General features: G+C 36.9%; 2 protein-coding genes across 7 annotated transcripts; both read left to right on the plus strand.

Annotated features, from left to right (window-relative positions):
* The first annotated feature begins 489 nt into the window (after positions 1–489).
* LOC131684324 (septin-4) lies at positions 490–41,754 on the plus strand. 6 transcript variants are annotated; one of them, XM_058967139.1, is made up of 6 exons: positions 490–630; positions 24,032–24,368; positions 38,133–38,571; positions 38,635–38,951; positions 39,015–39,259; positions 40,360–41,754. In XM_058967139.1, exons 2-6 carry the CDS (start codon positions 24,362–24,364, stop codon positions 40,441–40,443), a joined length of 1,092 nt encoding a protein of 363 aa, XP_058823122.1. In that variant the 5' UTR covers positions 490–630; positions 24,032–24,361; the 3' UTR covers positions 40,444–41,754. The 6 variants fall into 6 exon arrangements, with proteins under 6 accessions (XP_058823122.1, XP_058823095.1, XP_058823087.1 ...); XM_058967112.1 differs by having other exon boundaries at positions 495–630; positions 23,920–24,368; XM_058967104.1 differs by having other exon boundaries at positions 505–676; positions 23,920–24,368.
* A 12,513-nt stretch (positions 41,755–54,267) lies between these two features.
* LOC131684322 (STAM-binding protein) lies at positions 54,268–56,257 on the plus strand. The gene is made up of 3 exons (XM_058967089.1): positions 54,268–55,468; positions 55,527–55,629; positions 55,698–56,257. The coding sequence occupies exons 1-3, from the start codon at positions 54,447–54,449 to the stop codon at positions 55,755–55,757; spliced, it is 1,185 nt and encodes a 394-aa protein (XP_058823072.1). The 5' UTR covers positions 54,268–54,446; the 3' UTR covers positions 55,758–56,257.
* The last annotated feature ends 61,940 nt before the right edge of the window (positions 56,258–118,197 follow it).

Raw genomic sequence — 118,197 nt, forward strand, 5'->3', positions numbered from 1 at the left:
AAAAATTCCGAACAGCGCTGTACGGCGAGATTATTTTGGTTCGCGTAAACCATTTTGGGAAATTTAACCGTACGTCGAACGGGAAAGTGCTTTCCCGTCACAATAGCGCAAAAATGCTTCCCGCGCGCGCACTCTCTCTCTCTCTCTCTCGTACGATACGGAACCCGCTTGCTGTGATGCATGTACCTACGCCCGCAAAGCGGCGCAACTTGAAGTGCTGTCAATACTTTAGGTTGAAGAAGCCCCATCGAATGCAGGTCTCTCTCTGTCTCACCGTCTCTCACTGCTCTCGCGGGAACGTTCATCCTATTCACCTCGGCATGAACTTCCCGGCCACACACCGCTAAGCTAACCGCACATCATAATATCGGAATCAAATTACAACCGGCCCCCGCCTCCCGGTGCGCTGACTGTGCGGTGCGGACTGACTGAGTAGGTTGAAGCCGATCGAGTGTAGGATTAGTCGTATTTCTCTCATCGACGCGCGCGCACGCCTAGCCGAATACGCGCAATTTACCGCGCGCAAGCAGAGTGTGTATTGTTGTTCAAACGGAAACACGCGTATTTTTTCGTCAACTGCTTGTCACCGCGTTTGTTTGCTCGCGGGGCAACGAAACCGTTGTTCAACAGGTTGTGTTTCGTCATAGGATCGCGTTCGTCAGCCGTTAGTAGTGCGGTAATTAGTGCGATGTTTCAGACGAGTGAATCTTTGATGGAAGACAATTACCTGAAATTACATTTCGGTGACACTCTCTGCTGACTGTGACGGAAAGATCGTTGTCTCTGTGGGTTTTTATCTGTCGGCGTATTGTGTTCGTTTTATACTACGAAATAATCAGTGAATCTGCTGGTGTCGTGAGAGCTGTCGCATGGAATAAATTGCCATTAATTTCCTGAATGGATTGTGCAAGAGAGCTGCGAGAGATATGGACACGGTCGAAACGGTCAATTTGCGGTAGTGGTGTTGCGGTTTGTGCGTGAATGTGATGACAGTTTTCTATGAAGGGTGAGGAGCGTTTTTTGATGCTACTGAGCAAGAAGTGTCAGTTGTTTTCTTTCAATTGAACCAATGGGCTGAGGGCAGGTAATATGTACGCACAATGCATCCGCTTTCCAATGAATATCAAAATCTTTGCAATAAAACTGGGCAGGCGTTTGTTTAAAAGTGAGATCGAATGCAATTATAAATGTCACCTAATGGAGAAATCAGATGCTAACTTTGATATATTCGTAAAGATTGACTGAAGCTGTCGTTTGATGGCATTTGCATTACAATGGCTTTAATACTATTTGGGCAACACATTTTGTTGCATTTTCCCAAAAATACGACTGTGGATTGGAACAGCTATGTTTTTACTTTACGAATATAAAACCATGAACAAAAATCGTATGTGTTGTAATTGTGTTTAAGTTTTGTTCTTATACGCAGCTCACCTGCGTTTGATTCTTTACCCTGCACAAGGGTTTAGAGATTTTTCTAAAGATATTGCTCTAACCCGAGAAAGAGACGAATGACCCTAAGGTTAACACATCCATAATCGAACAAAAAAAATAGGAAACAACGCTAACTAAACACATTTATTTATCAAGACTTCCTGGCTCTCAACCAGCTGTTTTCTCGTCAGAGTTTATAGTCATCCCAGCTCACTTTTAAAAGACACAAACACCTCTTCCACTGCTCGGCGATCGACGTTAATAATGACACCCGCGAAGCCAAGAAGCATGTGAGGTCTCGTGATGATAGTTTCATTCCTTGACACACCAGATCTTTGTATCGCACCTTCGATTTTTTTTCTAATTTTGTCCTATCATTGACTAACAAATTGAAAAGAGCTACCCTTTGCTTTCATCCTTTTAATGTCAAACGATTATGATGAGACTCCGGTTATTCCGATGTTCGATGTGGACCCATTAAGCGTCAAACGAATCAGTTTAGCCGATTTTGTCCAGATTCCATGCTCAAGCTTCATCTTCCGCAGTTCGTCTTGTTTCACTGAATCGTACGCTATCTGGAAATTCATAAAGAGATGATCAGTCCGTATGGTATATTCCCAAAATTTATTCAGGATTTGCAGCCAGGTAATATTTCCTCTTTTGTTGATCATCCTTTTTGAACCCCACCCCGCCGACAAAAGGTTCAGCGGGATAGAGGATTGTTTTGCCTCGATAAGTAATTATACTCGAGTCCATGGTTCATCTAGTTAATAGGACATAGGATGTAAAGCTTTCAACCCGGGAATGTATTTCTCGAAGGCATCGGAAATTTATCTCCCGGAATTTACGCCAGGATGTCTTTAAAACGAACATGGATTGGTCTTCCTCGGACTTGTAAAGAATCTACTAATTGTGATCTGGCATCACCATATTGAGTGCAGGACCAAACAACATGCTCAATGTCGTGGTAACCCTCTTCACAAGCACAATGATTACCCTCTGCGAGCCCAATACGACGGAGATGCGCATCTAAAGTATAATGATTGGACATGAGCCTACACATCACACGGATGAAGTCCCGACTTACATCCAATCCTTTGATCCATGCCTTAGGGATAATTGAGTGTAGCCATCGTAGCAGATCTCCATTGTCCCAAGATGTTTGCCAACTAGCAAGCGTTCTCTGACGAGAAACGCTATAAAATTCATTGTAAGCGATCAGTCTTTCATATATTTCTCCACCTAGTGCACAAATTTTGGCTAAAATGTCAGCTTTCTCATTGCCCGCAATAAAGCAATGGGCGGGGACCCACACTAACAATTCTATTTTACCAATTATGCATTCTCGAGACTCCGAGATTTCTCAGGAAATGATTTTTATATTTCCCAAATCCTGGAAAACTAAAAACTATCGGGAAAGAGAAGCTTGAAATTATGGGGCCATCTAACCAGGCCATTATGAGGCCATTCTAAACATCTGATCGTCCTTCTCGAAACCCACTAAGGTATTCGTCCATAAAGGATTTTTCCAACGGACGCAGTCTGATAAGCAGAACAACAAAGCATACCTTGAAGGCGGTATTGAGGATCGTTATACCGCTGTAATAAATTACATTCGGCCCTCCTTGATGATAGAGTTTATGAGCCCATCCAACCAATCCGCTTCTTGCTTCTTTCGCTGAAATTCTGATCTCACGGTGCCATGTACAACACAGCACTCAAAAAACCTTTCGTACTTCGTCTAGCCTGGGTGGATCAACAGCTTGTACATAATTCCCTATTCTCATTCTGTTTGTGCATTCTATATTCGTTTGTTCGTATTTTGGCGGCTCTCGCGATTTTGGCGGCTCTCAGGTGTAACGTCTCTCCGCGAAAAACGTCGTCAAGTGAATGCCGAACGACGCTCAGTTTTTTTGCTCGACGATCTGTACACCAGAGTTACCGCATTCACGGATTTTTCTCTAGTAGCACAATTTTTTTATAGTTTTCGGTCCGATATTCATTTCAACAGATGACAGGTTTTTGGAATATTGATGAAAATTTCACATGTTTCCATGGATTTTTGAAAATATTACGATTTGCAGATTTAATCAAAACAGATGGTAAAAAGATTTTTTTGACTAAAAACAAAGATTTCATTGTGGCTTTCTTGATGCCGATCGGAGAATAGAAAACTAAGCGTGGGTAATGTCCGGGACATAACCGCGTTGTTGACGTAGGACTATTCGTTGGCATATTATATTATTACACATCGGTTTGTATCTCTTTCCAACATCTACGTATAAAACATATATAAACATCTGTCAATAAGAGTACATAGTTTTTGGTAAATTTCTGCTGATGAAAATTAGGAAATGTTGACTAGTTCAGTAATTCGAAATTTAAATTTGGGGACTGACCAGCAAAACTAGCATGTTTAGTCAGAATTTTTTAACGTTACTTTTACACAAAATAATTATCCTACGTCAACACCCCGGTAATGTTCTGGACATTATCTACCCCTAGCTTCTGGAAAATAACAACAAATTTACGTTTTCGAATGGATATGCATGAGGTTAACTATGACCAATTAATCAGACGTAAGAAAATGCCTATAATAATTGGGATCAGAAAAGTGACTAATGTGGAAAAATGCTACCTTTTCCAAATGTTTAACAGCTGAATTTTCTGAGTTGTTTTTCAACGTCAATTATTACCGCTGTACTAAACAGGTTAAATAGATTTTTGCGCGATCTGTTAGGGAATATTCTAAACAACTGTGTAGCAGATTACGTAGAGGATACGATTACCAAATACAGCCATTAGCTGTGATTGGATGGGTGGTCACATTTAAAACAGGTAACACCATTTCTCTATAGGAAAAAAGTTGCGTTTGTGTTCCATCGTCGTAGAAGCCACAAGCATTTTTTCGTAGATGACCCGCTTCGTTATTAGTTAGAAGGTACGCTCCCCGCTAACAATATTCAAAGAAAAGCGCTCTCGAAATTGTCTCCACCGTAAACGTGCAAAAGTGCAGCTTCTTACTGTATATAGCGAGAATTTTCCAGTCACTAGTGTGTGTTTGAACGTCGTAGAAGCTACACGCATTACACTGCCGGTGATCCACTTTGTTAGTTCCTTGTAGGACTTAAAACTAGCTTTTGAACTATTTAAATAAGTTTTACATAGCAAACAAGGTATCGGTACCAAGCATTGAACGTTTTCTTTTCGTTTTCTGAAACAAAGATTAACAATTTGTTCAGTGTGAAGAAGGTTATTCAAGGTTCAAAGAGTACGCTTCCGTTTTGAAAATATTGAAATGACGCTCAGTATAGTAAATAATAACATAAGTCCTACGTCAAAACCATAACAACGATGTTAGCTTCGGACACTTTCAACGTATGGGTGTATGTTTATTTATCCACACGTAGAACTCAGTGGTAGTACATAAACACAGAAAAAAATGTTGGTAAAAATAAGAGTTTTTCACTCTTAGCAAAAAAACAACCAACGCATACTTTTATTTTGATTATTATTATTAATTTAAAAGTTTTACTTTCAACCTAATAGTAGGCGTTGATTGTTTTTTGCTAAGAGCAGAACACTCTTGCTTTTATCAATATTTTTTCTGTGTGTAATCACAGACGAGAATGTGAAGACAAATACTATTTCTTCTCCACTACGGAGAAAAAAATTTAAAACCACATTTACGGTTAAGGGCACAAAAATTATAACTGACTGTGTTAAAGAATTTGCGTTTCGAGATCGTCTCATCAGAATCTGACACTAACTTAGTGACACGACTAAGCTAGTACCGGATTGGCGACATATTGCATTAGTTTGCTAAGCGAAGCCATGTTTCGACTTCATTCATTTTCATCTGCTTAATCAGAACTGCTTTTCTTGCGGGACATCACGCAGAACTAGGGGTTTGCTCAAAAACACAGATAGTGTTTTCTTTTTTGGAGCTAGCGTCAATTCAGTGCTAGCTCAGACCTGTCACTAAGTTAGTGTCGGATTCTGATGAGACGAACTCGAAACGTAAATTCCATAACTAATTTACATGTAAAACCGATATTCACAAAGCTTAAATTGAACTAAAATATACCACCTTTTTAAAAAATTTAATTGATCGATTGTAGCAATCAACGACGGCGCACGCAAATAATTTTTGCTCCATCAAAAAAATTAATTTTTACGTGCTTGAAACAATTAACCCCATGCTTCAGTATATCCACGCAAGACAAACTCGAATCGGTAACCACACTGCCGATCTCAACTTTGTGAGCTGGCACGTAGACTTTGCAGTTCCTCATAAAGTGATTGTCGACAGTAACGTAATTTGCTTAATTTACACCGAATATCACAAGTCTGAGCTTACCAGGGCAAACTTTCGAGATATCTGTTACGGCTGAATATTTTTGGGTCAGTTTTTTTCGAAAGCTTTAAGATACTTAGCGGATTATCTCTGATACGAAGCGGAACAGATATGGTCCGACCAAGTTCAATGTGTATAATTTTAAACGGAAAGTTGAAGTCTTTGATGACGAATCGCCATCAATTTTACTAAACCTTTGTCAGCAACAGATCAGAAAAGCCGCTTAGTTTTACTTGCATGTGCAAAAGGATGGGTTGATATGTCTGGGACACAACTGGAATGTCGTGATGACACTTGATCTAGTGATTCAAATGTAATGATATGCACTGTATTCAACAATCCACAAACCACAAACAAACAACTTTATTGACCAAAATAAAGACTGTTAACATGTTACGTCAGCATTTTGGAACGCAAAAAACTGGATAAGAATAAGATTATAACCGGAGTTCCTTAACTTTGTTTTGGATTTCCACATTAGTGAAAAAGATTTTTTTCAATTTTTTTTTCCAATTTATTGTTTTGACACAGATCGATGCCTGAGCTGAATGGAGCCGTGGGTCTTTTATAAATTTACGATAAAATTGCTGATAAAAATAACATTTTAATGTGTTTCCATTGAATCCTTCGAACACAATTTACCATTGCGAGCGGAAATTATTTTGCTAGGCTGTGGAGCATTTTCGGCGCGGCTTGGTAACGTCTGAGGGCTATTCAGTTTGCAACGTTGATCGTCGTTTTCGTCCATACTTGCTGTTGTCTTAAAAGTCACGGACAATTGTTTTGGTATCCTCGTATTGCTGATTACGATTGTGAAGCCTTCCTCCTATAAAAACTATAGAAAGACATCTGCGAAGAGAAAAACAGCATTTTTGGCAACGTATGCCCCAGCGTTGTATGGCATTACGTCCAATGTTATAACTATAGGCAGTGTTCGATTGGATTCATTTTTTGACAGCAAAACCCTAATCCAATCGGTTCAAAATGGAGTCTTCGTAGTTCTCTTTATAGAGTTTTTCTACTTCCTGCTTGTTGTCTGCATCGTGTTTGGCGGTGCTGTTTGTTGCTAAATCACAGAGGAAGAAATAGGGCGTTTTAGCCGATTTCTTATCACGCGAGCACGGTTGGATATCTCGTGGAAGAAGTGCTTCCTGGCGTTATCTTTAATGGAGATTACTTCGCCGTATTGCGACATGTGTACCAGACCAATCACGTAGTCCTTTGTCGACTGCATTGTACTCCGTACAGACGGGAATCTTGACCTTATCGTTACCATGTTTTACGATGCGTGCCATATTGTTGCTGCAGATAAATTGATCTAGCGACCAGTACCACATTTCAAACATGATGCAGTTGAATAACATTAACACCATTTCTGGCTATACAGATTTTCTCTTCTTACAAGCGTTCCACTTTCCGCACAGACGGGTCAGTTCTATACGTCCTCACACTTCACCATACAATGCAAATCAATTGAAGAAATTAAATATAATCAGACAACGCTGGTCACGCACGCAGTGTAGATCCCTCTATGTCCCATATAGACAATCAGACGCAGTACCTCCAAACCAACAACCAGAACTATCTGTTGAGAAATGGACGCCGAAAAGCGATTAACGCGAGAGAAGCTAGACTGATTGACCTCAAAGTTGCAGTAAACTACGTAGCTATTACTTTACAGGTTAGAGAAAGGATTACAACACACAGCCGGAAATTTGTGTTATTCATATTGAAACAACATCTACGACATATTTTGAACCAGAATTTGTTCTGTGAACTGGCTCCACCTGGATTTCCACTAAAACAAGCGATTCTAATTGGAATCCTTTGTGTCACTGGAATCGGAATTTTGGCAGAAGCAGAGGCAGAAGGTCGTAAATTCCGATAGTTGTTATATTCATATAGTCAGGCGGGGACACTGACGAGAGTCAATTGAACATGTTAAAATGTCTTCTTCGGCTCCGGATCATAGTTACACATATCTAGACAGAAAATAATTACGAAAACGATCAACCAGAGGATTTCGACTGATATCAAAAATTTTGGCCTGACAGTAGCACAGCCTCTAACCGTAACTCGATTGAAATTCACCGTAGTGTCTGGATTCAGCTTGTATTCAGAAGCAACTGGTTTATGGCGAAGTTCATCCGGAATCAATTGGTGCATTTGAACTGGAATTCCGGCTGAAAACGGCAGGCTCTAATACAAATGTTTTGCATCGATAACTGACACCCAATTCGTTTTTAAATGACATCTGCAAGTATCACGGCGCCAAGTCGTTCCAAACTCAAAACAAGTTTTTGTTGGCTTTCAACGACGATTTCGTGCTTAGGTGTCATCGGCATAGTTTCATGGGAATTACCAGCACACAAGAGGGGGAACAGAAATCCGATGATTCGTCATCAACGTCGCTAGGGAGGGTTCGACAAAGGAGCCACGCTCATTTCCATAGCTAGATAGTCAAGGACCGCTGCCAGAGCATCGAAGAAAAGGTCCCAGTTCCGGCCGTTCAGAAGAGACCATCGAAAATCTGAAATCCTGGTAGAAGCGTCCAGGCCGCCCTGCCATCTAGGGTCTCAGAGTGAGCGTGTGAATGTTCTCAACCGTCTGATAAAAATTTAAAATTATGTATGGCTTATTATGATCGAACTGAAAAAAATAACTTTTCGTACTGAAGAAATAGAAAGTTGGTGTCTTCGACAAAGTTTAAGATAAGCTCGTAATGAAGAAATTTGAAAAAAACTTGAATTTTTTGGACTAAAGTTTAACGATTTATAAAGCGTGTTCTGTGGCAACCCCTTTAGCTTTTTTACAACTTTTTTAATTTTATCTTTTTGTGCAAACAACGTTCGAGACAAATGTGGAAATAGTAAAACCACACAATCTTGTTGAAGACTATGTGATCATACTCACTCCTTTCAAAGTTGTTACTTTTTTTTTGCTTTTTTACACCAACTTCAACAACGTATAAGAAAGAAAGTTCAGGCACTTTTTGCAATGTCTGGACTTAGTCCTTTGTAGTCAGATAATGGCTAAGTTTGCAGCCGGATACTGATGAGACGAAGTCGAAACATTAATTCATGATTAGTTATAGCTATACTACCCAGCATGGTTCCAATGCATCTCTTAAGGGGAAATATTGCCCAATTCGGAGAACAGGCCTTGCCTGGTTTTGACGTGAAAATTCTGCTCATGGAAAAATTGTGGTAAATTATTGTTTCGATCTGTCAATATTTACAGAAAAATGATTGCAGCGAATAGAGTGTACGATAGCTAGTATTCGAGAAACATGCTAGTTAGTTTCGCCAGCGACGGACGCTACTCGTGTTCATATATTGTTTGTGCTTCCGAAATAAGGCAAATAACTTTTTGTACTGAACAGATAGAACGTTGGCGTCTTGGACAAATTTTACGATGTGCTCGTAATAAACAAATTTGACGAAAAACTTTAATTTAGGGAACTAAAGGTTGTCGAGGTTTTTGGAGCAATGGGCACAGCCTTTCTATCGGACGAAGGCACAAAAAATTAAATTCAGACTAAGCTGATTACAATCCTCGGCACGAATGTCTGCAGTCTTAACGAGACTAGTGGATTAAAGATTTCATATCAGGTCAATAAGACCTACTATGACTTTCCACCGACAGGCAGTCGTGAGTTATTTTCAGCAAGTTTTAAATCTTTGGCATTTTGCTCGTAGAATTGTGACCACCGAATCGATCAAATGGAAGTTTTGTTCCGTATAAATCTCCGGAAAAGATGCAATCATTTCAGTTTTATTTCAACAAGAATATGGACATTTATTTATTTTACGGCTGTACGGAAAAATGTACTCGGTTTGGATACCGTTCTGGCAAGAGCAGTAGTGATGCGTCACTGTAACTGTAAAAAATGTAGTTTACCGGTACCGTTCGCATCTCTGGTTGTCTACAACATTGCAAAAGCTTTTTCGCAAAAACAATCAAGCTTAGGAGTTTTTCTTAATGGTGACAACGGGTCTTTCGAACCCATTTTAGAGGCAGCACGAGGTCATGGAGTACCTTCATATATCATGCACTGGATACACGCAATGCTTAGCAACAGACATCTGTGCTTATCATTAAGACATGTAGAGATAAGGAAACCGTGCGTTGCCGCAAATAGCCAACAAAATCGATACAACAAATGGATGTTGTTACAATGCGGTAGCGAAATGACTCCCTATGAACGGTGGGTTTCATAATCGTCCAATGAAGAGTGAACGTTGGGCGACGTGCAAATAACAGTTCAATAGACATTCATCTTTGAACCCGGGTTGAGTGATTTTGAAGCATATTTTGGGCTTGGAATGATTTGTAGTTAATGTATTCGATGATTTTGAGCTACTTCCAGACTTTTTAGGGCAAAATTAGTCTAAACAGATGCATGAAGTTCGAATAAATTTTTAACCCTTTAATGCGCAATGTTGTTTTAAAACACCATTGCGAAAATCATCTCAAAATTAAGTTAGAGTTAAACTTTTGTTGTCATTTGCGCTTTGCTCTTTTTGCCTGATATTTAAAAAAAGAACCAGCTGTTCTCAAAAAAAAAATGACCGTTTAGTAGAAAGCCGTCGATTTGCCACCTTCATAACAAGTGTTGACTAGAGCTTCGTTAATCATCAGCTGTTAGTACTATTACTAACAGCTGACGATTGACGAAGCTCTAGTCTATGTTTGTTCCACTTCTTGTTCTCAGTTGCTCCAGAGCAACTGGAGGCAAAAAACGTGGCCTTTTGACAACTTACCGCCGTCCTTTGTAATCAGATAATGACGAAGTTTGTAGCCAGATACTGATGAGACGAATCGAAACGTTAATTCATAATTTTTATTCTACCCAGCATGGTTTTAATGCAATTTAAGGGGAAATATTGCCAGGCGAAATGCTTTGGCTGGATTATGTTTCGTTTTCGCCATGATTCCATGAGCAGTAAGAACCATGTGTTTGCAGTACATTATCCATGGACAGTCGTTTGCTTGTGAGTCCAAGTTGTACAACAAGATAAACTCATATGTCCAAGTCAGGTGCCAGATATTGATGGGGCGAAATCGATATGGTTATCCATGACTTGTTTTTAGCTATTGTTTTATCTGGATAAATCTGGACAAAAAATCTAAAATGTGGATGAAACAAAAATTAATCCGTATATCAGGAATTCCATGGACCATTTAATCGATTCATGCTTCAATTGCTTATAGCTTAATTAAGTGACAGTTTAACTACCAAAGGTCCAGTAAAAACAACCCAGTTACAGAACGCCTCCGCGAACGAGTTCTATTATATCAGAATGCAGTTTTATCGTCCTTGAAACCTACGGACATGATTTAACGAAACAAAATAGCATCAGGTAACGATTGACTGAGTTTCAATTTTATGAAACCATTTAGGTTTTTACTACGATATTTTCATTCAAATTAGAAAGAAGTGTCTTTCCAGTAAGTCTAGTCGGAAAATGAGTTAGAACTTTGGCTGACTCTAGTTATTATCTGGCTCCAGTGACACAACCGGTTCTAATTAGAATCGGTTATGTCACTGAAGCCGGATACTAACTAGAACCAACCAGAATTCCGGTCTAGCTGGATTTATTAGGTTAGAGTGAAAATCTCCTATTACTGATTTGCAGTTTCTGTTTTTAGGAGATCGATGACCGCATAGCATTACAAAAAGCAGACTTTATCTGATTGTCAACAGACTCGTCCAAAAAAGCAGCAACTCTCCGGAATATAGATTATGATTAAGACTGAACACGGAAACAGCTGCTGTCCCGGCGGGGTCTTGTGTGTTGTTTCGTCTATACTCCCGTTTCGTCGTAAAATGCTAATTATGTCAGTTAGAAAGCAGAAAACGCGGGTATTATGCAACAACCACTTAGCACATCCACAACTCTTCAGTCGTGTCGCCATACACACACACACCCCGCACACCGGTGAAGCTCTGGGGCTGCATTCCCGTTCCTCCAAGTTGCATCTGTGCGCTGCTGCTGCTGGGGAGTTTTGCGGTCTAATTTTATCCGAAGGCGGTCGGCGGTAGCAGTTGATGAACATGAAACTAGTTTGCACTAACATATTATACGGCTGCTGTGGAAAAACTCAGCATACTCAAATTTCCTCTGGCTTGGCTGGCTGCGCTGCGAGCGTGGTGTGTCGATCACGTAAACGCAACGGAAAGTGGCGTTAAACTGAACAAACATTTATATTAGCCGGGTGTCCCAGCCCGGGCACAATCCACGCCCGACGCGACACTGTCACCAAAACAATCGGATGACCTTTGTGTATATATCTATATATGTGGTGAACGCGCGTTTTTATCTATCTCTCTAATTTGTATAACTTGCCCGACAGATACGGTGTTGGCTACAAAGGCGGCACAGCCACTGACTATATTTATTGTTGCGGGGGGTTGGCAATAATAATTGTCAGAAAACATGTACGCTTGCGTTGGAGCATCCGTTGGACGAGTTTGAGCGGCGCGTGGAGATTACTTCACGTATTTAGCTGTCGGAGCACTTTCCAAAGATGTAGCTAATTCTACAGTTGATGTTTTAGGTAGCAATTAATTCACTAGTTTGTGTGAACCATTGTCATTCCTAAATTGAGGAATCCCTGAGGTGACCACCCAGTCAAACCATTCGGAAATCGTTTCGGAATCCTGCTCAGTTGCAACAATTGACTCCGATTTTTTTAAAATTTGTTGTATATATTACATACATCAGACTAATAACGACATTAAAATAAGTTTTTCCTGAAGATGGTGCCAAACAGCACCGAAACGTCGGACAAACATTAAAATACGTTCTGCTTACTATTTAAAGAATGACAAAGTCGTCAAAACAAATCAAAAGTTATAGTAAACCGGCACTGTCAAATTCTACCTAAAAAGATGTATACAAATTTAGAAATAGATTTTTTTATGAAATTGAATTAGGGCAACCTTCCATTCAACCACCTTAATTCCTATCCGTTGGTTGGGTAACTGTCAAAGCTAACCCAAGTGGTTAAAACCATTGCCAACTTAGATCGATAGTGTCGAGCAAGCACCTGTTTACAATTTCGTAATACAAACCAATAAAATGGGTTTGAAGCTTGGGTTGGAAAAATATATATTATTACATTAAGAATTAATAAAGACGAATTGTGAAATTTGTTAAATCAGAAGGTAAACATTTCGCCATGGAATTCCAGTGCCAACATTTTACAAAACCATTCGGGTACTACTTCTACTAGTCTTGCTTTCCGTGGTTTCCTCATAACTTTTTCGGATGTAAAACGAATATTTCACCGCTAACGGTTATGCGTTCGTGAGGCTAAAATTTACTGCTATTTTTGCTTATATCCATAGTTGAATCAGCCACCTAGACGGAGCTCTCGCCATTGGTGCGCGGCGCGAGATGAGAAAATAAGCTATCAAAATATGGGATGAATACATTTGATTCATGTTTCACTTTCTTCAAATGCGGATTTCGCTACCACCAGCAGTGCCCTCTCGTCGCGGGTAACACGCTGCTAGCTACCACTGCACTGGTGCTGATGCGGATGGTGTGCTTAAGTAATTATTATTCGAGAGCGCCCGAAAAAAGAAGGTCAACGAAATTTCGTCTCTTGTACTATACGAGCGATCGATCGGTGCGAACATCGACGCGCGAGTAACAATATATCGCCCAATTTAGTTCGCTGGAGCAGCTAATTTCTTAACGCTTCCTATGCGTGCGCCATAGTAGGCGCAGCGGTTTTCTCATTGATAGAGCAAACATTGCAATAACAACAACAACAACAGAAAAAAGTTGATAGAGGAATAAATTATTGGAGTAGTGCCGAAAACCATCTGTTGTTGTGGACCTGGACGCGGTTCGGCGGCGGTGAAGAGAGAGAGAGAGAGTAATTTTTTTATTGGTGTTTCACAACTTTGATTTCCTCAATGATAATGATAATGTATTGTAATGGCCTTTATTTATGGGGGGAGAGGATTGTTGCGAAAGGTACAAGTGCGAGTGGAAACTCTTTTCGGGTCGAATAACGCATGTTATATATTATACCACACTATTGGCGGCAGACAGGGTTTGTGTAGGGGGCGAGACAGGTGCATTGTTTCTTCCATAATTATGGTCTATTTTTTTCTACACTTTTTCTGCGAAGGCCGTATCTTAGCAAATTATAATTGCGTAGCATCCAAATGCACATGTTTCCGCGTTGGTGTAGGTTGGTGTTATTTTTTCGATTTTCGCTCACCGCCGTAGGATAATTTTCCCAATGATTCCGGTACGGTTTTGTGCAAAACTTCTATTCCTTTTCTAGGTTATATACGATACAGTTCTACCTGAAAGCAAGATTCCACAGAGATAAACCAGAAACCGTTTTTAGCTGTCTAGCAATAATTAATATAAATTCAACTTCTAATCTTATTTAAACCGAAGTGCACCTGAGTTCATCTGTGGGTATTGGATTCTGTTGCGGAATACTCGCAGTTAAACCAGCCGGACTGGCTGTGGTCCCCTAGGAGGTTGATAACAGTCTACTATATTTCTCCGGACAAAACCAGCCTAAAGGCCACGTGGCACCCGACGGGTTGAGGTAACTCAGCCAAGAATCAGTCCACTGGGTTCCTGCTCCTATGTCATAAGAGGCATCCAAAACCAGGAATTCCTAAGTCAAGTTGTATCTTCGTGACGAAGACTCAATAATTGGCGGGATCACAATATGCCAGTCGTACACAGAGTATCATGGGGCTTACCCTGGCTATGTCAAGCGAATCTCTGTCACAGTGGACGTTTGTTTCTTCACCAATAGTGGGATTCAAATGGCGGTCATGCCCCTAAGACCCATTTCGTTGTATTTAGTTGCTGTACAATAAGTGCTGGTGATGAAATGTGCAATGCTCTGATCAGCTTTGATTAAAATAGCACAAATTTATCTTCAACTTGAACTACAAATAAGAATATTTTCCGCATTATGATTCATAATCTTTTGAGGATTTCAAAAGGGTAATATCATACTGTGGCAGTGATGCATATGCTCACCATAAAATTTGAGGTAGCTAAGATATCAGTGTGAAAGAAATGATGGAATACTTTGGCACTACAAATGTGCATATCCTCGATTGAGGAAATCACCCAACATTTGCGTGGTTTGGTAGGGAAAGGGTGTTAGATGTAACTCTGGGCTCTGACAGCATAGCGCATGAGTTGGCTCGTTATTTGATCATGAAATACTTCACCTTTAATCATTTAAACGTCTCCCTAGATATCGTTACATATCGTAATCCCAAATATACGAACTAGGACCTCTTCGAAGAGGACTTGTCGATTATAGATATTTCCAACTATCGAAGTTCCAAGCGACTAGGGTGTGGTCATGGAAAGAACAAACTCACTCATAGTAGCAGAACTTCTTGCTGACTTTTCGAAATTGGTAGACTCAAAAATTTATGCAGAAGAGCTTGGAATCGTAGAAGCAGAGACGGGTCGGAGGCATTCAAGTTGGCTCACAAAGCTTAGCCTTTGCACAAATGTCCCGAATCTCAACGAAGCTAGTTGATTAAATAAGTTACTTTCGAAATTGAAAGACTACCAAGTCAGTTCGGAACTCGTCTAACGAAGATGAAGTACTCAATAATCTTTTTGACACACACTTTCCAGACTGTACAAACTGTCGCCGATGACGATGCCCCCGAGTTCTTTGTAAGTAGTTGTAATTTTTGAGCGTTTTCTCGTGAGTGTTATCATAGACTAACAGACATAGCACTCGAAAACAATGCTTCGTCTGCTTTAACGGTCATTTTAAATATATTTGTAGTTGGGACTGTGATTGCATTTGCGATAATGGTGCTACTGAGATATGAACAAGCATGCGTGGATAGACTACTAGTGAAAAATTGGCTTGGGTACTGAGTGGTAACACTCTAGCAAATGAGTGTTTTTAGTATTTTTTACAAAAAATTCCTCATAGTGTTATGTCCGTTAGTCTGTGGTGTAATGACAACCGAATCGATCAAATGGGCGCTTGAAAGTTTTGCTTCATATAACTCTCCGGTATATATGGAAAAAGAGCAAGATTCGCTCTTGGGCTGTATCTAAAGTTGTCAATCATTGGTGTAGATTCATCCAAGCACAATTCTCGATAAACATGATTACGGCTTAAAAGCCAACTGTCAAAATTCTCTTTGAAAGGAAATTTCGGACAAACCGTCATTCGCCAATCACAGATCTTGGTAGTAAACGAAAGAGAAAAGTTTTCACTTTCATTAACTGTTATGAACAATTTTTAGCCAGTAACGGTTTGTCCGAAATTTCCTTTCAAAGAGAATTTTGACAGTTGGCTTTTAAGCCGTAATCATATGTTTGTCGAGAATTGAAGTATTCTAGTCCAGGTACTGACTGGACATTGCAAATACTATTTTCACAAGGCTACCACTCAGCGTGCTGAGTATTATTCGTGTGATCTTTGTAAATCCGATTACGGAACCTTATATCATTAGTTATGAAACTGCCCTGCAGTAATTCAACTGTGTAACTGGATTTTTGGTTCTTCACATATATAGACCTATATACAGGAGCTAAAACTCAAGTATGTGTTATAGCTGCAAACCCAGCGTGGTATAGAGCTATAGGCTTTATCAGTAGGGTTCATTTTTCATTCAAGAGTGAGGAATCCAGGCCGTTTGTGTTGTTATTATATTGTGTTGTTATTTTCCATTTCTCTACCTTTTTCTTGCGTCCCTTCTTTCCTTTCCATTCGGAAAGCGATGAGATGACATAGTAAAGCACAAAACTCCAAAAACGTAAAAACGTGGACTGTGGCGATCGAGCCAATATATTCTGATTCCTGAAAATGGATAAGCATCAAAGGAAACCAGTCAGAATTCGACTGAAATTCCAAATAGGTTTGACTTGATTATCGAAGTAATATCCCAATCCCTTTTTACTTCTGAGAGCAGAATTTTTGAAAAATCTAGAGCTCTTATTCAAAACGACATATCTACTATTTTTATAGCCTCGCTATAACACTTTTCACTTATTTTACAGTACAGATCGAAGGACGGTGGTTTCCACTAGCATATTATGCAAAGGGTTGAGGGATAAATGTTAAAGCGACCGAATTATTAACAGAAGAGTAAGCAAATAATGAGAGTCACTCATTGTAGATAGGTCTTTAAAAAAAAAAAACGCTCAAAAATACGTTTTCAACTTAGAGATTAATTATTATTTTCGAAAGAAAAAAAACCGTATATTAAATGACGTAAACTTTGATTTCTTGAGTTTCCAGAATGCAATAACCGATTGCATCGGAATTGGTTGTTGTTTTTGCGCTGGAATCCATACTAAATTTATTCAAGATTCCGAACCGGTGGTAGAAATTCCAATAATAACCGTTAAGGGGGGCATCTGGTGTAGTGGACAAAAAACATCGTCTGCTTTTTGAAGTAGAATACTTGTAACGTTTCAATATAGGGGCCCCGTTTCAAAAATTTTGGCCGAAATTTTACCCGAATTTTGTAACGTGAATATCTGCCGTTGTACCGATTGAAAAAAAATTGATTAGCACTGGTTAGTGATGGGCATTTCGAAAAATTAAATCGATTTTACTACATTCCTAGGTGGTTACGTTGCACGAAGGAGATGATGTTGGCTTTTTGGATGCTGATGTTATAAGTTTCTGTTGACGAAATGTTATGAATTACTTAACGTATCGTCGTATATGCTGCTATAAACACAGTTTTCTAATGATCCGTAGAACCAGATTAATTGTATAACAGGTGCATGTATGACGGGTTTTGTACATCCACATTAAGACGGGTTTATTTTATGTTCGACTTAATGACTCAATGTTCTTTTATTTATTTTGTTTGTGAATTTCACGGCTCAAAGTTAGATGCTTTATTAAAAGTAATGTCCTGGTACTACATTCGCTGTCGGTTATTATCATATATGACAATTGCAGAGTTAGTGCGAGAATTCCACATTCAGTTACTGCGATGGGTAATGTGGGTAGTATAACCAGTACTACCCACTCGAAACTAACCTAGCGGTTTGAAACTTTGGAGCAAGCCTATCATTTGAAATTTGCCACGCATCGCAAGTGATTTACGTGAATGTAATGCAAATATGCGATATATTCCCAACAATAATGTACGGGTACCATTATATTTGGATTTCTACTAGAAATACCGAAATAACTGATTTTAATGCAACCATGCAGAAAATAGTAAAAATTGCAGCATTCGAATTAACAATCTAAGTGTATTCTACTTCACTTCGGTTATGTCCCAGACATTACCCACCCATCTTTTTTATACGCTTAATTGTTTTAAACAGCCATGCATTCCTGGCGCGTATTTGCTATAACACAAGCAGATTTCAATCTATCCGCATCATTTTCAAAAAACTGACAGCGATAAAAATACAGTGTAAACAATACACTCTAAACTACTTTTACCCAAATTTTCTAGAGAAAATACCCAATGGGTTATTTTTTACAGCGTTTTTTCGTAATGCAATTTGATGTGGGACACCCTTCCATAGCGTTTTTCTGGAAACCGCGTTTTTCAAATTGGCGAACACGATAACTCAAAAACTAATCAACAAATTGACTTGTTTTTTTTATGAGAATGCACGATATGTGTAGCCTGTCGGTGAACCACAGAAATTTTTTCTCCCCATTATTTTGAAGAAAAGTGAACGAATTTTACAGTAAAATATGAAATTTTTCGGTTTTCTGACGCCATTTTCCGAAACTCGAACTTTTTTCTATTTTTTTTTGGTTCATCGAAGAACTACAAGTCTAAGCCTTACAAATCCTATTGAATTTCCTGTGTCAATATTAGTTACCGTGTTCGCCGCGGCGCTACTCGACGTGGAAATGGTTGGACGTCTACTCATGGAACGCTTGTATGTGTGGTTCTGCGTAACTGAAAATATTTTTTTTGTGTGCAATGAATGTATAAATAGATCGTAACATTACATAAAATATCCATTGCCATCCTTGCCTTCAAAATCGTAAAACAAAATTACTGTCGGTTTGAGAACTTTACACCACACGCTCCCCTTAGTAACCGAAAGGGGAAGTTTTCTGCCAGAAACGGTTGAGCATTTCACCCGACATTCAACCAGAGTTCTATCAGCCATAACCCGAGTAGTTCTGCCATATGCCATTCCGGGCATAAACTAGAGCGGAATGGTTTACGCTCGTACTTCCTGGCCAAACATTGATAGAAACTGTGAAAACTGTGGCATAATTCGAGAAGGAACCGTACAATGACCCGGGCACCTACCTTTCCGGTAGAATTGTAGCAAGAATCGAGCAAAAAACCTGACGAAAGTCTTGCAGAAATTGAGCAAAAATCCTTGCCGTATATTCCTGGTATAATTCTGGGCAGAAGCGATCGGTACCGGTTAGTTTTACCACTTTTGCCAGAAACGGTTGTTGAATTTCAGCTCATTATCTGCCAGAATTCTGGTAAGACGCTCATAGAATGCCGGTAGGATTCTGCCAGAACAAATTTCGTCTTTCTCAACTTCTGCTAAATTATTCCAGGATATGGTGGCTGAGCGGAAACCTGATGAGAATTCGCATGTTCGAGCGGGTGTCAGCCGAAATTGTAGCTTCTAAAATGTCGGAATTCTGGTGCTAAAATGCTTCTGGAATTCTGTGCAGGTTTGTGATGTTGATGAAGTTTACCCAAGTAACCATTAAGCACTAAAGCAAGCATTATATTCACCTTATAACAGCTTTTCGATGCTTATAGGGTCTATACAAGCTTTGCAAATGTCTATAAGCTTTATACAAGCTTTGCTAATGCTTATAAGCACTACGAATTTTAAGCATTAAAACAGGTTGTATATGGGTATATGAGGCTCTATTGTAGAGCTTATAAACCCTGTAGCTATAAGCCGGATACGGTAGTCACCGATGCCATTTTAATGCCTGTTATAGTTGACATTTCCATTACTCTAAACAATAAATTCTAAATCAAAACAAATATGATATGAGACACATTTTAAGCATAAGAAAACCTTATCAGCTTCCGAGGTTTGGGCATGTCGTCGTAAACAAATTAAAGGGCACAAAACCTTCGAGCCATAAAATGATATGGTACATTGCGATGATTTGTTTCAATTTAGTATACATCTAATGATAGTTTTAAAAAATATGATCACAACCTTGCGCCCAATTATAAGTATAATCACAACAAATCTCTCAATTTAAGAACGGCAAATATCAGCTAGATTAACCAACTCCCAAATGGATCAAACGGCAAACGCGCTGGAGCAAAGTAACTTCCAAATCTTCTAAAAGCAGAAGTTCGAGCCTGGAACGTAAGCCGTACTGCAAAAAAAAACAAATGGCGCATGCGACAGAAAGACCATGAAAAAAGAACGAGAAAAAAACTTTTTATTCCCTGTTTTTTTGTTTTTACTTTCAACCAGTAGGTTCTACCCACCACATATTGTTTTGACATATCTCCATAGGCGCGGTGGAAAAAGTAGGAGTAGGCAGTATATCAGCCGAATATTTCGCCAAAAGTGGCCTTTAAGAAGCACTAAAGTACGATATTAAACCTATAAGCTCTGCTACCCTTGATCTATAAGCGACTATAGAACCAAATTGATGCCATTTTAACGGCTTAGTGGTTACTTGGGTATTTTATAGTATCCATTGTATTCAATATATAATTCACAAACAATTATTTTCATTAAGGCTGGTACTTAGTCTTGCTCTTTAATTTTACTCAAGGAATTCATTTAAGGCATCTAATCTTTGGTTTATTTATCAATGATCTATTGTTAAAGCATAATATCTGGAAAATCGCTTCCTGGAGATGGCCTGATTTATTTATTTTGAAGAACATTGCAAATAATATGGGGAACGTGCCAATTATTGCAATATACTTTGATACGCCGTTAATTTCATAACGTATCAGAAATAAGTTAGTATAGTACCAACAAAATCATCTAAAACTGGTAGTTTTTCATAAGTCCTAATAAATATAACTAAATATAATAAATATAGTCATCTTTAAAAAAAGACTTGTACCGTTTGTTATAGTTTTGTTTGATATAGCAACTTAATTGTGATTAGCTCTAATTTTTTTTGTTGGAGACGAACCACTGCGACCACTATTTAGATCTATTGTGGTAATTAACTCTAACTATTGTCGTGTCTAGTCATCTGTTCATAAAGTGCGGCATTTATTGCTGGCAAATGAAACTCGTTTGCAGGTATAGTCAAGAAGGCAGGGCTGGATCCAGAAAAATTTTAGGAGGGGGTCTGAAATTTCGATTTTGAAATAAGCATTGTACAATGTGTACTAATCTCATTTAATGAAAATCCGTGAAAAATTGGGTTTGAAATGATTTTCAGTTTGAAATTGAATAAAAATTGCAACTTCTTTAAAATTTCGCAACAAGATGAAAATTTTCAGGGAGTTCGAACCCGCAGGACCCTTTCATACAAGAGGATTTACCATGTGCATCCTGGTCGCGTCAATTAATGTGACGATGTTTGAATCGAAATCCCCAGATGCATCTACGATGACAAAATCGAGTTATGACGACCCGATCTGACACAAGCAGGGCCGGCGGATAGCGTGGGTGGTATGGGTAGTACTACCCACTCGAAAATAATCGAGTGGATAATTACCCACTCGAAATTTTGAACCATTTCAAAAAATTTAGATGTGCAACGCATGTATCTCGCATTACAAACATTTGAAAACATCAATGTACCACAATTCCATTCCATAAACGAACGTGATTTAATGTAAATGTGATGTAAGCGTGTGTATTGCGAAACGGTAAAAAAATCCTTACTAATGGACCCTATGCTTTCTACCACTCGGGTGTAAAGTATTTCGCCGCCTCTGGACACAAGATACTGAAGCGGAACCAGCTGAACATTACGTGTCACGATAACTTGTTTTCGACGATGTTCTTGTATTGTGGAAGCACATAGACGCGACCAAACGCATCTTAACTGGCTTAACGAACTGCAATGCAAGCCATTATCCTTGGTCAGATCACGCTGTGTATGCATCAAAACCAAAACACCACGTGGCAGTACTGATAACATTCGGTACATCACAGAAATACTAGTGCAGATACTTTTGATCTTCGAAAAAGGAGGAGGGCTCAGAAACCGGGCGAGTTATAATTCTCATGTGCTGAAACCCAGTAAATGAAAGGGCGGCTAGGCGGGTTAAACTAGGTGCTGGCGATCGGTAAGCTATTGAAACTTTTTTCTAGGCTACACACCGTAACTTGCCGTTTACTGTAAAAGTAAATTTTTTTCAGCGCGCCAGAACTTTAAAATATTGGATAAAATAGAAAAAAGAATCAATGCAAAATGGGCTAAAAAGGGACAGTTGAAATTGTTTTGATTTTAGGTTTAAAATACCCTACTGCAGAATACTCTTTTCTACACAATATTAAAGCGGACTCATTTGAGTACTGATAATTGTCAATAGATATAACTATCTGATTCAATATGTCTACCGAGCAATAAAGTGCCCATTGAGCGATATGGTCTGCGCCTAGTACCTCTAAACTAATAGCCAGCACCACCAGCGTAGAACACAGGGACGCTCTATTGACCAAATGGATCCCAAATTATGTGTACCGATGCTAACAATGATTCCCCGTCGATCAAATGGATCACAACACAATGAACAAAGGTAAACTGCCTACACACATTTAATTTTCCTTAATTTTTTATATATTTTTTATACTATAATATATATTGTATAATATATACTATATACTAACGGCTCAGTTCAATTAACACCTAGAGTCAGTTACGTGAAATCCATACAAAACAAACAAAAAAAAATATTAAAGGAGCACTTTTCAATTTTACCAATAATATTTTTGTGTTAATAGCGGCACAGTCGTCTCATTTCATCTTGAAAGGTTTGTGCGTGGTACTCGTTGATGACCAAGTGCACCTACGCACCAGTGCTGTTACAGATGGTGCATATGTAATGAAGAAATCTCAGTTCTTGTTGCAGGGAGAAATGACGCTGGTGTACCCCCTTGCTCAACCACTACCTGGAGCCGAGAGTAAAGTCAAGCGGGGTCAACTCAGTTTGTAATTCATATCGTTGAAGTAAAGTTAGAAGATGAGTGGGCCAATATGGTTTCCTTGCGAGGTACCAGACGTAATTGCCAACGTTTGAAAGTAGTCGTTGTCTTTATTCTCAGTAAGCACAATTTTTTAATTTGGATCAGTAGATTTAAGATTTCAGAATGACACGTAGCCCTAGTTAGGGCAGTAAAAGATCATGGGGAAATTTGAATCTCAATTGTTCGAAATTATGAAACTAAAACGCTTTGCTGTGGGTACAAACACGTCCATCTTCGTTTCATTCGATTCCCCTGGTGTATACCAAAACCATTTTTGGAGACTCAAAGACTAGAATTGTCATAGTCGTCGCTGTTCGGAACATATTGCATATAATTGTCAAACTAATGGGCCCTCAACGAGACTGAAAGAGATAGATCAAACTGTACCACTAGCAACAATCCTAGTCTTGTCCTGTATCTACGGTTTTAGCGTTTCCTTCCGGGATTCTGGCTGGCTCTCGTCAGTATTCCTGCTATAATGACAGACCCGATTCTAATTAGAACCGGTTGTGTCACTGGAGCCGGAATACTGACTAGAACGAGCCAGAATTCCGCCTGAACTTTACTGGGTTCTAAAACGTATGTGTTTCCTCTGTCATATAACAGATGGCGTTCACCCAGCCAGGATAATCCGCGAGATGCCACTAGAGCAAACACTCCCTGTAATTCCCTGTAATATCTAATTCGGCATCAATGAATGAAATTTTCACCCCTCCCAACGGAACAACCCAGCGCCAGCTAACAACAAACGCCTACCGAAAAAATCGGGTCCCCTTTCGACTATTTTCCCTCTCTGTCACACTTCCATCTGCACAGATACGCGCAACACACAATCGCACTACCCCGCGCGCGGATAACACCGCGTACAGTGAGGTATAACACAACGGCAGAGGGGTCGCGCGAATATCCCATTCAAGCGCGCGCAGTCGCGTGCCATAGAAAAGAAGAAGCAAAATCGCCGAATGTGATATCAAAACAGACAAACATATATTTTTTTTCCAGGCTGCCTAACACAGCAGGCCACACCGACCGTCGTCAGAGAGCAGCCAAGTGTTGATGGTTATGGTTCAGAGATAACGAAATTTCTCCTTTCATTTTTATTTGACGATCAAAGGCAGGTGGTGGTGCAAACTTTGTGAACAATTCCGAGGTGCTCTCGCGACGGGGCAGTTGCTGTAAGTAGTGAAAATGTCTTGAAAGTGAAGATAAACTGCATCCAGATGAAAATCGAAACGTGAAAAAGGATTACTTCTGGCAGCGGCAGCGACGACGCATAGGAAAGCAGCGCCAGGAATCCAATCAGGCGGGCGACGACGTTCTGTCTATCCTGCAAATCGAATCAAGGGAGGAAGCATTTTCCCCTGCCCACTCGTCTGCATTGGACAGAGGCAGAGGACGACGGGCAGCGAAAACTAGCGACGAAACGATTCAGCAAAAACAAAACATGGCTGGTGAGTACGGAAAAAATTATTTAGAATAATTTTTAACACTGACAGGGGGTGTTTCAAACGGTAAATGAATTGAACCATGGAAGTGACACAATTATGTAAGTCGGAAGCTAATCACAAATAGTAAACGCTCAATCACATTTTTTTCGAAAGAATGGCAAAGAAAGCAGAAGGAAATACTATATTCAGCCAGGAAACTAATCCGTTCCGCTTTGACCATACCCTCTAAACTATGCATACGGCAGTGTTGCGTTGTCTGATATTTGCATTCCAGCTAGGCGAGGCACACTGAGAGTGTGGGTCGCCTTGGCAATTCACCTGATAGGCACTGAACCAGCGCGCGCGATATGAATGGTGTGTATAGGTCTGTAGGACGCGTATGTACCTATAGGAACGACGACTCGGGTTGCGATGTGCATACGGAAAAGTGGGTAGAGTTGAGTAATAAATTCATATATATGTTTCTGGTCTATTGATTCTGTCCAGGCAGACACTTGCTTGATGGGTGTGTAATAACAATATGGTCAGCCAGCGGGCCAAATTGGATTGATGATTGAAAAATCAATGCTAGGTATGTGGGACACAAACGAAGGCAGTGTTTGGGGAAACATAAACTGATGGATCGAACATTTTTTCTGCTTGTAGAGTGAATAGTGAATCGATTCACGGTTCGCTTATAGTGATAAATTTTAAATTGTATTGTAACTGTCAAAGCCAAGTCTCAATTGTTTTCATTCCCTAGTTGTTGTTGGAGACTAAAACAATGGTTTCTGGTTGTGCATTTATCAAAATGTATGGGCCGAAACATGGCAGAACACCGCAAAATAACAACAGTGGCAAAGAAAAACAAGTTGAATTTAGCCCCGGGATCTCAAAACAAAGCATTGACTATGTTTGTGTAATGTCTGCCTGCATTTATAGCATCTGTAAATGTCTAACAATTAGATGGATGATACGCACACAGCGTTATGAGTAAATTTTTGATATACCTTTTGCATTATATCAAAGTATATTTTTAAAATCAAATTTGGAAAATTGTGTTTCAGTAAACCGCGTTGAAAAAAAAATTCTTTTATATCTTTTTGTGTCTTCTCTCGTACTCAAATTTTATCTCAAATTATTCGATTTCGATCACATCTCAAACTACTCAAAATTACTTCAGTAACAGACGAGCTCGACTTAGTTGAATTTCCCATTCTATTTTTGAAAGGGAGAGATATGCGGAGATGAATGCAGGCAAAATGGCAACCTTTAATTTTATTGTTACAATCCAGCAGTGCTCCCAAAAAGAGGTAGATTGGTTCGGCTGCTGGCTCAAGAATTTGACAGTTTCGCTGGCTCAGGATGGTGTCTCCACATATCTCTCCCTGGAGGATAACTACTGCCTATGTGGTTTTTGATTTTAACGAAACTGAATCAGGTTATAACCGTAACTGTCAATGTGGTATCTATTGGTAGTTAGGGTTAGAACCTCAATCCGTTTCCAGTGGCGTAGTAAGAAAATTTTTCGGGGGGAGATATGAATTTTTTTTGTATATATATGAAAAAATGTTCAAAAACATTCTGAGAAGGAAAAAATGTTCAAAACCAACAACTCAGGGAACCGGTTTGGATAGTCAAGGTAGGAAAGCTAGCTGTTGGTATAGAATTAATGCTCTTCCCCTACGAGGACAATCTGGGCGGCAAACTTCAGACTATCTAATTTATTGAGCCCTTCAGTTCCCTTGTGCAATTCAGTACCACTTCCTCGTTGAGCTTCCGACTGGTTCGCGAACTACTCGGTCTAGTCCCCGACGATAGATCTAGCCTACTCCGACGAAGCGTTCCCCGGCGAGAGAAGTTCGAAAGCTAGCCAACCAGCCGGGTGCTGCGGTCAGTTCGGCGGTTCCGGTAGAGTAGGGCATCCGGTTTGCTGGAGCCCCGGCGCGGCTGGTGGTGTATCGTCGCGATCTACGCGGTCTCGTTCCCAGGCAGTGAATCTGACTGTCGCTGACGGAGAGGTCCCAGACGAAAGAAGTTCTCCCGATACCGATTCTTATTTGGTTTCAGTACTACAACTTCTTGTGCCCTTTGGCTCCGTGACCGGTGCCATTTAGCACCGCAACTGCTTTAAGCCCTTTAGTTCTCTTCTTGGGCCATTTAGCACTACTTCCTTGATGATCCATTCAGCTCCTCGACTTGTTCGCGAACAACTCGGTCTATTCCCCGACGATGGACCTGACCTACTCCGACAGAGAATTCCCCGGCGAGAGTCCCATGTAGATAGAGATTGGAGATGATCTCCAAACATTCCCGCGCCTACTGACTGCATTGTGGTCTTTCGATGCGTCGGTGTACACGAATGTTGAGCGGCTGACACGAATGTTCAGGAGCTCCTGAACGATTGGGTGAACTACTTCCGAGGGATCTCCAGCATTCACGCATTTTTTGATATCCCACACGACGTGGTGCCTGAGAGCTCATTCCACTTTCGGTCAGCTAATCGCGTTCGATTACAGATATTTAGTGGAGGCATTCCCACCGAGTCTGTCAGTCCTTGGGAAACTCGATGTACTAGGGGTAAATCCACATTTTTTCCATCATGCGAATAGACAGTCGAGTTATGGTTTGGAGCACGCGGAATTCAAACGGTAAAGTGCCTGCTTCGGCCATAATGGCTAAGATAGGACTTATAAAGAATGCTTCGGATGCAAATCTTACCATCCTATTGTAGGTAGCCGCGAGAGTTTTGATGACGACATCTCCGCCCCTATTAACGAGTCCCAGGCCATACAATAGTCGCCAGGTAACAATGGCAGAACCGAATTGTAGCAAGGAAGCTCGTTGACCATGAAGCTACCAGCCTCCGATCGCTTTTAGAATACGCTGCCTAGATTCACATGCATTCGTTGTCAGCTTGCAATGCGCTTTGAAGTTCAGCCATCGATCGAGAGTGATATCAAGGGTTTTAAGATGTCTTTGTGTCGGTATAGCTTCTTGTCTATCCTGATGTGTGGGTTCACGATGGGCATTTGGGCTACAGTAGAAGATGCTGGATTTTGTTGCTGATGTTGTGTGACTTTTCGCACATCTACCAACGGCTTTCACTGCTGACTGTACTGCCTATAATCGCAGGTCAGTCCCATGTAGATAGGGTATCCCATAGAACACTTGCGATTATGGCCAGTGTAGTTTTCGATAGAGTTGTTTTTTTTTTCTTGCCTCGCACTACAAGGAGAATGTCGTCGCTGTACAATAGGACTGTTACGGCAATCGGAATCACCCGCAAGATTTGCTGAATTGCTACGAGGAATAGGGTAACTGAGAGCACAGAACCCTATGGTACACCATTTTCCATCTATAGCGTGCGCAGTAAATGTCCACGGACGTTTACCTAGTGAGAATGTCTATCATATTTCCACGAATCTGGCACATTCGTAATGTTCGTAGAATGCCGTATCTCCAGGTGGTGTCGTATGCCTTGGACAAGTCAAGCGATGCTATAGGACAATGTTGGTCCCGATTGGGAAGTGATCTCTCGAGTTCCGTAAAATAAGTATCAGCACCCTGGCCTGATCTGAAAACATGTTGTCAGTTGTCAAGCCGTCCGTTTGCTTCTAGCTCGACCGTCGATTTACCATTCGCTCCGACTGAATCCGGAATTACTTTGTCCTCTATCGAGTGCTCACAGAAACTCATTCAGAGTGAAGTTGGAGCTGTAGATTTCGTCAGACTCATGCGAAAAGTCAATACGATTTCGTTCAGCCTTTTCCTTCTAAATTTGAAACAACGGAGGGTAGCTGGATGTTGCCGATATCGTTCTGTATTGCTCTGCCTAATCTGATACTGGGAGGAATGTAAATCGATAACGCTGTCATTTGTTGTGGTAGTTGAACCCGAACCAAGGATGCCAACCTTCCAGATTTCTCTGGATTCCTCCAGATTTTTAAGCGACGTCCAGACATACAGATTTATTTTTGTCTGATCCATATTTCAGAGATTTTGTCCAGATTTATCCAGACAATATGAAAAATAACTAAATCAAATACAAGAAGGCTTCGTTGATTCTTGAACCACTATTTGAAAATATTTGGGAGCACCACATATCAATGTTTTTTCGCTGAAAGTCACCTAAATTTTCCGAATTTTCGTCAGCTGGAAGTTCCGGCAATCCAAAATGCTGAATCCCTAAAAACTCAAATTTAATCTATTTCACGGATTCTCTATGCTGAAAATTAAGCATTTGAAATATAAAAGGGAGCGCAACTATAGAATTTTCAGTATGTCGAGACATATTTGTTTGACAACCAAGCATATTTCAGCAATAAAATGTGCAAATACAGCTTATAGATGGAGCTTCCTAAAAATAGCCCATCCAGACAATTCCAGACTTTTTCAAAAAATATTACAGATTTTCTGGAAAAACACTTGGCATCCCTGACCCGAACTGCGATCGCTTGGATACTGCTATCGGCATCAGTCCACTGTACTGCAATGGCAAGACCAACTCCGTGTTGCCAGTGTTGACGACTACCAGTCTGAAGCAACAGAGTATAGTTCTTGCCCATGAAATCGGCTGGGATCACTCGATTATCCACTTTGGTTCCTGTAGTGCTATCAGGCTTGGTTCGTATTCCGTGATGAGCTGTTCAAGCTCGCTGACGTTGGTTCTCAGACCCTGAATGTTCCACTGAAGTGCGAAGCATCTATTATATCGTCCAGCGAAAGTCGCTGACGAAGATGATGCTGATGACGAATGTGGTCTGCGGTTTCCTGAAGGTGCATTGCGTGCAGTGATATCAACGGGGTGGTAGTCCTGTTCGTGATGTTGCGATGTGTCTTAACCGGTGGAAAGCCAGAAGGAGAATTGCAAGAACCGTTTATCCGGGAGGTAGGGACAGTACTCTTCCTCTGGTCGATCCCTTCAATATGAAGTGAGGAAGCTACTCTCTTCTCTTCTTCCCCAAACCGGTTACTCGTTGGACTCGAGCTGGTTACATCTGCAACAGAAGAAGCCGCAGCAGTATGTGCTCGTAGATGAGGTGATATTGGGCTGACCTGGGGGATGTCTAGTTCCAGTGGCGTAGCCAGGGGGGGGGGGGGGGGTTTGGGGGTTAAAACCCCCCCCCCCAAACCAAAATTAATTGGATTGAAAAAAAATTGATGCTGACGAATTTAATTTAATATTCCACAAAATATTTTTGGAAAAATATTCTCTGATCACTACATTGATAACTGTGTTTAGAGCGTCATGAGAACTTTTGGAAAATTATGGGAAGGGGATCTTGTAACTTATCTCTTAGCCAAAATCCCATAGTTGTCAAATTACTTCAATGTAAAATAAAATAACTGTCTGAATTATTATGAGCTCATTTTTGGAAAGATGCTTCAAAATATGGATTAGAGACAATTTTTCGAATGGGAATCTAAATTTGAATAGGTTGATTGCATATAAAACATAAGCTTGTTTACCGAAAACTTACATACATTTCAACATTTGCTGAAAATGTATTTTTTTAGATTGTGTAGAGTTTAGACAAGAATTCAATATGGGTTACAACAAGAATAACATTTCAGAAACTAGTTGAAAGCTGATGTAATTTTGTCTCTAGCAGGTCTGGATCGGTTTTATGAGCATTGGATTTTTGTTGTATTATCAACTATATGAATAGCCTCTTAGCAGGATGCAATGAATGGCGTACTAAAATTTTGTGTGCTACGTACTAGTACTGCAAGTTGTGAGGTTGACTAATGAAGAAAAGTAAAATTAATGCTCGATAAATTTTTAACGGCCACGATCACATTCATTCGAAACTGCCAAATTTCGATGTTAAGTAACATTGAAGAATTTCAAAACGTAAAACTGTTCATCTGCTGATAGAAAAATTTTGACGGTTAATCCTCCTAGAAGTAATTATAGACAAGAATTACTCTTCAACCAAGTTTGGGTCGAGACTTAATGTCTCCAGCAAAGTTTTCGAAAGTGCTATTTCAAACAACTTTGTCAAAGACATAAATATCCCACATATTCAGAGTATCGAAATATAGTAGTAGAAAACCTTTACAACAAGCTATTCTGAAATTACTGTATTTGATAAATCTCTTCTGCGGTAATTAAATAATAAATTCACATTGCGTTCAAGGTGCCTTTGAAGCTTACAAAAAAAATAAGGGAATTGGATATAAAACAAATAATTCCCAGATATTAAAAGGACTCAAAAAAACAAAGAGTGATTCCATTTTCAGGAGCTAGCATCAATTCGGCGCAAGCTTAGTCCGCCCACCAAGTTAGTGTCGGATTCTGATGAGATGAAGTCGAAACGCAAGTTTCAGTTCCATCCATCCATAATTTAGTTATAGGTTTTGTGTTCTCAACTCGCAATGATTGTTTCAAACAATTTTATCCGTAGCGCAGAAAAAAATAGTTTTCACCTAAATTTTTATTCACTAAGAAGAAATATAGCAGGCCCAGTCCATTTAAATCCCTATATGTTGAATTCATGTAGCCTTCATATTTTCAACAAAATTGTTTGAAATGACATTATCAAAAACTTTGCTGAAGGCACCATGTCTCTTAATATTTTTGAAAAATTAATTCACCATGATTACCTCTATGAGAGTTAATCACTAAAATTTCTATATCAAAGCAGGCGCTGTTTTATGTTGATAACTTCCCGAAGTTGTCAAACCTTCAAAGTCAAGGATTATTATATTAGGTGATCTTGAACGTTGAAAATTTTTTAGATCATTTATCCCACTTTAAAAGATCGCAATTTTTGACTTCATTGACATATTATACAAGAAAATAATCTATAGAGGTTTGAAAACTGTTCCATGTTGATCCTTCTTGTTTTTAGACTGGAATGACATCTGTTAGACTACCTTTGTTTTAGAGTTTTCAATAATTTATCAAATTCATATTAAATTTTAGCATTTTTTCAAAAAAATTGCGATTTTCATCAAAACCCCCTCCAAACCAAATTTCTGGCTACGCCACTGTCTAGTTCCACAGTGTCAACTGCCGGCGAAACAACTACACGATTACTTCCAGAACTCATGACGTTTTTCAAGCCAACCCAATGCAAGAGTAGGCGGCATGGGCCTAGATGCGGTTAGGCCCATCATATGTTGACTACTGTGACCCAGTTAATCCCATTCCGCAACTGGTTCGGAATTCTGAATGGAGTCAGTATGGATTCCAACTCAAATGCAACGACCGATTCCGACTCAATTAATTTCGGAATCTTTCTGGTAGTGTTTGAAAGTTGTGATTCAATTGAAATAATCGATTCCAAGTCGGAATCGGGTGTATAACTGAGCTCGAATTGTAGCTGAGGATATGATGAATCTGCCCAGTAAAGTTTAGCCGGAAATGAACCGGAATTGTGGCTGGTTCCAGTTCGTATTCCGGCTCCAGTGACACAACCGATTCTAGTTAGAATCGGTTGTGTCACTGGAGCCCGTGGACGAACTGGAACCAGCCAGAGTTCCAGTTCATTTCCGGCTGAACTTTACTGGGTGACTGTTCACACTGGGGAATAACCGCGAAACCCAGTCACCGTGGCAAGCAGAAAGTTAGCAAAAGTTGAGAAAACCAAATTCATTCTGGCAGAGTTTTTGCCAGCATTTTGCGCGATTAGTGGGGGAGTTCTGGCAAAGAATTTGCTCAAATGCAACAACCGTTTCTGACAGAAGCGGGTTAAACTAACCGATGCTGCCAAATTTTTGGCCAGAATCCAGCAATTTGAGTTGTACGGCAAGAATTTCTGTATACTTCCTGCCACAACTTTGTCAGATGTTTTGCTTGATTCCTGCTAAAATTCTACCAGATAGAAATTGCTAATTCTTTACAATTCTTTACACGGTTTCCCAGTAAAGTTCAGCCGGAAATGAACCGGAATTCTGGCTGGTTCCAGTTCGTATTCCGGCTCCAGTGACACAACCGATTCTAACTAGAATCGGTTGTGTCACTGGAGCCGGAATACGAACTGGAACCAGCCAGAATTCCGGTTCATTTCCGGCTGAGCTTTACTGGGTTATTTCCGAGTTGTGTCAGGGTTTTGCTCGGTTCCTGTCAGAATTTGCCAGAAAACGAAAACGAAACCTAATTCGCCCTAGTTCAGCTAACCCGATAGGATGCGCGCAGAAATCTGACAGGGCTGCTAAACCAAGGCTGACAAAAATCTGTCAGAAAATTTAAATTTGGTGACTGGGAGTGAGCTAACTGATTGGGATACATTTTCCTAATTTTGGGCCTACTTCGATGGTAGCGTGTAATGTTTGTTGTAGCACGTGAAATATTTCACTATCAAAATGCATACGCGAGTGTCATCCGGAATCGTGCACGTAACCGAAAAACTACCGAAATCCAAAGAGAATAGGGAAAGAGACGAATAGTGTGAAGCCAAAAATACCTTATTGAGCAGACCAATCGTGCAATGTAAATAAACATTACTCATGCCTGAGTTGGAGGAGATAAGTATTCTACTTCTATCAAAAAAGAAATTTGAATTTTCATCAGAATTTAGTTCAATCGTGATTGTAAGGTGCATTCTAGAGTATATGTATGAGTAAAAATAAGCTTTAGAATTATTTCATCTCTTTGTTTCGAAATGCACATCGTTTGATAAAAAAATCCATCGATCGACATACGGTTTGTTTTCAAAATATAATAGGAGTCATTTAAAGTGCTGCCTATAGAAGCGGTTGCCAAAATTCTAGTGTTGAAATCATCATCAGGCGTGTTGCCGCCCACTGAGACGTCCAAAAAATTGTTTCAAAATCGTTCAACACGGGTCCAACGATGGACGTTCGTTGAACGGTTATTTGGACGTTGTCCAAATTGGTCCAACGAACGCCCTTCATTGGACGATTTTGAAACCAACCGTTCTTAGAGGGCGTTTTGACTGATTTTCACTCTTCGTCTCTTTCCCTATTCTCTTTGCCTAAACCCAGTTAAACTCATTCCGGAACCGGTTCGGATTTCTGAATGGAGCATTATGGATTCCAAATGAAATGCAACAACCGAATCCGACTCAGAATCGGTTGTTGCATTTGATTTGGAATCCATAATGACTCCATTCAGGATTCCGAATCAAATTCCGAATGGTTTGACCGGGAAATTGAGTACTTTCGACTCAATCTCGTGGTATCGTGCAGGAAGGTAAAATTAGGTAAACCGTGTTGAAGGTAGTTTCCATTTAACTACGGCAAAAATCATAACTCAACCTTGAGTTTAATTTACTTAAATTTAAGTTGAATTTACCTAATTTTAAGTATACTCCAAACAACTCAAAAGTACCTTACTGCACGGAAGACCTCGACTGAGTCGAATCTCTCGTTTTGTTTTTGACAACACTAATAGACTTATCCAGCTGCGTTAGTATTGTGCCGTTTTGACGTTTAAATTGGGAGGAAAACAAATCATTTGCACTACGAATTGGGAGGAAAACAAACCGCTTGTAGGCTGAAGGGGAGGGCGGTAGTATAAAAATGCGAGATCTCGGTGTGCGTATTTTAAACGTCAGATATCTCAATAGGTTCGAAGGCGACGCACAACTCAAACCCAGTGAGAAAATGTTCTGGCAGAGACCGCTCTGCTAGATTTCTGTAAGTCTTGGTTTGGCAGCCCTGTCAGATTTCTGCGCGTATCCTGTCGGGTTAGTTGAGCTAGGGCAAACTCGGTTTCGCTCGCGTTTTCTGGCAAATTTTGACAGGAATCGAGCTAAACCCTGGCATAACTCGGACATAAACTGTACAAAGATCCTGGCAATTCCTACCTGGTAGAATTTAGCACGAATCGAGCAAAATATCTGACAAAGATGTGGCAGGAAGCGTGCAGAGATCTTGGTCGTACATGTCTGGCTCGATTCTGGATAAAAGTGAGCAGCATCGGTTGGTGTAACCGCTTCTGTCAGAAACAGTTGTTGCATTTGAGCGAATTCGTTGTCAGAATTCTCGCACAAATCGCGCAAAATGCTCGCAGAAACTCTGCCAGCATCAATTTCGCTTTGCTAAACTTTTGCTAACTTTCTGCTTGCCACGCTGACCGGGAAAGGGCTGGATGTTGTTGGCTCGAATCAAAACTTGTCGAAAGTAAACAAAGTTCATTTCATATCGTCAACCTGACGCCCAGGTGGTGAAATTGTTAGAAATCAACGGGGTGCTGGAGCGTTTCCAGAAAATTTTTATTTCTAGGTTAAATTTTACTAAACTTCCCAGTTAAGCTCAGCCGGAATGCTGGCTAGTTCTAATTCGTATTCCGGCTCCGGTGACACAATTGATTGTAATTAGAATGTTTAGGGGTACCATTTCGATGCGGCTTAGCCGCATAACCGTGGCCTAGGAACCGAAGCGGTGCAAAGCCACTGAGGATCCGCCGCGCGAGGTGGCCACCGACCCGCCGTCGGAAGCAAGCGAACCTGTGATATACTCGTTTGCCCGGCTTATTCAAACATAGGGGCTATCCCTAGTTTAAGTCCGACTGAGCGGTAACGAGGTCGGACAGTACGCTCAAAAGCGATATGGCGTAGCCACATTGGGTGGTGGACACAAAAATAAATTGGCAACGCTAGCAAAATGTAAACACAAATGAACACTCCGGATGAACCTATCGTCAATTGACATTTCGACGAGTTTTGATTCGAGCCAATAATATGGGCCCACTCAAAAGTACCGAAATTTAAGTTAAAAAAACTTATTCTGTGGGTTGTTTTATTTTTGCGTGTATAGTAATTTTTATTATGTTTTAGAGTGCTCGTAAGTTTAAGCGATAAGTACGACGTCAACATTTCATAAGGCATTATATACAATATGCTCATGTTGAGAAAATGGTGTCTGAAAGATTGCATCGTACATTATATTCACTAGGGTTGCCACTCCCTGGAGACTCCGGTTTTTGGAGACGATCTCCGGACCTCCGATATTTACACCATTTTCTCCGGTTCTAGTGAGACGATGAATAATTTTAACTGAACTGAAACGAGTTCTTCTGGCGTTAACATTGGTGGCACCTGCAGCGACCACTAATTGTTGACCAGAGAGAAAAGCTTCGTTCGTTTGTTGCAACCTCCCTAGCGATTGTGATGATGAAGAATCGAATTTGTGTCCAGCAACAATTCCGGAAGACATCGCAGTGTGCTTCCCAGACGTTGCCGCTTTCCTGTCTCACTCACTCTACTTCTCCTGTCAGCTGTGGCAGAGGGCAAACCTTGTCCGGCTTATCCTCCACAGCGAGAGTGGTCGGTGCTTTTGGATTTTTCGTCATTAGCCGGGGAGTTAAAATTTCTCATCCATATACATGTTTAGAAACGCGAAAAATTTACAGCTTAATGAGAAAAGCTCAGAACACTGGTGTGCATTATGTTTTGCTAAATCAAAGCTCTGAACGGTCATTTAAACTCAGCAGGTAGGTCAGGTCCCAGGTCAGTAAAAATCTCCTAGTGAAAGCCTCACCGGAGCCTAAATTATTCCCATTTATGAACGGGAGCTTGTTTTAAGGACCAAACAACTCAATACCGTGTTAAATTAACCCTTTTTCCAAATAATATACAAGATTTATTAAAAAAATGTATTTTGAACGATTTTTGCAGATAAATGTTTTGATCCTTTTTGAAACATCGCACTGGTTTTGTGCCCTCTCCCATGATTCCTTTTCGGCGAGACGCTAGCTTATAGTTCATGCGGGTGAATCCTTTTGTTTACAGTAAATGATTATGTGTCGTTTATTTTGATCCCTTTCTCGGTGGTGGGATGTTTTTGTACCCTTTTCAAGTATAGTCTTTTTCATTAGGAAAAGGGCCCATAAACATTTTTTTTTCGTTTTGTTGTTTGGTGTATATGAACCGTTAATTTTTGTACATGTTTATTTACAAAAAATGCAATAAAAACTGTCCAACCTAGCAAAAGCTTGAGGTAAACGTTCATGTATATAAATTCAAACAAAAAATCACGAAATTTATGAACTAGCATAGTGGACAGTGGTGAGTCATCTTACCCAAACATTACACTCTACGGAGAGTGTACCACAAATTTGGGTATTTGGTTGTGCTACATTGTGACCTTGAAGATTTACAAAACCTTGTCATCTTGAAGGTTTACTAAAAATGATGGTGAATTACTTGGACTGTATGCTACACATCCATTTTTTTTTCGCCGAATATCAGCAAAAGTTTACAGAATTTTCATCAGCTGAAAGTTTCAGCAATACAAGATGCCTAAAAATTGGCAATTTGAATTGACCCTGTTTGCCAGATTCGCTTTGCTGAAAATTCAGTTATTAAAATTGTCAAATTGACAGCGCAATTGCCGAATTCTCAGTATTCCGGGCTGGATTGCTGTAAAGCAAAGCAAATCTGGCAAACAGGTTCAATTCAAATTGCCGATTTTTCTGCAACATGTACTGCTGAAAGTTTCAGCTGATGAAAATTCAGCAAAATTTTGCTGAAATCGACAACCAAATTTTGGTGTGTATGCTGTGGAGGCTGGGTTACATATAGCAAACGATGATGTGGACGGAGCGGTGTTTGATGACACTGTTCCGTTCTTCAATGGTGTATAATTGACTTACCCGAGGGTAGCTTGTAGGGTCATCGGCATTTTTCGAGACGTCTCCGGATAGGACCAGTGCAGAGTAACGAAATTTTCTCTACCCATACTGTTTCGAAATTCTGGCTAACCGCCTTTGCTCGGTTGGGAAGGTTGTTGTCGTATGGTTGGTGTTGGACTGGTGGACTGCTCTTCTAGTGATTGTATAGAGTATAAAGAGCTTCGATTTAGGGTAATTCGCTGTGATCGTTGTATTCTGCCCTGTCTTGAATACTGGTAGTTTGTTGTTAGTGACTGAGCTGTAAGAAGGATTTTTGGGCAGTTATCTGGTCGATGTAAGTAATTTTGAACATCGCCAGCAGCCGTCCCTGCCTTTCCATTATGCAATCCATGAGACGTTTCTGATCAGCTGAATATTTCTTGTTTACTTATTCTGACGTTACTCCGAGGGGTGCGACGCCCGACAATATCGTTGATTCGATCCAACATCAAACGAATCGTACTAAAGAAAGTTTTTTGTCGGACGAGTTTTTCTGTTTGCGGGAGTAGACTTGTTGACAGAACCCACCGCTGAATTGTCAAACAAACGTCTAACGGAGTGCATAATTTCCAAACTGCTACGGACAAAACATAGGACAAATTCCTACTGGAAATTCAGACAGAAATCATTCAGAGCTGTTCGAGTCCAATCCCGGATGGTTTCATCGGTCGGAAATGTGCGATGTGCTCTGTGATTAGTAGTTCATCCATGATGCGTCCCCGTCAAGGTACAAAGACTCCTCATCTCTCATTCAACTGTCTCAATTCATGTAGACCGATGTCCTTCTCTTCGAATATATTGGGTATGTTTCAAAATAAATTATCAACGGTTTAATCGACATTCGGACGACATGTTCGGATCACACAGCGGCCCAATTTTTTGCTGTTGGGGCCATAAAATGTTTTCCAGGTGACTGTTGTAATTTGAAGATCGTACGTCGTATCGTTGCCTTCCTTCTGTAGTTCACCGTAGATGGTTCGTAGCACTTAGATATTTTGATAATACTTCGTAAGCATAGTCCAGATCTCGTAACCGTGAAGAATGACCCCCTGTGTTCTGGTCTAGGTTCAGTTTCAAAAGTTACCTGCAACAAACAAATAAAATTTTGCAAATCAAACAATCGGTTATACTACATCGCAAAAAAAACCTGTGAAAACAAGACTAAATATAATACTAATGAAAGTCCACCCTTTCTCTTTCAGCCGAACGCGACTACATCGGTTTCGCAACCCTCGCCGACCAGGTACACCGCAAATCGGTCAAGCGTGGTTTCGAGTTCACGCTGATGGTATGCGGCGAAAGTGGTCTCGGCAAATCTACCCTCGTAAATAGCCTCTTCCTGACGGATCTGTATCAGCACCGGGCGGTCCCGGGTTCCGAGGAACGGATAGAGAAGACTACGAAAATCGATAAGAAAACGCTGGACATCGAAGAGAAGGGTGTCAAGCTACGGTTGACGATCGTTGACACACCCGGATTCGGTGACTCGATTAACTGCGAAGACAGCTGGCGAGTCTGTACGCAGTACATCGATGAACAGTTTCGACAGTTTTTCACAGACGAAAGCGGCTTGAATAGGCGAAACATTCAGGATAATCGTGTTCATTGTTTGTTGTACTTTTTACCGCCATGGGGACATGGGTACGTAGATATTATGTGGATAAATTTAGTTGGTATGGGTAATAACGTAAATTTTTTTCTTAGTCTTCGACAGATGGACGTCGACTTGATGCGACGGATGCACAAAAAAGTTAACATCGTAGTGGTTATCGGAAAAGCTGACACACTGACGACGACCGAAGTGCAAAAACTTAAAACTCGTATCCTGGAGGATATCGAAACGAACGGTATTCAAATCTACCAGTTTCCCGATTGCGATTCGGACGAAGACGAAGAGTTCAAACAGCAGGATCGGGAGCTGAAAGCCAGTATACCGTTTGCCGTGGTGGGGAGTAATATTGTGCTGGAAGTGGCCGGTAAAAAGATTCGCGGACGTCAGTACCCTTGGGGAATAGTGGATGGTGAGAGTGGTATTGCACCGTTTACAATGGTTTATTGTTACTTTTTTTTTTGAATAATTTCAGCTGAAAATCCCCAGCACAGTGATCTCATCAAACTGCGCACGATGCTAATCTCCACGCACATGCAAGATCTGAAGGACACCACCCGCGACGTACACTACGAGAACTTCCGGGCGCAGTGCATATCGCAGATCTCGCAGCATGCACTGCGCGAACGTAACAAACTGAAACGGGAATCTATCGCTTCCAGCCACGAATCGGCTAGCTTTAACGATACGGACCGGTTGCTGCAGCAGAAGGAGGAAGAGGTGAGCTTTGGTTCATGGGATTGTTATGTTTTACTGTTTTTTCTTTCGCAAGTCTTTGAAATCAAACTCCTTGGAAGTCGATGTTCATTGCTGGACTCTTGCTGGACGATTTTAAAACAATTTTTTTGGGATTTTCAGTAATTTAAAAATGTTTCGAACAAGGTTCGAGTAAAGGCGACCCAAAACTCGGAAAACGAACTGACTTAATGAAATAAAAATATATTTAAGCTAGACACTGACCCAGTCAGTTCATTTTCCGGCTTGCGGACTACTCTTACTCAAAACTAGATCGAAAACGATCAGCCGGAAGCTTCCGACTGCCCACTGAGAAGTCCAAAATATTGTTTCAAAATCGTTCTACAAAGGTCCAACGATGGACGTCTGTTCAACGGTTATTTGAACGTCGTCCAATGTTGGTCCAACGGACGTCCTACATTTGACGATTTCAAAACCAACCGTTCTTAGGGGGTGCCCCATAAGAACGGTTGGTTTCAAAATCGTCCAATGAATGACGTTTGTTGGATCAACGTTGGACGACGTCCAAATAACCGTTCAACAGACGTCATTCGTTGGACCCATGTTGAACGATTTTGAAACATTTTTTTCGACGTCTCAGTGGGTTGAATCAAAATAAATATCGATTGTATACTAGCACCACTTGGGGAATAGTTAGAATAGTTTTCGCCAAGCCCATTCTTGAACCGGTTCGTGTATGGATTCCAGCTCAAATGCAACAACCGATTCCGAAACTGATTGAACGTGAATCGGTTGTGGTTTTTGAGTTGGAATCCATACTGACTCCATTCAAAAATCCGAACCGATTCCGGAATGGATTCAACTTGTTGCACTTGAGTTCGAACCCCCTAAGAACGGTTGGTGTCAAAATCGTCCAATGAAGTGCATTCGTTGGACCAACGTTGGACGACGTCCAAATAATCGTTCAACAGACGTCTATCGTTGGACTCGTGTTGAACGATTTTCATACATTTGTTTTGGCTTCTCAGTGAGAATCTGTTCAAAATTTCGAACCGGCACTTCAGGTTGTTCATAAAGAACGGAAATACTAATTATTATTACTCATGAACATTTCTTCCTTCCAGATCCGACGAATGCAGGACATGCTGACGCAGATGCAGGAGAAGCTGAAATCGACCCAGATGAGCGACGCTGTTATTGATGTTTAGATGCAGGATCCGCCAAGTAGACAAGCACCTCGTCAAAAGCATACATCATACATCACGCGCAATATTTAGGTGGAAATTTTCGTTGTAGATTAAGGCATTTCATGAGTAATCATAACCACGTACACACACTACAAATTACCCACTATCAGAAGGCAACCCCTAACATTGTGCAAGTGGTACATATTGAAAAAATTAAATTCTTGCCGCACATTGCTTGAAGCTTCGTTTTTGGGGATCCTGAAATCGAATCAAATTAAATTTAGTCTTGAGCAGGGGTCTGAGATCTTTACGAAGAAGTTTGTCTTTTCAAAAATGGGCTTAAATAAGTTAAGGAGATGTAAGTTGTGTAAATGCATCTGCTCACATCTCTTAGCGTTGTCAGCTTGTTTGCTAAAGTAAATTCGATACGAGATTTTGCACTACCGACTAACATACATCACGATTCTCAGAGACCCTATCAAGATTAAAACAAAGTGCTGGCAGAATTTCCAATTTTTCCCCTGACTCCACTCCTATTTACGTGGGCTACGCAAAATAATTTAAATTCCCTATTCGTCATCAATAATTCGTACATCCTATAGCATAATGTAACCAAATAGATGTCTATAGAAATATGTAGAACCTTCCCAATCTGTATCCGAATAGTAGCAAATCACCCGCTAAGACGACCAAAGAGCACTCTCATCAACCAATAAATTAGTTCAGCCACACACCAACAAACAAACAAAAGAACAAACCACCACTACAAAGCAAGCAGGAAATAATTCAATCGTGCAATATAAATATGAACAAGCGACACACACACACACATACAAGACTAATCGACTAACTATTATAGTAGAAAGCGGGCAAGTGCCGTTAAACCAGTAGAGAAAAAAAGAAAAAGGTGGGGTATTGTTTCATCGAGGGCGCAGTGTTTTTATTGTTATTTTTCGAGCATCTCAGTATAAGTAATTACGTTATACGAACGGATATATCTAGAGTGCAAAACGAGAGAGAAAAAAAACGGGAAATCTAGAAGCTATATTTATAACTTGTTTGCTTTTTTCAAAGTGTTTATTTTTCACCACCTATCATGGATGTAAGTTTCTACCTTAAAATATTTATTTCGCAGAAGATTGTTCTCTGATCTATTTATTTATGCTGTATCTACTAACTGTATTACGATTTTTGTACATTCTAGCAGCATTCGGTAATGAGTAATGAGTTGATTCAAATCTAGAGAGACGCAAAGAGAACCCAACCAATCGCAGTGCAACCATTACAAATATTGGTAGTGTTTAGATATTTCAATAAAATGTAAACGGCGTATGTTTTGTTTGTTTTACACTGTTTTTTTTCCTTAAAGCCCAAGCTGATGGACATCTGCCCAACGAACGTCCTTCTTTAAACGATTTTGAAGCCAACCGTTCTTAGGGTGATTCCAGTACTAATGCAACAACCGATTCCGACTACAAACTTGCGGAGAGAAAAACAGTAAAACTAGCAACCATGAATGTAAACTGGCAACGTATAAGCTTTGCATGGGCTTCCTCTTGTACTTTCTCTCACAAAACCATCATGCCCGTTTGCAAGATGGAGAGAAAGGTGGGAACATTTGACACTTTTGAGTGTACACTCAGGTTTTTTTTTACGCGGGGATACGAGCCGCGTAAATGAAAACCGCGTAAATGAAAACCGCGTAAATTTCAAAATCCGCGTAAATGAAAACCGCGTAAATTTCAAAATCCGCGTAAATGAAAACCGCGTAAATTTCAAAATCCGCGTAAATGAAAACTGCGTAAATTTCAAAATCCGCGTAAATGAAGACCACTTAAATTTAAGAATCCGCGATAAAGGGAACCTCATTGATGGATACCGCGTAAATTTCAAAATCCGCCTAAATGAAAACCGCGTAAATTTCAAAAACCGCGTAAATGAAAACCGCGTAAATTTCAAAATCCGCGTAAATGAAAACCGCGTAAATTTCAAAATCCGCGTAAAAAAAACCGCGTAAAAAAATACCGCGCAAAAAAAACCGCGTAAAAAAAACTTGAGTGTATTAGTATTATACTTGCAAAATTAAGCATGGCGGCCGGGGCCCTTGAAGTAAACATCAAACATTGGCGCACGATGAAAAGTGAGAAAAGGCCGAGCTTCACTTCGGATCTATCGATTAGAACATTTATAGACACTTTTTACCTCGAAAAAAACCGATTAAATTAACTATGACCGAACCGAAACAAAACTTATTGCAACAGAAGGGCCCGCTACGTCAACTGTTTGTGCTTTTCTTCTTCATATCCTCTTGTTTTTTCGGCTTCATCAAAGAAAAATGACAACCGCACTCACACACAGAAAAAAATGTGCACACCTGTATCGTCTTGGTTTGTCTGCGCTTTTTGACAGTCCGTTTGGCTGCAATTTTTGACACTTGGCTAGTCCGCACGCTCGTAAAAAGTAACTCAAAATTGAGTTTAATCCCACCCATTTCCAGATAAAGTGGAACAACCCTTAAATTGAGTAATTCCGGAGTTACTCAAATTTGAGCAAGCCTGCCTGAACCAAAAACTGAGTAATTATTACTCGGTTTTTGAGTACAATATTATCCACACTAAACCTAAAAGTTCGTCACTATTACTCAGACTTTGAGTTGAACATTACTCAAATTTTGGGTTCAGTAGAACTTTAACAAAACCAAAAATTGAGCGATTATTACTCATATTATGAGCAGAAGCTTACCCAATTATTGAGTAGACAAGAAAGCCAAAAATTGAGTTGAAATTTGTAGTTAGAATAGGTTGTGTCACTGGAGCCGGAATACTAACTGGAGCCAGCCGGAATCCGGCTCATTTCCGGCTGAACTTTACTGGGAAACATCCGGATCATGACTTGGAATTCTAAATCATTTCTTTCAGGAGTTCAACTGAAGTGCAACAACCGATTCCTATTTAAACTGGTTCACGATCGATTGTTGCATCTGAACTGTAACTAAACCGGTTTTCATCCAGTGAAGAAATTGGCCATCAAAATTTTGTTTTGGATGCAATACAATCCAGGCTTTCTTTTCTCTTGGAATATTTTTACAATAATAATTAAAGAAACTTCAGTTTATTAAATTTTATGTTTTTTGTAAGTATAGCGTAAATATTACCTCGTAACTTCATTACCGTTTCAGTATCCACCACTTCTGAAATGTTCTGTATGCTGGTTGCTCAAATACACTCTTTAAATTTAAATGTATTTTACCACAAACACTACAACTCTAGCTCCAACTATTATAAATATTTGAACAAATTATTTTTAAAAAGCTGATGAACGATAACTAAACGAGCCTGTACCTACTAATGGAAAATGGCAGATGACGCTTGGAATTGTTAACTTGGCGAAAAACGGCTTTTCCATTTGGTAACTCTAAAACGGTTTCTTGTGTAATACCCAAAAAGAGAGAGTTACTCAGAGATATTATACCTGTCAACTCAATTTTTGACGTTCACGAACATCATTCAAAACTGAGTTAAAAACTACTCAGAGTCTGAGTAACTTTTTACGAGTGTGCGTGTATAAAGTGTCTGTAATTCCGACTCAATCCCAATTAAACCCATTCCCGAACCGGTTCGGAATTGTGGATGGAGCCAGTATGAAACTCAACTCAGTATTCCAACTCAAATGCAACCACCAATTCCGACTCAATCGGTTGATGCATTGGAGCTGGAATCCATGCTGAATCCACTCAGTATTTTGAACCGGTTCCGGAATGGTTCGGCTGAGTAGAAGTATAATATTGTGAAATGTCTATGTGAGTCGTTGTCAATTCAGTCGAACTGAGCCACCAAACAAAATGACGGCAGTAGCGCACCTGGCTATGATATCCCAACTACATTCGAAAATGTCTTCGATTTTTACACAACTTTATAGCTGGAGTTGGACGACTGTTCTCTGTGCTGAATCCATTCAGGATTCCGAACCGACTCCGGAATGACTTTGACTGGGGTTTGGTTGTTCCGGCCCACCGAGAAGCCCAAAAAAATATTTGAAAATCGTTCAACACGGGTCCAACGATGGACGTCTGTTGAACGATTATTTGACGTCGACTAACGTTGGGTCCAACGAGCGTCCTTCATTAGACGACTTTCAAAATAAGCTTTTCTTCTTGGACAACTTTGAAACCAGCTTTCCAAATACAGCTTCAGCTACGCATCAATAGGTGACGCCAGTATGCAATGGTGGCTTTACTCCGTTTGAAGAACCGAGGAGAAAGCACTTCAAGACCTTAAACGCTGGAGCCTGCAGGGTGACCTTGGCAAGATTCAGTACTAGTCGTGACGCTATTCCTTGCTTTTTGCTGCGCTACCAACAGGCGTCTACATATTAGTCTACGCAGACATCATCCTGGCGGCCCTGGGGAAAATGAACCCACGCACCCGGATATCACTCCAGGCGGCCGTTAACGCTGTCGGCCGATGGGCAGTAGGCACCGCCTTCACCATCTCTGCCAAAAAATACGCCATCACCCACCGCTTCGGTATCTACCACCTAGCAAACTTCCGACCAATCCGTTTCGACGTCTTCGCTATCCCTTTCCGGAAGGAATAAGTCGTCACCTTCGACAGAAAGCTAACGAAGACGCCCCACTTTCAAAACCGCAGAACAGCGCTGAATGTCGGACGATCCCCAATACACAGTAAAATCTTCAACGGGAGCGAGCTGATGTGCCGAAAACCTAAAAGGGCTCTCCACTATCCTCGGGACATTATACCACGGAGCGTTGCGGATAGCCTCAGAGCTACTGCCGAGCACCCCTTCCGAATCATCCTGCGTCGAGTCCGGAATATTACCTGCCGCTGAGAAGCAGCCATACTAGCTTTCAAACGGGAAGTGAACCTCCTTAAGAAGAATTGGGGTGAAGAAGACCAACATACATCACTCTAGTAACAATTTAGGTTTTATGACAGTTTCCTAGTCACTCATAAAACTAAGATTGCACTTGTAGTGTGCTACACAACTTCAATTGTTACTTGGACAGGAATTCATCAACAAGCCCCACTGAACCATCGCCCGCCTGCACCGTGGGAGACCATGGGCCTGGCGGAACTTCGGACTAAATATCGACGGTAGTCGGCGAAGATCCTCCCCAGCAGTATGGTGGCAAAGTACAGGGAACTTGTCAACCGTAGATACCAACGACACACCAAGATTTACACCGATGGCTCCAACTCAGATGACGGCGTCGGAGTGGGAATCAGTGGACTGGGCAGCGGGCTCTTCTTCCGCCTACGACTCTCTTATTCAATCTTCACGGCGGAAGCGGCTGCCATTGTAGTGACAATGGCAAAAAACACCGACGCACCAACGGTCATCTTTACTGACTCCCTACCACTTTTGAGACACATCGCTTCCGGAACATCTGCACATCCCTTCGAACATGCTATCGAAGGTCACCGAGACCTACTGGTCACACTGTGCTGGGTCTCTGGCTACAGCGGTATCAAAGGAAACACGACCGTTTAACCCTACACGGCAGACAAGACTCGAACCACTGATATCTAGATATCTACATGGACTTCAACACAAATCTGCACCACGAATTCACCCACTACTGACGAAGATCCCAAGGCCACGCACAAAAAATAAAGGGATCAACAAACAGTTGGACAGACAGGGACAACCAGAAGGAGCAAAAGATAATCTCCCGATTCCGACTGGGGCACACCAAGATGACCCACGCACACACCTTCTTCAGCGTCCCAACAACAAAATGCGAATCCTGTAATACCACCCCTCCGTCGTACACCTCCTTTGCTACTGCTAGAAGCTCGAGGACCATTGATGGCAAAACGTTTTGGTGGGTTCTATACGGAACGTACTAACCAACGACCCGGTTCGGGAAGAGGTAATCCTACTATTTCTGAAAGACGCCGGCCAAAAAACAAATGAACACGGGTCCTCCGCCAAACTTCCCAGAGCTGTGGGGAGGCTCCCAGCAACCCTACTAGAGCACCCAACTACCACTAAAGTTCCCAGAACAACACCCCAACGGCCATCATCAAGCACCACCCATGGATGGCAAACTCTGGCAAAACCGCCCCGCAGTGGGAGCTGTCGCCCATGATTCACCCTTCACTGCCGGAGATCCCAAAGCCACACACAAAAAATCAAGGGATCAATCAGCAGTTGAACAAATAAGAACAACCAGAAGCCGCGAAAGGTACTCTTCCGACCCCGGGTGAGGCACACCAGGGACACCCACGTGCATACCATCTCCAGCGTCCCAACACCAGAATGTGAATCCTGCAACATCCGCCTCTCCGTTGAGCTCCTCCTCTGCAACTGCCAGGAGCTCGAGGACCTTCAGTGGCAATACAGTTTGAAGATATCTATACTGGACGTACTAGTCATGTCCATGAGGTACCCAACTGATGGACACAGGCTACCGCTACACTCCCGTAGTCGAGGAGACGCTCCCTGCGACCCTACGCGACCTACCATCGATGCTCCCAGACCAACGATCCAATGGCGTTGGAGAGGTCGCCCATGGCTCTACTCCGAAGAACCTACACTGCTCGAGAGGTAAGGTGAGCCCCTAGTGTCATTCCGCCTCGGCGCTGGAAAGGGGCCGCTCAAGGCCCGACACCACGGAGAACGTTTCGTGGATACCAGAACCGGGAAGCACCCGCAATGACCATCTCCACCACCCAAGAGCATGCTCCACAACCAACGTGGCACGATTTCCATAGCTAACTCAACCAACCGTGAGACCTCAGACGCACTCCTAGAAGTGCTGCAGAGGTTTCCCGCCGCCAAAACCAAGACAGCATCAGAAGATTCCAACGACAGGAACACCCAAAACCGATCGTTCCAATTTAACGGCTGAATGGTCGGTCAGGTTAAACCCGAATTAAACAAACAACAAAGTGAGTCAAAGTGAAAGCCGCTTCAGACTTATCGTCAATCGGACGACAGTTTATAACGCACTCAATTTCGGTTTGAAGGCTGTGGAGTACTTCATATCTAGGTTTTTTTTCTCTTGGACGGATGAAAAGGAGGTTCTGTTAATCACCCGTTCCCAACTACCACCAGTACGTGATGAAGCCGGTTGAACAACCACTTTGTTTCGTAACTATCGAACTGTTCCATTTTCGACTGCTGATTGATGACGGTTTCAGCATTCAGGAGTCGCTGTAGATCTTCTGGGGCATAACGCTGAGTCGTTAAGTTGGGAAGGTCCATAACGCACGAGTCAGTCCGTACTAAGTGAATGTATCAGCTCAATGTGGATTGCACGCATTCCCCGCATTCGTTTCTCTACTCTTCTGCCGAAAACGAACTCCATGGGCCCACAGTCTTCGATTCCCACGTGCGTGAATGGACGTGAAAATGTGGCGAGGTGCTCCGATGGGAGAGTGGCAACCAATTGAACTGCCATTCTTACATCTCTGACGACAATCTGTCATTTCCGTAACAAACTAGAAGTCGCGAGATTTCGTATTTCTGAAGAAGATCATTTATGATGGAGACGGCTCCGGTGGTTGAGTGGTAAGCGTGACCGCCACTCATTCCAGTTGGCCCTGAGTTCAATTCCAGCCGAGGTCGTTGAGATTTTTTTGAGGTGAAAAAATCTGTGGTCATGTCTTCCTTCGGAAGGCAAGTAAAGCCGTTGGTCCCCGGTCCATGAGTTTTGGTGGATCGATATCTAGTCCAGATGGTGGAGTCACCTCTCTGGCGTCGGTAAAGAAGAAGTAGATTCAACTTCTATACTCTTACGAACAAAAATATCCTCCTCCCGTGATACTTGGGGAGTGCGCAGTAGTATATACGGCCTCTATCAAAAGCAAGTATCGGACTAACTATTCCTTCCCTTTTCTTCCGCAATCTACGTTCGGGCCTGGCCGGTGCCGATATTGATCAATAAATACTCTTAAGATTACCAGGAGTTGCACACTGAAAGATGTTTCGCTACTCGCAAGCATAATTATCTACTGATTCCCTGTGCAACTTCAGCTAGGCCAGATCGATAACGGAGTAGCACCCAGGGGTGGTCGTTCAGCCGTTGGATTGGCATGGTTCTAAAGTCACGCCTGACGATGGAGGTAACCGCCTGAAGCTCCTCTGTCCGAAAACGATCACCTTCCCTTGCAGTCTGCGATGGGAATTGGCAGGAAAGGGATGCACACGGGCGTAGACGCTGAAGAGTTGTTTCCAGGTGAAAGACCTATTAAGTCGATAACTGCTTCAGCAATCGTGCAGTGAAACAGTAAACTGGGATGAGCGAGATTTGGTTGATGATCGTGGTCTCCGTATCCGGACCCCAAAGAAAGTCTGGTTTTTTTAATCATCTGTTCTCGGGAGTCATATCCGGCTATACAGCCTATTCTGTAGCGTCCTCGGCTACGTTCAACTTAGTAGGCTCCTAACACTATGCGTTTATCTCGGCGATTTCGAGAATCTTGTGAACTCGGAATGCCACAAATTAGAAGCCCGGTTTTATCCAGCACATCACATCCCAAGAATGAGTCCATAAACTAGGATTGGATATTCAAACAAAGAGGGATTGTTCAAAGGATCGTATCAATATTGCACCTACCAAGACTGCTTGTAGTTCAAGGCACGGAATGGAAGTGAATTTGAGTGGTTCAACCAGCGTCAAGACCCAGACTAGAATACGCTGAACAATCCATGGATATACGGCATCGACGAATGTATGCCGAGGGACCGAAACTTGTTCAACGCAAGGTAAAACCAAGGAACCATCATTGACCGGATCATCCTACTGAACACCGGTTTGCCTAACTTCTTGCAACAGAATTTTCAATAGAAACATCGCGAAATTAGCAATCAGTCCAAGTGTGTCGAAGCTCGTCATGAGCACCCGGAGTAGTTCCGTTTTTGGGGGATAACGTTCGGCTTACAGCTTACACGTTCGATCCTGCAGCTTTCAGCCGATTTTATAGGAGAAAGTTGTAAGTAGCGGTTTGGCTGCTACTCGGGTTCTTGTTTAGCCGGCGGAACCTTCTTGTCAGGGCGGCCTAGGTGTTTCTATCAGAATTTCGAAATTTCCTAACACAACAAAAGTGTAAACAAACAAATCTAAATTTATCGACTTTCCTCTAGTTTCGCTGTGTACTCTACGCTTACTTGTCGATCTGCTGCTGTTGGCGGGAAGACAACTGTTTCGTCCGACCAGCCGAGACTACAACGGCCGAGTTCTACCGGAATGTCGTTGGCTGCTCCGGCAGCGGTCCTTTGCGTTTAGCGTTTAGGAGGTGAGGTTGGCTCCTTTGTTGGAGCCTCCCTAGCGACGAATCGCCGGATCGTCTACCCGCCGTAAACGATCCCGGAAGTCACAACAGTGCAGCTCCCAGGAGTAACCTTTGTCCGCCCTGCTTCGTTAACCTTGTCAATTAGCTATAGAAGGAGAGCTTGGCTCATTCGACTTATCCTCTATAGCGAAAACGGCCGATGTTTCCGTTTTGTTTAGCCGGCGAAGCGAAAGCACTCCTTTACACTTAGCTTACCCCGATTGGCGAACCGGTACCGTACACTTCACTAGTGCCCGAAACACGGGCCGGCACTTTTGACGGTTTAAGCTTGTCATCGCACGCGAGCACTGATATATTTTCCTAGTGGCGGGAAACTGTCCCGAAAAAACTTGTTCACGGACGTCTATTGATCGTCGTGCTTCGTCACTATCTCGATGAACTACGATGGTCGCCTTCCACCTCAACCGATAACATACCCAAACCGTCTCTTCGCATAGCTGTCATATCCGATGCGCAACATAGTCAGCACACTTATCGCAACAAGAGTAGAGCGGTGGGCTTCCTAAGCCCTAAGTTATTTATGCACAAATGTCAAACAAAAAATACTACACCTATCTCCCAGTGAAGTTCAGCCGGAAATGGACCGGAATTCTGACTGGTCCCAGTTCGTATTCCGGCTCCAGTGACACAATCGATTCTAGTTAGAATTCCGGCTGAATTTTACTGGGCTAGACCAACAAAATCGTCCTCAAAAACTAAAAAACAAAATTTACCAGAAAAAGTGAACAATCATAAGGAGCTGCTGGTGAGCATTATTTTACGTAAACAATACACTCTACGGAGTGTATACCCAAAAATGGCATATTTCTACCCAGTGCTAAATTGTTACCCTCACTGTTTACAAAGTTACCACAAATCATGACGTGCCTCTAACACCCTTCTGGGTGGACATCTCAAAGGTCATAATCAGGTTCTCTTCGTTGGTTTCCTCTTCTAGAACTTCCAGTAAATACACAACCTGAGTTACTGATCCAGTTGCGTGTTTCGAATGCGTGTACGAACATAAATACCAGCGCCAACAAAAACTCGATCGTTTGTTTTTCCACGATCACCAGCATGTGCAAGGCGCTTGGTGTTGACATCTTTAACGTATTGAACACAGTTACAGGTTAGATCCTGCTGTTGATGCCATGGTTGTCTTCTCAGATACCCACTACGAGCGGTTCGAAATCGTCCAATGAAGGACGTTCATTGAACCAACGTTGGACGACGTCCGTTCAACAGACTCCATCGTTGGACCCATGTTGAACGAATTTGAAACCATTTTTTGGGCTTCTCAGTGGGTACCTGGTGAAACATTTCCTGAATCTCTTCTGTCAGTCCAATTCGGTGATCACTGTGCTGAAGTAGGAGGGAGATTAGTGAACAAAGTTGACCAACGCTCGTTAAACGCACATTGGACTAACCTTGTCTTAGCTGCGATCGACAGATCTATTTGGCCAACACCGACTTGCGTGTGTTTCTGTTAAATTGGCAAGACTCGGAACTGTGAGTACAATTGCAATAACTCCACTATGTCCAAAGTTTTGCGGTAGCAGTAGTCCTCCATTCAAATATTCCACAGATTAAACACCTTGGAGTTGCCTTCGTCGACGATTCGAGAATTGTGATCGCTATTTACCTCTACACAGCGAACTGACTTCACCATCTAGATGAAGCTCTTCAGTCGAGTTGTTGTCGAGAAAGTTAAGTTCTGAACTATCGCCGAAGAAAGCAGAGGTGGTTTCTTGTAGACCTACAGGTAACTATCGAAACCTACAGGGTAGGCGGGCGATGAATTCACGGCATTCGTTGTAAGGCGTTCAGTTTTCTAACGCTCGTGGTGTCTGACGTCCACTTTATCGCAGAGTATTACTTTGCAGGTTCTCATTGTGACGACGTATGTTCGACATAAAACGAATTCCCGTTCGGTGGCCCAGCTCGTAAATCAAGAGTACTGCTCGCATTTGTCTGTCACCTTACGTGAACCTTTGCCCGTTGGCAACGGTATTTTATTTGATCTCTAGGTCGAAGTTGTTTGCTTTAGACATCTTATCTGCGCGGATAAGGTGATTCAATCTTTGTGCTCACGACCACGACGTTAATGGAGATTTATGATTCAGTACTCGTAGGGTACCAAGTTGACTCTGAGTAGAGCTCGACGATGGCATACTCAGTCCAATTTTAACGTAGCCGGCAGAGGCTATGTACAGATGAACCGCGTCGTTGCACGGACTCAATTCTCTCAACTCCGTTTTTATAGTTATGGCTCCAAACTTTACAGCAATACTCCAGAATTGTCTGCGACAGGGAGCAGTACAGCGATTAAAGACAATAAATATCCGTAATTTTTTTGGCTATCCTGAAGATACAACTCAGCATTCGGGATGCTCACGGCTGGAACTGGACTAACAGCGAGTTCAATTTCATCAACTGTTAAGGTCTCATCTGTAAACATATTCGCGAAATTCTCCGAAAATAGTCTGCACATATCTTGGGATGTGGTAGCTGTGTGGCCATTTAAAGTCATAGACAGTTCACATATTTCCAGAAACGTTTAGGGTGTGTCTTGAGATTGCGCTGAATGTTACGATGATATCGAAAGAAACAAAATCTTGACTGGCTCTTTCATAAGCATGGTTGAGACTGGCGCAATAGTGGGATTGTGCTATACTTAGTAAACCTCCGCAGAGCAGCTCTCTTAATAGACTTCAGCCGTCGAATCGTGCTCGTTTGCCAAGGAGGCCAAGTTGAAGGCCGGTTTGTTGAGTATGAATGGGACGCGCCTGTCAATTACAAGCGTTGGAAAATATTTGAACTGCGCTATCAACATCTTCTGTGTCCAGGATATTTAGCCAACCGAGGCTGAAGAAAAAGTTAGCGATACTGCGATGATCAGCTCTTATCGGAGACTGCAAGGCAATATTCCTCAACGGTTGACTGGATACCTCCATCGTTCTGGTAGTATAATAGCAACTTTTCCCGTCGTTGACCAAGGCTCGAAAGCGAAGGGCTTTGAGGCAACAGCTCACAGATGCATAATACTTGCCTGCTGCAGGTTTGCGGAAGACCTCTCGTCCCAACTCTACCACAGGACCGGGACGGCTGCTGGTCGATGGTCTCGATTGTGATGGGGGGACTAAGGGCTTCTCGACTGGTGGCAAATATGCGTCCCGGTGACCAAAGGGACGAGATTTCGTGAGATGAATGCAATGCAGCTGGACTAGGCATCTCTCGTAGCTGTAGGTTGCAGGCAGGAAAGGCGGAATCTGGTGCTGATACGAAGCAACTAACGGTGAACTGGAATCGGGGATCATTTCGGCGCTCAAACTATTCGAAATGGATATATACTTGCCGCGGTAGGAAGTTTGGAAGACCCTTTCTCCACTCAGCTAACGGAAGCTAATCAGAATTCCAGCTGGCTTTACTGGATCATTTTCAATAATTAATTGTGGAATTGACGTGTCGACTTTGTCTCATCAGAATCCGACACTAGCTTAGTGACAGGACAAAGCTAGCGCCGGTTTGAGACTGGCTCTAAAAAGAGTTTGTGTCGAATTCTGATGAGACGAAGTCCAAACGCAAAATCCATAACTAATTTAGTGATAGCCCGGATAGAATTTTACAATAGCATTTACCCTACAAACAATCATAAAATAATAAATATTATAGTTATTACTGTTTCAACATTGTTCGATGCCAAGTTCTCACAGTAGATTTACAATAAAATTTCATGTAACAATAAATTTCACTGTTCAGCAAAAAACTGACACAGTGCATTCATATTAAATTTTACTGTTTTCGAGAAAAAAATGAATGGAGAAAAACTGATTTTTTAATGTTAACATACATAACCACCCCCCTTTTTCACTGTAAAAGTCTATTCTACATTGAAATTTACTATAAAAACGTTAAAGTTTATTGTTTTTGTATTGTAGCATAACACTAAAACTTATGTGATTATTGTAAAAATACTATACTGTCACAGTGAAAATCAAGGTTTTTTTTACTGTACATTTCTATTCGGGAGGTTTTCTTCCAAACTGGTTTTAAACAAATTTCTCCTTAGTGGAGAAAAATTCCACATTAGCTTTTGCCTTTGACCGTGTTCGTTTCGAACCACTTTTCGAGTCCTCCTTTCACCGACCTTACATTGTTCTTATGAATTTTTTCTTATCTTATTTACGTCCGCATTATGCAAATTTTAAAAATTACCTTCCGACTCTTTTGAAAAAAATCAAATTAAAAATAATAACCAATATGCCAAATATGAATTTACAACCAAACATGAATATCATTCGGCTGAATGTTTTCAAAATGCATTCCGTAACACAGGTGTTATTTGAGCGAGAATTTTGTCTGATTTTTTTATTCTTTTGAAACAATCAATTCCAATTCGGAATCGAGTGTATAATTTAGCTCGACTTGTATCCGACGACATGCTAATTTCCTATTCTAACTGGGACGCACGAAGTGTACTGATTGATATATTTTACTAATTTTACGACTGCTTCGATGCTAGCATGTAATGTTTGTTGTCGCACGTGAAATATTTCACTGTCAAAATACGAGTGTCACCAAAAATCGCATTAGCTTTTATTGAGTTTTGCAGAGCGCTCGTAAGTTTGAGCAATTAAACTGATAGATGTTGTGAGTCAGTACGATAGAAAGTTTCGAAGGTGTTTTTCATCGTACTGTGTTCGGGTGGTTCACAACCATAAAACAATGTCCTTCAAGTTGGAGCAATTCGCTGCCGAATCAGCTCAGATGGGCACCGTAGAACCGAAGGAACGGTTACGTCAACTGGCCGCCTTCAGCGATAGTGTTGAAGTGGACGGAAATATCCCCATCAAACGATACTACCGATCGGGACTGGAGATGGTTCGAATGGCCAATGTTTACATGCAGGAAGGAAACGCCGATAAAGCTTACATTCTGTATATGAGATTTATGACACTGTTTTTGGAAAAGATTCGAAGCCATCCGGAAATCAAATCCGTTCCGGCTGATCTTAAACAGCAAAACCAAGAAAAGCTGAAGGAAGTCATGCCTGTGGCGGAGAAACTGAAAGTGAAACTAATGGAAAAATACACGAGAGAGTACAAGCAGTTTCTCGAAGAGAAAGGTCACGAGGAAAAGAAACGTCGAGAGGAAAAACCAAAACCTAAAGTATCGTCCCCTCCGAATCAACCCGTACCCAGCGCTCCATCATCCATTCTAGTTGACGCGGACATTCTCGATCGAGTTCTCTATCCAAACGATTTTCCAACCGATCCAAACCGTTCTTCCGGTGCCGGGTTGCTACTGCCGGACACAAAACCCCCGGCCAAGCCAGCCTACGATCGTACGCTCAAACCGTCGCCAACCTCGGTACTGGCTGGCGGCAGTCTGCGACCTGTGATAGTTCCAACAAATACCATGGCCAAATTTCTTCAACTTGCGTCGAAAAACACGCTGAGCAACGTGGAAACTTGCGGTATCCTTGCCGGGAAACTGACTCATAATCAGCTGCTGGTGACTCACATTATCGTTCCCAAGCAGAAGGGAACATCGGACAGTTGTACGACAATGAACGAAGAGGAGATCTTCAATTTTCAGGACCAGAAGAATCTCATCACCCTCGGTTGGATTCATACTCATCCCAGCCAGACGGCGTTTCTTTCTTCGGTAGATTTACACACGCACTGTTCCTATCAGATCATGCTGGAGGAAGCGATCGCGATCGTTTGCTCGCCTAAATACGATGAGTAGGTAATTTTGTTTAGTATAATGAATTGTTGAAACAAATGATTTTTTTTATTGAAGGACCGGCTTCTTCTGCCTAACACCCAGCTACGGGTTGGACTACATCTCCCAGTGCCGGCAGTCAGGATTTCACCCACATCCGAAAGATCCCCCTCTGTTTATGGTGAGTCATCAATCAGTTGCGTATTATTGGTCTTTCATGTTTTTTTTCTCTTTTTTGACTTGAAACAGGAAGCACTACACATAACGCTTGAGGATAAGGTTCCTATCGAGGTGGTAGACTTGCGATAATTGTTGTTTAGGCAGAAAAAAATATGCTTACGAAATTGCAGAAGTGTACTAGTTTATTGTTGATAATAGTATTTTCAAACATAGCTGGAAATACGATCCGGCTGATTTATTAGACGATATTAAGATTTGTTGTATATTTATTAGAAAAAAAAATCGGAAACAGTAGTGCGCAAAAAGTAGTTAGACTATACGAATAGTTTGTGTGAATTGTGATTTTTCAAATACTTCAACCTGTGAAAATGTTTACGTTCGGGATGAATGGAAGGTGGCAAAGTTTATTTATATTATATTTACGCAATTGCATTTTGTTCAGCTTTTTGCTTGATATTCCAAAGATCCATAAAACAGTTTGAAGCAAGCATTTTCTCGTTGCGCAAAGATGCAGTTCTCTGTGATTTGACTTCAACAGATTAGTATACGTGCGGGCGCTTACTAGTAGGATGAGCTTATCATCTGTTAAAACTAGGTTAAAATGTATCAATAAACACATCGATCCTCTATTTTGTTCGGTATTTGTATCAACTGTGAATTGGTTGGATTTTGGTTTTGATGACAGTGTCTTTATGAAATATAACGGCGACTCTAATATATTACTGTTTTGAATAAATACGTTTTTTTGGCAATTATTTTGATTTATCAACGAATGCGTCGATTCAATTTGTTGCCCAAAAATGCTTAAAAGGCGCGTTCTTATAAAAAAAAAGGATAGACTCAAAGTTACTTGCAAAATCATAAAATTCTTCGCATCAAGGATTTCTTCGAAATCAGCCTAGATTCCTCTTCTCCCTAATTTGACATTGATCTTTCAATGTGTTCTGGTCTAATGCACGGCGCAAGATCGTGTAGGCGTACGTCAATTTTATCGTCATCCATATATGACATTGGCATATTCTACGCCGTGACGCATATTGTTCTTCTACCAGGGCTAACCGTAAAAAAGTTATCTCAACACGGTTTCTCACCTGGTGTAACAGTATACACTCAGGTTTTTTTTACGCGGGGGATACGAGCCGCGTAAATGAAAACCGCGTAAATTTCAAAAACCGCGTAAATGAAAACCGCGTAAATTTCAAAAACCGCGTAAATGAAAACCGCGTAAATTTCAAAATCCGCGTAAACAAAACCGCGTAAAGAAATATCGCGCAAAAAAAACCGCGTAAAAAAACTTGAGTGTATGTAAGTCTCTTCCTTAAGTCTAAGATCCATTTCTTCATCATCAAGAAACTAGTAGTCTAGAAAAAAAATTTGACGAAGATTGCCTTTTAATGCATAAAGGTCAAAATTTGATGTAATCTCGAGAAATTTTTTTTTACAAAAATTGACTTTTTTTGACCGAAAATTTCAAAATCGACTTTGTAATTTTGATGACTTTAAACTGCATGAAACGTCGAGATTTGATGTAAAATCGAAAAAAAATTTTGACGAAAATCGACTTTTTTGGACTTTTTTTGTTCAAAAGGGGGGAAATATCCAAATCGAGCAGGTATTATTGATGTCAAATGACTTTAAAATGCATAAAGCGTCAAAATTTGATGTAATCTCAAGAAATTTTTTTTTACAAAAATTGACTTTTTTTGATGATTTTTGTTCAAAGGGGGGAGAGTAAAGGAAAATTTCAAAATCGACTTTGTAATTTTGATGCCAAATGACTTTAAACTGCATGAAACGTCGAGATTGGATGCAAACTCAAAAATTTTTTTTTGACGAAAATCGACTTTTTTGGACTTTTTTTGTTCAAAGGGGAGGAAATATCCAAATCGAGCAGGTATTATTGATGTCAAATGACTTTAAAATGCATAAAGCGTCAAAATTTGATGTAATCTCGAGAAATTTTTTTTTACAAAAATTGACTTTTTTTGAGGATTTTTGTTCAAAGGGGGGAGTAAAGGAAAATTTCAAAATCGACTTTGTAATTTTGATGCCAAATGACTTTAAACTGCATGAAACGTCGAGATTTGATGTAAACTCGAAAAAATTTTTTTGACGGAAATCGACTTTTTTGTTCAAAGGGGAGGAAATATCCAAATCGAGCAGGTATTATTGATGTCAAATGACTTTAAAATGCATAAAGCGTCAAAATTTGATGTAATCTCGAGAAATTTTTTTTTACAAAAATTGACTTTTTTTGAGGATTTTTGTTCAAAGGGGGGAAAATTTCAAAATCGACTTTGTAATTTTGATGCCAAATGACTTTAAACTGCATAAAACGTCGAGATTTGATGTAAACTCGAAAAAAAATTTTTTACGGAAATCGACTTTTTTGGACTTTTTTTGTTCAAAGGGGAGGAAATATCCAAATCGAGCAGGTATTATTGATGTCAAATGACTTTAAAATGCAGAAAGCGTCAAAATTTGATGTAATCTCGAGAATTTTTTTTTACAAAAATTGACTTTTTTTGAGGATTTTTGTTCAGGAAAATTTCAAAATCGACTTTGTAATTTTGATGCCAAATGACTTTAAACTGCATGAAACGTCGAGATTTGATGTAAAATCGAAAAAAAAATTTTTGAAGAATATCGACTTTTTTGGACTTTTTTTGTTCAAAAGGGGGGAAATATCCAAATCGAGCAGGTATTATTGATGTCAAATGACTTTAAAATGCATAAAGCGTCAAAATTTGATGTAATCTCGAGAAATTTTTTTTTTACAAAAATTGACTTTTTTGAGGATTTTTGTTCAAAGGGGGGAGTAAAGGAAAATTTCAAAATCGACTTTGTAATTTTGATGCCAAATGACTTTAAACTGCATGAAACGTCGAGATTTGATGTAAACTCGAAAAAAATTTTTTGACGGAAATCGACTTTTTTGGACTTTTTTTGTTCAAAGGGGAGGAAATATCCAAATCGAGCAGGTATTATTGATGTCAAATGACTTTAAAATGCAGAAAGCGTCAAAATTTGATGTAATCTCGAGAATTTTTTTTTACAAAAATTGACTTTTTTTGAGGATTTTTGTTCAGGAAAATTTCAAAATCGACTTTGTAATTTTGATGCCAAATGACTTTAAACTGCATGAAACGTCGAGATTTGATGTAAAATCGAAAAAAAATTTTTGAAGAATATCGACTTTTTTGGACTTTTTTTGTTCAAAAGGTGGGAAATATCCAAATCGAGCAGGTATTATTGATGTCAAATGACTTTAAAATGCATAAAGCGTCAAAATTTGATGTAATCTCGAGAAATTTTTTTTTTACAAAAATTGACTTTTTTGAGGATTTTTGTTCAAAGGGGGGAGTAAAGGAAAATTTCAAAATCGACTTTGTAATTTTGATGCCAAATGACTTTAAACTGCATGAAACGTCGAGATTTGATGTAAACTCGAAAAATTTTTTTTGACGAAAATCGACTTTTTTGGACATTTTTTGTTCAAAGGGGAGGAAATATCCAAATCGAGCAGGTATTATTGATGTCAAATGACTTTAAAATGCATAAAGCGTCAAAATTTGATGTAATCTCGAGAAATTTTTTTTTACAAAAATTGACTTTTTTTGAGGATTTTTGTTCAAAGGGGGGAGTAAAGGAAAATTTCAAAATCGACTTTGTAATTTTGATGCCAAATGACTTTAAACTGCATGAAACGTCGAGATTGGATGCAAACTCAAAAATTGACTTTTTTTGAGGATTTTTGTTCAAAGGGGGGAGTAAAGGAAAATTTCAAAATCGACTTTGTAATTTTGATGCCAAATGACTTTAAACTGCATGAAACGTCGAGATTTGATGTAAACTCGAAAAATTTTTTTTGACGGAAATCGACTTTTTTGTTCAAAGGGGAGGAAATATCCAAATCGAGCAGGTATTATTGATGTCAAATGACTTTAAAATGCATAAAGCGTCAAAATTTGATGTAATCTCGAGAAATTTTTTTTTACAAAAATTGACTTTTTTTGAGGATTTTTGTTCAAAGGGGGGGAGTAAAGGAAAATTTCAAAATCGACTTTGTAATTTTGATGCCAAATGACTTTAAACTGCATGAAACGTCGAGATTTGATGTAAACTCGAAAAAAAATTTTTGACGGAAATCGACTTTTTTGGACTTTTTTTGTTCAAAGGGGAGGAAATATCCAAATCGAGCAGGTATTATTGATGTCAAATGACTTTAAAATGCATAAAGCGTCAAAATTTGATGTAATCTCGAGAAATTTTTTTTTTACAAAAATTGACTTTTTTGAGGATTTTTGTTCAAAGGGGGGAGTAAAGGAAAATTTCAAAATCGACTTTGTAATTTTGATGCCAAATGACTTTAAACTGCATGAAACGTCGAGATTTGATGTAAACTCGAAAAAAAATTTTTGACGGAAATCGACTTTTTTGGACTTTTTTTTGTTCAAAAGGGGGGAAATATCCAAATCGAGCAGGTATTATTGATGTCAAATGACTTTAAAATGCATAAAGCGTCAAAATTTGATGTAATCTCAAGAAATTTTTTTTTACAAAAATTGACTTTTTTTGAGGATTTTTGTTCAAAGGGGGGGAGTAAAGGAAAATTTCAAAATCGACTTTGTAATTTTGATGCCAAATGACTTTAAACTGCATGAAACGTCGAGATTTGATGTAAACTCGAAAAAAATTTTTTGACGGAAATCGACTTTTTTGGACTTTTTTTGTTCAAAGGGGAGGAAATATCCAAATCGAGCAGGTATTATTGATGTCAAATGACTTTAAAATGCATAAAGCGTCAAAATTTGATGTAATCTCGAGAAATTTTTTTTTTACAAAAATTGACTTTTTTGAGGATTTTTGTTCAAAGGGGGGAGTAAAGGAAAATTTCAAAATCGACTTTGTAATTTTGATGCCAAATGACTTTAAACTGCATGAAACGTCGAGATTTGATGTAAACTCGAAAAAAAATTTTTGACGGAAATCGACTTTTTTGGACTTTTTTTTGTTCAAAAGGGGGGAAATATCCAAATCGAGCAGGTATTATTGATGTCAAATGACTTTAAAATGCATAAAGCGTCAAAATTTGATGTAATCTCAAGAAATTTTTTTTTACAAAAATTGACTTTTTTTGATGATTTTTGTTCAAAGGGGGGAGTAAAGGAAAATTTCAAAATCGACTTTGTAATTTTGATGCCAAATGACTTTAAACTGCATGAAACGTCGAGATTGGATGCAAACTCAAAAATTTTTTTTTGACGAAAATCGACTTTTTTGGACTTTTTTTGTTCAAAGGGGAGGAAATATCCAAATCGAGCAGGTATTATTGATGTCAAATGACTTTAAAATGCATAAAGCGTCAAAATTTGATGTAATCTCGAGAAATTTTTTTTTACAAAAATTGACTTTTTTTGAGGATTTTTGTTCAAAGGGGGGAGTAAAGGAAAATTTCAAAATCGACTTTGTAATTTTGATGCCAAATGACTTTAAACTGCATGAAACGTCGAGATTTGATGTAAACTCGAAAAATTTTTTTTGACGGAAATCGACTTTTTTGTTCAAAGGGGAGGAAATATCCAAATCGAGCAGGTATTATTGATGTCAAATGACTTTAAAATGCATAAAGCGTCAAAATTTGATGTAATCACGAGAAATTTTTTTTTACAAAAATTGACTTTTTTTGAGGATTTTTGTTCAAAGGGGGGAAAATTTCAAAATCGACTTTGTAATTTTGATGCCAAATGACTTTAAACTGCATAAAACGTCGAGATTTGATGTAAACTCGAAAAAATTTTTTTGACGGAAATCGACTTTTTTGGACTTTTTTTGTTCAAAGGGGAGGAAATATCCAAATCGAGCAGGTATTATTGATGTCAAATGACTTTAAAATGCAGAAAGCGTCAAAATTTGATGTAATCTCGAGAATTTTTTTTTACAAAAATTGACTTTTTTTGAGGATTTTTGTTCAGGAAAATTTCAAAATCGACTTTGTAATTTTGATGCCAAATGACTTTAAACTGCATGAAACGTCGAGATTTGATGTAAAATCGAAAAAAAAATTTTTGAAGAATATCGACTTTTTTGGACTTTTTTTGTTCAAAAGGGGGGAAATATCCAAATCGAGCAGGTATTATTGATGTCAAATGACTTTAAAATGCATAAAGCGTCAAAATTTGATGTAATCTCGAGAAATTTTTTTTTTACAAAAATTGACTTTTTTGAGGATTTTTGTTCAAAGGGGGGAGTAAAGGAAAATTTCAAAATCGACTTTGTAATTTTGATGCCAAATGACTTTAAACTGCATGAAACGTCGAGATTTGATGTAAACTCGAAAAAAAATTTTTGACGGAAATCGACTTTTTTGGACTTTTTTTGTTCAAAGGGGAGGAAATATCCAAATCGAGCAGGTATTATTGATGTCAAATGACTTTAAAATGCAGAAAGCGTCAAAATTTGATGTAATCTCGAGAATTTTTTTTTACAAAAATTGACTTTTTTTGAGGATTTTTGTTCAAAGGGGGGAGTAAAGGAAAATTTCAAAATCGACTTTGTAATTTTGATGCCAAATGACTTTAAACTGCATGAAACGTCGAGATTTGATGTAAACTCGAAAAAATTTTTTTGACGGAAATCGACTTTTTTGTTCAAAGGGGAGGAAATATCCAAATCGAGCAGGTATTATTGATGTCAAATGACTTTAAAATGCATAAAGCGTCAAAATTTGATGTAATCTCGAGAAATTTTTTTTTACAAAAATTGACTTTTTTTGAGGATTTTTGTTCAAAGGGGGGGAGTAAAGGAAAATTTCAAAATCGACTTTGTAATTTTGATGCCAAATGACTTTAAACTGCATGAAACGTCGAGATTTGATGTAAACTCGAAAAAAAAATTTTGACGGAAATCGACTTTTTTGGACTTTTTTTGTTCAAAGGGGAGGAAATATCCAAATCGAGCAGGTATTATTGATGTCAAATGACTTTAAAATGCAGAAAGCGTCAAAATTTGATGTAATCTCGAGAATTTTTTTTACAAAAATTGACTTTTTTTGAGGATTTTTGTTCAAAGGGGGGGAGTAAAGGAAAATTTCAAAATCGACTTTGTAATTTTGATGCCAAATGACTTTAAACTGCATGAAACGTCGAGATTTGATGTAAACTCGAAAAAATTTTTTTGACGAAAATCGACTTTTTTGGACATTTTTTGTTCAAAGGGGAGGAAGTATCCAAATCGAGCAGGTATTATTGATGTCAAATGACTTTAAAATGCATAAAGCGTCAAAATTTGATGTAATCTCGAGAAATTTTTTTTACAAAAATTGACTTTTTTTGAGGATTTTTGTTCAAAGGGGGGAGTAAAGGAAAATTTCAAAATCGACTTTGTAATTTTGATGCCAAATGACTTTAAACTGCATGAAACGTCGAGATTTGATGTAAAATCGAAAAAAAATTTTTGACGAATATCGACTTTTTTGGACTGTTTTTTGTTCAAAAGGGGGGAAATATCCAAATCGAGCAGGTATTATTGATGTCAAATGACTTTAAAATGCAGAAAGCGTCAAAATTTGATGTAATCTCGAGAATTTTTTTTACAAAAATTGACTTTTTTTGAGGATTTTTGTTCAGGAAAATTTCAAAATCGACTTTGTAATTTTGATGCCAAATGACTTTAAACTGCATGAAACGCCGAGATTTGATGTAAAATCGAAAAAAAAAATTTTGAAGAATATCGACTTTTTTGGACTTTTTTTGTTCAAAAGGGGGGAAATATCCAAATCGAGCAGGTATTATTGATGTCAAATGACTTTAAAATGCATAAAGCGTCAAAATTTGATGTAATCTCGAGAAATTTTTTTTTACAAAAATTGACTTTTTTTGAGGATTTTTGTTCAAAGGGGGGAGTAAAGGAAAATTTCAAAATCGACTTTGTAATTTTGATGCCAAATGACTTTAAACTGCATGAAACGTCGAGATTTGATGTAAACTCGAAAAAAAATTTTTGACGAAAATCGACTTTTTTGGACATTTTTTGTTCAAAGGGGAGGAAATATCCAAATCGAGCAGGTATTATTGATGTCAAATGACTTTAAAATGCATAAAGCGTCAAAATTTGATGTAATCTCGAGAAATTTTTTTTTTACAAAAATTGACTTTTTTGAGGATTTTTGTTCAAAGGGGGGAGTAAAGGAAAATTTCAAAATCGACTTTGTAATTTTGATGCCAAATGACTTTAAACTGCATGAAACGTCGAGATTTGATGTAAACTCGAAAAAAAAATTTTGACGGAAATCGACTTTTTTGGACTTTTTTTGTTCAAAGGGGAGGAAATATCCAAATCGAGCAGGTATTATTGATGTCAAATGACTTTAAAATGCATAAAGCGTCAAAATTTGATGTAATCTCGAGAAATTTTTTTTTACAAAAATTGACTTTTTTTGAGGATTTTTGTTCAAAGGGGGGAGTAAAGGAAAATTTCAAAATCGACTTTGTAATTTTGATGCCAAATGACTTTAAACTGCATGAAACGTCGAGATTTGATGTAAACTCGAAAAAAATTTTTTGACGGAAATCGACTTTTTTGGACTTTTTTTGTTCAAAAGGGGGGAAATATCCAAATCGAGCAGGTATTATTGATGTCAAATGACTTTAAAATGCATAAAGCGTCAAAATTTGATGTAATCTCGAGAAATTTTTTTTTTACAAAAATTGACTTTTTTGAGGATTTTTGTTCAAAGGGGGGAGTAAAGGAAAATTTCAAAATCGACTTTGTAATTTTGATGCCAAATGACTTTAAACTGCATGAAACGTCGAGATTTGATGTAAACTCGAAAAAAAAATTTTGACGGAAATCGACTTTTTTGGACTTTTTTTGTTCAAAGGGGAGGAAATATCCAAATCGAGCAGGTATTATTGATGTCAAATGACTTTAAAATGCATAAAGCGTCAAAATTTGATGTAATCTCGAGAAATTTTTTTTTACAAAAATTGACTTTTTTTGAGGATTTTTGTTCAAAGGGGGGAGTAAAGGAAAATTTCAAAATCGACTTTGTGATTTTGATGCCAAATGACTTTAAACTGCATGAAACGTCGAGATTTGATGTAAACTCGAAAAAATTTTTTTGACGAAAATCGACTTTTTTGGACATTTTTTGTTCAAAGGGGAGGAAATATCCAAATCGAGCAGGTATTATTGATGTCAAATGACTTTAAAATGCATAAAGCGTCAAAATTTGATGTAATCTCGAGAATTTTTTTTTTACAAAAATTGACTTTTTTTGAGGATTTTTGTTCAAAGGGGGGAGTAAAGGAAAATTTCAAAATCGACTTTGTAATTTTGATGCCAAATGACTTTAAACTGCATGAAACGTCGAGATTTGATGTAAACTCGAAAAAAATTTTTTGACGGAAATCGACTTTTTTGTTCAAAGGGGAGGAAATATCCAAATCGAGCAGGTATTATTGATGTCAAATGACTTTAAAATGCATAAAGCGTCAAAATTTGATGTAATCTCGAGAAATTTTTTTTTACAAAAATTGACTTTTTTTGAGGATTTTTGTTCAAAGGGGGGAGTAAAGGAAAAATTCAAAATCGACTTTGTAATTTTGATGCCAAATGACTTTAAACTGCATGAAACGTCGAGATTTGATGTAAACTCGAAAAAAAATTTTTGACGAAAATCGACTTTTTTGGACATTTTTTGTTCAAAGGGGAGGAAATATCCAAATCGAGCAGGTATTATTGATGTCAAATGACTTTAAAATGCATAAAGCGTCAAAATTTGATGTAATCTCGAGAAATTTTTTTTTACAAAAATTGACTTTTTTTGAGGATTTTTGTTCAAAGGGGGGAGTAAAGGAAAATTTCAAAATCGACTTTGTAATTTTGATGCCAAATGACTTTAAACTGCATGAAACGTCGAGATTTGATGTAAACTCGAAAAATTTTTTTTGACGAAAATCGACTTTTTTGGACATTTTTTGTTCAAACGGGAGGAAATATCCAAATCGAGCAGGTATTATTGATGTCAAATGACTTTAAAATGCATAAAGCGTCAAAATTTGATGTAATCTCGAGAAATTTTTTTTTACAAAAATTGACTTTTTTTGAGGATTTTTGTTCAAAGGGGGGAGTAAAGGAAAATTTCAAAATCGACTTTGTAATTTTGATGCCAAATGACTTTAAACTGCATGAAACGTCGAGATTTGATGTAAACTCGAAATTTTTTTTTAACGAAAATCGACTTTTTTGGACTTTTTGTTCAAAGGGGAGGAAATATCCAAATCGAGCAGGTATTATTGATGTCAAATGACTTTAAAATGCATAAAGCGTCAAAATTTGATGTAATCTCGAGAAATTTTTTTTTACAAAAATTGACTTTTTTTGAGGATTTTTGTTCAAAAGGGGGAGTAAAGGAAAATTTCAAAATCGACTTTGTAATTTTGATGCCAAATGACTTTAAACTGCATGAAACGTCGAGATTTGATGTAAACTCGAAAAAAAAATTTTGACGAAAATCGACTTTTTTGGACATTTTTTGTTCAAAGGGGGGGAAATATCCAAATCGAGCAGGTATTATTGATGTCAAATGACTTTAAAATGCATAAAGCGTCAAAATTTGATGTAATCTCGAGAAATTTTTTTTACAAAAATTGTTTTTTTTTGACGATTTTTGTTCAAAGGGGGGAGTAAAGGAAAATTTCAAAATCGACTTTGTAATTTTGATGCCAAATGACTTTAAACTGCATGAAACGTCGAGATTTGATGTAAACTCGAAAAAAAATTTTTGACGAAAATCGACTTTTTTGGACATTTTTTGTTCAAAGGGGGGGAAATATCCAAATCGAGCAGGTATTATTGATGTCAAATGACTTTAAAATGCATAAAGCGTCAAAATTTGATGTAATCTCGAGAAATTTTTTTTTACAAAAATTGACTTTTTTTGACGATTTTTGTTCAAAGGGGGGAGTAAAGGAAAATTTCAAAATCGACTTTGTAATTTTGATGCCAAATGACTTTAAACTGCATGAAACGTCGAGATTTGATGTAAACTCGAAAAAAATTTTTTGACGAAAATCGACTTTTTTGGACATTTTTTGTTCAAAGGGGAGGAAATATCCAAATCGAGCAGGTATTATTGATGTCAAATGACTTTAAAATGCATAAAGCGTCAAAATTTGATGTAATCTCGAGAATTTTTTTTTTACAAAAATTGACTTTTTTTGAGGATTTTTGTTCAAAGGGGGGAGTAAAGGAAAATTTCAAAATCGACTTTGTAATTTTGATGCCAAATGACTTTAAACTGCATGAAACGTCGAGATTTGATGTAAACTCGAAAAAATTTTTTTTACGAAAATCAACTTTTTTGGACTTTCTTTGTTCAAAGGGGGGGAAATATCCAAATCGAGCAGGTATTATTGATGTCAAATGACTTTAAAATGCATAAAGCGTCAAAATTTGATGTAATCTCGAGAAATTTTTTTTACAAAAATTGACTTTTTTTGAGGATTTTTGTTCAAAGGGGGGAGTAAAGGAAAATTTCAAAATCGACTTTGTAATTTTGATGCCAAATGACTTTAAACTGCATGAAACGTCGAGATTTGATGTAAACTCGAAAAAAAATTTTTGACGAAAATCGACTTTTTTGGACATTTTTTGTTCAAAGGGGAGGAAATATACAAATCGAGCAGGTATTATTGATGTCAAATGACTTTAAAATGCATAAAGCGTCAAAATTTGATGTAATCTCGAGAAATTTTTTTTTACAAAAATTGACTTTTTTTGAGGATTTTTGTTCAAAGGGGGGAGTAACGGAAAATTTCAAAATTGACTTTGTAATTTTGATGCCAAATGACTTTAAACTGCATGAAACGTCGAGATTTGATGTAAACTCGAAAAAAAATTTTTGACGAAAATCGACTTTTTTGGACATTTTTTGTTCAAAGGGGAGGAAATATCCAAATCGAGCAGGTATTATTGATGTCAAATGACTTTAAAATGCATAAAGCGTCAAAATTTGATGTAATCTCGAGAAATTTTTTTTTACAAAAATTGACTTTTTTTGAGAATTTTTGTTCAAAGGGGGGAGTAAAGGAAAATTTCAAAATCGACTTTGTAATTTTGATGCCAAATGACTTTAAACTGCATGAAACGTCGAGATTTGATGTAAACTCGAAAAAATTTTTTTTGACGGAAATCGACTTTTTTGGACTTTTTTTGTTCAAAGGGGAGGAAATATCCAAATCGAGCAGGTATTATTGATGTCCAATGACTTTAAAATGCATAAAGCGTCAAAATTTGATGTAATCTCGAGAAATTTTTTTTTACAAAAATTGACTTTTTTTGAGGATTTTTGTTCAAAGGGGGGAGTAAAGGAAAATTTCAAAATCGACTTTGTAATTTTGATGCCAAATGACTTTAAACTGCATAAAACGTCGAGATTTGATGTAAAATCGAAAAAAATTTTTTGACGAATATCGACTTTTTTGGACTGTTTTTTGTTCAAAAGGGGGGAAATATCCAAATCGAGCAGGTATTATTGATGTCAAATGACTTTAAAATGCAGAAAGCGTCAAAATTTGATGTAATCTCGAGAAATTTTTTTTTACAAAAATTGACTTTTTTTGAGGATTTTTGTTCAAAGGGGGGAGTAAAGGAAAATTTCAAAATCGACTTTGTAATTTTGATGCCAAATGACTTTAAACTGCATGAAACGTCGAGATTTGATGTAAACTCGAAATTTTTTTTTAACGAAAATCGACTTTTTTGGACTTTTTTTGTTCAAAGGGGAGGAAATATCCAAATCGAGCAGGTATTATTGATGTCAAATGACTTTAAAATGCATAAAGCGTCAAAATTTGATGTAATCTCGAGAAATTTTTTTTTTACAAAAATTGACTTTTTTTGAGGATTTTTGTTCAAAGGGGGGAGTAAAGGAAAATTTCAAAATCGACTTTGTAATTTTGATGCCAAATGACTTTAAACTGCATGAAACGTCGAGATTTGATGTAAACTCGAAAAAATTTTTTTGACGAAAATCGACTTTTTTGGACTTTTTTTGTTCAAAGGGGGGGAAATATCCAAATCGAGCAGGTATTATTGATGTCAAATGACTTTAAAATGCATAAAGCGTCAAAATTTGATGTAATCTCGAGAAATTTTTTTTACAAAAATTGACTTTTTTTGACGATTTTTGTTCAAAGGGGGGAGTAAAGGAAAATTTCAAAATCGACTTTGTAATTTTGATGCCAAATGACTTTAAACTGCATGAAACGTCGAGATTTGATGTAAACTCGAAAAAAAACTTTTTGACGGAAATCGACTTTTTTGGACTTTTTTTGTTCAAAGGGGAGGAAATATCCAAATCGAGCAGGTATTATTGATGTCAAATGACTTTAAAATGCATAAAGCGTCAAAATTTGATGTAATCTCGAGAAATTTTTTTTTACAAAAATTGACTTTTTTTGAGGATTTTTGTGCAAAGGGGGGAGTAAAGGAAAATTTCAAAATCGACTTTGTAATTTTGATGCCAAATGACTTTAAACTGCATGAAACGTCGAGATTTGATGTAAACTCGAAAATTTTTTTTTTACGAAAATCAACTTTTTTGGACTTTTTTGTTCAAAGGGGGGGAAATATCCAAATCGAGCAGGTATTATTGATGTCAAATGACTTTAAAATGCATAAAGCGTCAAAATTTGATGTAATCTCGAGAAATTTTTTTTTACAAAAATTGACTTTTTTTGACGATTTTTGTTCAAAGGGGGGAGTAAAGGAAAATTTCAAAATCGACTTTGTAATTTTGATGCCAAATGACTTTAAACTGCATGAAACGTCGAGATTTGATGTAAATTCGAAAAAATTTTTTTGACGAAAATCGACTTTTTTGGACATTTTTTGTTCAAAGGGGAGGAAATATCCAAATCGAGCAGGTATTATTGATGTCAAATGACTTTAAAATGCATAAAGCGTCAAAATTTGATGTAATCTCGAGAAATTTTTTTTTACAAAAATTGACTTTTTTTGAGGATTTTTGTTCAAAGGGGGGAGTAAAGGAAAAATTCAAAATCGACTTTGTAATTTTGATGCCAAATGACTTTAAACTGCATGAAACGTCGAGATTTGATGTAAACTCGAAAAATTTTTTTTGACGGAAATCGACTTTTTTGGACTTTTTTTGTTCAAAGGGGAGGAAATATCCAAATCGAGCAGGTATTATTGATGTCAAATGACTTTAAAATGCATAAAGCGTCAAAATTTGATGTAATCTCGAGAAATTTTTTTTTACAAAAATTGACTTTTTTTGAGAATTTTTGTTCAAAGGGGGGAGTAAAGGAAAATTTCAAAATCGACTTTGTAATTTTGATGCCAAATGACTTTAAACTGCATGAAACGTCGAGATTTGATGTAAACTCGAAATTTTTTTTTAACGAAAATCGACTTTTTTGGACTTTTTTTGTTCAAAGGGGAGGAAATATCCAAATCGAGCAGGTATTATTGATGTCAAATGACTTTAAAATGCATAAAGCGTCAAAATTTGATGTAATCTCGAGAAATTTTTTTTTACAAAAATTGACTTTTTTTGAGGATTTTTGTTCAAAGGGGGGAGTAAAGGAAAATTTCAAAATCGACTTTGTAATTTTGATGCCAAATGACTTTAAACTGCATGAAACGTCGAGATTTGATGTAAACTCGAAAAAATTTTTTTGACGAAAATCGACTTTTTTGGACATTTTTTGTTCAAACGGGAGGAAATATCCAAATCGAGCAGGTATTATTGATGTCAAATGACTTTAAAATGCATAAAGCGTCAAAATTTGATGTAATCTCGAGAAATTTTTTTTTACAAAAATTGACTTTTTTTGAGGATTTTTGTTCAAAGGGGGGAGTAAAGGAAAATTTCAAAATCGACTTTGTAATTTTGATGCCAAATGACTTTAAACTGCATGAAACGTCGAGATTTGATGTAAACTCGAAAAAAATTTTTTGACGGAAATCGACTTTTTTGGACTTTTTTTGTTCAAAGGGGAGGAAATATCCAAATCGAGCAGGTATTATTGATGTCAAATGACTTTAAAATGCATAAAGCGTCAAAATTTGATGTAATCTCGAGAAATTTTTTTTTACAAAAATTGACTTTTTTTGAGAATTTTTGTTCAAAGGGGGGAGTAAAGGAAAATTTCAAAATCGACTTTGTAATTTTGATGCCAAATGACTTTAAACTGCATGAAACGTCGAGATTTGATGTAAACTCGAAATTTTTTTTTAACGAAAATCGACTTTTTTGGACTTTTTTTGTTCAAAGGGGAGGAAATATCCAAATCGAGCAGGTATTATTGATGTCAAATGACTTTAAAATGCATAAAGCGTCAAAATTTGATGTAATCTCGAGAAAAAATTTTTACAAAAAATGACTTTTTTTGACGATTTTTGTTCAAAGGGGGGAGTAAAGGAAAATTTCAAAATCGATTTTGTAATTTTGATGCCAAATGACTTTAAACTGCATGAAACGTCGAGATTTGATGCAAAAACGAAAAATTTTTTTTGACGAAAATCGACTTTTTTGGACTTTTTTTGTTCAAAGGGGGGGAAATATCCAAATCGAGCAGGTATTATTGATGTCAAATGACTTTAAAATGCATAAAGCGTCAAAATTTGATGTAATCTCGAGAAATTTTTTTTACAAAAATTGACTTTTTTTGACGATTTTTGTTCAAAGGGGGGAGTAAAGGAAAATTTCAAAATCGACTTTGTAATTTTGATGCCAAATGACTTTAAACTGCATGAAACGTCGAGATTTGATGCAAAAACGAAAAATTTTTTTTGACGAAAATCGACTTTTTTGGACTTTTTTTGTTCAAAGGGGGGGAAATATCCAAATCGAGCAGGTATTATTGATGTCAAATGACTTTAAAATGCATAAAGCGTCAAAATTTGATGTAATCTCGAGAAATTTTTTTTTACAAAAATTGACTTTTTTTGAGGATTTTTGTCCAAAGGGGGGAGTAAAGGAAAATTTCAAAATCGACTTTGTAATTTTGATGCCAAATGACTTTAAACTGCATGAAACGTCGAGATTTGATGTAAACTCGAAAAATTTTTTTTGACGAAAATCGACTTTTTTGGACATTTTTTGTTCAAAGGGGGGGGAAATATCCAAATCGAGCAGGTATTATTGATGTCAAATGACTTTAAAATGCATAAAGCGTCAAAATTTGATGTAATCTCGAGAAATTTTTTTTTACAAAAATTGACTTTTTTTGAGGATTTTTGTTCAAAGGGGGGAGTAAAGGAAAATTTCAAAATCGACTTTGTAATTTTGATGCCAAATGACTTTAAACTGCATGAAACGTCGAGATTTGATGTAAACTCGAAAAAATTTTTTTGACGAAAATCGACTTTTTTGGACATTTTTTGTTCAAAGGGGGGGAAATATCCAAATCGAGCAGGTATTATTGATGTCAAATGACTTTAAAATGCATAAAGCGTCAAAATTTGATGTAATCCCGAGAAATTTTTTTTTACAAAAATTGACTTTTTTTGAGGATTTTTGTGCAAAGGGGGGAGTAAAGGAAAATTTCAAAATCGACTTTGTAATTTTGATGCCAAATGACTTTAAACTGCATGAAACGTCGAGATTTGATGTAAACTCGAAAAAATTTTTTTGACGAAAATCAACTTTTTTGGACTTTTTTGTTCAAAGGGGTGGAAATATCCAAATCGAGCAGGTATTATTGATGTCAAATGACTTTAAAATGCATAAAGCGTCAAAATTTGATGTAATCTCGAGAAATTTTTTTTTACAAAAATTGACTTTTTTTGAGAATTTTTGTTCAAAGGGGGGAGTAAAGGAAAATTTCAAAATCGACTTTGTAATTTTGATGCCAAATGACTTTAAACTGCATGAAACGTCGAGATTTGATGTAAACTCGAAAAAAAATTTTTGACGAAAATCGACTTTTTTGGACATTTTTTGTTCAAAGGGGAGGAAATATCCAAATCGAGCAGGTATTATTGATGTCAAATGACTTTAAAATGCATAAAGCGTCAAAATTTGATGTAATCTCGAGAAATTTTTTTTTACAAAAATTGACTTTTTTTGAGGATTTTTGTTCAAAGGGGGGAGTAAAGGAAAATTTCAAAATTGACTTTGTAATTTTGATGCCAAATGACTTTAAACTGCATGAAACGTCGAGATTTGATGTAAACTCGAAAAAAATTTTTTGACGAAAATCGACTTTTTTGGACATTTTTTGTTCAAAGGGGAGGAAATATCCAAATCGAGCAGGTATTATTGATGTCAAATGACTTTAAAATGCATAAAGCGTCAAAATTTGATGTAATCTCGAGAAATTTTTTTTTACAAAAATTGACTTTTTTTGAGAATTTTTGTTCAAAGGGGGGAGTAAAGGAAAATTTCAAAATCGACTTTGTAATTTTGATGCCAAATGACTTTAAACTGCATGAAACGTCGAGATTTGATGTAAACTCGAAAAAAAATTTTTTGACGGAAATCGACTTTTTTGGACTTTTTTTGTTCAAAGGGGAGGAAATATCCAAATCGAGCAGGTATTATTGATGTCAAATGACTTTAAAATGCATAAAGCGTCAAAATTTGATGTAATCTCGAGAAATTTTTTTTTACAAAAATTGACTTCTTTTGAGGATTTTTGTTCAAAGGGGGGAGTAAAGGAAAATTTCAAAATCGACTTTGTAATTTTGATGCCAAATGACTTTAAACTGCATGAAACGTCGAGATTTGATGTAAACTCGAAATTTTTTTTTAACGAAAATTGACTTTTTTGGACTTTTTTTGTTCAAAGGGGAGGAAATATCCAAATCGAGCAGGTATTATTGATGTCAAATGACTTTAAAATGCATAAAGCGTCAAAATTTGATGTAATCTCGAGAAATTTTTTTTTACAAAAATTGACTTTTTTTGAGGATTTTTGTTCAAAGGGGGGAGTAAAGGAAAATTTCAAAATCGACTTTGTAATTTTGATGCCAAATGACTTTAAACTGCATGAAACGTCGAGATTTGATGTAAACTCGAAAAAATTTTTTTGACGAAAATCGACTTTTTTGGACATTTTTTGTTCAAAGGGGGGGAAATATCCAAATCGAGCAGGTATTATTGATGTCAAATGACTTTAAAATGCATAAAGCGTCAAAATTTGATGTAATCTCGAGAAATTTTTTTTTACAAAAATTGACTTTTTTTGAGGATTTTTGTGCAAAGGGGGGAGTAAAGGAAAATTTCAAAATCGACTTTGTAATTTTGATGCCAAATGACTTTAAACTGCATGAAACGTCGAGATTTGATGTAAACTCGAAAAAATTTTTTTTACGAAAATCAACTTTTTTGGACTTTTTTGTTCAAAGGGGGGGAAATATCCAAATCGAGCAGGTATTATTGATGTCAAATGACTTTAAAATGCATAAAGCGTCAAAATTTGATGTAATCTCGAGAAATTTTTTTTTACAAAAATTGACTTTTTTTGACGATTTTTGTTCAAAGGGGGGAGTAAAGGAAAATTTCAAAATCGACTTTGTAATTTTGATGCCAAATGACTTTAAACTGCATGAAACGTCGAGATTTGATGTAAATTCGAAAATTTTTTTTTGACGAAAATCGACTTTTTTGGACATTTTTTGTTCAAAGGGGAGGAAATATCCAAATCGAGCAGGTATTATTGATGTCAAATGACTTTAAAATGCATAAAGCGTCAAAATTTGATGTAATCTCGAGAAATTTTTTTTTACAAAAATTGACTTTTTTTGAGGATTTTTGTTCAAAGGGGGGAGTAAAGGAAAAATTCAAAATCGACTTTGTAATTTTGATGCCAAATGACTTTAAACTGCATGAAACGTCGAGATTTGATGTAAACTCGAAAAAAATTTTTTGACGAAAATCGACTTTTTTGGACATTTTTTGTTCAAAGGGGAGGAAATATCCAAATCGAGCAGGTATTATTGATGTCAAATGACTTTAAAATGCATAAAGCGTCAAAATTTGATGTAATCTCGAGAAATTTTTTTTTACAAAAATTGACTTTTTTTGAGGATTTTTGTTCAAAGGGGGGAGTAAAGGAAAATTTCAAAATCGACTTTGTAATTTTGATGCCAAATGACTTTAAACTGCATGAAACGTCGAGATTTGATGTAAACTCGAAAAATTTTTTTTGACGAGAATCGACTTTTTTGGACATTTTTTGTTCAAACGGGAGGAAATATCCAAATCGAGCAGGTATTATTGATGTCAAATGACTTTAAAATGCATAAAGCGTCAAAATTTGATGTAATCTCGAGAAATTTTTTTTTACAAAAATTGACTTTTTTTGAGGATTTTTGTTCAAAGGGGGGAGTAAAGGAAAATTTCAAAATCGACTTTGTAATTTTGATGCCAAATGACTTTAAACTGCATGAAACGTCGAGATTTGATGTAAACTCGAAAAAAATTTTTTGACGGAAATCGACTTTTTTGGACTTTTTTTGTTCAAAGGGGAGGAAATATCCAAATCGAGCAGGTATTATTGATGTCAAATGACTTTAAAATGCATAAAGCGTCAAAATTTGATGTAATCTCGAGAAATTTTTTTTTACAAAAATTGACTTTTTTTGAGAATTTTTGTTCAAAGGGGGGAGTAAAGGAAAATTTCAAAATCGACTTTGTAATTTTGATGCCAAATGACTTTAAACTGCATGAAACGTCGAGATTTGATGTAAACTCGAAAAAAATTTTTTTTAACGAAAATCGACTTTTTTGGACTTTTTTTGTTCAAAGGGGAGGAAATATCCAAATCGAGCAGGTATTATTGATGTCAAATGACTTTAAAATGCATAAAGCGTCAAAATTTGATGTAATCTCGAGAAATTTTTTTTTACAAAAATTGACTTTTTTTGAGAATTTTTGTTCAAAGGGGGGAGTAAAGGAAAATTTCAAAATCGACTTTGTAATTTTGATGCCAAATGACTTTAAACTGCATGAAACGTCGAGATTTGATGTAAACTCGAAAAAAATTTTTTGACGAAAATCGACTTGGACATTTTTTGTTCAAAGGGGGGGAAATATCCAAATCGAGCTGGTATTATTGATGTCAAATGACTTTAAAATGCATAAAGCGTCAAAATTTGATGTAATCTCGAGAAATTTTTTTTTACAAAAATTGACTTTTTTTGACGATTTTTGTTCAAAGGGGGGAGTAAAGGAAAATTTCAAAATCGACTTTGTAATTTTGATGCCAAATGACTTTAAACTGCATGAAACGTCGAGATTTGATGTAAATTCGAAAATTTTTTTTTGACGAAAATCGACTTTTTTGGACATTTTTTGTTCAAAGGGGAGGAAATATCCAAATCGAGCAGGTATTATTGATGTCAAATGACTTTAAAATGCATAAAGCGTCAAAATTTGATGTAATCTCGAGAAATTTTTTTTTACAAAAATTGACTTTTTTTGAGGATTTTTGTTCAAAGGGGGGAGTAAAGGAAAATTTCAAAATTGACTTTGTAATTTTGATGCCAAATGACTTTAAACTGCATGAAACGTCGAGATTTGATGTAAACTCGAAAAAAATTTTTTGACGAAAATCGACTTTTTTGGACATTTTTTGTTCAAAGGGGAGGAAATATCCAAATCGAGCAGGTATTATTGATGTCAAATGACTTTAAAATGCATAAAGCGTCAAAATTTGATGTAATCTCGAGAAATTTTTTTTTACAAAAATTGACTTTTTTTGAGGATTTTTGTTCAAAGGGGGGAGTAAAGGAAAATTTCAAAATCGACTTTGTAATTTTGATGCCAAATGACTTTAAACTGCATGAAACGTCGAGATTTGATGTAAACTCGAAAAAATTTTTTTGACGAAAATCAACTTTTTTGGACTTTTTTGTTCAAAGGGGGGGAAATATCCAAATCGAGCAGGTATTATTGATGTCAAATGACTTTAAAATGCATAAAGCGTCAAAATTTGATGTAATCTCGAGAAATTTTTTTTACAAAAATTGACTTTTTTTGACGATTTTTGTTCAAAGGGGGGAGTAAAGGAAAATTTCAAAATCGACTTTGTAATTTTGATGCCAAATGACTTTAAACTGCATGAAACGTCGAGATTTGATGCAAAAACGAAAAAATTTTTTTGACGAAAATCGACTTTTTTGGACTTTTTTTGTTCAAAGGGGGGGAAATATCCAAATCGAGCAGGTATTATTGATGTCAAATGACTTTAAAATGCATAAAGCGTCAAAATTTGATGTAATCTCGAGAAATTTTTTTTTACAAAAATTGACTTTTTTTGAGGATTTTTGTGCAAAGGGGGGAGTAAAGGAAAATTTCAAAATCGACTTTGTAATTTTGATGCCAAATGACTTTAAACTGCATGAAACGTCGAGATTTGATGTAAACTCGAAAAATTTTTTTTGACGAAAATCGACTTTTTTGGACATTTTTTGTTCAAAGGGGGGGGAAATATCCAAATCGAGCAGGTATTATTGATGTCAAATGACTTTAAAATGCATAAAGCGTCAAAATTTGATGTAATCTCGAGAAATTTTTTTTTACAAAAATTGACTTTTTTTGAGGATTTTTGTTCAAAGGGGGGAGTAAAGGAAAATTTCAAAATCGACTTTGTAATTTTGATGCCAAATGACTTTAAACTGCATGAAACGTCGAGATTTGATGTAAACTCGAAAAAAATTTTTTGACGAAAATCGACTTTTTTGGACATTTTTTGTTCAAAGGGGGGGAAATATCCAAATCGAGCAGGTATTATTGATGTCAAATGACTTTAAAATGCATAAAGCGTCAAAATTTGATGTAATCTCGAGAAAATTTTTTTACAAAAATTGACTTTTTTGACGATTTTTGTTCAAAGGGGGGAGTAAAGGAAAATTTCAAAATCGATTTTGTAATTTTGATGCCAAATGACTTTAAACTGCATGAAACGTCGAGATTTGATGTAAACTCGAAAAAAAAATTTTTGTCGAAAATCGACTTTTTTGGACATTTTTTGTTCAAAGGGGGGGAAATATCCAAATCGAGCAGGTATTATTGATGTCAAATGACTTTAAAATGCATAAAGCGTCAAAATTTGATGTAATCTCGAGAAATTTTTTTTACAAAAATTGACTTTTTTTGACGATTTTTGTTCAAAGGGGGGAGTAAAGGAAAATTTCAAAATCGACTTTGTAATTTTGATGCCAAATGACTTTAAACTGCATGAAACGTCGAGATTTGATGTAAACTCGAAAAAAATTTTTTGACGAAAATCGACTTTTTTGGACATTTTTTGTTCAAAGGGGAGGAAATATCCAAATCGAGCAGGTATTATTGATGTCAAATGACTTTAAAATGCATAAAGCGTCAAAATTTGATGTAATCTCGAGAAAATTTTTTTACAAAAATTGACTTTTTTGACGATTTTTGTTCAAAGGGGGGAGTAAAGGAAAATTTCAAAATCGATTTTGTAATTTTGATGCCAAATGACTTTAAACTGCATGAAACGTCGAGATTTGATGTAAACTCGAAAAAAAAATTTTTGTCGAAAATCGACTTTTTTGGACATTTTTTGTTCAAAGGGGGGGAAATATCCAAATCGAGCAGGTATTATTGATGTCAAATGACTTTAAAATGCATAAAGCGTCAAAATTTGATGTAATCTCGAGAAATTTTTTTTACAAAAATTGACTTTTTTTGACGATTTTTGTTCAAAGGGGGGAGTAAAGGAAAATTTCAAAATCGACTTTGTAATTTTGATGCCAAATGACTTTAAACTGCATGAAACGTCGAGATTTGATGTAAACTCGAAAAAAATTTTTTTACGAAAATCAACTTTTTTGGACTTTTTTGTTCAAAGGGGGGGAAATATCCAAATCGAGCAGGTATTATTGATGTCAAATGACTTTAAAATGCATAAAGCGTCAAAATTTGATGTAATCTCGAGAAATTTTTTTTACAAAAATTGACTTTTTTTGACGATTTTTGTTCAAAGGGGGGAGTAAAGGAAAATTTCAAAATCGATTTTGTAATTTTGATGCCAAATGACTTTAAACTGCATGAAACGTCGAGATTTGATGTAAACTCGAAAAAAATTTTTTGACGAAAATCAACTTTTTTGGACTTTTTTGTTCAAAGGGGGGGAAATATCCAAATCGAGCAGGTATTATTGATGTCAAATGACTTTAAAATGCATAAAGCGTCAAAATTTGATGTAATCTCGAGAAATTTTTTTTACAAAAATTGACTTTTTTTGAGGATTTTTGTTCAAAGGGGGGAGTAAAGGAAAATTTCAAAATCGACTTTGTAATTTTGATGCCAAATGACTTTAAACTGCATGAAACGTCGAGATTTGATGTAAACTCGAAAAAAATTTTTTTACGAAAATCAACTTTTTTGGACTTTTTTGTTCAAAGGGGGGGAAATATCCAAATCGAGCAGGTATTATTGATGTCAAATGACTTTAAAATGCATAAAGCGTCAAAATTTGATGTAATCTCGAGAAATTTTTTTTTACAAAAATTGACTTTTTTTGACGATTTTTGCTCAAAGGGGGGAGTAAAGGAAAATTTCAAAATCGACTTTGTAATTTTGATGCCAAATGACTTTAAACTGCATGAAACGTCGAGATTTGATGTAAACTCGAAAAAAAATTTTTGACGAAAATCGACTTTTTTGGACATTTTTTGTTCAAAGGGGAGGAAATATCCAAATCGAGCAGGTATTATTGATGTCAAATGACTTTAAAATGCATAAAGCGTCAAAATTTGATGTAATCTCGAGAAATTTTTTTTTACAAAAATTGACTTTTTTTGAGGATTTTTGTTCAAAGGGGGGAGTAAAGGAAAATTTCAAAATCGACTTTGTAATTTTGATGTCAAATGACTTTAAACTGCATGAAACGTCGAGATTTGATGTAAACTCGAAAAAATTTTTTTGACGAAAATCGACTTTTTTGGACATTTTTTGTTCAAAGGGGAGGAAATATCCAAATCGAGCAGGTATTATTGATGTCAAATGACTTTAAAATGCATAAAGCGTCAAAATTTGATGTAATCTCGAGAAATTTTTTTTTACAAAAATTGACTTTTTTTGACGATTTTTGCTCAAAGGGGGGAGTAAAGGAAAATTTCAAAATCGACTTTGTAATTTTGATGCCAAATGACTTTAAACTGCATGAAACGTCGAGATTTGATGTAAACTCGAAAAAAAATTTTTTACGAAAATCAACTTTTTTGGACTTTTTTGTTCAAAGGGGGGGGGGGGGAAATATCCAAATCGAGCAGGTATTATTGATGTCAAATGACTTTAAAATGCATAAAGCGTCAAAATTTGATGTAATCTCGAGAAAATTTTTTTTACAAAAATTGACTTTTTTTGACGATTTTTGTTCAAAGGGGGGAGTAAAGGAAAATTTCAAAATCGACTTTGTAATTTTGATGCCAAATGACTTTAAACTGCATGAAACGTCGAGATTTGATGTAAACTCGAAAAATATTTTTTGACGAAAATCGACTTTTTTGGACATTTTTTGTTCAAAGGGGGGGAAATATCCAAATCGAGCAGGTATTATTGATGTCAAATGACTTTAAAATGCATAAAGCGTCAAAATTTGATGTAATCTCGAGAAATTTTTTTTTACAAAAATTGACTTTTTTTGAGGATTTTTGTTCAAAGGGGGGAGTAAAGGAAAATTTCAAAATCGACTTTGTAATTTTGATGCCAAATGACTTTAAACTGCATGAAACGTCGAGATTTGATGTAAACTCGAAAAAATTTTTTTGACGAAAATCGACTTTTTTGGACATTTTTTGTTCAAAGGGGAGGAAATATCCAAATCGAGCAGGTATTATTGATGTCAAATGACTTAAAAATGCATAAAGCGTCAAAATTTGATGTAATCTCGAGAAATTTTTTTTTACAAAAATTGACTTTTTTTGAGGATTTTTGTTCAAAGGGGGGAGTAAAGGAAAATTTCAAAATCGACTTTGTAATTTTGATGCCAAATGACTTTAAACTGCATGAAACGTCGAGATTTGATGTAAACTCGAAAAAAAATTTTTGACGAAAATCGACTTTTTTGGACATTTTTTGTTCAAAGGGGAGGAAGTATCCAAATCGAGCAGGTATTATTGATGTCAAATGACTTTAAAATGCATAAAGCGTCAAAATTTGATGTAATCTCGAGAAATTTTTTTTTACAAAAATTGACTTTTTTTGAGGATTTTTGTTCAAAGGGGGGAGTAAAGGAAAATTTCAAAATCGACTTTGTAATTTTGATGCCAAATGACTTTAAACTGCATGAAACGTCGAGATTTGATGTAAACTCGAAAAAATTTTTTTGACGAAAATCGACTTTTTTGAACATTTTTTGTTCAAAGGGGAGGAAATATCCAAATCGAGCAGGTATTATTGATGTCAAATGACTTTAAAATGCATAAAGCGTCAAAATTTGATGTAATCTCGAGAAATTTTTTTTTACAAAAATTGACTTTTTTTGAGGATTTTTGTTCAAAGGGGGGAGTAAAGGAAAATTTCAAAATCGACTTTGTAATTTTGATGCCAAATGACTTTAAACTGCATGAAACGTCGAGATTTGATGTAAACTCGAAAAAAATTTTTTGACGAAAATCGACTTTTTTGGACATTTTTTGTTCAAAGGGGAGGAAATATCCAAATCGAGCAGGTATTATTGATGTCAAATGACTTTAAAATGCATAAAGCGTCAAAATTTGATGTAATCTCGAGAAATTTTTTTTTACAAAAATTGACTTTTTTTGAGGATTTTTGTTCAAAGGGGGGAGTAAAGGAAAATTTCAAAATTGACTTTGTAATTTTGATGCCAAATGACTTTAAACTGCATGAAACGTCGAGATTTGATGTAAACTCGAAAAAAAAATTTTGACGAAAATCGACTTTTTTGGACATTTTTTGTTCAAAGGGGAGGAAATATCCAAATCGAGCAGGTATTATTGATGTCAAATGACTTTAAAATGCATAAAGCGTCAAAATTTGATGTAATCTCGAGAAATTTTTTTTTACAAAAATTGACTTTTTTTGAGGATTTTTGTTCAAAGGGGGGAGTAAAGGAAAATTTCAAAATCGACTTTGTAATTTTGATGCCAAATGACTTTAAACTGCATGAAACGTCGAGATTTGATGTAAACTCGAAAAAAAATTTTTGACGAAAATCGACTTTTTTGGACATTTTTTGTTCAAAGGGGAGGAAATATCCAAATCGAGCAGGTATTATTGATGTCAAATGACTTTAAAATGCATAAAGCGTCAAAATTTGATGTAATCTCGAGAAAAATTTTTTTACAAAAATTGACTTTTTTTGAGGATTTTTGTTCAAAGGGGGGAGTAAAGGAAAATTTCAAAATCGACTTTGTAATTTTGATGCCAAATGACTTTAAACTGCATGAAACGTCGAGATTTGATGTAAACTCGAAAAAATTTTTTTGACGAAAATCGACTTTTTTTGTTCAAAGGGGAGGAAATATCCAAATCGAGCAGGTATTATTGATGTCAAATGACTTTAAAATGCATAAAGCGTCAAAATTTGATGTAATCTCGAGAAATTTTTTTTTACAAAAATTGACTTTTTTTGAGGATTTTTGTTCAAAGGGGGGAGTAAAGGAAAATTTCAAAATTGACTTTGTAATTTTGATGCCAAATGACTTTAAACTGCATGAAACGTCGAGATTTGATGTAAACTCGAAAAAAAAATTTTGACGAAAATCGACTTTTTTGGACATTTTTTGTTCAAAGGGGAGGAAATATCCAAATCGAGCAGGTATTATTGATGTCAAATGACTTTAAAATGCATAAAGCGTCAAAATTTGATGTAATCTCGAGAAAATTTTTTTTACAAAAATTGACTTTTTTTGAGAATTTTTGTTCAAAGGGGGGAGTAAAGGAAAATTTCAAAATCGACTTTGTAATTTTGATGCCAAATGACTTTAAACTGCATGAAACGTCGAGATTTGATGTAAACTCGAAAAAAAACTTTTTGACGGAAATCGACTTTTTTGGACTTTTTTTGTTCAAAGGGGAGGAAATATCCAAATCGAGCAGGTATTATTGATGTCAAATGACTTTAAAATGCATAAAGCGTCAAAATTTGATGTAATCTCGAGAAATTTTTTTTACAAAAATTGACTTTTTTTGAGGATTTTTGTTCAAAGGGGGGAGTAAAGGAAAATTTCAAAATCGACTTTGTAATTTTGATGCCAAATGACTTTAAACTGCATAAAACGTCGAGATTTGATGTAAAATCGAAAAATTTTTTTTGACGAATATCGACTTTTTTGGACTGTTTTTTGTTCAAAAGGGGGGAAATATCCAAATCGAGCTGGTATTATTGATGTCAAATGACTTTAAAATGCATAAAGCGTCAAAATTTGATGTAATCTCGAGAAATTTTTTTTTACAAAAATTGACTTTTTTTGACGATTTTTGTTCAGGAAAATTTCAAAATCGACTTTGTAATTTTGATGCCAAATGACTTTAAACTGCATGAAACGTCGAGATTTGATGTAAAATCGAAAAAATTTTTTTGACGAATATCGACTTTTTTGGACTGTTTTTTGTTCAAAAGGGGGGAAATATCCAAATCGAGCAGGTATTATTGATGTCAAATGACTTTAAAATGCAGAAAGCGTCAAAATTTGATGTAATCTCGAGAAATTTTTTTTACAAAAATTGACTTTTTTTGAGGATTTTTGTTCAAAGGGGGGAGTAAAGGAAAATTTCAAAATTGACTTTGTAATTTTGATGCCAAATGACTTTAAACTGCATGAAACGTCGAGATTTGATGTAAACTCGAAAAAAAATTTTTGACGAAAATCGACTTTTTTGGACATTTTTTGTTCAAAGGGGAGGAAATATCCAAATCGAGCAGGTATTATTGATGTCAAATGACTTTAAAATGCATAAAGCGTCAAAATTTGATGTAATCTCGAGAAATTTTTTTTACAAAAATTGACTTTTTTTGAGGATTTTTGTTCAAAGGGGGGAGTAAAGGAAAATTTCAAAATCGACTTTGTAATTTTGATGCCAAATGACTTTAAACTGCATGAAACGTCGAGATTTGATGTAAACTCGAAAAAAAATTTTTGACGAAAATCGACTTTTTTGGACATTTTTTGTTCAAAGGGGGGGAAATATCCAAATCGAGCAGGTATTATTGATGTCAAATGACTTTAAAATGCATAAAGCGTCAAAATTTGATGTAATCTCGAGAAATTTTTTTTTACAAAAATTGACTTTTTTTGACGATTTTTGTTCAGGAAAATTTCAAAATCGACTTTGTAATTTTGATGCCAAATGACTTTAAACTGCATGAAACGTCGAGATTTGATGTAAAATCGAAAATTTTTTTTTGACGAATATCGACTTTTTTGGACTGTTTTTTGTTCAAAAGGGGGGAAATATCCAAATCGAGCAGGTATTATTGATGTCAAATGACTTTAAAATGCAGAAAGCGTCAAAATTTGATGTAATCTTGAGAAATTTTTTTTTGCAAAAATTAACTTTTTTTGAGGATTTTTGTTCAAAGGGGGGAGTAAAGGAAAATTTCAAAATCGACTTTGTAATTTTGATGCCAAATGACTTTAAACTGCATGAAACGTCGAGATTTGATGTAAACTCGAAAAAATTTTTTTGACGGAAATCGACTTTTTTGGACTTTTTTTGTTCAAAGGGGAGGAAATATCCAAATCGAGCAGGTATTATTGATGTCAAATGACTTTAAAATGCATAAAGCGTCAAAATTTGATGTAATCTCGAGAAATTTTTTTTTACAAAAATTGGCTTTTTTTGAGGATTTTTGTTCAAAGGGGGGAGTAAAGGAAAATTTCAAAATCGACTTTGTAATTTTGATGCCAAATGACTTTAAACTGCATGAAACGTCGAGATTTGATGTAAACTCGAAAAAAAAAAATTTTGACGAAAATCGACTTTTTTGGACATTTTTTGTTCAAAGGGGGGGAAATATCCAAATCGAGCAGGTATTATTGATGTCAAATGACTTTAAAATGCATAAAGCGTCAAAATTTGATGTAATCTCGAGAAATTTTTTTTACAAAAATTGACTTTTTTTGACGATTTTTGTTCAAAGGGGGGAGTAAAGGAAAATTTCAAAATCGACTTTGTAATTTTGATGCCAAATGACTTTAAACTGCATGAAACGTCGAGATTTGATGTAAACTCGAAAAAATTTTTTTGACGAAAATCGACTTTTTTGGACTTTTTTTGTTCAAAGGGGGGGAAATATCCAAATCGAGCAGGTATTATTGATGTCAAATGACTTTAAAATGCATAAAGCGTCAAAATTTGATGTAATCTCGAGAAATTTTTTTTACAAAAATTGACTTTTTTTGACGATTTTTGTTCAAAGGGGGGAGTAAAGGAAAATTTCAAAATCGACTTTGTAATTTTGATGCCAAATGACTTTAAACTGCATGAAACGTCGAGATTTGATGTAAACTCGAAAAAATTTTTTTACGAAAATCAACTTTTTTGGACTTTTTTGTTCAAAGGGGGGGAAATATCCAAATCGAGCTGGTATTATTGATGTCAAATGACTTTAAAATGCATAAAGCGTCAAAATTTGATGTAATCTCGAGAAATTTTTTTTTACAAAAATTGACTTTTTTTGAGGATTTTTGTTCAAAGGGGGGAGTAAAGGAAAATTTCAAAATTGACTTTGTAATTTTGATGCCAAATGACTTTAAACTGCATGAAACGTCGAGATTTGATGTAAACTCGAAAAAATTTTTTTTACGAAAATCGACTTTTTTGGACATTTTTTGTTCAAAGGGGAGGAAATATCCAAATCGAGCAGGTATTATTGATGTCAAATGACTTTAAAATGCATAAAGCGTCAAAATTTGATGTAATCTCGAGAAATTTTTTTTTACAAAAATTGACTTTTTTTGAGGATTTTTGTTCAAAGGGGGGAGTAAAGGAAAATTTCAAAATCGACTTTGTAATTTTGATGCCAAATGACTTTAAACTGCATGAAACGTCGAGATTTGATGTAAACTCGAAAAAATTTTTTTGACGAAAATCGACTTTTTTGGACATTTTTTGTTCAAAGGGGAGGAAATATCCAAATCGAGCAGGTATTATTGATGTCAAATGACTTTAAAATGCATAAAGCGTCAAAATTTGATGTAATCTCGAGAAATTTTTTTTTACAAAAATTGACTTTTTTTGAGGATTTTTGTTCAAAGGGGGGAGTAAAGGAAAATTTCAAAATCGACTTTGTAATTTTGATGCCAAATGACTTTAAACTGCATGAAACGTCGAGATTTGATGTAAACTCGAAAAAAAATTTTTGACGAAAATCAACTTTTTTGGACTTTTTTGTTCAAAGGGGGGGAAATATCCAAATCGAGCAGGTATTATTGATGTCAAATGACTTTAAAATGCATAAAGCGTCAAAATTTGATGTAATCTCGAGAAAATTTTTTTTACAAAAATTGACTTTTTTGACGATTTTTGTTCAAAGGGGGGAGTAAAGGAAACTTTCAAAATCGACTTTGTAATTTTGATGCCAAATGACTTTAAACTGCATGAAACGTCGAGATTTGATGTAAATTCGAAAAATTTTTTTTGACGAAAATCGACTTTTTTGGACATTTTTTGTTCAAAGGGGGGGAAATATCCAAATCGAGCAGGTATTATTGATGTCAAATGACTTTAAAATGCATAAAGCGTCAAAATTTGATGTAATCTCGAGAAATTTTTTTTTACAAAAATTGACTTTTTTTTGAGGATTTTTGTTCAAAGGGGGGAGTAAAGGAAAATTTCAAAATTGACTTTGTAATTTTGATGCCAAATGACTTTAAACTGCATGAAACGTCGAGATTTGTTGTAAACTCGAAAAAAAATTTTTGACGAAAATCGACTTTTTTGGACATTTTTTGTTCAAAGGGGAGGAAATATCCAAATCGAGCAGGTATTATTGATGTCAAATGACTTTAAAATGCATAAAGCGTCAAAATTTGATGTAATCTCGAGAAATTTTTTTTTACAAAAATTGACTTTTTTTGAGGATTTTTGTTCAAAGGGGGGAGTAAAGGAAAATTTCAAGATCGACTTTGTAATTTTGATGCCAAATGACTTTAAACTGCATGAAACGTCGAGATTTGATGTAAACTCGAAAAATTTTTTTTGACGAAAATCGACTTTTTTGGACATTTTTTGTTCAAAGGGGAGGAAATATCCAAATCGAGCAGGTATTATTGATGTCAAATGACTTTAAAATGCATAAAGCGTCAAAATTTGATGTAATCTCGAGAAATTCTTTTTTACAAAAATTGACTTTTTTTGAGGATTTTTGTTCAAAGGGGGGAGTAAAGGAAAATTTCAAAATTGACTTTGTAATTTTGATGCCAAATGACTTTAAACTGCATGAAACGTCGAGATTTGATGTAAACTCGAAAAAATTTTTTTGACGAAAATCAACTTTTTTGGACTTTTTTGTTCAAAGGGGGGGAAATATCCAAATCGAGCAGGTATTATTGATGTCAAATGACTTTAAAATGCATAAAGCGTCAAAATTTGATGTAATCTCGAGAAATTTTTTTTTACAAAAATTGACTTTTTTTGACGATTTTTGTTCAAAGGGGGGAGTAAAGGAAAATTTCAAAATCGACTTTGTAATTTTGATGCCAAATGACTTTAAACTGCATGAAACGTCGAGATTTGATGTAAACTCGAAAAAAATTTTTTGACGAAAATCGACTTTTTTGGACATTTTTTGTTCAAAGGGGGGGAAATATCCAAATCGAGCTGGTACTATTGATGTCAAATGACTTTAAAATGCATAAAGCGTCAAAATTTGATGTAATCTCGAGAAATTTTTTTTTACAAAAATTGACTTTTTTTGACGATTTTTGTTCAAAGGGGGGAGTAAAGGAAAATTTCAAAATCGACTTTGTAATTTTGATGCCAAATGACTTTAAACTGCATGAAACGTCGAGATTTGATGTAAACTCGAAAAAAATTTTTTGACGAAAATCGACTTTTTTGGACATTTTTTGTTCAAAGGGGAGGAAATATCCAAATCGAGCAGGTATTATTGATGTCAAATGACTTTAAAATGCATAAAGCGTCAAAATTTGATGTAATCTCGAGAAATTTTTTTTTACAAAAATTGACTTTTTTTGAGGATTTTTGTGCAAAGGGGGGAGTAAAGGAAAATTTCAAAATCGACTTTGTAATTTTGATGCCAAATGACTTTAAACTGCATGAAACGTCGAGATTTGATGTAAACTCGAAAAAATTTTTTTTACGAAAATCAACTTTTTTGGACTTTCTTTGTTCAAAGGGGGGGAAATATCCAAATCGAGCAGGTATTATTGATGTCAAATGACTTTAAAATGCATAAAGCGTCAAAATTTGATGTAATCTCGAGAAAAATTTTTTTACAAAAATTGACTTTTTTTGACGATTTTTGTTCAAAGGGGGGAGTAAAGGAAAATTTCAAAATCGACTTTGTAATTTTGATGCCAAATGACTTTAAACTGCATGAAACGTCGAGATTTGATGTAAACTCGAAAAAAAATTTTTGACGAAAATCGACTTTTTTGGACATTTTTTGTTCAAAGGGGGGGAAATATCCAAATCGAGCTGGTATTATTGATGTCAAATGACTTTAAAATGCATAAAGCGTCAAAATTTGATGTAATCTCGAGAAAAAATTTTTTACAAAAATTGACTTTTTTTGAGGATTTTTGTTCAAAGGGGGGAGTAAAGGAAAATTTCAAAATCGACTTTGTAATTTTGATGCCAAATGACTTTAAACTGCATGAAACGTCGAGATTTGATGTAAACTCGAAAAAAATTTTTTGACGAAAATCGACTTTTTTGGACATTTTTTGTTCAAAGGGGAGGAAATATCCAAATCGAGCAGGTATTATTGATGTCAAATGACTTTAAAATGCATAAAGCGTCAAAATTTGATGTAATCTCGAGAAATTTTTTTTTACAAAAATTGACTTTTTTTGAGGATTTTTGTGCAAAGGGGGGAGTAAAGGAAAATTTCAAAATCGACTTTGTAATTTTGATGCCAAATGACTTTAAACTGCATGAAACGTCAAGATTTGATGCAAAAACGAAAAATTTTTTTTGACGAAAATCGACTTTTTTGGACTTTCTTTGTTCAAAGGGGGGGAAATATCCAAATCGAGCAGGTATTATTGATGTCAAATGACTTTAAAATGCATAAAGCGTCAAAATTTGATGTAATCTCGAGAAATTTTTTTTTACAAAAATTGACTTTTTTTGAGGATTTTTGTGCAAAGGGGGGAGTAAAGGAAAATTTCAAAATCGACTTTGTAATTTTGATGCCAAATGACTTTAAACTGCATGAAACGTCGAGATTTGATGTAAACTCGAAAAAAATTTTTTTACGAAAATCAACTTTTTTGGACTTTTTTGTTCAAAGGGGGGGAAATATCCAAATCGAGCAGGTATTATTGATGTCAAATGACTTTAAAATGCATAAAGCGTCAAAATTTGATGTAATCTCGAGAAAATTTTTTTTACAAAAATTGACTTTTTTTGACGATTTTTGTTCAAAGGGGGGAGTAAAGGAAAATTTCAAAATCGACTTTGTAATTTTGATGCCAAATGACTTTAAACTGCATGAAACGTCGAGATTTGATGTAAACTCGAAAAAAATTTTTTGACGAAAATCGACTTTTTTGGACATTTTTTGTTCAAAGGGGGGGAAATATCCAAATCGAGCTGGTATTATTGATGTCAAATGACTTTAAAATGCATAAAGCGTCAAAATTTGATGTAATCTCGAGAAATTTTTTTTTACAAAAATTGACTTTTTTTGAGGATTTTTGTTCAAAGGGGGGAGTAAAGGAAAATTTCAAAATTGACTTTGTAATTTTGATGCCAAATGACTTTAAACTGCATGAAACGTCGAGATTTGATGTAAACTCGAAAAAATTTTTTTGACGAAAATCGACTTTTTTGGACATTTTTTGTTCAAAGGGGAGGAAATATCCAAATCGAGCAGGTATTATTGATGTCAAATGACTTTAAAATGCATAAAGCGTCAAAATTTGATGTAATCTCGAGAAATTTTTTTTTACAAAAATTGACTTTTTTTGAGGATTTTTGTTCAAAGGGGGGAGTAAAGGAAAATTTCAAAATCGACTTTGTAATTTTGATGCCAAATGACTTTAAACTGCATGAAACGTCGAGATTTGATGTAAACTCGAAAAATTTTTTTTGACGAAAATCGACTTTTTTGGACATTTTTTGTTCAAAGGGGAGGAAATATCCAAATCGAGCAGGTATTATTGATGTCAAATGACTTTAAAATGCATAAAGCGTCAAAATTTGATGTAATCTCGAGAAATTTTTTTTTACAAAAATTGACTTTTTTTGAGGATTTTTGTTCAAAGGGGGGAGTAAAGGAAAATTTCAAAATTGACTTTGTAATTTTGATGCCAAATGACTTTAAACTGCATGAAACGTCGAGATTTGATGTAAACTCGAAAAAAATTTTTTGACGAAAATCGACTTTTTTGGACATTTTTTGTTCAAAGGGGAGGAAATATCCAAATCGAGCAGGTATTATTGATGTCAAATGACTTTAAAATGCATAAAGCGTCAAAATTTGATGTAATCTCGAGAAATTTTTTTTTACAAAAATTGACTTTTTTTGAGGATTTTTGTTCAAAGGGGGGAGTAAAGGAAAATTTCAAAATCGACTTTGTAATTTTGATGCCAAATGACTTTAAACTGCATGAAACGTCGAGATTTGATGTAAACTCGAAAAAAATTTTTTGACGAAAATCGACTTTTTTGGACATTTTTTGTTCAAAGGGGAGGAAATATCCAAATCGAGCAGGTATTATTGATGTCAAATGACTTTAAAATGCATAAAGCGTCAAAATTTGATGTAATCTCGAGAAATTCTTTTTTACAAAAATTGACTTTTTTTGAGGATTTTTGTTCAAAGGGGGGAGTAAAGGAAAATTTCAAAATTGACTTTGTAATTTTGATGCCAAATGACTTTAAACTGCATGAAACGTCGAGATTTGATGTAAACTCGAAAAAAATTTTTTGACGAAAATCGACTTTTTTGGACATTTTTTGTTCAAAGGGGAGGAAATATCCAAATCGAGCAGGTATTATTGATGTCAAATGACTTTAAAATGCATAAAGCGTCAAAATTTGATGTAATCTCGAGAAATTTTTTTTTACAAAAATTGACTTTTTTTGAGGATTTTTGTTCAAAGGGGGGAGTAAAGGAAAATTTCAAAATCGACTTTGTAATTTTGATGCCAAATGACTTTAAACTGCATGAAACGTCGAGATTTGATGTAAACTCGAAAAAAATTTTTTGACGAAAATCGACTTTTTTGGACATTTTTTGTTCAAAGGGGAGGAAATATCCAAATCGAGCAGGTATTATTGATGTCAAATGACTTTAAAATGCATAAAGCGTCAAAATTTGATGTAATCTCGAGAAATTTTTTTTTACAAAAATTGACTTTTTTTGAGGATTTTTGTTCAAAGGGGGGAGTAAAGGAAAATTTCAAAATTGACTTTGTAATTTTGATGCCAAATGACTTTAAACTGCATGAAACGTCGAGATTTGATGTAAACTCGAAAAAATTTTTTTGACGAAAATCAACTTTTTTGGACTTTTTTGTTCAAAGGGGAGGAAATATCCAAATCGAGCAGGTATTATTGATGTCAAATGACTTTAAAATGCATAAAGCGTCAAAATTTGATGTAATCTCGAGAAATTTTTTTTTACAAAAATTGACTTTTTTTGAGGATTTTTGTTCAAAGGGGGGAGTAAAGGAAAATTTCAAAATCGACTTTGTAATTTTGATGCCAAATGACTTTAAACTGCATGAAACGTCGAGATTTGATGTAAATTCGAAAATTTTTTTTTGACGAAAATCGACTTTTTTGGACATTTTTTGTTCAAAGGGGGGGAAATATCCAAATCGAGCAGGTATTATTGATGTCAAATGACTTTAAAATGCATAAAGCGTCAAAATTTGATGTAATCTCGAGAAATTTTTTTTTACAAAAATTGACTTTTTTTTGAGGATTTTTGTTCAAAGGGGGGGAGTAAAGGAAAATTTCAAAATTGACTTTGTAATTTTGATGCCAAATGACTTTAAACTGCATGAAACGTCGAGATTTGATGTAAACTCGAAAAATTTTTTTTGACGAAAATCGACTTTTTTGGACATTTTTTGTTCAAAGGGGAGGAAATATCCAAATCGAGCAGGTATTATTGATGTCAAATGACTTTAAAATGCATAAAGCGTCAAAATTTGATGTAATCTCGAGAAATTTTTTTTTACAAAAATTGACTTTTTTTGAGGATTTTTGTTCAAAGGGGGGAGTAAAGGAAAATTTCAAGATCGACTTTGTAATTTTGATGCCAAATGACTTTAAACTGCATGAAACGTCGAGATTTGATGTAAACTCGAAAAAAATTTTTTGACGAAAATCGACTTTTTTGGACATTTTTTGTTCAAAGGGGAGGAAATATCCAAATCGAGCAGGTATTATTGATGTCAAATGACTTTAAAATGCATAAAGCGTCAAAATTTGATGTAATCTCGAGAAATTTTTTTTTACAAAAATTGACTTTTTTTGACGATTTTTGTTCAAAGGGGGGAGTAAAGGAAAATTTCAAAATCGACTTTGTAATTTTGATGCCAAATGACTTTAAACTGCATGAAACGTCGAGATTTGATGTAAACTCGAAAAAAATTTTTTGACGAAAATCGACTTTTTTGGACATTTTTTGTTCAAAGGGGGGGAAATATCCAAATCGAGCTGGTACTATTGATGTCAAATGACTTTAAAATGCATAAAGCGTCAAAATTTGATGTAATCTCGAGAAATTTTTTTTTACAAAAATTGACTTTTTTTGACGATTTTTGTTCAAAGGGGGGAGGAAAATTTCAAAATTGACTTTGTAATTTTGATGCCAAATGACTTTAAACTGCATGAAACGTCGAGATTTGATGTAAACTCGAAAAAATTTTTTTGACGAAAATCGACTTTTTTGGACATTTTTCGTTCAAAGGGGAGGAAATAGCCAAATCGAGCAGGTATTATTGATGTCAAATGACTTTAAAATGCATAAAGCGTCAAAATTTGATGTAATCTCGAGAAATTTTTTTTTACAAAAATTGACTTTTTTTGAGGATTTTTGTTCAAAGGGGGGAGTAAAGGAAAATTTCAAAATCGACTTTGTAATTTTGATGCCAAATGACTTTAAACTGCATGAAACGTCGAGATTTGATGTAAACTCGAAAAAATTTTTTTGACGAAAATCGACTTTTTTGGACATTTTTTGTTCAAAGGGGAGGAAATATCCAAATCGAGCAGGTATTATTGATGTCAAATGACTTTAAAATGCATAAAGCGTCAAAATTTGATGTAATCTCGAGAAAAAATTTTTTACAAAAATTGACTTTTTTTGAGGATTTTTGTTCAAAGGGGGGGAGTAAAGGAAAATTTCAAAATCGACTTTGTAATTTTGATGCCAAATGACTTTAAACTGCATGAAACGTCGAGATTTGATGTAAACTCGAAAAAATTTTTTTTACGAAAATCAACTTTTTTGGACTTTTTTGTTCAAAGGGGGGGAAATATCCAAATCGAGCAGGTATTATTGATGTCAAATGACTTTAAAATGCATAAAGCGTCAAAATTTGATGTAATCTCGAGAAATTTTTTTTTACAAAAATTGACTTTTTTTGAGGATTTTTGTTCAAAGGGGGGAGTAAAGGAAAATTTCAAAATCGACTTTGTAATTTTGATGCCAAATGACTTTAAACTGCATGAAACGTCGAGATTTGATGTAAACTCGAAAAAAATTTTTTTACGAAAATCAACTTTTTTGGACTTTTTTGTTCAAAGGGGGGGAAATATCCAAATCGAGCAGGTATTATTGATGTCAAATGACTTTAAAATGCATAAAGCGTCAAAATTTGATGTAATCTCGAGAAATTTTTTTTTACAAAAATTGACTTTTTTTGAGGATTTTTGTTCAAAGGGGGGAGTAAAGGAAAATTTCAAAATCGACTTTGTAATTTTGATGCCAAATGACTTTAAACTGCATGAAACGTCGAGATTTGATGTAAACTCGAAAAAATTTTTTTTACGAAAATCAACTTTTTTGGACTTTTTTGTTCAAAGGGGGGGAAATATCCAAATCGAGCAGGTATTATTGATGTCAAATGACTTTAAAATGCATAAAGCGTCAAAATTTGATGTAATCTCGAGAAATTTTTTTTTACAAAAATTGACTTTTTTTGAGGATTTTTGTTCAAAGGGGGGAGTAAAGGAAAATTTCAAAATCGACTTTGTAATTTTGATGCCAAATGACTTTAAACTGCATGAAACGTCGAGATTTGATGTAAACTCGAAAAAAATTTTTTTACGAAAATCAACTTTTTTGGACTTTTTTGTTCAAAGGGGGGGAAATATCCAAATCGAGCAGGTATTATTGATGTCAAATGACTTTAAAATGCATAAAGCGTCAAAATTTGATGTAATCTCGAGAAATTTTGAAGTAGAATACTTCTAACGTTTCAATATGGGGTCCCGTTTCAAAAATTTCAGTTGAGAAATTTTCCCAGGTTTGAAATGCGAGTATCTTCCGTTCTACTGGACGAAATCGCAATATTTTTGCACTATCTGATCGGAAATTTGTGCACGTATTTCGTATTAAATTTCGGAATTACAGCGACTACTATAAATAAACCAAAACAAGGATTTTCAGAAAATCCTTCGGAAACAGCGAGGAAAACGCGCAATTTGCCAGCATATCCCACGCAGAGCCGTCAAAAAGGAGCATGTAAGCGTTTCATTACATACGGGAATGTTATATATACAGGTCACGCGAGCTTGTTTTGTATCAGTGGGTGCTCGCTTACCACACGAGTAACATGCTCGTCCGGACGGTACAATGAGCGGTATCATGTTTGCGTTCCCGTACCAAGCGTCATCGCAAGGTTCTTCGTGATAAAATCCAGGGAATCACCAAATCTGCCATTCGGCGTCTGGTTCGTCGTGGTGGTGTAAAATGCATCTCCGATTTAATCTACGAATGCTGATGGTGTGCAGGAAAATGTCATCCGAGATGCCGTGACCTATACTGAACGCGCCAAGTGCAAAATCTCAATGAATGTCGTCTATACTTTGTAGCGGCAGGGACGCACATTGTATGGTAGAACTCACTTGTATCATTATAAAAAAGGCCCTTTTCAGGGCCACCACTCATTTCAAAGAATAAGTTTGCATTTTCTGTTTCATGGACTGTTTCTCCCTGGAGAGCAATTTGCGTTAAACCCTAAAGTATGATTTATTTCAGTACGCAAATTGCAAATAAAACCTGAAACAAACTGGAGTGAAGTGGAAAACATTTTTACTAGGCGCATTCAAAAAAGGTTTCAATTCTCAAACATTTTACCAAGGTGCCGTATTACATTACTCTCTTTACCCTGAGTGTTCGATAATCTCCGTATTGGAAACACAATTTCAATTTTGTTCTTTATCAAAAATATGTGGTCGACCAACGAAGGGGTGGAGCTTCGAAGAACACATATTGAGGACAACACAAAAAAGGACGAACTTACATTGTGCTGTAGTCAGGTATAAAAACTCAGCATGCTGTTGCTCACGCTCAGTTCGTTTCCAGCATCAGCATGCAGCAGTTCGTTTGCAGCATCTCCCGCAAAATTCAAACCGCCGTCCGTTTGCTGCTGTCAGAAAAGTTGGTCTTCGATGGCACCAAAACTGTTACCATATACACCAGCACCAAGTAAATTTCGAACACTGCCCAAAGAAAAGGCCCTTTTCAGGGCCACCAATTTATCGACAAAGAATGAAATTGAAGTTTTGTTATTACAAGCATCAGCTTGTCAAGAGCGTTGGATGGTAAGTGAGCCACTTGTGAACGACGGTATTGTTCACAAGCTTTCACGTAGAATGGCACAAAATCAAGTTATTTGTGATTTATAGACAGTTTAGTGTAATGATTCAATTTACAAAAATCGAACATTTTCTAACGTTTCGATATAGGTGCTCCGTTTCAAAATTTTCGGCCAGAATGCTGCCTGTTTTTTCAAACGTGAAAATCTGCTGTTGTATTGAATGAAAACCTTCGATTTTTGCGCTGATTGGAAATAGTTGTGACTAATTCTGCAGAATGTACAATTACTGAAAATAACGGATTTTGTGAAAGCAGTGGTTGGTCCATACAATTCGATTCCAAGCCAGACTAGTTTTCGTTGGAAGGTCCACCTCTGACAATAGAAGTAAACTATTTTATTTTGAATTCAACTACAACTTCCTTGAAAACAGCACAGCTAAAAAACTTTTGGGAAAAACGCGCAAACCTAAATTTTCCACTATAATGGAAACTGCCTGTGCCCAGCCGCACTGCATCATCAAGATTGATAGTAATTCAAGCCGGGAGGAAAGAGGTTGTAAGGCAATGGAAAACGAAAATTTCATTTATATCTTACTGGAATATAATTTTTTTTTTTTTTCAATTTGTTTATTTGATAAGGCACGTATGCGTTAGCTTAAAGGTGCCATTTTTTCATTGTTTTACATTTTGAATTTCTTAAAACTAGGGGGTTACACATTTCAATATTATTTTGTTTTATATAATGAAACTAAAAAAAAACTTTACAGCTAACTTATACATATAAAAGAGGGTATAATATAATATTCGTAAGATTTGGGGGACGGGTCATTTTGTGTGTTCTTTGTATAGTAATTCACTTTATGATTTTTAGAAGGGAGATTGTAGGAGAAATTAATTATTAACTAAGCGGAACATTTTACAAGCTTATTAACTAGAAATAACTAGAAAGAGTGGTTCAAGATTAAGGGGAATTAATTAGGGCTATTTTAAAGTAGTGGTACTGTTGGGCATTTCTTAACGAGATTAAATATTGATCAACTAAAACTAAGCACTTAAGTTTTGGGAATATATTCAAGGGGAGAAGGGGATGAAGTCATACATCTGTGTATCAGAGACATGGGAGGGAGAGCGGACAAGGCTGAAGGGGGGGGGGGGGGGGTGAGATATAAACTTTCAGTTTCCGGCATCAGGAATTAACGGCCAGGATTACAGATTCGAACGGATTGATCAACTAACACTAGAAGATAGGGGGGCACATAAGTTTTGGGAAGATATTCAAGGGGAGAAGGGGTGAAGTCATACATCTGTGTATCAGAGACATGGGAGAGAGGGTGGACAAGGCTGAACAGGGGGGGGGGGGGGAATATAAACTTTCAGTTTCCGGCATCAGGAATCAACGGCCAGGATTACAGATTCGAACGGATGTATCAAGTATTGGGACGCCGGGCGGTTTTCCTCGAGCCGGCAGGGGTTCCTCCAGACGATTTCGTAGTACGGCTCAGATACGGATCGGGAACACACCGCGCTGCGTGTGTGATGTTGTACTGTAGATCTCGTGTTGTTGGTTCATTCGACAGATGTTTTGTCTCGTCTTGGAGTCGTATCAAACCATCGTTGGGGTACGGTAGGCGGAAGAGGGCACTTCTGGGAATAATAAGAGAAAAGATAGGGGCATTTAAATTTGGATATTGATGGTTTTGAGGAACGTGTATATAAGGGACATGTAGAGAATATCGCGGCTTGCTAGTACATCTCGAACCGGGACATTGGGTGATCTTCCTCGGGCCCGAAGGGAATCGAATAGTTGAGATCTGGCAGAACAGTACTCGGCGCATGCCCAGACAACATGTTCGATTTCGTGATAACCGTCGCCACAAGCGCAGATACCGCTATCCACGAGCCCAATACGCCGGAGATGTGCGTCCAGCGTGTAGTGATTGGACATGAGCCGAGACATCACGCGAATGAAATCCCGACCCACATCCATCCCTCTGAACCAAGGTTTCGTCGATACCTTAGGGATTATCGAATGTAGCCACCTTCCCAGTTCACCATTGCTCCATGAAGTTTGCCAACTTTCGAGGGTTCTCTGATGAGTGATACTGAAAAATTCGCTGAAGCTAATTGGTCTTTCATATATGTCACCTTGTAAAGCGCCCGCCTTAGCTAAAGAGTCCGCTTCTTCATTACCTGGAATGGAGCAATGCGAGGGAACCCAAACTAAGGTAATCTTGTACGATCTTACAGACAAAGCACGCAGGCGCTCCCAGATTTTCCCCAGAAAATATGGAATGTGCTTTCTAGGTTTCATTGAACGGAGAGCCTCGATTGAGCTGAGGCTATCCGAGACAATAAAGTAATGATCGGTGGGCAAAGTATCAATGATCCCAAGGGTATACTGAATAGCAGCAAGTTCTGCGACGTAAACTGAAGCAGGATCATTGAGTTTGAATGAGGCGGTGAGGTTTTGATTGAATATACCGAAGCCAGTGGACCCGTCGAGGCTTGACCCGTCGGTGTAAAACATCTTGTTGCAGTCGACTTCTCGAAATTTACTATGAAAGATGCTTGGGATCACTTGCGGACGTATGTGATCCGGGATTCCACGAATCTCGTCTTTCATGGATGTGTCGAAGAATACAGTTGAATCAGAAGCATGAAAGAGATTGACACGGTTGGGATAGTTTGAAGAAGGATTGATATTTTGTGCCATGTAATCGAAGTACAAGGACATAAATCGGGTTTGAGAATTGAGCTCGACAAGCCTTTCGAAATTTGCAATTACTAACGGGTTCAAGATATCGCATCGGATGAGCAATCGATATGAGAGTTCCCAAAATCGATTTTTCAGCGGAAGGACGCCCGACAGCACTTCGAGACTCATCGTATGGGTCGAGTGCATGCAACCCAAAGCAATACGCAAACAACAATATTGGATTCGCTCTAGTTTGATGAAATGTATGTTCGCAGCGGAGCGGAAACAGAAACTCCCGTACTCCATCACCGACAATATTGTTGTTTGGTACAGCCTGATCAGGTCTCCTGGGTGGGCACCCCACCATGTTCCGGTTATTGTACGGAGAAAGTTGATCCTTTGCTGGCACTTCTGTTTCAGATACCTAATGTGACATCCCCAGGTTCCTTTAGAGTCGAACCAGACCCCGAGATATTTGAAAGTTGAAACCTGAGCAATAGTTTGACCCATTAATTGAAGCTGTAGTTGCGCTGGTTCACGCTTCCTTGAAAATACGACTAGCTCAGTTTTCTCCGTGGAGAACTCGATACCTAGCTGGAGGGCCCAAGCAGACAAATTGTCCAAGGTATCTTGCAATGGTCCTTGCAGATCGACGGCTTTGGGACCTGTAATAGAGACCACACCGTCATCTGCAAGCTGCCTTAGCGTGCAGGAATTGACAAGACATTCGTCAATGTCATTCACGTAAAAGTTATAGAGAAGGGGGCTTAGACATGAGCCCTGGGGAAGACCCATGTAGCTAATTCGTGATGTCGATAAATCACCATGCGAAAAATGCATATGTTTTTCAGACAGCAAGTTTAGCAAAAAGTTGTTTAGAGTCGGTGAAAGACCATGCTGGTGCAGCTTCTCAGAAAGAATTTTGATAGAAACTGAATCAAAAGCCCCCTTTATATCTAGGAAAACTGATGCCATCTGCTCTTTGCTAGCATAAGCCATTTGAATTTCTGTTGAGAGCAACGCAAGACAATCGTTCGTCCCTTTGCCTTTGCGGAAACCAAATTGTGTATCTGACAGTAAGCCATTTGCTTCAACCCAATTATCGAGGCGAAACAAGATCATTTTCTCGAACAACTTTCGGATACAGGACAGCATCGCAATCGGTCGATACGAGTTGTGGTCGGAGGCTGGTTTTCCTGGTTTTTGAATGGCGATGACCTTCACTTGCCTCCAGTCATGAGGGACAATATTACCCTCAAGAAACTTATTAAATAAATTCAACAAGCGTCTCTTGGCAGAGTCTGGCAGATTCTTTAACAAGTTAAATTTGATTCTGTCTGGCCCTGGGGCTTTATTGTTACATGACAAGAGAGCAAGTGAGAACTCCACCATCGAAAACGGTGTTTCGTTCGCGTTATTGTGAGGGGACGCGGCGCGGTAGATCTTCTGTGCCGGAGTGGAATCCGGACAAACCTTCTTGGCAAAATCGAATATCCAACGGTTTGTATATTCCACGCTCTCATTAGTACTGTTTCGGTTTCGTAAGCGTCGGGCCGTACTCCAAAGAGTGCTCATCGATGTTTCTCTCGTTAGTCCGTCGACGAACCGGCGCCAGTAGCTACGTTTTTTGGCTTTTATCAAACTCTTCATGCGCGTTTCCGCCATCGCGTACTGTCGGTAGCTAGCTGGCAGCCCGTCGTCCCGGAAGGTCTTATACGCAGCGGCCTTCTCCGCGTACACGTCTGAGCACTCTTTGTCCCACCATGGATTGGGAGGACGCCCGCGTGAATTCGCGTCTGGTACGCGTTTAGTCTGAGCTTGAATCGCGGTATCGAGAATCAAGCCAGCCAGGAACCCGTACTCTTCCTCCGGAGGAAGCTCTTGTGTGCTTGTGTGATTTTGTCGGATATCGCGGACGCGTAGCTCTTCCAATCAATATTTCGTGTGAGGTCATACGATACATTGATTGTATTCGGTGGCCCTGAACCGTTAGCAATATTAATTACGATTGGCAGATGGTCGCTGCCGTGGGGATCAGAGACTACCTTCCACATGCAATCTAACCGCAGCGATGTCGAGCAGAGGGACAGGTCTAAGGCGCTCGGACGCGCTGGAGGGGCAGGAATCCGTGTCATTTCACCCGTATTCAAAATGGTCATATTGAAGTTGTCGCAAAGCTCATGGAGTAGGGTAGATCGATTATCGTCATGAAGGCAACCCCATGCCGTGCCGTGGGAGTTGAAGTCACCTAAAACTAGCCTCGGTGCGGGGAGGAGTTCCGCAATATCGCAAAGCCGTTGGTAGCTAACTGAGGCTCTAGGGGGGATGTAGGTGGAAGCAATGCAAAGGTCTTTGCCTTTAATTCTGGTTTGGCAAGCGACAACTTCAATGCCTGGTGCCGAAGGGAGGTCGATCCGATTGAAAGAATAGCACTTTTTGATCCCCAAAAGTACTCCTCCGTAAGAGTCTTCTCGATCCAAAGGGAATAATATTAAAATCGTGGAAGTGTAGGGTTATTTCTGAAGTGAGCCATGTCTCGCAAACGAAACGAATCGATTTTCGGGATAATGCTTCTGCAATTCCACTGTAGAACAGTGATTAAATCCGTGACCTCGTTCGATGAATTAGCCATCGAAAGATACAATCGCTGAAAGGAGGGGCCATTTCGCAGTGAACTGCATCGTGAATGTTTTTACTGCGGGGAGAAAGCTTATCAAGATGCTTTTAAGGGGGTCAGAAATATTTAAAGCTGTAAGAATCCGGTCCACAATGTCAGAGAAATTTATTAAGCCAGCGCTGTTTTCTTTCTCTGGCTGAGATATGGGAACACTTGGGGTTTTTCATGTTCCTGGAAGTGCTGGGAACTCCTTTTCTGAGCTCAGGTTACTGAGACCGGGAGCGACTTGCTTCGGTTTTGCACCAGTATTTTAGGGGGGCCATTAAGAGACACCTTCTGGCCTTTACGACGCAGCTTGGGAGAAGAAATGTTCCTCCTTTTTCTATTACTTCTAGGCACAGCAGAAGATGTTCCCTCCTGGGGTTCATCACAGTCGCCTTCGTCAGTAGACAAGTTGGTATAGATGTTCGTAGAGACAGGTGGCGTAGCTATCTTAATCATTTCTGCAAAAGATAGCTTAGAGCGTCCCTGAAGGGAACGCTTAAGATTCTCCTCGCGCTGTTTGTACGCGGGACATGAAGGGAGATCATGTGCGTTTCCCCCACAGTAGAGACACTTTTCGACATCTCGACCACAGGAATCATCCGCATGATTCCCACCGCATTTCCCACAGCGGGCTTTATTGCTACAATGGGAGGCTGTGTGTCCCAATTGTTTGCAATTAGTACAGTTCATGACCCGCGGCACAAAGAGGCGAACAGGTAGACGAACCTTGTCAAAGAGGAGGTAATTGGGCAGGGCAGAGCCGGCGAAGGTCACCCGATAAGAGTCTGAGTTGACGTATATTTTCTTGCCGTCAGCTGCGACTGATGCTGAATGCAAACGTTTGCATTCCAGTATCTTCACTGGCTTAAGCATGGGGTCTTTGAAACAGCCAGTCCCATATTTTAGCAGGTCCTCGCAATTCAGACTCGAATCGGAAACGACCCCACTGACTTCAACCCTGCTAGCTGGAATATAAACCCGGTACTCCTTCGTAAAGGGCTCGTAGCCAGCAATATCGTTTGCCTGAGTAGAACTGTTAACCACCACCCGAAGCTTATCAGGGCGAATTTTCGATATTTCTGTCACGGCCGAATACCGATCCGTCAGAACTCGTGAAATCTGCAACAGATTCAAACACTTTTTTTCTTTGGTCCGGAAGAAGATCACAAATGGCCCGGTGGCCGAGCTCGGATATACCTTGAGCCGGGGAGCCGATTTTATTTCGACGTCCATCTCACCTTGAGATGAACCGCCGTCAGGGGAAGTCATTTTTGCACGGGCCTATTGCCCAGTGCACGTTATTAAGACAACCAAGAAGGGGAAACGAAAACTAATACTTAGCTTGTGTATGTAACGGTATCCAGACGGCTTACTAAAAGAACACTGCTTCACTTCACTGACCGGCTAACGGTACTCAGAAACAGAATCACAAAAGAAGGGAAAAATAATGAAACCTCAACTAGGCGTAGAGTGTGCCAATAACCTTGAACGCGGATTAACACTATTTGTCGCTATAGAGTGTACGGACCGATGACAAAAGACTTCTATCTCGACTGAGTGCTCGATAACGAATGACTGGAATATAATTGGCTGGTCCTGAAAAGAACTTGTTGGTTTGTGGTTTATTTTGGGTCACAATTTAGGCCTGCTCGATTGCTGATAGCTGTGAATTTCTCGCAGGGCGACAGTTTCTGTTCAGTAGTGATGAGGCTTCCTAACGCCAACCGTGACTGGGGCACTTTTACACGGCCTTCGTTGCTTACTGCTTGCGGGGAGGCTTTCCTCCGGTGGACTTACGAGCGGTATGTTTGGTACGGGCCATTTATCAACAAAGAATCGAATTGAAATTTTGTTATTACAAGCATCCGAAAGTAGCTTGCCAAGAGTGTTCGATGGCAAGTGAGCTACTTGTGAACAATATCGTAGATTTCACGTAGAATGACATAAAATAAAAAGTTATCATTTGTGTGTTTGTTTACAGTTTCGTGTTTACTAGGCGCATTCAAAAAAGGTTTCAATTCTCAAACATTTTACAAAGGTGCCGTATTACATTACTCTCTTTACCCTTAGTGTTCGATAATCTCCGTAGTGGAAACACAATTTCAATTTTGTTCTTTATCAAAAATATGTGGTCGACCAACCAAGGGGTGGAGCTACGTCGAACACATATTGAGGACAACACAAAAAAGGACGAACTTACATTGTGCTGTAGTCAGGTATAAAAACTCAGCATGCTGTTGCTCACGCTTAGTTCGTTTCCAGCATCAGCATGCAGCAGTTCGTTTGCAGCATCTCCCGCAAAATTCAAACCGCCGTCCATTTGCTGCTGTCAGAAGAGTTGGCCAAGCACGCCGTCTTCCATGGCACCAAAACTGTTACCATATACACCAGCTCCAAGTAAATGTCCAAACAAAAGGCCCTTTTCAGGACCATCAATTTATCGACAAAGAATTGAATTGAAGTTTTGTTATTACAAGCATCCGAAAGTGGCTTGCCAAGAGCGTTGGATGGTAAGTGAGCCACTTGTGAACAATACCGTCGCTTTCACGTGGAATGGCACAAAATCAAAAGTTATTTGTGATTTGTAGATAGGTTAGTTTAATGATTCAATTTACAAATATCGAACGTTTTCTAACGTTTCGATATAGGTGCTCCGTTTCAAAATTTTCGGCCAGAATGTTGCCTGTTTTTCTAAAAGTGAAAATCTGCTATTGTACTGAATAAAAACCTTCGATTTTTGCGCTGATTGGAAATAGTTGTGACTAGTTGTGTAGAATGTTCAATTACTGAAAATAACAGATTTTGTGAAAGCAGTGGTTGGTCCATACAATTCGATTCCAAGCGAGCCAGACTAGTTTTCGTTGGAAGGTCCATCTCTGACAATAGAAATAAACTATTTTATTTTGAATTCAACTACAACTTCCTTGAAAACAGCACAGCTAAAAAACTTTTGGAAAAAACGCGCAAACCTAAATTTTCCATTATAATCAAAATTAGTGCCCCTACCGCACAGCATCATCAAGATTGATAGTAATTCAAGCCGGTAGTAAAGGGGGAGGGAGGTTGTAAGGCAATGGAAAATTTCATTTATAATAATAATACTTTATAATTGGCTGGTCCTGAAAAGAACTTGTTGGTTTGTGGTTTATTTTGGGTCACAATTTAGGCCCGCTCGATTTCTGATAGCTGTGAATTTTTCGCAGGGCGACAGTTTCTGTTCGGTAGCGATGAGGCTTCTTAACGCCAACCGTGACTGGGGCACTTTTACACGGCCTTCGTTGCCAACCAGCTCCCTGTCAAGGACGACGTCTCTGTACAGCCAGCATCACTGCCATGAAAGCAAAACATTGATTTTGAACCGAATGATTAGAAGCTGTATTTAGTTACAAAATGTCGATTTTTTGCATGATATGATATTAAATCATCCCACAAGATGCAAAACGTCGTGCGGAATGCTTGAATATCGAGCATAGTGCCGAACATAATTCTTTGTTTGGGGCTTTATAGCTATAACGCCCCATATATGTCGGTCGCTGTCAAACTCCATATGATAGTATAGGGTTGCCAGAGGGCTGTTGCCAACTGCTTGCGGGGAGCCTTTCCGCCGGTGGACTTACGAGCGGTCTGTTTGGTACAGGCCATGTAGCGAAAAATGCTGATCTGCTACTTCTCTGATGCTGGTAGTAGGACGACGGTTAAACGCTCGTTTGCGTGCCTTCATTCATAAAAGTTCAACAATATTTTCAAAGAATGTTGCAAATTGTCAACTTGATAATTCCAAAAATACTCCAAATAAACTATGAATGTGCAAAAGACGACAAAATCGCATAGAAATTGCTAATTCCAGAGCAGAATTTACCGGTCTAAAGTGTATTCTACTTCACTCCGGTTATGTCTCTGACATTACCCACCCATCTTTTTTTTTACAAAAATTGACTTTTTTTGACGATTTTTGTTCAAAGGGGGGAGTAAAGGAAAATTTCAAAATCGACTTTGTAATTTTGATGCCAAATGACTTTAAACTGCATGAAACGTCGAGATTTGATGTAAACTCGAAAAAATTTTTTTGACGAAAATCGACTTTTTTGGACATTTTTTGTTCAAAGGGGGGGAAATATCCAAATCGAGCTGGTACTATTGATGTCAAATGACTTTAAAATGCATAAAGCGTCAAAATTTGATGTAATCTCGAGAAATTTTTTTTTACAAAAATTGACTTTTTTTGACGATTTTTGTTCAAAGGGGGGAGGAAAATTTCAAAATTGACTTTGTAATTTTGATGCCAAATGACTTTAAACTGCATGAAACGTCGAGATTTGATGTAAACTCGAAAAAAAAATTTTGACGAAAATCGACTTTTTTGGACATTTTTTGTTCAAAGGGGAGGAAATAGCCAAATCGAGCAGGTATTATTGATGTCAAATGACTTTAAAATGCATAAAGCGTCAAAATTTGATGTAATCTCGAGAAATTTTTTTTTACAAAAATTGACTTTTTTTGAGGATTTTTGTTCAAAGGGGGGAGTAAAGGAAAATTTCAAAATCGACTTTGTAATTTTGATGCCAAATGACTTTAAACTGCATGAAACGTCGAGATTTGATGTAAACTCGAAAAAAATTTTTTGACGAAAATCGACTTTTTTGGACATTTTTTGTTCAAAGGGGAGGAAATAGCCAAATCGAGCAGGTATTATTGATGTCAAATGACTTTAAAATGCATAAAGCGTCAAAATTTGATGTAATCTCGAGAAAAATTTTTTTACAAAAATTGACTTTTTTTGAGGATTTTTGTTCAAAGGGGGGAGTAAAGGAAAATTTCAAAATCGACTTTGTAATTTTGATGCCAAATGACTTTAAACTGCATGAAACGTCGAGATTTGATGTAAACTCGAAAAAAATTTTTTTACGAAAATCAACTTTTTTGGACTTTTTTGTTCAAAGGGGGGGAAATATCCAAATCGAGCAGGTATTATTGATGTCAAATGACTTTAAAATGCATAAAGCGTCAAAATTTGATGTAATCTCGAGAAATTTTTTTTTACAAAAATTGACTTTTTTTGAGGATTTTTGTTCAAAGGGGGGAGGAAAATTTCAAAATTGACTTTGTAATTTTGATGCCAAATGACTTTAAACTGCATGAAACGTCGAGATTTGATGTAAACTCGAAAAAAAATTTTTGACGAAAATCGACTTTTTTGGACATTTTTTGTTCAAAGGGGAGGAAATATCCAAATCGAGCAGGTATTATTGATGTCAAATGACTTTAAAATGCATAAAGCGTCAAAATTTGATGTAATCTCGAGAAAAATTTTTTTACAAAAATTGACTTTTTTTGAGGATTTTTGTTCAAAGGGGGGAGTAAAGGAAAATTTCAAAATCGACTTTGTAATTTTGATGCCAAATGACTTTAAACTGCATGAAACGTCGAGATTTGATGTAAACTCGAAAAAATTTTTTTGACGAAAATCGACTTTTTTGGACATTTTTTGTTCAAAGGGGAGGAAATATCCAAATCGAGCAGGTATTATTGATGTCAAATGACTTTAAAATGCATAAAGCGTCAAAATTTGATGTAATCTCGAGAAATTCTTTTTTACAAAAATTGACTTTTTTTGAGGATTTTTGTTCAAAGGGGGGAGTAAAGGAAAATTTCAAAATTGACTTTGTAATTTTGATGCCAAATGACTTTAAACTGCATGAAACGTCGAGATTTGATGTAAACTCGAAAAAAAATTTTTGACGAAAATCAACTTTTTTGGACTTTTTTGTTCAAAGGGGGGGAAATATCCAAATCGAGCAGGTATTATTGATGTCAAATGACTTTAAAATGCATAAAGCGCCAAAATTTGATGTAATCTCGAGAAATTTTTTTTTACAAAAATTGACTTTTTTTGACGATTTTTGTTCAAAGGGGGGAGTAAAGGAAAATTTCAAAATCGACTTTGTAATTTTGATGCCAAATGACTTTAAACTGCATGAAACGTCGAGCTTTGATGTAAACTCGAAAAAATTTTTTTGACGAAAATCGACTTTTTTGGACATTTTTTGTTCAAAGGGGAGGAAATATCCAAATCGAGCAGGTATTATTGATGTCAAATGACTTTAAAATGCATAAAGCGTCAAAATTTGATGTAATCTCGAGAAAAAATTTTTTACAAAAATTGACTTTTTTTGAGGATTTTTGTTCAAAGGGGGGAGTAAAGGAAAATTTCAAAATCGACTTTGTAATTTTGATGCCAAATGACTTTAAACTGCATGAAACGTCGAGATTTGATGTAAACTCGAAAAAAATTTTTTGACGAAAATCGACTTTTTTGGACATTTTTTGTTCAAAGGGGAGGAAATATCCAAATCGAGCAGGTATTATTGATGTCAAATGACTTTAAAATGCATAAAGCGTCAAAATTTGATGTAATCTCGAGAAATTTTTTTTTACAAAAATTGACTTTTTTTGAGGATTTTTGTTCAAAGGGGGGAGTAAAGGAAAATTTCAAAATCGACTTTGTAATTTTGATGCCAAATGACTTTAAACTGCATGAAACGTCGAGATTTGATGTAAACTCGAAAATTTTTTTTTGACGAAAATCGACTTTTTTGGACATTTTTTGTTCAAAGGGGAGGAAATATCCAAATCGAGCAGGTATTATTGATGTCAAATGACTTTAAAATGCATAAAGCGTCAAAATTTGATGTAATCTCGAGAAATTTTTTTTTACAAAAATTGACTTTTTTTGAGGATTTTTGTTCAAAGGGGGAGTAAAGGAAAATTTCAAAATTGACTTTGTAATTTTGATGCCAAATGACTTTAAACTGCATGAAACGTCGAGATTTGATGTAAACTCGAAAAATTTTTTTTGACGAAAATCGACTTTTTTGGACATTTTTTGTTCAAAGGGGAGGAAATATCCAAATCGAGCAGGTATTATTGATGTCAAATGACTTTAAAATGCATAAAGCGTCAAAATTTGATGTAATCTCGAGAAATTTTTTTTTACAAAAATTGACTTTTTTTGAGGATTTTTGTTCAAAGGGGGGAGTAAAGGAAAATTTCAAAATCGACTTTGTAATTTTGATGCCAAATGACTTTAAACTGCATGAAACGTCGAGATTTGATGTAAACTCGAAAAAAATTTTTTGACGAAAATCGACTTTTTTGGACATTTTTTGTTCAAAGGGGAGGAAATATCCAAATCGAGCAGGTATTATTGATGTCAAATGACTTTAAAATGCATAAAGCGTCAAAATTTGATGTAATCTCGAGAAATTTTTTTTTACAAAAATTGACTTTTTTTGAGGATTTTTGTTCAAAGGGGGGAGTAAAGGAAAATTTCAAAATCGACTTTGTAATTTTGATGCCAAATGACTTTAAACTGCATGAAACGTCGAGATTTGATGTAAACTCGAAAAAAAATTTTTGACGAAAATCGACTTTTTTGGACATTTTTTGTTCAAAGGGGAGGAAATATCCAAATCGAGCAGGTATTATTGATGTCAAATGACTTAAAAATGCATAAAGCGTCAAAATTTGATGTAATCTCGAGAAATTTTTTTTTACAAAAATTGACTTTTTTTGAGGATTTTTGTTCAAAGGGGGGAGTAAAGGAAAATTTCAAAATCGACTTTGTAATTTTGATGCCAAATGACTTTAAACTGCATGAAACGTCGAGATTTGATGTAAACTCGAAAAAAATTTTTTGACGAAAATCGACTTTTTTGGACATTTTTTGTTCAAAGGGGAGGAAATATCCAAATCGAGCAGGTATTATTGATGTCAAATGACTTTAAAATGCATAAAGCGTCAAAATTTGATGTAATCTCGAGAAATTTTTTTTTACAAAAATTGACTTTTTTTGAGGATTTTTGTTCAAAGGGGGGAGTAAAGGAAAATTTCAAAATCGACTTTGTAATTTTGATGCCAAATGACTTTAAACTGCATGAAACGTCGAGATTTGATGTAAACTCGAAAAAAAAATTTTGACGAAAATCGACTTTTTTGGACATTTTTTGTTCAAAGGGGAGAAAATATCCAAATCGAGCAGGTATTATTGATGTCAAATGACTTTAAAATGCATAAAGCGTCAAAATTTGATGTAATCTCGAGAAATTTTTTTTTACAAAAATTGACTTTTTTTGAGGATTTTTGTTCAAAGGGGGGAGTAAAGGAAAATTTCAAAATCGACTTTGTAATTTTGATGCCAAATGACTTTAAACTGCATGAAACGTCGAGATTTGATGTAAACTCGAAAAAAATTTTTTGACGAAAATCGACTTTTTTGGACATTTTTTGTTCAAAGGGGAGGAAATATCCAAATCGAGCAGGTATTATTGATGTCAAATGACTTAAAAATGCATAAAGCGTCAAAATTTGATGTAATCTCGAGAAATTTTTTTTTACAAAAATTGACTTTTTTTTGAGGATTTTTGTTCAAAGGGGGGAGTAAAGGAAAATTTCAAAATCGACTTTGTAATTTTGATGCCAAATGACTTTAAACTGCATGAAACGTCGAGATTTGATGTAAACTCGAAAAAATTTTTTTGACGAAAATCGACTTTTTTGGACATTTTTTGTTCAAAGGGGAGGAAATATCCAAATCGAGCAGGTATTATTGATGTCAAATGACTTAAAAATGCATAAAGCGTCAAAATTTGATGTAATCTCGAGAAATTTTTTTTTACAAAAATTGACTTTTTTTGAGGATTTTTGTTCAAAGGGGGGAGTAAAGGAAAATTTCAAAATCGACTTTGTAATTTTGATGCCAAATGACTTTAAACTGCATGAAACGTCGAGATTTGATGTAAACTCGAAAAAAATTTTTTGACGAAAATCGACTTTTTTGGACATTTTTTGTTCAAAGGGGAGGAAATATCCAAATCGAGCAGGTATTATTGATGTCAAATGACTTAAAAATGCATAAAGCGTCAAAATTTGATGTAATCTCGAGAAATTTTTTTTTACAAAAATTGACTTTTTTTGAGGATTTTTGTTCAAAGGGGGGAGTAAAGGAAAATTTCAAAATTGACTTTGTAATTTTGATGCCAAATGACTTTAAACTGCATGAAACGTCGAGATTTGATGTAAACTCGAAAAAAATTTTTTGACGAAAATCGACTTTTTTGGACATTTTTTGTTCAAAGGGGAGGAAATATCCAAATCGAGCAGGTATTATTGATGTCAAATGACTTTAAAATGCATAAAGCGTCAAAATTTGATGTAATCTCGAGAAATTTTTTTTTACAAAAATTGACTTTTTTTGAGGATTTTTGTTCAAAGGGGGGAGTAAAGGAAAATTTCAAAATCGACTTTGTAATTTTGATGCCAAATGACTTTAAACTGCATGAAACGTCGAGATTTGATGTAAACTCGAAAAAAAATTTTTGACGAAAATCGACTTTTTTGGACATTTTTTGTTCAAAGGGGAGGAAATATCCAAATCGAGCAGGTATTATTGATGTCAAATGACTTTAAAATGCATAAAGCGTCAAAATTTGATGTAATCTCGAGAAATTTTTTTTTACAAAAATTGACTTTTTTTGAGGATTTTTGTTCAAAGGGGGGAGTAAAGGAAAATTTCAAAATCGACTTTGTAATTTTGATGCCAAATGACTTTAAACTGCATGAAACGTCGAGATTTGATGTAAACTCGAAAAAAAATTTTTGACGAAAATCGACTTTTTTGGACATTTTTTGTTCAAAGGGGAGGAAATATCCAAATCGAGCAGGTATTATTGATGTCAAATGACTTTAAAATGCATAAAGCGTCAAAATTTGATGTAATCTCGAGAAATTTTTTTTTACAAAAATTGACTTTTTTTGAGGATTTTTGTTCAAAGGGGGGAGTAAAGGAAAATTTCAAAATCGACTTTGTAATTTTGATGCCAAATGACTTTAAACTGCATGAAACGTCGAGATTTGATGTAAACTCGAAAAAAAATTTTTGACGAAAATCGACTTTTTTGGACATTTTTTGTTCAAAGGGGAGGAAATATCCAAATCGAGCAGGTATTATTGATGTCAAATGACTTTAAAATGCATAAAGCGTCAAAATTTGATGTAATCTCGAGAAAAATTTTTTTACAAAAATTGACTTTTTTTGAGGATTTTTGTTCAAAGGGGGGAGTAAAGGAAAATTTCAAAATCGACTTTGTAATTTTGATGCCAAATGACTTTAAACTGCATGAAACGTCGAGATTTGATGTAAACTCGAAAAAAATTTTTTGACGAAAATCGACTTTTTTGGACATTTTTTGTTCAAAGGGGAGGAAATATCCAAATCGAGCAGGTATTATTGATGTCAAATGACTTTAAAATGCATAAAGCGTCAAAATTTGATGTAATCTCGAGAAATTTTTTTTTACAAAAATTGACTTTTTTTGAGGATTTTTGTTCAAAGGGGGGAGTAAAGGAAAATTTCAAAATCGACTTTGTAATTTTGATGCCAAATGACTTTAAACTGCATGAAACGTCGAGATTTGATGTAAACTCGAAAAATTTTTTTTGACGAAAATCGACTTTTTTGGACATTTTTTGTTCAAAGGGGAGGAAATATCCAAATCGAGCAGGTATTATTGATGTCAAATGACTTTAAAATGCATAAAGCGTCAAAATTTGATGTAATCTCGAGAAATTTTTTTTTACAAAAATTGACTTTTTTTGAGGATTTTTGTTCAAAGGGGGGAGTAAAGGAAAATTTCAAAATCGACTTTGTAATTTTGATGCCAAATGACTTTAAACTGCATGAAACGTCGAGATTTGATGTAAACTCGAAAAAAAATTTTTGACGGAAATCGACTTTTTTGGACTTTTTTTGTTCAAAGGGGAGGAAATATCCAAATCGAGCAGGTATTATTGATGTCAAATGACTTTAAAATGCATAAAGCGTCAAAATTTGATGTAATCTCGAGAAATTTTTTTTTACAAAAATTGACTTTTTTTGACGATTTTTGTTCAGGAAAATTTCAAAATCGACTTTGTAATTTTGATGCCAAATGACTTTAAACTGCATGAAACGTCGAGATTTGATGTAAAATCGAAAAATTTTTTTTGACGAATATCGACTTTTTTGGACTGTTTTTTGTTCAAAAGGGGGGAAATATCCAAATCGAGCAGGTATTATTGATGTCAAATGACTTTAAAATGCAGAAAGCGTCAAAATTTGATGTAATCTCGAGAAATTTTTTTTTACAAAAATTGACTTTTTTTGAGAATTTTTGTGCAAAGGGGGGAGTAAAGGAAAATTTCAAAATCGACTTTGTAATTTTGATGCCAAATGACTTTAAACTGCATGAAACGTCGAGATTTGATGTAAAATCGAAAAATTTTTTTTGACGAATATCGACTTTTTTGGACTGTTTTTTGTTCAAAAGGGGGGAAATATCCAAATCGAGCAGGTATTATTGATGTCAAATGACTTTAAAATGCATAAAACGTCAAAATTTGATGTAATCTCGAGAAAAATTTTGTTACAAAAATTGACTTTTTTTGATGATTTTTGTTCAAAGGGGGGAATTTTTGTAATTTTGATGCCAAATGACTTTAAACTGCATGAAACGTCGAGATTGGATATAAACTCGAAAAAATTTTTTGACGAAAATCAACTTTTTTGGACTTTTTGTTCAAAGGGGGGGAAATATCCAAATCGAGCAGGTATTATTGATGTCAAATGACTTTAAAATGCATAAAGCGTCAAAATTTGATGTAATCTCGAGAATTTTTTTTTACAAAAATTGACTTTTTTGACGATTTTTGTTCAAAGGGGGGAGTAAAGGAAAATTTCAAAATCGACTTTGTAATTTTGATGCCAAATGACTTTAAACTGCATGAAACGTCGAGATTTGATGTAAACTCGAAAAAAATTTTTTGACGAAAATCGACTTTTTTGGACATTTTTTGTTCAAAGGGGGGGAAATATCCAAATCGAGCAGGTATTATTGATGTCAAATGACTTTAAAATGCATAAAGCGTCAAAATTTGATGTAATCTCGAGAAATTTTTTTTTACAAAAATTGACTTTTTTTTGAGGATTTTTGTGCAAAGGGGGGAGTAAAGGAAAATTTCAAAATCGACTTTGTAATTTTGATGCCAAATGACTTTAAACTGCATGAAACGTCGAGATTGGATATAAACTCGAAAATTTTTTTTGACGAAAATCAACTTTTTTGGACTTTTTGTTCAAAGGGGGGGAAATATCCAAATCGAGCAGGTATTATTGATGTCAAATGACTTTAAAATGCATAAAACGTCAAAATTTGATGTAATCTCGAGAAAAATTTTGTTACAAAAATTGACTTTTTTTGATGATTTTTGTTCAAAGGGGGGAATTTTTGTAATTTTGATGCCAAATGACTTTAAACTGCATGAAACGTCGAGATTGGATATAAACTCGAAAATTTTTTTTGACGAAAATCAACTTTTTTGGACTTTTTGTTCAAAGGGGGGGAAATATCCAAATCGAGCAGGTATTATTGATGTCAAATGACTTTAAAATGCATAAAGCGTCAAAATTTGATGTAATCTCGAGAATTTTTTTTTACAAAAATTGACTTTTTTTGACGATTTTTGTTCAAAGGGGGGAGTAAAGGAAAATTTCAAAATCGACTTTGTAATTTTGATGCCAAATGACTTTAAACTGCATGAAACGTCGAGATTTGATGTAAACTCGAAAAATTTTTTTTGACGAAAATCGACTTTTTTGGACATTTTTTGTTCAAAGGGGGGGAAATATCCAAATCGAGCAGGTATTATTGATGTCAAATGACTTTAAAATGCATAAAGCGTCAAAATTTGATGTAATCTCGAGAAATTTTTTTTTTACAAAAATTGGCTTTTTTTTGAGGATTTTTGTTCAAAGGGGGGAGTAAAGGAAAATTTCAAAATCGACTTTGTAATTTTGATGCCAAATGACTTTAAACTGCATGAAACGTCGAGATTTGATGCAAAAACGAAAAAAGATGGGTGGGTAATGTCTAGGACATAACCGGAGTGTCGTGACTACTCGTTTGACTTGTAATTCAAATCGAATGATACTCAATGAAATATGTGGGAATGTTTCAAGTTATTCTTTATAATAATTATGGTGGTTCTGAAAAGAACCTTTGTTGTTGGCGTCTGCGTTGATAGGGGATGCGCTGGATTCTAAGCTCGTTGAGACATTCATTCATGAAATGAACAATTTTCTTGCTTTGAAATATCAATGTTAAAATCGCTCGAAACAACCATCGGAATCTTTTCCGTACAGAAATGAACACGCTTAGCGAAAAACTAGGGGCGGGTAATTTCCGGGACATAACCGCGATGCTCATATTCTTAAAATTCTGCTTGTATCTCCTTCAAATGGATAAATTTTGCGCATTAAGTTCGATTCACCGGGCTCAGCGAAATTTTCCTGGGGATCCCGTTCGTTAGTATATTCAGCAAAACAATTTTATTACCGAGTTCTCCGCGTTGAATACAGGTCAATAATTTCATATAATGATTTCAACATGCAGACAATGTACATGTATGACAGGTGGGAGTGTTCTGAAGTGGTTTTAGTGGAGGTAACAACATAAAATCATGTATTGCACATTTTACAATGATTCTCCTTAACCCTGCAAAACCACGTGGTTGGCAGCAGAGGGTTAAATTGTTTGGAAGAGATGACAGTTAATATATGATAACTAAAAATATAAAATTGTTCTATAAATTGCAAAGTTATTGCCGCGTTGACCTGAAAATTTGTCATTTCATTCATAAAGGAACAATCATTGAAATTATGTCAATTTATGCTTTGCAGGATTTGAAATAACTTCGAAGTGTGGTCACGACACCCCTGTTATGTCATATACATTACCAACCCATCTTTTTCCATTTTGCCTTTGTCCTAATAAGGACGGTTTGTGGATAACTATGTTGATTCAAGACGGGAATCTTTTAAAACAATTCAAACCTTGCCGACGATTGTTTTTACTGCGTACATACATATGATCTTTCCCCTTTCGCAGCTCACACCGAATGAGCACGCTTTGCACCAAGGCGTTCCTATTTATTGACTTTTCAATTCAATGCAGATGGAAGGCCATCCTTTTGTTCGATAAATGAAAATATTTTCATCATTCGTTTTGGTGTAGCTTTCGCTTAGTGGCAGAGTTGCCACATTCACTGATTTTCTTGGAAGGATTTGCAAAAACCTTCGGGTTTGTAGATTGGAAAAACATTTTCTTATGATTCACTGGTAAAAGTACAGAATTACCAAGCGCAAACTTAATACTAGTTAATAAAAGAAACTTTCCAATTAAATTCTTTTTCCATTTTGCCTTTGTCCTAATAAGGACGGTTTGTGGATAATTATGTTGATTCAAGACGGGAATCTTTTAAAACAATTCAAACCTTGCCGACGATTGTTTTTACTGCGTACATCCGTACGATCTTTCCCCTTTCGCAGCTCACACCGAATGAGTACGCTTTGCAGCCTTCGATGTTTTGGTGGCATTTTTAGTGGCAGTTACTACCGCCTTTTCAGTGACTGCGTTTCTTAGCCTTTGGCTTTTTGGACTTCTCACCGCCACCACCTCCACCAACGTTTTTCTTCTTCTCTCCGATGGTAGCTGATTTGATTGGTCGTCCGATGCAGCTTCTCACGACCACGCACGTCTGTTATGCACTGCGTCTTACACACGTCTGGCTTTGAGAAAAGCTGCGACACCCCTATTTATAGGTTTTATCATTAATGTTGATTTCATTTAAAGTAGTTTTCGAACTATTTAAACAAATTTTATATAGCAAAGAACGTATCGGTAGCAAGCATTGAACGTTTTCCTTCCGATTTATGAAACAAGATTGGCAATCCGTTTTGTAGAAGAAAAGTTAATAAGGTTCAAAATGTACGTAACGCTTTCGCTAATATGCACTACTATCGCTTTCTCGCTCGTTCTCGTGGCGTGCATGAGCCTTTCCTTTCCGTCCGACTTCTAAGGGGTAACCAAAATTAATATCCCGGCTTTCCCCCACCAACTGCTCTCGTCAAGCAACCCAATACGAATAATCATAGGAACAAACATGTAGTGGACCTTTATATAAACTTTTCATTATTTTATTGTTCATTTGCTGCCCCATTTTGACGGCTCTGTGCGGGATGGGCTGAAAATTTTCACTTTTCCGAGTCGTTTTCGAAAGATTTTTCAAAACACTATTTTTCCGTTGATAATGAATATCCTACATATTCCAAAATTTAATACAACATTGGTACAAATATTTTCGACAAAATGCCGAAGAAATTGATTAAATCTATTCAGTACAACAAAAGATATAAGCGTTCAAAATCTTACATCATTTATCTTCCGAAATTTTGAAAAGGGGCCCCTATATTGAAAGGTAAGTCGTTAGTCACGACAAAATTTTTTTTACGAAAATCGACTTTTTTGGACTTTTTTTGTTCAAAAGGGGGGAAATATCCAAATCGAGCAGGTATTATTGATGTCAAATGACTTTAAAATGCATAAAGCGTCAAAATTTGATGTAATCTCGAGAAATTTTTTTTTACAAAAATTGACTTTTTTTGAGGATTTTTGTTCAAAGGGGGGAGTAAAGGAAAATTTCAAAATCGACTTTGTAATTTTGATGCCAAATGACTTTAAACTGCATGAAACGTCGAGATTTGATGTAAACTCGAAAAAATTTTTTTGACGAAAATCGACTTTTTTGGACATTTTTTGTTCAAAGGGGGGGAAATATCCAAATCGAGCAGGTATTATTGATGTCAAATGACTTTAAAATGCATAAAGCGTCAAAATTTGATGTAATCTCGAGAAATTTTTTTTTACAAAAATTGACTTTTTTTGAGGATTTTTGTTCAAAGGGGGGAGTAAAGGAAAATTTCAAAATCGACTTTGTAATTTTGATGCCAAATGACTTTAAACTGCATGAAACGTCGAGATTTGATGTAAACTCGAAAAATTTTTTTTGACGGAAATCGACTTTTTTGGACTTTTTTTGTTCAAAGGGGAGGAAATATCCAAATCGAGCAGGTATTATTGATGTCAAATGACTTTAAAATGCATAAAGCGTCAAAATTTGATGTAATCTCGAGAAATTTTTTTTACAAAAATTGATTTTTTTTGAGGATTTTTGTTCAAAGGGGGGAGTAAAGGAAAATTTCAAAATCGACTTTGTAATTTTGATGCCAAATGACTTTAAACTGCATGAAACGTCGAGATTTGATGTAAAATCGAAATTTTTTTTTGACGAAAATCGACTTTTTTGGACTTTTTTTGTTCAAAGGGGGGGAAATATCCAAATCGAGCAGGTATTATTGATGTCAAATGACTTTAAAATGCATAAAGCGTCAAAATTTGATGTAATCTCGAGAAATTTTTTTTTACAAAAATTGACTTTTTTGAGGATTTTTGTTCAAAGGGGGGAGTAAAGGAAAATTTCAAAATCGACTTTGTAATTTTGATGCCAAATGACTTTAAACTGCATGAAACGTCGAGATTTGATGTAAACTCGAAAATTTTTTTTTGACGAAAATCGACTTTTTTGGACTTTTTTTGTTCAAAGGGGGGAAAATATCCAAATCGAGCAGGTATTATTCATGTCAAATGACTTTAAAATGCATAAAGCGTCAAAATTTGATGTAATCTCGAGAAATTTTTTTTACAAAGATTGACTTTTTTTGACGATTTTTGTTCAAAGGGGGGAGTAAAGGAAAATTTCAAAATCGACTTTGTAATTTTGATGCCAAATGACTTTAAACTGCATGAAACGTCGAGATTTGATATAAACTCGAAATTTTTTTTTTGACGAAAATCGACTTTTTTGGACTTTTTTTGTTCAAAGGGGGGAAAATATCCAAATCGAGCAGGTATTATTGATGTCAAATGACTTTAAAATGCATAAAGCGTCAAAATTTGATGTAATCTCGAGAAATTTTGATGCCAAATGACTTTAAACTGCATGAAACGTCGAGATTTGATGTAAACTCGAAAATTTTTTTTTGACGAAAATCGACTTTTTTGGACTTTTTTTGTTCAAAGGGGGGAAAATATCCAAATCGAGCAGGTATTATTCATGTCAAATGACTTTAAAATGCATAAAGCGTCAAAATTTGATGTAATCTCGAGAAATTTTTTTTACAAAGATTGACTTTTTTTGACGATTTTTGTTCAAAGGGGGGAGTAAAGGAAAATTTCAAAATCGACTTTGTAATTTTGATGCCAAATGACTTTAAACTGCATGAAACGTCGAGATTTGATATAAACTCGAAATTTTTTTTTTGACGAAAATCGACTTTTT

Source organism: Topomyia yanbarensis, chromosome 1 (assembly GCF_030247195.1).
Source record: "Topomyia yanbarensis strain Yona2022 chromosome 1, ASM3024719v1, whole genome shotgun sequence".
NCBI classification, from domain to species: domain Eukaryota; kingdom Metazoa; phylum Arthropoda; class Insecta; order Diptera; family Culicidae; genus Topomyia; species Topomyia yanbarensis.

Coding starts and splice junctions, on each gene's coding strand:
- LOC131684324 (XM_058967139.1), top strand. Junction 38,572..38,634: donor TTACCGCCATGGGGACATGG/GTACGTAGATAT, acceptor TTTTTTTCTTAG/TCTTCGACAGATGGACGTCG. Junction 38,952..39,014: donor CCCTTGGGGAATAGTGGATG/GTGAGAGTGGTA, acceptor GAATAATTTCAG/CTGAAAATCCCCAGCACAGT.
- LOC131684322 (XM_058967089.1), top strand. CDS start 54,447: ATGTCCTTCAAGTTGGAGCAATTCGCTGCCGAATCAGCTCAGATGGGC. Junction 55,469..55,526: donor TGCTCGCCTAAATACGATGA/GTAGGTAATTTT, acceptor TTTTTATTGAAG/GACCGGCTTCTTCTGCCTAA. Junction 55,630..55,697: donor AAGATCCCCCTCTGTTTATG/GTGAGTCATCAA, acceptor GACTTGAAACAG/GAAGCACTACACATAACGCT.